This window comes from Salvia splendens, chromosome 4, assembly GCF_004379255.2.
Source record: "Salvia splendens isolate huo1 chromosome 4, SspV2, whole genome shotgun sequence".
Classification (NCBI taxonomy): Eukaryota; Viridiplantae; Streptophyta; class Magnoliopsida; order Lamiales; family Lamiaceae; genus Salvia; species Salvia splendens.
In genome coordinates this window covers 31,600,019-31,715,470 of record NC_056035.1, presented here as the reverse complement: position 1 = coordinate 31,715,470, position 115,452 = coordinate 31,600,019, and the positions used below count along the sequence as shown (strand labels likewise).

The following is a 115,452-nucleotide window of genomic DNA, read 5'->3' as shown; positions in this document are numbered from 1 at the left end:
GAAATCAGCTTCGTAGCCAACGGCACGCAGTACAGTAGGGGATACTATTTGGCAGATGGGATATATCCGCGGTGGCCCGTATTCGTCAAGACAATTCGCCAACCGGTTGGACCGAAGAAACAATATTTTGCGCGCAAACAAGAGGGTGCTAGGAAGGATGTTGAGCGGGCTTTTGGTGTCCTCCAATCGCGGTAAGTCATTATACAGTGCCCGACACGAGTTTGGCACGAAGATGATGTCGCGGATATTATGCTAGCATGTATCATATTGCATAATATGATAATAGAAGATGAAGGATTTGCGGCAGAGCGCTGGGCACCGGAAGAGGGCATTAGTACAAGTCACGGTGTTGCCTCCGCGCCGATCCAGATGGGCGTACCACGGAGCAATGAATATTTGATCCAACGTTTTACTGATATGCGCAGGACCACAACACATACCACACTCTAGGCCGATTTGATTGAAGAAGTTTGGGCACGTAGAGGAGGCGGCGCAGTGTGAACACTTTTGTGATTTGCATTAGATTAAATTTTCGTTGTATAATTTTTCTTGTACTTTAATACGACGAGAATTTAGTGTTTAATTTTAATTTCTTCACGTATGGCCGTTTTCTTCTAATTACGTATAGCCCGATAAATTTAATTATAATTGAATTAACATAAATGAAAAAAAGATTGGGGCTATTGGAAGTGTCCACCATAGTGGCGGAAATAAATTTTTGGGGCTATGGACAAAAAAACTGGGGTTGTGGACAAAAAAGGGGGCATTGCTATTGGGGTGTCCGCCTTATAGTGGACACTCGTACGCCTATAGCCCCGACGGGGGCGATCCCGAGGCTATCTATAGTGGGGAGCACATCCGCCCCGAGGCGGACGACATTTCCGGGGCGGACGGTCATCCGGCATCTTCGGGGTGAGGACGCGCCGGTCCGGGGCGGACATGGCGAATTGGCACGCCGACTATAGTGGGGCGGTGCCCGGCGCGCCGGTCCAGATGCGAAAATATTTTTTTTATAACTCAAACTTTCTCTCACTAGAATTTGCGGACTGAAATGGACAATTTGTGGAATGACGCGTGAAATTCTCTGATTCAAGAGGTGCAACACCAGGCCGCCCAGGAAGATGCCGTGCGCTTGGCGGAGGAGGCGGAGGCCGCGATTTAGTGTTTAATTTTAATTTCTTCACGTATAGCCGTTTTCTTCTAAGTACGTATAGTCCGATAAATTTAATTATAATTGAATTAACATAAATGAAAAAAAGCTTGAGGCTATTGGAAGTGTCCACTATAGTGGCGGAAACAAATTTTTGGGGCTTTGAACAAAAAAATTAGGGCTGTGGACAAAAAAAAAAGTGGAGCTATTGGAGTGTCCGCCTCACGGGGGAAACTCTTAAGGGCTATATTCAATTAGGGAACTGCGATCTTATATATTCATAGGTGGTAGGCCATGAGAGAAAGAAAAGCAGCTTCGTTTCTCTCAAAACAACAAACCCTTGCATTTCAAAATATAATACCCCAGTACCATTTCCCACTGAATTAATCAATAGGAAATGGAACTCTTCTGTTTACTTTGACCGAATTCAAACAAAGGTTTTTTTTAACAAAGAAAGCAAAAAATATTCAATTTAAATTTTATCTTCCACCTTTTTTTTCCCATCAACCTGTTTGTACAGTTGTACCAAGTAATATACTAATACTTTTCGTAAATTTGTTCTGGTTATGCATGGAGAAGCATGAACAGTGAGTTTTATTTGAATTGATGATAAGCTGGAAATGTAGGAAATGGCAGATTCTTGCATAACATTTAATAAGCCAACGACTTTCAAACAATTTATGTTTTCAAAGTAGTAGGAACTGCAAAAAAAAACATAAAACGAGATGACTGACCTCTTTCGTCTTCAGTCTGGATCTGAATTTAACCAGAAGATCCTTAGAGTGTCCACAATGGGGGAGCCGCGGCCCGCGGCTCGGCGCGCGGCCCCCCATTGCAAAGGCCGAGAGCCGGGGCGGTGAGGCGAGAACCGTGGCTGAGCCACGGCCGCGGCCTTCACGCGGCTGAGCCGTGTGAGCCGCGGCCCTCCCATTGCAAGGGCCGCGGAAAATTATTATATATTTTTTTTTAATTTTCGAAATTTTGTTATAAATATACTACATTTCCACTCCATTTTCCAACTCCATTTTACTCTCATTTTCCTCCAATCTTCCCTTCCAACTTCAATTTAACCTTGTAATTATGGATTCCGACGATGAACAATTCCAACAAGCGGTAGATCTAGAGTTCCAAAACCTTGTTGCGGCGGTGCAACGTGAAGCGGAAGAGGCAGAAGAGGCGGCGGAGGCGGCGGAGGCAGTTGGCCGGCCATTCCATCATCGGCGTTTTTCGATCGTGATCATGTCGGGGCAGACCGCAGGTTGATGGAGGACTACTTCAACGACAACGCCCGTTATCCGTCAGAAGTTTTCCGTCGGCGATTCAGAATGTCGAAAAATCTCTTCGTCCATATAGCGACGTGTTTGGCGCAGCGGTTCAGGTGTATAATTTTCCTATTTCAATATAATACAACGAAGTTATTGTTACATTTTTTCTAGGTTGTGAATTTTCTAATTTACAATCCACATTATTTTACTTTAATTAAATTTATAAATATCATAAATTTAAAACTAATAAAATTTATTAAACTTAAATTAAAAAATAATATTAAAAAAAATAAACAAATTAATTTTTTTAAAGAGGGCCACATTTGGTGGCCCTTGTTATTTTTGATAGTTTTGTTGACTTTACCATTACGGAAGCCACATGAGAGCCACGAATGGTAGTCGGGCCACAAATGGTGGCCTTCAAGGGCCACCATTGTGGACACTCTTAGTGGTCACTGGCGTCTTAGGGCATTAGCAATGGGGCGCCCTAAGGCGCGCCCTAAGGCGCGCCACGTCAGCAGTTTTATCCTCCTACCTCCCCACCTGCAGTGGGGCGCCCTAAGGCGCGCCCTAAGGCGCGCCCTATGGCGCGCCACATCATCATTTTATTTATTTGTTTAATTGATTTAAATGTTTTCAACTAACAACGTCCTCGCCATCGACGCTGTCGCCAACGACGAATACACTTCGGCTGCCTGGGGCGGGAGCATTTCCGGGAGCGGAGGTGGGGTTGCAGCGGTCGAGGATGAGGTCGCGGCCGCCTTCCCTTTGGCCTTCGCAGCCTTGACGCCGGGAGGACGTCGGGAGGACATCGGTGTGCCGGAACCGCTGTCGTCCACGTACAACCGGTTGAGGTCAACCGGTTGATTGCCGCTGCCGCTGCTCGTGTAACCACCAACTTCGGTGGTCTTCATCCTCTTTGGCGCACTAGTGTGCAGAATTCCACCTTGGAATTTCTGCTTGTCCCTCAAAAGCGTCCAGATGGCCTCGTGCTTGAACTCGCCGAACATCGACCGGTACGACAATATCGCTTTAGCACGCACGTCTTCCCAGCTCTCGCCGCTCCCCTGTGCCCGCGCGCACTTCTCGAACTCCGCCGCGTACAAGTTCACTTGCTTCTTCACTTGATCCCAGTGCTTGCGGAGTTGCTCACGCTTGCGCTTGTACGCGTTCGGCGGCTTGGCCGCATTGTAGAGGTCGGCGATGCGCTCCCAGTACGCGAACTGCCTCTGGTTGTTCGCGAATATCGGATCTTCCGATATATCTACCCAACACCGGGCCAAAATGAGAGTTTCCTCGTCGGTGTAGTTTGTACGACCGGGGGCGTACTCATCGCAATCACCGGGAGGCGGCAACTTCTGCGCCCGCTGCCGGTTCCGCTTCTTTTTGGCTGGGGCGGAAGCGGTCGCGGCGGGGTCGGGATCGGCCGCTGCGGCGTCACGTCGGGAGGGGGCGACTGGTCGGGTTGGAGACGGCTCCATGTCCGACAACCCATACGAGTCCGTACTGAAATCGGGATCGTATTGGGCGTTGGTGTCGAACGAACGATATTGGCCGGGTTCTGTACCCGGCCAACGCGCATCTCCACTAAACATAGGACTATTTGGACTTGAAGCCATTTCGTAGTAATTATGTAAATGTAAGTTTCGAAAGTGAAATTGTGAAATGAAATGTAAAACGAATGAACTCTATTTATAAAACAACCAAACCGCGTGCCATCGTCCGCGACCTATCGTCCGTGTACGCCACAATGGGGAGGACGATGGCGCGCCCGATGCCTATCGTCCGCAGCCATCGTCCGTGTACGCCACAATGGGGCGGACGATGGCGCGGACGATAGGCATCGGGCGCGCCATCCTCCGCGCCCTTAGTATCGGCCGCGACGATCGTCCGCGACCTATCGTCCGTATCCGCAATGGGCGCGGACGATCGATGGCGCGGACGATGCGCGCCATCGGGCGTGCCATCGTCCGCCCATTGCGGATGGCCTTAGGCAGTAGAACAGCCCTAATTTCATCTTCAGTAACTGGTCCAGTCGCTGGTGCTGGCACACTTTTTAATGACACAAGTTTGTGCATACATATTGAGGACCCTGCACCTCACAATGATATAAGCTAAACATTACAACAATCCCCCTTCGCACAATTAATTAATAGCGTTAATGAAGGAATTAGCAGAAGCTCGAGAAAATTAATAGAAAAAGTATACCAAGCTGTTGCAGTTAATGCATCGGCGATTATGAGGGAGCTTCATGAGACCCCTAATTATCTTCTCGTTTCTCTCCTCTTCCCTTTTGCTGCTTATTTTCGCAAACAAAAAGCAATCGAATCCGTCCTGAATCTAATTCAAACTGAGATTTGTGTGTGTGTGAGAGAGAGAAGCTTCCTTTGAATCAGCTATAGCTTACAGTGAATCGGCAGTCTCCCTCTCTCTACACTCCAGTGTTGGGAATTCAATTCTGGGTGATGATTAAATAATTATTGGCCGTTACAAAACACTTAGACCATCCACTACGGGTCTCGTCGGCGTCTCGAGTCCCGTCCGGGAGAGATGGGACCCCGGCGGGACGCGTTGCAGCTCGCCGTCCCGTCCCGCACCGTCCCGCGTCTCGTCCCGCGTCGCGTCCCGTCGAGCCAAGAGACGGGCTGTCTCGCCACGCGCCTAGGCGACGTGGCCCGACCCGGCGTCGTGCGTGACACCCACTCGCCGGCCCGCGAGTGGGCGTCGTCACGTGCTGACGCAATAAATATTTTTAAAAAAAATCGAATTTTAAAAAAATAAAAGAAAAATAAAAGAAAATTTTTTTTCTAACGGTAATAATACCATTTTTTTTGTTTTTTTTTTAATTTTTTTTATTTTTAATTAATTTTTTTACTCTATAAATATTCCTAAACTCATCCTCATTTCACACACAACTACACATCTATTCTTCCTATCATCTAAATTTTCTCTCAAATTTTCATATAACAACTCAAGATGTCCAGCGACGGCAACTACGGCGGTTCCGGCTCCAGTGGGTGGGATCTCAACGCGTTCGGCGATTAGGAGACCATGATCAGCACATTGGGCGGTTCCGGTTCCGGTTCGTCAACGCCAGGGCCCAGGGTTCGGCGACGCCAGGGGTACCAACCACCCAATTTTGACCTTGATGCATATGTCCGTCCCTCCGCCCCGCGGTATTAGCAGGGATTATCACAGATCCGGGAGGATTTTCCCGTTGATCCCACGACGGGAGTAGGCCGAGGCGGTGGAGGTGGGAGAGGCGGTGGAGGTGGCCGAGATGGTGTACAACCCCAGGCGGGCGAGGACGAGGAGGAAGAGGAAGAGGATCTAGGCCGGCATCCGTACAACAACCTCGAAACGCTGGCGGTGTACAACGCCTGGATCACCGTCTCGTACGATCCCATCTTCGGGAATCAACAATCCCGGAAGTGTTTCTGGGAAAAGGTCTGCGAGGTCTACCACCAGATAAAGCCGAAAGGCTCCCGCAAGCGCAAATTTAAAATGCTCCGCTCTCACTTTGACCGAGTCGACCGACAGGTCAAAAAATTCTGCGGCATCTATTCGGCCGAAAAGGCGCGCTACCAAAGCGGCGCCACGGCAACCGACATTTTGACGTCCGCTTTGCGTGCCTACTACTAGGACGAACGTCATCAATTCAGATTTGTTGATGTTTGGCAGGCCGTCAAGGACGAGGAACGGTGGGCCGGCGGTTTCCGCTCCAGCTCGGGCTCAACCTCGAAGCGCACGAAGCATACGGCGAGTGGCCAATACTCGTCTGCTGGTGACACCGCTGAGGGTATCAGCCAACCTGAGGCTGAATCCCAGGAGTTTGCGGGTACGGTCGGCGATGCTGGAGGATCCGCGAGTGGGCGCCGTCGGCCGCAAGGGACGAAGACGACGAAAGCGGCTAGAGCAAGGAAGGGCCGAGGCGAATCAAGCCAGCCGGCCTCTAGATCGGGCTCGCGGGGAGGCTCAGACACACTTAGGGTGGCGTACATGACCGCCACAATGGCGGACACTTCCCGCTTCTCGTACGCCCAATTCACGGCCTGGTGGAACGGAATTGTGCATATGGCAGCACAACTTGGCCTTCCTACTCCCCCTCAACCTCGACCGTCTCCTGAGGATGATTAGCCGGAGGAGTAGTTTTTTTATTTTTCTTTAAATTTGTATTTTAAATTATGTTGTGTGTTTTTTTATGTTATGTGTTTTTTAATAAAGCGTGTTTTTTAATAAAGTGTGTTTGTTTTAATTGAATTGGGTTGGGAAAAAAATAAAAAAATGAATAGTAATTAAGGGACGGTTAAAGGACGGAGCGTTGCAGGTTCCGTCCCTTAGTTAAGGGATGGAGGAAAAAAGGACAGTGTGGCCCTCAAATAGTGGTCAAATAGTAGTTAAGGGACGGTATAGAGACAGCGTAGTGGATGGTCTAACGCAGAGAGGCAGTGCTTCTTTTGGTTAGTACGGTATGCTTTATGGTTTGTACGGCAGTATGGAAGGAGGGGACTAGTGCTGCCAAAAGTATATTTTTGGATACCGTTTCAATAAAATTATTCGCCAATTAGAACAAAATCTTGAATCTGGATTCTGCTGTATATAGCTGGAGGTTAAGCTGTACTGTTAAAATAGAAAATTGAATCTCCACAGATATTTCAATAATTATACAGTAATTTTTTAATTTTGTTTTCGAGGTAAAGTAAATAATATAGCCATGGATATTCCCTCCCAAAATAAAAGCCATGGATAATTAAATAGAATATTTTTTGCTATAGTTAAATGGAGTTATTAGTTAATTAACGGCTGAATTTGTAATAAAGTTGACTTCCTATAGATAATAGTAACCAACTTCTACTAGTATACATTCTTGCTATATAAGAAACTCGGGAGCGCATATTTTTGGCAATTTTAATCAATGAGTAAACTTTTCTAACAATTAGACATTGACTTAACAATAATTATTTATATGGTGTATATTTTTTTACAGCTATACATTTGTTCTGGGAATGACATACTTATAAAAGTCATCAATAAACTTTAGTTTGATAGTATATTTTTTCAACTGCCCTAAGGGAATCCACTACGTTGTCCCTCCACCGTCCCTTAACCGTCCCTTAAACTACTATTTGAGGGTCCCACTATACTTTATTTCCTCATCCCTTAACTAAGGGACGGAACCTGCAACGCTCCGTCCCTTAACCATCCATTAACCGTCCCTTAAATTACTATTCATTCAATTTCAGTTTTTTATTTTTTTCCAACAAATTCAATGAAAAAAATAAACTTCATTAAATAAAATAAAATTACAACTTAAAATCCTAAAAAATACATAATTAAATTCGTGCCAAAATAAATTAAAAAAGACATAATTTAACTTTGTATAATTTGATGCTCTAAATTCAATTAAAAAAACAAACTTCATTAAAATTAAAACAACATTAAAATTCAAAAAAATAGGAAAAAGACATAATTAAAATCCTAAAAAAATTAAAATGACATAATTTAATTTTCTCCGCCAAAGTTTTCCCAAATGTGCTCAATTAGATCCTCTTGGAGTTGGGCGTGGGCGCTAGAGTCGCGTGTCCTTGTCCGAATAGACAACCGTTCTTGTATTGACGGATGCGCTCCACTTCGGGCGGACTACTTGCGGTTGAGCTTCCGAGGGATTCGGGGTCGAATCAATTTCCCGCCTCGGGTCCTTCGTCTTGGACAATCATGTTGTGCAAGATTATGCACGTATACATGATGTCGACCATGCTCTCCATGAACCACGAACGAGCCGGGGCTTTGATGATGTTGAAGCGCGCTTGGAGAACCCCGAACGCCCTATCCACATCCTTGCCAGCAGCCTCCTGCTTCTGTGCAAAAAGAGTCTGCTTTGGGTTCGCAGGCCTGCTGCACGTCTTCACGAAGGTCGGTCACTTCGGGTTGATGCAGTCGGCGAGATAGTACCCCATTTTATACAGCCGGTTGTTGGCGACGAAGTTGATGGCCGACGCTTTACCATCCAAAACTTCGGTAAAGAGGTCGGACTGGTGGAGCACGTTTATGTCGTTGTTCGAGCCAGGGACCCCGAAGTACGCGTGCCAGATCCAAAGCCGGTAGTCGGCAACTGCCTCGAGTACAACGGTTGGGTGGGTGCCTTTGTGGCCGCTCGTGTAGGACCCCCTCCAAGCCACCGGGCAATTCTTCCATTGCCAGTGCATGCAATCGACATTACCAAGCATCCCGGTGAATCCGTGCACTTGTTCGTGCAGGTCGAGGAGGAACTGACAATCGGTCGTGCTTGCCCTCCGGAGAAATTCGTCGGTAAAGGTTGCCCGGACGCCTTTGCAGAATTTGAGCAAGCACATGCGCCCAGTTGTGTCTCCGATGTGGAGGTATTCGTCGAACATGTCGGCCGTTTGTCCAGTCGCAAGCTGACGGATTGCTGCAGTACATTTCTGCAGCGTCGTGTGGCTGGGACGCCCGACCGCGTCGAACCCTTCTCGGAAGAACTCTTCCCGGGCCGCCAAAGTATTCGCAAATTGGAGAAATAGCGGTTTACTCATGCGGAAACGGCGACGGAAGTAGGTTTCTCCCCAAATCGGGTTATCGCAGAAGTAGTCGCGTACTAACCTTGAGGCGGCTTCCTCCCGGTTACGATGGATGTACGTCCGGGAGCGTCGTGGGGGCGGCGCGGCTTCCTCCGCCTCTCGGCGTCAATCTTCTTCAAGCGATTGTTCCATTATTTGACGCATTTGCTCAAAATGATCCATTTGTTTGAGTTGATTTAAGATGGAAATTGGAGTGGATATAGAGAGGATTTGAGAGGAATAAATGTGTAATTGTGTGTGAAATGAGTATGAAATAGGATTATTTATAGAGTAAATAAATAAAAAAATAAAAAAAATTGAAAATAAAAAACAAAATGGTAATATTACCGTTGAAAAAAAAGTTTAAAATTTGAATTTTTTTAAAAATAAAATAATTATTGCTTCATCAGTGACGACGCCCACTCGCGGGCCAGCGAGTGGCCGTAACGCTGTGCGTCGTGCGCTCGACACGTCGCCCTTGCGCGTGGCGGGACGTCGCGTCTCGAGTCCCGCAGCGACGGGCTCCGGGATGGGCGCAACGCTGCAACGCGTCCCGCGGCGGAACCGTCCCTCCGGGACAGAACACGAGCCACGTGCGGGACGCGTAGTGGATGGTCTAAGTTGGCAAATTTCTCCTCCTAGTCAATTTAAAACGAATTAATTTGATTTAAAAGCCAAAGAAAAAATATCTGTATATATGCTACTGAAAACAATTATAGTTTTAGTTAGTAGTATGAAGCTAGTACGTTTCATGCAACTATCTTAATTTCAAAGGCATGGCTCATGCACATGATATGAGAGCATTTATTATAAGTTAGGTATTGGAATATGATTTTGAAAATGTTACTTCTATTAACTTGTTAAACAGTTAATTAAGCACTAGCTATTAACAAACCCTAAATAATCATCTAAGGATTTGAAACTATCTTTCTTTTGTGTGTTTGGTGTGATGAAATATTAAAATTTGATCATTAGATATGTTGTTGTGCTATATTGCATAACTTGAAACTTAATGATAGTTGAAACTTGAATGTTTCATTTTAAATAATACTAGTATAATATTTTGAGTTGATTATTTGATGCATCAACCCAAAATACCCTTTAGCTTTCACAATAATGTGACTGTTTTGTTTTCCAAAGGGTAATGACTAGTGTAAGGACCTTGTAAATGTATTACTAGTAGGATGATTAAATCAATGTTCAGGGCTAAAATTTTTATCCCTTTGTTAGCCCAAAACAATACTCCTAATAATGGGCTTGTACAAATTAAACAAACTAATCGAAAATTTTTTGTACTATCGCTTTGGACAAAATTAGTGTAATATATGATTCACAAATCTTATGAGAAAATATTCATTTGCTCAAGAGGTGCATTATGACATGGTATATCCAATCAATATTTTTTTGACAAGTAAAAATAGATTAACACCAAAACTAATTCACTTAATAAGACAACCTTTCTGAGAAAGCTAAAATATGGTTCTCCTATTAGTAGTATACAAGCTATATATGCTTCCATAACACATTGTAATAAATTTCATAACGTATAGATTTATTTGATAAATAAAAAAATCGTAATTAAATCTCTATTAGCTTTCCATAAAATCGTAATTAAATCTCTATTAGCTTTCCTCATTACTTTTGATGGAGTAACTGAATATTCTATTTCATTCTGATTATATTTAGTACTAGCTAGTACATCTTAACGACTTAAATTGGTACAGGGTTTAGGGTTTATACTCTATTTCTTCAACATTCTTCCAACACTTTCTCCATTTCAATCCTCTTATTTCAATATTTGTGTCTACTATGGAGTGGTTTAACAGCGACGAGCGACAGATGAATGAGTTCGTCAACACCAACAACTGGTACATGCCGGCATCGCCTAACCCAAATGCAACTTTTAGTCCGGGGGTGGCTTCCAATATGGAAATACTATCGCCCGTTAGCACCGATGAGTACGACATCAGTGATATGAAGGCCACACAAGGGAGGGGCAAGGGCAAGGCTGCGGTGGCGGATGATGAGGGGCCGAAGAAGTATAGTCCGCAGGAGACAATGTGGCCGGCCAATAACTTCGTCGACGTCTCCGAGGATCCTATCATCGGCAACCAGCAGAGCGGCAAAGTGTTCTAGGAGCGGATTGCCCGGAAGTACAACGTTGGTCGGCCTAGAGGGTCGTTCGAGCGTAGCTACGTGAAGCTACGCAAGCATTGGAGTCGGGTCCAGAAGGAGATGAACAAGTGGTATGGCAAGTGGACTAACGTAGTCCATATGTGGCCTAGCGGGTACAGCGAGATAGACCTCGTGGAGAAGGCCAAGGAGGAGTTTTTCTCTGACGGGAAGAAGCACTTCAAGTACTTCGACGTTTGGAAGCTTGTCGAGAAGAGCCCTAAGTACACCGGTGGGGCAGAACCGACGGCAAGTGGGGCGCCGAAGAGAACCAAAGTTTCCGCCGCCGGAAACTACTCTTCGAGCGAAGGAGGTCTGACAATCGACCTCAACGTGACAGACGACGGCGTCTTCCTCTCATCCGCTAGTACTCAAAGTCGTCCGATGGGAACAAAGGCGACAAAGAGGAAAGCGAATGGGAAGGAAACTGCGAGCTACTCCACTATGCCACCGCCCAATCCTTACCTGGATTAGATATCCGTCTCTATGTCGGATATGAGTATTACGTTGCGGATGGGCCACCTGACGGAGTTGACATCGAGGGATACCTAAACAATGTCGGAGTTCGAGCTCGAGTTGCACCATGAGATGATCGCCTACCTTCGCTCTCAAATGATGAAGTAGTTTTTCATTTTATTTTATTTACTAGCACTTGTAATTTTTTTTTCTAGGATTTGTAATTTTTATTTTCTAGGATTTGTAATTTTCTTTTTCCGACTGAACAATGAATTTTCCCGGTTTTAATTGTTCAACGCATTCTATTTTACGAGTAAAATAGGTTGAAGTTGTGAATAGTGCAATTTAATAGTTGTGGCCTAAGATGAAACCTGCAGGGTTAGAGGAGTTGTGGCCTGTGACTCAAATTTTGGGTAATGATGACGTGGAGGGGACTTGGAGCCTGAATCCCGGCCAGGGTTGTGGATGGCGTAAGATAAAAAGTATATAAGTAGGATCCTTTCTCCAAATCTTTCATTTCTCCATTTAATTATTTAATTATATAACTAAAAGAAAATTAATATTAGAGATTATTCTTGATATAATTTTATACTATTATAATGACAAAAAGAAATTATATACTCTCTGAACTATTGTCTTAGATTTAATATAATAAAAATAAAAGAGTGAACTATGCAAATGGTCCCTGAAGTATGCCTTTTGCACGCCAATGGTCCCTAAACTTTAAAAATATCGTAGATAGTCCCTTAACTAAGGGATAATCATATTTTTTATACTTTTTTCACTTTTCAGTCTAATTTTATATCAAAAATACCCCCAAAAGCTTGGAGGGTATTTTTGTCCATACAAAAAATTGATCAATGTCACACTTTTACTTTCCAGAATATGCTTACGTTCCAATTCCAATTACCCTTTCTCTCTCTTCCCTCTATCTCTCTTTAAAGTATACCCAATTTCTCTTCTTCATCAAAATACCCAATTGCAATTTTAGCTTTGTTTGTTAGTTTGATGAAATAGGTTGCACTCTTTGATTTGGTGAAATAAAATGTGTTGTATGAATTATGGATATGTTTACCGTGTTCGTCGAAGAAGGAATGTGAAACAAACAGTTGCTAACCCATACAAACTTCAAAATGCGAACATTGGAAATCTAGAAAAGCTTCATACCTAATACTACCTCCGTCCCTAAAAATTTATCCTATTTTTCCATTTTCGTCCGTCCCCTAAAATTTGTCTCATTTAACTTTTTTTTGGGTGAATCAAAGAATGGAATATAAATAACAAAGAAGTACAAGTACTCAGGCATACCCGAGGGAATACACACCAACAAGCCTAAGCTGGTTGGCCGAGGGGGGGGGAAGTTACTCTTGGGGCGTGGGCTCCCAAGGTTCCGAAAAGAGTCGGTACTAAGACCGGAAATGAACAAGTATAATCAACAAAGTTACATCGTTACCCCATAGTGCTTAACTCCTCGGTCGGCCGCCGTTGATTCACCCTTTGTCCCCGAGCCGCCACACACTACGAAAACGGAAGTGGGCCTCATTAAAACCTCTCGGGGCCAAAAACCCCAGAGGGGATAAAAAGTCCCCAACAGGAAAAAGAGTACCCCGGTAGGTGCAGCGGCTCGATCAATCGCTAAGTGCTTCGATATTATCGGTAAAGCCCATCGTCTCTCGGTTCCTGGCGCTGGCCGAGCGTGCTCGGGCGCCTCGGTCGAATTGCATCCGGCATCTGGTGCTGGCCGAGCGTGATAGGACGCCTCGGCCGAAGTACTTCTCGGTAAAGCCCATCGTCTCTCGGCTCCTGGCGCTGGCCGAGCGTGCTCGGGTGCCTCGGTCGAATTGCATCCGGCATTTGGTGCTGGCCGAGCGTGCTGGGACGCCTCGGCCGAAGTACTTCTCGGTAAATCCCATCGTCTCTCGGCTCCTGGCGCTGGCCGAGTGTGCTCGGCCGCCTCAGCCGAAAGGTTGTCGGCGCCTGGCGCTGGCCGAGCGTGCTCGGGCGCCTCGGTCGAATTGCATCCGGCATCTGGTGCTGGCCGAGCGTGCTGGGACGCCTCGGCCGAAGTACTTCTCGGTAAAGCCCATCGTCTCTCGGCACCTGGCGCTGGCCGAGCGTGCTCGGCCGCCTCAGCCGAATGGTTGCCTGCGTCTGGTGCTGGCCGAGCATGCTCGGGCACCTCGGCCGAAGTACATCCGGCACCTGGCGCTGGCTGAGCGTGCTGGGACGCCTCGGCCGAAGTACTCTCGGCGTTCCGGTAAAGTCTATCGTCCCCCGGCTCTAAACTCCAAGGTGCTCCTGGACCGTCTCGTGCGGGAACATGGAGTAGAGTGTAGCGTAAGTGATTTTCTTAATCTGGAAGATCAGGTGCTTCGGCTCAAAGGTAGCTCCATCAAAAATTACGGCGTTCCTAGCTCTCCACATCAAGCTGATCGTGGCTATAAGGGCCTGGCTCCTTGCCTTACGGATCACCGTTACACCACTGCGCTCCTTAAGGAACCACTTGATCGCGCTCGGTATGGTTGTGATCGGCCTCCTCATGCCAACCCATGTCTTGATCACACGCCAAACTTCTCTTGTCTTGGTACACTTGAAGAAGAGGTGGTCCACTGATTCAGTTCCTGTGGTGCATAGTGGACATCTTTGATCAAACTCAGTGTCTCTGCAGCCGAGCCTGTCCCTCGTCGGTAGTCGGTTCCTGAGCGCCTGCCAGGTTGTGAACGAATACTTTGGAGGGATAAAATCATTCCAAATGAACCTGTGCCAAAGTCTCCGTTCCCCTTTAGGCCTGAACCAATCGTAGGCCTCGACGGTTCCTTTTGATGTATACCACTTCTCCCACTGCATCTCGACTTCTCTTTGTTGTCGATCCCCTAGCATCTCCTCCCGAATCTCGATCAATCTCTTGAACAGTGGAGAGTCTCGGGACTTCACACTCCACTCCCATATCGACTTGCCCTTGATGAACTCGGTATGAATCCACTTAATCCAAAGGGAGTCTTTCTTGGTGTGAATGTTCCAAAGGTAACGGGCTAGGAGTGCTTTGTTCCATGCCCCAAGGTCCCGAAGGCCGAGCCCTCCTTCTTCCTTGGGCACGCAAAGGTCCTTCCATGCCACCGCTCCGTACTTTGTTCCCCAGAGGAATTCCCGGCAGATTGCAATCACCCGGTCCCTCACATTTGCTGGCAACGGGAAGACTTGTAACCAGTAGCACTCGACACCCTGCAAAACAGACCGTACGAGTTCAGTTTTACCAGCATACGAAAGGTTCTTACCCGTCCACTTCTTAGTGAGTGAGGCGATCTTTTCGATGAGGGGGGAGTAATGCATGATGTTTAGCTTTTTTGAATGTAAGGGCACCCCTAGGTATCTCACTGGGAGTGACCCAAGTGGGAAACCAAAGATGCCCTTAATCTCGTCCAAGTCCCTCCTCGCTAACTTCCCTCTCTCAAAAATGTTGGATTTGTCCTTATTGATCTCTAGTCCCGAGCAGTTTGAGAATTCCTCTATTGTGTTTGCTAGGATCTCCATAGACATGTAATCGCCCCTGCCAAACAACATAAGATCATCACCAAATGCAAGGTGCGTAATTCTCTCCTTCTCGCATTTTGCATGGTAATTAAAATTAGAGGTCAAAGTACGGGCTGCCAAGAGCCTCGAAAGGTATTCCATGCAAAAGATAAAGAGAGTAGGCGACATGGGGTCTCCCTGTCTAAGACCCCTTTTGCCGGAGAAGAAACCGTGAGGGCTCCCGTTGATGGCCAACGAGAACTTCGGAGACGTGACACATTGCATCACCCAAAATACAAATTTAGGATGAAGATTCAGGCCATGTAGGACTGCCCTTAGGAAGTCCCAGTCCACGGTGTCGTATGCCTTGCGGAGGTCGATCTTTATCGCACATTTCAGGCATTCTTCCTATTCTCGTATCCGCGCATAAGCTCCTGTGCAAGGTGTATGTTATCCATAATGTTTCTTCCCGGGATAAAGGCTGATTGTGCCAAGTCCACCAATTTCCCAAGGAGAGGAGACATCCGGGTTGCCAAAATCTTCGTAATGGTCTTGTAGAACACATTACAACATGATATTGGTCGGAAGTCCCCCACTGTTGGGTTGATAGATGTCTTCGGGATCAGCGACACGATCGTTGTGTTGAAGGACTTGAGCAACTGTCCCGTATCAAAGAATTCCTTCACGGCGCTGGTGACATCCCTGCCCACAATGTCCCACTGCTTCTTGAAGAAGGCTGATGTGAAGCCATCCGTCCCGGGCGCCTTGTCATTCCCTATGTCGAACAGGGCCGTCTTGATCTCCTCGTCCGTGATAGGTCGAACCATGTCTTGGCAGTCATCTTGACTCACAAGGGGTCCCCTTCGGAGTATGTCGAGTTCTATAGGGGCCAGCTGCTTCTTCGTGCCGAGTAGCTCGGAGTAAAAATCCACGAACTCCTTAATGATCTCCTCTTGGTCCCACGTGGTAGACCCATCTTTCCTATGAAGAAAGGCAATGTAATTCCGTGAGTTGTTACGATTAACGAGGGAGTGAAATAAAGAGGTACATCTATCACTCAAGAGTGAGTGTTTAAGTTTAGCCTTTTGGATGTAGAACTCCCTTTCAGAATTCTGAAGGTACGCCGTCCTCTGCCTCTGGATGACCATTCTGTCCCTCAACGCCAAGTTCGCCGAGTCCGCATCCGCTAGTCGCTGGAGTGTCTCGAGTTCCTCCACGGCTACCTTAGTTCTCTTAGATAGCTCACTGAATTCTTTGAAGTTGAATTCTTTGAGGTATCCTTTGAACTTCCTGATTCTGTCCGCCAGCCTGAACTGCGCCGTGCCTTGCGTCTCGGCCGCCCAGTGATCTTCGACAAGCTTATTGAACCCTGCATTCTTAAGCCAGAAATTAAAGAATTTGAAGGGTTTTGGGAAAGATACGGTGTTACCGAACAGAGTTGTGACTGCGGGAGAATGGTCGGTATAGGCTCCAGCCGGTAGGAATTCAGTGCTAGCCAAGTAGCCCTTCGAATACCACCCGTCATTCACCAATACACGATTAATCTTGCTTGAGATGGTCCGATTGCTCCATGTGAATTTGCAGCCTGTGGACATGGTGTCATCCAAGCCGAGCAATGCACACGTATCAACCAGGTCTTTAATCTCGTACTCCCTCGGGACGATCCCTCCAACTCTCTCATCCTCTGCCATAACGTTATTGAAGTCCCCACTAAGGAGGGTGGGCTCATCCTGCATAACATGGTCAATCAAGGAGTCCCAAAGTGGACGCCTATCGGGAATTGTATGTAAACCATAGACTAACACAAAATTGAAGACATTATTGGAAGTCAAGCACCTGATTTTTTCATAGATGGCTTGCTCCTCGATCCGTGACAGTACCAACTCCATTTTCTTCGGGTTCCATAGTAGAAGAATCCTACTATTCTCGTTTAGTGTGAAGTTGTCAGCTTTGTCCCAATCCTTGAAGTGATTATTGATGAAGATCTTATAGTTATCATCGAGTAACTTGGTCTCCAAAAGTCCCAACACGTCGACCTTATTCTTTCTGACGAACTCGGCCGTTGCAGCTTGTGTGGGGAATTGCTGCAGTCCCCTTATGTTCCACGTTGCGATGATCATTTCTGAGTACCGGGGTCATCGTCAAGACCATCCTCCCAATCGGAGGGGATTCCCTCAATGTACTTGCCCCGAGAGCTAGACCTTGCTGATTTCTTTTTAGAGGAACCGCCGACCTTGAAAGCCCGACTCGGCCTTTTTGTTGCCTCAGATTGGTCCCCTGTCCCAACCCCGATATTAGTGGCAGCATGTGACTCCGTACCTAGGGTGGTGACAACGACTTCCTTGTTAGTCGTTTTAGTTTTCTTTTTCTTCTTTCGGGTGGTGATCAACTAGCCCCTCCCATGTCCCTTGATCGGTTCAACGTGCCCGCTAACTGGTGCAAACGCGACAGTGCTCGCCGAAAACTCGGGCGCTACCGATGCAGGTGCAACATCGGCGATTGGCGCAGGCCGAGCACGTTGCGCCAACGCGGTCGAAGTGCTATCGGCACAAGGATCTGGCCGAGCTTGCTGGGACGGCTCGGCCGAACATGCTTCGGCGCCTGGCGCTGGCCGAGCCTGCTCGGTTGCCTCGGCCGAGCGGATTACGGTGCCTGGCGCTGGCCGATCGTACTGGGACGCCTCGGCCGATCTGATGTCGTCGCCTGGCGCAGGCCGAGCGTGCTCATTCATCATGTCCGAAGAGTTGGCTCGAGGCGTCCTAGGATCTCGGCTCCTGCCTCGGCCATTAGTCCTATGTTTCGAAGGCATGCCGTTCAGTCCGGCCAGGATTGGAGCGATGGCGGTATTAAGTAAGTCTTTGATACGCTCAGTCTGATCCGTACTCCGATCCTCCGGTAGGACACTTTGGCTCTTGACCTCGGGAGCGGCCCCATCCTCGTCCATGAGCGCTTCAAATCTATTCGGGGATGTCGGTATGATTTCATCACCCGTATTCCCACCTTGTTGCATAGGGTCCCCTTGCATGTACCTTGGTAGACCCCTCGGGTCGGAGAGGCCTGATTCTTTCCTTGGCCTAGGACATGTAACATTGATTGGTTTATCAAAGACTCCCCCCGTCGCCACCCATTCTTGCCTTGTTCTTGATCTCGAACGCACGGTTGGGGCCGGTCTTGCACCCAAGACACCTTTGGTAATATTCCCCCATTGGTTACCTCCGAGTCTCGGCCATTCGTTGTTAGAGGCCCTTGCATTGTACTGTTCATGTGGCCGAGACTTGCTCCTTGCTCTGTCTTTACTCTTTGCACGTGGCCCGGCACCGTAAGGTACTTTTTGCTCGTACACTGCCTTACGCCCGCGGCATTCATCGGCGAAGTGGCCATACATCTTGCATGAATTGCAGAAGCTCGGAAAGAACTCATACTCGATTTTTTGCTCATATGGCCCGGTCGGTAGCTGCACCGTGATGCTGGTCTTTGGCCTTATTGCTGTGTTTATGATGACTTGCACTCGTGGCCCGTCAAGTGACTCCATACGCAGTGTGTTATAGTCAGTGGAGAGTGGTGTCCCGAAGCATGATGTGATCTTGCTTATGGCCGTTAGGTTCCACAGCTTCAATGGGAGGTCCACCAACCTAATCCAAAGCGGGATGTTCACTTCCGGCTCCATGTTGGGGTCGAAGTCCTCGGGCATTGGTTGTAGGACTAGCGGGATCCCAAAGATTTCGAATGGGCCCTTTTGCCTTACCGTCTCTCGATCATTGTCGCTCCCGAATTGGAAGATGAGCCACCCTTTACTGTGATAGGTGACCCGTGATTTGCAAGGCCATCTTCGCATAAGGCTTTGAATAGCCTCCTTACCCGGGAAGCGACCCGTGAATCTACCGAGGAGACACGCCCCCCAGCCCCGAGGTACCGGGATGATGTCCTGCTCGTCGAGGACGATCCGATCCTTCTCGATTATGTTGAACTTGACAAGGGCAAGCTCCCTTTTATGGTAACGTGGGTCGAGATCAAATTCGGCTCCCCTTCTCAGCCAAGCTTTGTAGGCCGGTAGGACTTTAAATCTGTCGTGCATCCCCGGGGCGCCCGCCGCACGCTCATTTCCACGTTGCTCCCCAACTAGTTGCTCCAGGTCCTCGGCAGGGTGCTCCGGCGTCTCGGCCAGATGCTCCAGAGCCTCGGCAGGGTGCTCGGCCGTCTCGGCCGTCACGGTCCTATACTCCAGCCCCTCGGCTAGGTGCTCGGGCGTCTCGGCCACATACTCCAGCTCTTCTAGCTCGTCCTCCAGTCCGAAATCACGGTTGTGCAAGTAATCAGCATGTTGTTGCTTGATAGCTTGCTGGATCTCTTTCATCTTGTTCTTCTTGGCGTTGCTCTTGGATGTAGCCTCGGTCCAACCCTGTTCCTGAGAAGCCGTAGAGTAGACGTGAAAGGAAAGGGGTATGGAACAAGGGAGAAGTTTACCTTGCACACCCTGTCTCACAAAAGCTCCGATGCACTTTCTCTTGCTAAGGCTGGATCCTCGCCAGATACTCAAATGTTTCTAAGGAGTGAAAAGTTTGTAAAAGGATGGGAATGAAGGTGCTTCCACTCTTTTATAGAGTTGATCCTTTGCAGCCCCAATGCGGATTAAATGATGGTTGTATTTCCAGTGCACCGCCTACTTTAAATGCTGGGTTGACCACCGCCCAAGCAATTAATTAGCCGCCAACAAAGAGTGATTAATTTATTAACCACCGCCAAATTAGAATACTTAGTAAATGAATCAGCCACCCAGGAGTAAATGCTCTCCGAAATTCGAAGAGACACACAGCCGCCAAAATCAAACACTTCACAAAACAAGAAAATGACTGTTTGCAATTACAAGGTTTCCACCGTCCCTAGAGAAAGATGATTCCAATTTTCTAAGTGTCCAGCCGCCTCCAAGAACTAATTGCAATGCTAAATGCAATCAGTACACTTAAACAATTCCAAGGCAGACAACCGCCTAGAATTAAATTTTCCAACTTCCAAAGCGTCTAAACCACCAAAAAAACGGCTAATGCACCTTCCAAGGAAACAACTACTGCCTAGGAAAAATACTTAGCCAATTACGATGGATACATCCTCCCCACACAACCTTTCCAATGCTCAATGAACCAACCGCCAAAATTTGAATTTGAAATTCAAAAATTGAAAAGTTGGGGAGTTGAAGGGTCGGCGGTGGTGGTAGCCTGAGAAGATGACCGGGCAGTCGCCGGCGCCGGAGAACACGTCGGAATCTCCCAAAATGCTTGCTTTACCCAACCAAAACCTGCGAATAAAATATGCTAATCCAAACTGGATTGCTGCTGATCAAACTCAAGCCAAGAATATTACAATACAGTCGATGAACTCAAGTCCAAATCACCACAGATTAACACCAATAATCACAGTTAATCCGAATAGTAACTCAATGGAACAGTAACTCAATGGAACAGTAACTTCAACAGGTTCTAGAAACGTAATTTAAAATTGAATACAGAGTACTTATCGTGATTTTAATCGGACAACCGAGCAGCCCTCCCCGGAGAGGGATTCGATGGTTGTCTGAGGTGAGGAAGTCGCCGCCGCTCAACGCGGAGGTCAGGGCAGAGCCCCCCTCCTTGTCTTTTATCCCCCAAATCAGCCGCCGGTGCTTAAGCTGGCTTTTCAGCTTCTGCCGGAGTTTCAGAGCTCCTCCACCGCCGGAAAACACAACCTCCACCGATTGAATGATATGCAGAGGAAAGCTCACGGTTAGGAGAAGTGTTTAAACGGTGGGAAAGTAGGAAAAGGCCGCCGGAAACTTGTAGAACAGTCCGCTGAGGTTTCTGCCGGAATTTCAAACCGCCACCACCACTCCAACACTCAACTCCACCGGATGAAATGATAATGAATGGATAGCTCTCGGTTAGATTGAGTGTTTAATCAGAGTGGATTTGTGAGAAAACAGCCGGAAATGAAGAAAGAGCAAGAGAGAGAGAGTGAGGCGCTAGAAATTTTCTAGAGAGAAGGAGGAGAAAATTTCTAGTGAGAGAAAGTCTCAAACCACACTTTTTACCATTTTTGGTAGTGGACCCCATATTCCACTAACTCAATCCTACTCACATTTTATTATAAAACTAATATATAAAGTAGGACCCACAATCCACTAACTTTTTCAACTCACTTTCCATTACATTTCTTAAAACCCGTGCCGGGTCAAAGTGGGACAAATTTTTGGAGACGGAGGTAGTAAAAAATATGGGCTACTCAAAAGGGATCTTGTTCATCCTCTTCCAACCACTGTTCCCATTCCATTGCCCATTCGATTGGTTGTTGATTCTTCCACTTCGCTTTCATAGTTGAGCTCGAAACATGTGTGATATTGCCGGTAGTTTCTGAAAGCCGAGCAGAGAAACTAATCTCAGTATTTCGTGTTTTTTCCTTCTGATTTTGGGGACGCTTTAGTCTTGCGAAGATACTTTTCAGCTTTTCCTCGGATAATTTTCCACCACCATAAGCTTTTGGATTACAATTTTTCTCCATTGTATATAAGTTTGGTAGTTTAAGATATGCAAACCGATGGAGATGAATGCGTATTTATTTTAGTTGAATTTAAAGCCATAAATGTGTTTGGTGTTAGTTGGAATGTGTATTCATTTCCAGTACAACATAATATCGTATTTAGTACTAAATCAAAAAATAATATCATATTAAATACTAATGCATATCACAATATCGCATCATATTCATTGCTAATATAGTTTTCAGTGCTGAAAGTGTTTCAAAGATTCTGAATCGGTTCTGAACCAAACAATTCAGATTTATACTCGATTGGGGTTTAATGCTAACTAATATCATTTTCAGTACCTAAACAATAGATAAATATCATACATAGTACCTTTGCAATAAATCATACATAAAAGATTTTGATAACCAACATAAAGTCTTGAATCCTACATACACAGTACGAAAAAATCAGCACCAGTCTGCATTCATATTCCATGGCCAAAATCAAATCATGGAGCCCAAATACTTAAGACAAAAACAGACTATATGTGATTTTAGCAAAAAGTAAAAAGACAGTATTCCAAAGTTGACCACAGAAGCATTACATATTTAATCACCCGTTCTGCGACGCCCACATCTCTGAGCGTTCCTAACATTGCGAGACAATGTAGCAGTCCTTGGGGCTTGACGACTTGAGGCGTTCGGCACCTGATTGCTTAATGATGGAGATGGGTCACTAGTTTGTCTGGTGGGTACTCTAGGGTCGTTTTGACATGTCCTCTTGTTGTGACCAGGCTGCCCAAACCGACCGCATGTCATTACGGGTGCCCGCTGAAGTGACTCAACTCCATTCTCATGATATCGTACCTGCCATCATATCATATTGCATTGCATTCATAATTAATGCCCAACAACACATCACACATATGACCTACATTTAAACGATCTCAAATTGTATTCCCCAAAAATAAGTCGTACCTGAGGTTGTTCTCTCATAATCTTCCTTGGGCGCCCTGAAGCTCGCAGTGATCGTTGTTGCTATGTAAAAGTAAACTCTTAGGTCTAAAGGATTCACTAGAGCACATGGTCTAGGAGATCATGAACTCTCATAATTCAGTCGTTGTCACAACAATCCAGCTTCAAAACCTCAACCCTCTATACTATTGGCTAGTATAGGGAAGTCGGGATCGAATCCATGAGGACGGAAGGGTTTCGAATGCATTAAGAGAACTTGGAAGGGTTTGGCTGCTGCCACGCAACAAGAGGGTTGAGTTTTAACTACTAGACCTAGGACATTAAAACTAATCTATTCTATCTACTGGATCCAGAGAACTGAAAGTACTTCAAATGTAATTGCAATCATGATTTGAAATTGAAAATTAACTTTGGATCATTCGCCAAATTTCCTAGGTCAAGCAAAATAAGTTTCCTAAAACAGCTAGACAACAAAGCATAAGAAAAAGTAACAGAACAGATTTCCCTAAATAGCTACTGACAAGAAAGCTGCAATGAACAAACTAAAGCGGATTTGATTCTAACTACCGATTACCTTCATCTTCTTCAGTAAGCAAACACGAACTAGAACATAACAGAGCATAAAAACAGAGCATACTTCAAATCGAACATTAAACGAGACGATTAAGCTAAACATCACTAGATCTAATCTACCAGGTCAAGCAAATCAATAATAACAGACAATTCCATATAGATCCAAAAATACGTACTCAGATTTAAACATTAAAAAGGAAATCTACACTAGATCCATCAGATTCAACACCAATAAAACCACATCTACAACTTCCAACTCCCGATTCAACTCCGAATCAAGCCAACAACCACAAATCAACTAGATCTCTCTGATCTCAGCTTCAAACGAACATTCAATTGCGAAAAGCATCCAAATCAGTAAAGTAAAAACAAAACATCACAAATCAGAGTGAAAGCGAGAAATGGAACTAGATTAACCATAAAACTGCAAATGAAGCCTCAAAACAGTCGCCTAACTTCCGGCAAGGAAGTCGGCGAGAGAAAGTACGTGCGGAAAAGAAAAATTGTTTTTTCGCCCTTATCAGGACGGTGTTACACTTCCAAAACAACACCACACTACCCCGGATTCCCCATCTGAAAACCAAATGCGTGTTGAGCTAAGAGTGAAAAAGAGAGAGCCGAATGCTCCTAAAGATTTTTTCTAACTAACAACGGATTTTTTCTATCAAACACGCTCTCCTTTCTTTCTTCTCTTCTTCTCTTATTTATAGCTGTGGCTCCAATCCCTAGGGTAACAATCTTATTGATTTGACATTTGTGCCCTTGAGGATTTCACTCATTTTCTTCATTTTTTCTCTTCTTTTTCTCTGCCCTGGTGATTGATCTTCGTTCCTAGGTCTGGCAGATTATTCACACACCTAGACTTACAATTACACGTTAGCACCATATAAAACACAGAATTTAGATCCAAAACAGATGCATGAAACGAGCCTTATCACGCCCACATTGCCTTTTAATGATCGGTGGGTCTAGCTCAAAACCAACATCTGAATTCCTCGACCAATTTTCCATCCCTTTTATAGAGTACAAGACATGATCATATAGAGCAACCATGCCGATCCTCGAGTAATAGGGTGAAACATAATCCGTTAGGGGTTTCTGAGTCTTCAAAATGCATGATGTCGCATGCACACAAGGGATCCCACTGATTTGCCAAAGCCTACGAGTGCATGTCCTTCCTCACATGTTCACCACAAACTGACTAGTAGGACCCGTGACCTGATACCCATTCTCACTATTCCACAACGATCTCCAAGAGGTAGACTTGCCAGCTGTCTCATCAAGAATCTCCTTTATCACAGGAGGTACTGGGAAATTGTATTGCTTCACCCACTGCCCTCTAATCTATATGCGCTCTAGTTGTTGTGTTCGAAGTTCCTCCAACAATGTTAAAATTCACTTCTTATGAGCTTCTACGATCTTCGAATTAAAGGTCTCACACATGTTGTTTAGCTGCGCAATATTTTAAATATTAGCCTATATTTAATTCATAAATCATGACAAGAAACTTTTCAAGTAATAGTTGTTCACATGTGCATCACACTTAGCATGTCCAGAGAAGTACGCCCTCACCCATCTTTCTTTCGGAGCCGCCCCCACCAAATGCTGATATGTAGCTTGGTTGTACACTCGCATTGCATCCATTTGCTTCAAGCAAACCTCCTCAGTTGTGCTATGTCATATTGCCCACATCTTTTTCTTCAAGACATCCCCTGAAAAGTTCTTCTTGAAATTGTTGTACATATGTTGTGCACAGAAACGGTGCTCACTTTGAGGATATTTCTCTGTAATGATCTTCTGCAAACCCTGTAAAGGAAACAATGACAATTAAACAACAATATTTAAAGAATCTAGCTAGAGCTGCCTTTAATTTTATTAAACAAAATCATAAAAGAAACATATATCATGTGTTACATGTGATAATTTATTTAGTTTACCTTTTGCTGATCAGACATGAAGACATATATTAGACCATTAGCTGATAGCTCCAAGTCATCGTCAAGATGATCTAGAAACCATTTCCACTGCTCGTAGCTTTCCGTTTCGACTACTGCCCAAGCAATTGGCCACCAACCATTGTTTGGGTCAACCCCCATGGTTGTGAATATATGTTCCGTATACATCCCACGCATAAAACATGCATTTAGGAAAAATGATAGGCCGACAGAAGCACTTCCATCCAATCTTCAATGGCCCTAAGCAAAGATATATCCTGAGAAACCTAGGACTTGAGCTCTATGTGCGTCTGTAATTCTCATAATGTATGTGAACACTTGAGTCGGGATGCGTCTGAATCAACTCATTCTTGTAGTAGAAAAGCTTCTTGTATTGTTGCGAGGTGTCCCCATATATGCCTTCAAGTGCAATTTCTCTAGCCCTGTATGCCGTCATCCGACTAACTGTAGATCCGAATTGCTCATCAACACATTGTCTAATAGCGACTAGTGGAATGTGAGGGTTTGCTTTGATTTTTTTTAGTGAACCATTTCCCTAACCACTTAGACGTGATCCATTTGTTGTGTGTTACCTCTGAATAAGTGTGAACATGGTATCTTTTCAATATTCGTACCACGTAGTCCCCATTTGATTTTTTATTCAAATGCACAAACCATTTGCAGTCACCACCACTACCACGACACACAACTCGTAACCTATCATTTTCATTTACTTTGATATGATGGGCCTCTTAGATATCACTGCGTACTGTTGGAGGACCTCTCTAAAGTATTCTATGTCGCCGAAAACATCTCCAACATTCCAATATGGTAACTCATCAGTTAACTTGAACGAGCGAGCAAGAATACCAGTCTTGGCCCCACCTTCTTCATCCGATGAATCTAAATCCATAAGACCGGTATTGGCCAAGTCATTTAGCATATAAGCTTCTTCTGCCATCCGCCGTGTGTCCAGAACCGATTTCTCAATTATAGGAGAAAACTTGCAGCGTTTATTGGTCTTCCTTGTATTTGAGGTAGATGGTTTGGTGCAATTAGTGCCTACACCCATTCTACCACTAGGATGTTCTTCATCAGGATGTTCCACAACATCTTTGTGCTGCTGGGTCAGTTCGGCTAAAAATGATGCAAACATTTGCTCATAACGACACATGTTTGCTAGAGATAAGAACTGGTCGAAGTCCTCCTCTTCATCACCATCCCCATCAAAGCCCTCATTGTGCAGAGGGCAGTCATTCATGTATACTTCCTCCTCGAGCTGGCAGTCTTCAAAGTTTGTGTTCAACTCCTCAACTCGAGCATGTGAATGTGCTTCATCCAAGTTTTCCTCACAGTGACCTTCCTCCTCGAGTTGGCAATCTGCCAACCTTGTGTTGAACTCCTCAACCCGAGCATGTGCGTGTGCTTCATCCAAGTTTTCCTCAAAATGAATTGCTTGTCCCACAAAGTATTCCTCAAAATGAGTGTTTGCTTTGACCAAATTTGCCATAAACTGACCTTCTGCTTCAGAGGCCAAGTTTTCCAAATATTGAGGTTGTAGTTCTTCCAAGTGGTCCATATTTGGCATGCAAACATCTTCATATTCTGCAGGTTGTACCTCTGGACCTTGTGCTTTCTCAACTTGTGCAGCTTCTGCTTCCTCAACAACTGAGTGTGAGGGTTCATTAGTCTCAACAACGGGACGTGCTGGTGCCATCCCTTCAGCTGACTACAAAAGGAAAATTTAGTTAGCAAAGCCAAGCCTAGGTTCAGAAGAAAATTTTAGTATGATAAATATCAATTTCAGTTAACAATTTAGAATATCAAAATCAGTCCAGAAAATCAATTAAATATCAAACTTATTACTCCCAAACCCCTAACTTAGGTTCAATATAGAATATCTTCATCATTGAAAAAAGAGTAAAGTTAAATAAATATCACACATATTACTACTCCCTAACAATGAAGCACACACCCTAATAATGAAGCACACAGTGAATGAACCTACAAAATAATGTCTACATTAGTTATCTCAGCAACTACACAAACAAAAAAAACAAACAACAAAATATCAAACTCGGTACCTGCTCCACATTTGTATTAAATTCATCAAGCAGATCTTTCACAATGTCTTCTTTCTTAGAATCTGCCTTCCTCCATTCATCTCGTGCTTTCGTCAAACTATCTTTAAGGAAGTCTTCAAATTCAATATCACGTTCATACCACCCAATCAAAGGTATTTCTTGATTAAACTCTGCCTTCTTTCTCGGCTTTCACTTCGGTACAACCAATGGTGGCGCTTCTATTTCTTAAATCACAACACCCTTCGATTTAGGACTGAAAATCTCCTTCCATATTTCATCATGGGCCAGCTTTTTTTCGCTTCTGCTTCAGCCGTCGTTATTGCAACCGCGTAAATATGTACAAGCTTCTCTTTCTCGGTAGCCAATGATAGAAATCGGGGCACTTGATCGTCGTCAATAAGGGGTTGTAGAGGTCCAACTTCAGTGCCTATGCATGCATCACTATAGGCAGGTTGACAGTAGTAAAACTCACAAATCATCTTCCTATCATATCCTAATTTCACCATCATACTTGCCAATTCTAGCAAATCAAATTGTAAAACACTACATTCATCCACGTAGTTCAGTTTGCCCTCAATATATTCTTCCTTGTAAAATATACCTGCATGGTGAAGAGCCACACTAAACCGATCAGGCCTACCCACTGTTCAACATTCAAAGCATTCAAAGTAACTATCAATTTATTTAAACCCTTAACTGAAAAAATAAATTAATACACAAATGTCATACCACCAAGTTAACAACATCTACCATAAACCCTAGACTAGTCAATTTCACAATTTAGCTTTGGCGGAGCAAAATAAGTCAGAAAAAAAACCGTACCATATTCAGACTTCAGGTTGAAGACGGAGATTTTTGTGGAACGGATATCCCATGTCTCTTGTTCTACATCTATCACCACTGGTTTCTGATAGCCCGTGCCTGTGTCGTCATTCTGGTTTCTCAAAGATGATGCTAGTGCTCGTTTTTTTGGAGGCATTATGTATTACCCTATCTAAGACGGAAATGGAGGTTGTTGGAGGAAGAGGGAGAGTGCCTTGACTGACTTGCAAGGCGAGTGGCCGCTGGTTTCAGGAGGAAGAAGGGGAGTAAGAGGAAGAAAGAGAATGGGAATGGAGGGATGACAGGTGAATTTCAGAGAGAAAGAGAGACGAGAGGTTAGGTGAGAAGTCAAAAGGGGTTTTGTGAGTTTTGAAAATATTTCACAACTAAATATTATAGTATATAATTTGATATATGGAGTATTACATATTTAGTACATTCCTATACATAATCGGACAAAAAATATATAAGTGTTTCCCCAAATCACATCTACCTGCATGTTCTGAAAAGTAAAAGTGTGACATTGACCAATTTTTTGTATGGACAAAAGTACCCACCAAGCTTTGGGGGGTATTTTTAGTATAAAATTAGACCGAAAAGTGAAAAAAGTATAAAAAATGTGATTATTCCTTAGTTCAGGGACTATCTATGATATTTTTAAAGTTCAGGGACCATTAACGTGCAAAAGGCATAGTTCATGGGCCATTTGCGTAATTCACTCCAAACAAAAATATATTTATTTATTTTAATTTATAGTACTAAGTATTATTTTAGTTTTATATTTAATATATATATTTTTATTTTCCAGAAGCTTGTAGTAGTAGTGATCAGACTAAACCCTCAAATTCAATCCTCTTTCATTCCTCCAACCATTATCCTCTCCTCACCAACTCCCTCTCTATCTCTCTCCGTCTCCGATGGCCACCGCCGCAATGTTAAAAACGCCACCAACCTTCAGCACGCCCGCGGCCTATCTTTGCAGCACCGCCGCCGGTGGTTCCTCCGTGAAACCTCCTCAGATTTCCTTTACATCCTCTAGGCTCTCACTGCCTCTGATACGGTGTCGTATTCACCACTCCAGACTAAAGAGGACTGGCATCAAATTTCTCAGCCTCTCCGCTCAGAAATTCTCAACCTACGCTGCTAACGGAGAAACCGCGGAGGCCGAAACCGAGACACAAGAGAAAGAGCCGGCTCAAGGATCCGATTCGGAGCCTGAAATTGAGGTAGTTTTTCTCTTTGCGTACTATCTTCTTTTGGATTCGATTTTATCTCTAATTTTGGTTTCTATTTTTAGCTATGGATGAGCTATTTATTTAGTGTGCCGCGCCTGTTATTCAATTTTGATTACTTGATGATTTCTCCGGAGATAATAGGGTTATTGTTACAACTTGTTTTATTTGAAGGAATTTTTGTGCAGAGCTGTATTTTGTAACTGATGGAAAGATAATGGTGGAAAAAATTGTATTACATCCAGTGATCCAGGCTAATAATACTCAAATAGTTTAGTAATTAGCTGCATTTATACAAATATATACTAAACTATAATTTTTTATGTGGTTAATGACGTGTAATCATTTTTTACCTAAGTGAGACTTGTTCCCCAGGAAATCCTGTTGATTTTAGGTTTCTGTTTGAAAATCCAAGCCTGTTTTTTTGGAATAGTCATTTGATTTGGTAGGAATTTCTGAATGAATATTTCTGTGGTGAAAATTAGGAGAAAGATTTAAATGTTTCTGCAGCAAGAGAGAATTTGCATCTACAGAATGATTTACTAGTTCTATTTTGATGGGCAGGGGGACACTGATGGCACTGCTAATGTTGATGGTTCTAGTGACACTACTGATGCAGTTGCGGATGAACCAAGTTCTGTGATTATAGCTTCTTTAAACTTATATAAGGAGGCTCTAGCAAATAATGATGATTCAAAAGTTACCGAAGTAGAATCTTTCTTAAAATCCATTGAAGAAGAAAAAGTTGATCTTGAGAGAAAGGTGGCGAATTTATCTGAAGAATTGCAGTACGAGAAGGATCGAGTTCTTAGAATTAGTGCCGACTTTGACAATTTCCGTAAGCGGACGGAGAGAGACCGACTTTCACAGGTGTCAAATGCACGAGGAGAAGTTTTAGAGAATTTGTTACCTGTACTGGATAATTTTGAGCGGGCAAAAGCTCAGATCAAAGTGGAAACTGAAGGAGAAGAAAAGATCACCAACAGTTACCAGAGCATATGCAAGCAGTTTGTGGAGATTCTGGTATCCCTGGGTGTTGTTCCTGTGGAGACTGTTGGGAAACCATTTGATCCGATGGTGAGTTCCTACTATTTATTTCGGTATTTCTAATAAGGAAGTAATTCTAATAGGTGCATGGACAGCCTTGTTATGCTAAAAAAATAACACTCATTGAGAAATTTTGCAATTACAACAAGTTGTGCAAGTGTTTTAACAATGTTGCCCCTTTAGAATACCGAGGTTTTTTTTAACCACAGAGTCCTTTCAACGGCCTTGTATTTACAATCATTCTCTGGCCATTGGCTCGATGCAGGCAAGCTCCCGAGTTGGCTCAGAATTTGGTCGAGTTATAACCGATCTCTTTGAAAAGCTGTATAAAGTCGGTTCAGGTTTTATGAAGAACCGGATACGCTTTTAGGTTAAACAAAGTATCAATTGAATCGAGCCAACTCGGTGAGTTAGTTGACCAGAGATGGTATGGGCATCTTAAATATTGCAATATATTTTCCTCTGGCCCTCTTGTAGGTTTAGGATATGCGTTCGGTGGTCTCTCCCTTGGTGCCCCATTTTATCTTTGTTATGATAACTAGATGATGCTTCGACTTTTAAATATCCTTTATTGTGGAATTTTTCCTTGATGATCACTCAGTTAATCCAAATTGTGTGAATCAGGCTCACATAATCTGCAGTGAAATTGAGCTGAAATTGTCGTTGTTTTTCTTTTATTTAAATTATGGATTCTGTTCCGTAACATATTTCTGACTTCAAATTCTCTTTCCAAAAGCTGCACGAAGCTATAATGCGCGAAGATTCAGCAGAATATGAAGAAGGCGTTGTTATTGAAGAATTCAGGAAGGGGTTTCAACTTGGTGAGAGACTTTTGCGACCCTCAATGGTGAAGGTATCAGCCGGTCCTGGACCTGCAAAAGGCAATACGGAAGAACAATCTGAGGAAAATGCAGGAGGGAGTGAAACCAGTGAAGAGGGCAGCCCCGAAACCACTCCAACAGAGGGATAATTAGCCCGACAGCCAATTTTGTGCTAGTTAAGTTCAGCTTTGAGTTTATGTGGGTCTATCATTACCAGCTCTAGAGAACACAACAATCGTCTCGTCCACACTTCTCCGTTTAACCTCCGGACCTGAAAGTGCAATAGATAAGAATGTATTTTTAAATGGGAAATCCCCTCTTGGCATTCATTCATTGTGACCTTAGAAACAACAGCTGTGTTTTGTTAGAATTGCAGGATTCTTACTATTTATGTTGTGTTTCCTCAGGTGTTTTCGTGTGCCTTTTTTCGTTTTTTCTTGCATATTAACTGCTCGTCCTCGTCATTTTTCGTGTCTTTTCGGACATCAAACTAGGGAGTGCATTCGGGGTTCGGTTCGGTTTTTTGCCAAAACCGAATGTAGTTCAAGATCCAAACCGAACCCGAAAAACCGAAAATCTGAAAACCGAACTTCAAAAACCGAAAACCAAAAAAGAATCGGAAAAAAACTGAAAAACCCGAAAAAAATAAATATAATATTAATATATATGTGTAATTTATTTTTTATATATACTAATAGATAATTTATATATAATATAAAATTAATAATACATATAATATATATTATATAGTAGAATATATTAAAGAATATATATATATATATATATATATAATTCGATTTTTCGGTTTTTTTCTTCACCCGAACTGAACTGAAAAATCGATTTTTTTGTATTTTCAAAACCGAACCGAACCGAAAAAATCGAACCGAATTTCAAATTTTCGGTTTGGTTTGGTTCGGTTTTAATATTCGGTTTCCGATTTTTTTGCTCACCCCTACATCAAACAATTATGGTCGATGAAACATGCTTTACAATATACTAACTCTAACAAAGAAAATTACATGTTTAAACCATACATAAGTTTCCAAATAATCGCACTCCAGAAATAGAAAATGAATCCATATTTGTCACAAAATAGAGTAATTTTTTTAACTGATAAGTATATACAAGCCCATATTACAAGATGAAGAATATAGCATTAATTTATTGGAGGGGATAATATTATGGAGACTGCATGAAATTAGAGGAGAAGAAGAATTTAATCAGCGCCGTTCATCCATTTTATACAGTTAAACAGAATCAATCAATGTAAGTCTCCGAGTTTTGTTTTTCCAATAAACTTCTTCTTTCCCAAAACTTACAAAAATTCCTTCGATTTATATGTGCATGCATGCCACTGTTTCGCATTATTCATATCAAGTGTGATTTTAATTGCTATTTGTAGTAATAATATTGGATATGTGCCCTATTCAGCCATTCAATTCATTTGCCATCCTGATCCTGATTCATCTATTCCTTGATCGTTTAGCTTTATTTCGAAACACTATTTATTTAAAGCCCGCGTTATGTGATGTGTGTGAGCTCGGAAGTTGTTTTGTGACCGATAATTATACGAGCAATGGAAGGTAATAGTACTCAAGAGGCACTAACAAAGGGAGTAGAGCCTGGAACAAATGTGATCAATGAAGAGAGTTTACAGAGGAAGATATTAGTGGAAAACAAGAAAATGTGGGTGGTAGCCGGCCCGGCCATCTTCACCCGATTCTCCACGTTTGGGATAAGCGTCATTAGCCAAGCTTTTGTAGGCCACATTGGTTCAACTCAGCTCGCTGCCTATGCTCTCGTTTTGACCCTCCTTACTCGGTTTGCCAATGGATTGCTGGTAATTAATTTCATACCCTCTCGTATGTAACATGGATCATCGATATCATGATATGGTCTGGCTTGTTATTCGATAAAAATTTTGCAGCTTGGAGCAGCCAGTGGATTGGAAACTCTATGTGGACAAGCCTATGGTGCAAGGCAGTATCATATGCTTGGGATCCATCTTCAAAGATCATGGATTGTTCTGATTATTATGTCAACTTCACTTGTCCCAATCTACGTATTCGCAGCCCCTCTCTTAAGAGCTCTTGGACAGAACGAAGCGATTGCTGAAGAGGCCGGGAAAATCGCCCTTTGGGTCATTCCAGTGATGTACTCGTTCGTCGTCTCATTTACCTGCCAAATGTACTTGCAGGCACAGAGCAAGAACATGATCATAACATACCTTGCAGTGTGCTCGCTCTCGATCCATCTCTTTCTCTCGTGGCTTCTAACTGTGAAGTTCCGTTTTGGTGTCACCGGTGCAATGGTGTCCACTGTCTTGGCCTACTGGATTCCGAATATCGGCCAGTTGATCTTTGTCACGTCGGGAGGATGCCCTGAGACGTGGACAGGCTTTTCTGCCTCGGCTTTCAGTGATCTTTGGCCTGTAGTCAAGCTTTCCGTGTCATCAGGCGCTATGCTTTGGTAAGAAATAGTGACTCATTGTGTTTGTTTTCGCTGATGAATAGTCCAAACTTTTTTGGTGGGAATTGATCATTTTGCTTGATTTTTGCGTGGTGGGAGCCTCGAGCTCTGGTACAACGCGATACTGATACTTTTGACTGGAAATTTGGAGAATGCTATGGTTGAAGTTGATGCTCTTGCAATCTGGTATGATTGAGTCAGAGTTGTTGTTTAAGGTTGGATGTAATTGATAAACATTGCTACTACATTCAATTTCTTGCAGTCTCAACATCAGTGGCTGGGAAATGATGATATCTCTTGGATTCATGGCTGCAGCAAGGTAGATAGATAGAACCAAGTGCTATAATCCTTTATCAGTGTTGATTCCATCATCTTTCTTTCCCAGCGTACGCGTTTCAAACGAGCTTGGGAAGGGCGATTCCAGAGCCGCAAAGTTCTCCGTTGCCAACATAGTGGTGATCTCACTAGCCATAGGGCTGGTGCTGTTTGCACTCTTTCTAGTCTTCCGCAAGCGCCTGGCTTATGTATTCACGGAGGATCGTGCTGTGGTTGCTGAGGTCGCTCGCTTGTCGCCTCTGCTGGCATTCTCCATCCTCATGAACAGTGTCCAGCCGGTTCTTTCTGGTGAGTCTCGGTTCCTTCTCGTCTTACTTGCACCATTCGCGAGACAATGCAAGCACATCGTTGAAGAATGCCACAAACTTTGTCTGGTGATCGTAAACAGGAGTGGCGATTGGGGCCGGTTGGCAGAGTGTGGTTGTCTATGTTAATATTGGATGCTACTATTTGATAGGAATTCCTATTGGAATTTTGCTTGGTTATGCAGTGAAATTACATGTTGAGGTCAGTTGCATTTTTTTTGTTTTGTTTATAATGATGCTAAAAAATGTTGATATGTATGAAATTTTTGTAATGTTAGGGTGTGTGGATTGGAATGCTGATAGGCACTTTGTTTCAGACTATAATGCTGATGATCATAACTAAGAGAACTGATTGGGATAAACAGGTAAAACTCCTCCTTGCCATTTCCATTTTGTAGTCCCTCAATTAATCTCATCTTGGCCTCTTAGGTCTCAATTGCCCGACGACGGCTTAACCGATGGATGGTCAATGATCGGTCAGCAGAGTCCGTCTGACCAGCAGGATTCTCGTCTTCGTACATAAGAAACCAAGCCTGCCAAAATGTTACATCCCCTTTTCTAGTTGAGAGATTGTTCACCTCATTCTAGTTTGGTGTATTTTCTTATATAAATAGAGCCCATTTTTCATAAAACTTGTTAGTATTTATTTGGTTTCTGTTCATTTCAATTGCACAATAAGCACTCAGCAACAGAAATTGTCACGCTTGTCGATTAAGGTAAGTTATATATCTCTTTTTCAGATGCCCTTTTATCAATATATTTTCTTGTGATTTTGTAATAACGAAACAAAAGAAACTGTCTACTTTCAAGTTTCACCCTCTGGATTTTATTTATGAAAAATCATCTAGTAGTATTCCGTTACACTTCAGAATACTTTCTATATTCGTCTGTATCTGGTCCATATTGCATTTATTTGCGTCATATTCATATTTAATTTATTTTTGTCATTTTCGTGGTCACATATGTTTATTGCCAATTGCACAAAGTTTATTTTTCCTTGAACAGTTGCACTGTTATATTTCATGATTTTACTTATATGTCATCATACGTGTCTTATATATGGAAAATAAAAATCAATACATTGATAAATCAGACTATATAAATGAATCAATTATTTTTGTCATCACTCTACCTATTGTTTGATTTGTGAGATAAATTAAAATGTCAAACAGTCTAAATTATTTCTTCAGCTCGGCAACCATTTTCCATGTTTTATGACGCCATAGCAAATAGTCATCAAGTTTCAAGAATAACTTTAAAATCTAAAATTAAATAGTTTAGGTGTGTCGTGATACTAGCATATCTTCGGAATTATCCCCATATTCTATTAGTTATTTAGTAGTCAGAATCATCTAATTTTCGTCTTTTACTTTTATGCTATTTACTTTCTCTGCAAGTCTATCATTCCAAAATCCTAGTTAGAGTTATTCTGGTTGCTCGACTGGAATTCATCGCATGAACGTGGCCCCCTTTTCCGCCGGTATCTCGCCGCCGGACAAATCGATAGGAGTAGCACCGTATCATCCCGCCGGACAAATCGATAGGAGTAGCACCGTATCATCTGGTGTTTTCATCGCTGTAAAAATCATGCATTAAATATGCCCGGTCAATGGATTTTGACCAAATAATAAATGTGACGAAACATTTAATTTTGTGAAATTAAATGACATAGCGTCGATCTACATTTTACGTAGATAAATGTAGTATATTCACTTTCTCAAATCCGATTTCCGGTGAGTGAGAAATAGTGGATTAAAGTTGGGCATAATTAGCTTTTAATTAAAGCTTGGAGTTGGAGATTAGGAAATAATTAACTAGTGTTAATTATCCCACATTGGAGGATTAACACATCTTTTAATGTGCTTAAATTAAGTGCCTTTATGTTACTTAATAATTATAGTGGACCAAGATGGGTGAAAGAGCGCACACGCGCGCGCCGCCGCCGCCGCCCGCCCGCCCGAGCCCGAGCCCGTGCCCGTGCCCGCGCTTGCGCTCGCGGGCCTCGGGCCCGATCTTGGACTTGGATCTTGGCAATTGGTCTTTGGGTGGTCTTTGAGCTTGGTGCTTGGCCCAAACTAATCTTTTTAGACCACCGCCGAGTCAGCAGTCCAAGTGGCTTGACACGTCGTCAAGCGAGGCACACTCTCGTAACCGCCGGCGGTTACGAATCTGCCATGATGAGCCTTCATGGCTTGGTTGACCCTGCATGGTGGCTTGGCCTATAAATAGGCTAGCCATTCCACTGCATTAGTATAACATTATTCACAAGCATTCTCAGCATCATAAGCTCCATCCCTCTCTGCATTGTTTTTCTGTCGAAAGCTCTGCCCTCTCCTCCATCCCGTTCGCCGGAGCTCTGCTGATTGCGGTGCTGCATCAAAAGAGACGTAGCCGTTTTACCTTTGGGGACGACACGCCAAACCGAGAGCATTACCGGGGCGTATCTCGTCTTGCGGAAAGAGGCCTCCTCGACTCGGCTATCATACCATACTGGTTTAGTTCCTTCTTTTTTTTAAGTTGTAATTTCAGTTCAGTTCTTCCTTCTGTATTCCTTCTTTTGGGTTGTATTACGCCTGGATTTGCTATCTTGTAATCCAGAAACCAACAATCGCAAGACGAGATATAACTTGCCTTTGAAGGAATTTGGACTCTAAAATGAACCTAAAAACGTTCGAAACACTTAATACATTTGCTGGAAATGTCGACCGATTCCAACACCGCCGCTGCCACCTCCGCCGCTGCCATTCCCTCCACCATGGCGACCACTGGACCGGTCAACACTTCATCGATTCCGTCGATGATGCCAACCCCTGGGTTCTATCCATCTTCATCAACAACCCCTTGGGTGTATGTTAACACCCATGGGCTCACTGGCGGATCCACCTCGAGTGGAACAGTTGGTTCCACTTTTAGTGGTTCCTTCGGATCCTTTAATGGATCGAGTGTTGGGGCCTTCGGGTCTCACACGGGTGCTGGCTCCTTCTGGACCAACACGGGTATTGGCTCCTCCGGGACCAATATGAACATGACGGGCTCTATGCCCGACATGACCATGGCGGGCTCTATGCCCAACATGAATGGTGAGGGCTCTATGCCCAACCATGTTGTTGCTCCTTCGGGGGCAACGGAATTGGTCCCTTCCATGGACCAACTGCGGCACCTTTGGCACCAAGAATGATGCCACCTGCCGAGAAACCACCCAAGTTTGGAGGATCTGACTTCAAGAGGTGGTACCAAAAGATGTTGTTCTACTTGACAACATTGGGCGTCGCCAACTTTCTCACTGAAAACGAGCCGCCCGCGCCAAGCGACCAAGAGACTAGGCTCGAAGTCATGGCGGACTATGAAGCTTGGAGAAAAAGGGATTATCTATGTAAAAATTTTATTTTAAGTGCATTAGATGATAGCCTCTACAATGTATACTCCAATGTAACCACATCTAAACAAATGTGGGAAAACCTAGAAAAGAAGTATAGCATAGATAATGCTGCAGGGACGGAACAAGTTGTAGTTTCTAAATTTATGGACTACAAGATGGTCGATTCTCGACCCGTCATGGAGCAAGTCCAAGAGCTCCAAATGATCATCCACTTATTAGTGGCTGAAGGGATGACCTTGCCCGACAAATTCCTAAGGTGCACGATCATTGACAAGCTCCCTCCCAGTTGGAAGGACTTCAAGAGTTATCTCAAGCACAAGCGAAAGCAGATGACCCTTGAAGATTTGATCGTGAAATTGCGCATTGAGGCTGATGTGCGCAAAAGCGACCAAAAGGCTAAGGGCTTCACCCCACTTGAAGCCAAAGCCAATCTGTTGGAGCGGGGCGGTCCCTCCAACAAACGCCTTCGCCCCAACCGTCCAAGCGACAAAGGGAAGGGAAAGCAGCCTTCAAAGAAGTTTGAAGGCGACTGCTACAAATGTGGCAAACATGGCCACTTTGCTAAAGACTGCTGCAGCAAGAAGAAGAAGCCGGTTGCCCACGTCGTTGAGAAGGAGTTCAAGGACTGGGATGAAAACGACCTCATTGCTGTGGTCACCGAAGAGGTTAACCTTGTGGATAACAAGGGTGGCTGGTACATCGACACCGGCGCTACTGCTCATGTCTGCTCAGATAGGAGCAAGTTTGCCTCCTACACTGCTGCTGAAGGGAGGAAGATCAACATGGGGAATCAAGCATCGTCCGAAGTCCTCGGCGTTGGTAACGTGATTCTCATGATGACGTCTGACGTCACGATCACTTTGAAGGATGTGCTGCATGTCCCGGACATCTGCAAGAACCTAGTGTCAGGATCAATACTAGTTAATAAGGGGTTTAAACTTGTATTTGAGTCTGATAGGTTTACTTTGTATAAGTTTGGAAAATCCCTCGGAAAAGGTTATGTAACCGATGGGCTTTTCAAGCTTAGTGTGGCAACTCGCAGTGTTGCAAAGCCTTTGGCTAATAAAAATAAAGCATCTACTTCCTCTTACTTGACTGAGTGTTCAAATTTGTGGCATTGTAGATTGGGACATGTAAATTCAAAAGCCATTAAAAGATTAGTAAATTTAGATTTACTAAAGGCTAATGAATTGGATATCCAAGATAAATGTGAAATTTGTCTTGAAGCAAAAATGACTAAGTTGCCGTTTCACTCGGTTGAACGAAGCACAAAACCCCTTGAATTAATTCGCACGGACGTATGTGATTTAAAGATGGTGCAAACTAGAGGTGGTAAAAAGTACTTTATCACTTTCATAGATGATTGCACAAGGTATTGCTACATTTATCTTTTAAGAAGTAAAGATGAAGCAATAGAAGCGTTCAAAAGTTATAAGAACGAAGTTGAGAATCAACTTGGTTGTAAAATCAAAACGATTCGAAGCGATAGAGGAGGCGAATATGTAGCCCCGTTTGAGGAATTATGCAACGAAAGTGGTATAATCCATCAAACGACTGCACCATATTCACCACAATCTAATGGTGTTGCAGAACGCAAAAATCGAACTCTAAAAGAGATGATGAATGCACTGCTTCTAACTTCAGGATTACCACATAACATGTGGGGGGTAGCTGTTTTGACAGCCAACTATATCTTGAATAAGATCCCTCTCAAAGGAAAAGATGTCACTCCTTATGAGTTGTGGAAGGGAAGGAAGTCATCCTACATATATCTCAAAGTGTGGGGGTGTTTGGCAAAGGTAATGGTTCCTCCGCCCAAAGAAGTTACAATCGGACCTAAGACGGTTGATTGCATCTTCATTGGATATGCACTTTACAGTAGTGCATATCGATTTGTTGTTCACAAGTCTGAAATATCGACTATCCCAGTAGGAACAACAATTGAGTCGAGGAATGCTGTATTTCTCGAAAACACATTTCCTTGCAAAGACAAGGAAAAAGTCTCAACCAATTCTGAGACAAGAATTGAAGAAGCCAATAGTTCTAAACCAGTGGAAGAAGAAGCCACTAGTTCTAAATCAGCGGATGCGGAACCTGAATCGCGCAAACGTGCAAGGCCCGATCCAAAAGATACAGTACTAAGACGTGGTAATAGAGTCAGAACACCAAAAACTTTTGGTCCTGACTACATTGCTTTCATGTTGGATGAAGAACCAACATCAATAAAAGTAGCCTTTGCTGGCCCAGACGGGCTGCATTGGAGAGAAGCTGTTCAAAGCGAAATTGATTCAATTTTGCTAAACCACACTTGGGTGTTGGTAGATCTACCTGAAGGTGCGAAACCTCTAGGTTGCAAATGGGTACTTAAAAGGAAATTTAAGGCCGATGGAACAGTGGATAAGTATAAAGCCCGATTAGTAGTAAAGGGTTTTAAACAAAAGGAAGGACATGACTTCTTCGATACCTATTCACCTGTAACAAGGATTACATCTATCCGAGTGCTTCTCGCTATTGCTGCATTGCACAATCTTGAGATTCATCAAATGGATGTAAAGACCGCGTTTCTAAATGGTGAACTAGAAGATGAAATCTATATGGAACAACCCGAAGGGTTTGTAGTACCTGGACAAGAGAAAAAGGTATGCAAGCTAGTAAAATCTCTATATGGATTGAAACAAGCGCCATTGCAGTGGAACTTGAAGTTTGATAATGTGATGTTATCAAATGGGTTTAAAATCAACGAGTGCGACGAATGTGTCTACATTAAGAGCACTAATAACGGCCATGTTATAGTGTGTCTATACGTTGATGATATGTTAATCTTGGGTAGTAACACTCAAGTAATTAACGATACAAAGGCCATGTTAAAGAGAAACTTTGACATTAAAGACATGGGTCTAGCCGATGTAATTCTTGGAATGAAGATTCTAAGAACGTCTGAAGGAATCATCTTAACACAATCACATTATGTTGAGAAGATATTGAATAAATTCAAAGCCTATGATGGCGCGCCGGTTAAGACTCCAATTGAACTCGACGTTCACTTGAGCAAGAACAAAGGCGAGCCTGTTGCTCAAGAAGAGTATACACGGGTGATCGGATGCATTATGTACTTGACTAATTGCACTCGACCTGACATTGCTTGTGCCGTGAACAAGCTGAGTTGTTACACGAGCAATCCAAGCAAAGAGCATTGGAGAGCTCTTGTGAGGGTTTTGAGATATTTAAAACATACTCAAAATCTTGGGCTACACTTCTCGAGATACCCCCGGTACTTGAAGGGTACTGTGATGCCAATTGGATATCCGATAATAGAGACTCACTTTCAACAAGTGGATACGTCTTTACTATTGGGGGTGGTGTTGTATCGTGGAAATCCACAAAACAGACATGTATAGCCCGATCAACTATGGAATCGGAGTTCATGGCCTTAGATAAGGCGGGTGAGGAAGCCGAGTGGCTTAAGAACCTCCTTGAAGATATTCCATGTTGGTCTAAGCCAGTACCACCAGTGCTGATCCACTGCGATAGCCAAGCAGCTATTGGAAGGGCAAACAATGGCTTCTATAATGGTAAGTCTCGACATATACGTCGACGACATAACACCGTGAGACATTTGATCACAACTGGCGTGATTACAATTGACTATGTGAAGTCAATAGATAATCTAGCGGATCCGCTAACCAAAGGGTTAAACCGTGATCAAATGAACAAGTTGCTAGAGGGAATGGGTTTGAAATCCACAAACTAAAGAACTATTATAGTGGTAACCCAACCATGGTGACTGTAGATCCCAAGAACTTGGTTCAAAGGGACAACTAAGCTATGAGAGTTCATGAGAAACACTCAACTATATCTATTCCCTAGAGAGCAATAGAGTGTTAGAGAACTTGCCTAGTGGTAAAGGCTAAGTCTATGACTTTTAATGGTTCTTAAGGATCTCAAAGAGATGGAGTTCTCAAAGAGACCAAATATGGCAAGGTACTTGACTAAGAATCACCTATGTAAGTGCGAAGTGTGGTCGCTTCATAAAACACACTTATGAATCCAAAGTGGTGTCCAAGACCGCAATGGACACAAAACGTGAGAACGGATGAGGTTGAGGTGTTTAAGCGTTAACACCATTGTCTCGGTGCACGCCGTGGGGGATTAGTTCAAAGCATCGCGCTACTAAGCCGTCTATGTATCCGATGGTGTCGACTATGGAAGGTTCAAGGCCAACAACTACCTATCCTTATGCTTATATACCTCTCGAGGGTTGAGCTTGTGTCTGCATGCATATGCATTTGGCTATTTCCACTCATGTGGGGGATTGTAAAAATCATGGATTAAATATGCCCGGTCAATGGATTTTGACCAAATAATAAATGTGACGAAACATTTAATTTTGTGAAATTAAATGACATAGCGTCGATCTACATTTTACGTAGATAAATGTAGTATATTCACTTTCTCAAATCCGATTTCCGGTGAGTGAGAAATAGTGGATTAAAGTTGGGCATAATTAGCTTTTAATTAAAGCTTGGAGTTGGAGCTTAGGGAATAATTAACTAGTGTTAATTATCCCACATTGGAGGATTAACACATCTTTTAATGTGCTTAAATTAAGTTCCTTTATGTTACTTAATAATTATAGTGGACCAAGATGGGTGAAAGAGCCCACACGCGCGCACACGCGCGCGCCGCCGCCCGCACGCCCGAGCCCGTGCCCGTGCACGCGCTCGCGCTCACGGGCCGCGGGCCTCGGGCACGGGCCCGATCCCGATCTTGATCTTGGACTTGGACTTGGATCTTGGCAATTGGTCTTTGGGTGGTCTTTGGGCTTGGTGCTTGGCCCAAACTAATCTTTTTAGACCACCGCCGAGTCAGCAGTCCAAGTGGCTTGACACGTCGTCAAGCGAGGCACACTCCTGCCACACGCAAAAGGCACACTCCTGCCACACGCTCGTAACCGCAGGCGGTTACGAATCTGCCATGATGAGCCTTCATGGCTTGGTTGACCCTGCATGGTGGCTTGGCCTATAAATAGGCTAGCCATTCCACTGCATTAGTATAACATTATTCACAAGCATTCTCAGCATCATAAGCTCTCTCCCTCTCTGCATTGTTTTTCTGTCGAAAGCTCTGCCCTCTCCTCCATCCCGTTCGCCGGAGCTCTGCTGATTGCGGTGCTGCATCAAAAGAGACGTAGCCGTTTTACCTTTGGGGACGACACGCCAAACCGAGAGCACTACCGGGGCATATCTCGTCTTGCGGGAAGAGGCCTCCTCGACTCGGCTATCATACCATACTGGTTTAGTTGCTTCTTTTTTTTAAGTTGTAATTTCAGTTCAGTTCTTCCTTCTGTATTCCTTCTTTTGGGTTGTATTACGCCCGGATTTACTATCTTGTAATCCAGAAACCAACAATCGCAACACCTAATTATTTCTATGAAAATCCAAAGTTGCGTGCACTATCATATTAACCTTTACTTTATTGCAAAAAAAAAATAGTAGCGATAAGGATCCAGTAAAACTAAAATTATTTGCCTGAAATGAGAATGATAAATAAGTGCACAAAAAATGATAGATCAACAAACGAATGCAAAGAAATTTTTTTATTATAATAAGATTCTAACCAGATGTTGCATTTGTTTAGTAAAATAGCATCACACGGTTTTTAACTTTGACATAATATATTAGCATAACTTTTTCATTTTTCTGAAACTTTTTTGGATCTATAATTGACCTTGAACCATATAAAGTCTCTCCTCTTTCTCATCACTTTTTATATCCATTATTATCTATCAAAATTTAAATATATTGACCTTATTTTTAAAACTTGTAGAGCATAAATATGCAAATCACAAAATATAAAAACTACTCTCAAATTTTTTTTAGTAATTACCAAGGGTATTCATTGGCGGGTCCAGTGACTATTCCACACACTAATTTATAGGTACCTCAAAGAGTGTGACAACTGGCCCAAGGATTTAAAACTGCTTCATACCAAAAGGCATGATAAATCTATGACCATTTGGTTAAGGATGAACGAGTCTCATGACACTCGATCACACTCCTTAGATATAAAAACTACTCTCTATTTAGTAAAACATAAAATAAATATGCAAATTACAAAATATATTGACATTATTTTTAAAAGTTGCATGTCATTTAAAATTGGGGTAGGTAGATGTTAATAGGGTAGGGCCCGCAAGGCAAGGCATCTATCTAACTTTTGGTCTGGCTCGTTTGGGCACGCCTCTACCAAACTAGTGTATAAACTTACCTATCAAATTCGTACTATTAAAATTATGTAGCCATATTTATGACATTTCTAACTTTTATAAATATAAAGCTAACTTTTATTGTAGTAAAATAAATAAAAATTAAATTGACCGATATAAATCATATCTATCTCCATCAGGTGACTTCCGTTGCCATCTCTATATAGAATCGGTTATTAATATTTTTGGGTTATTGAAGGTACTCAAGTAGGTATGGTAGTTGCCATTTTTGTCTTTTGTAAGTGTAGAAAATTAATGTCGTTTTTAAATTTGTGAATGACACAAATTTTATTGAGAAATTAGAAAAATAAGAGAGATGAAAAGAAAAAGTGGGTAAAGTAAAAGAGATGAGAGGAAAAAAGAGGGTAAAGTATAGAGGAAAAAAAGAGGGTAAAGTATAAGATATAAATTTTTCATTTAAAAAAATGAGATTATTTTTTGTGCAAATTTCAAAATAAATAGAACTATTTTTCATGAACGGAAGGAGTATTTAATTGTTTACTACCTTACAACAACTTCGTTAGTCTCCAACCACAAGTTGCATATTGCATTAAAAAGTTTAACATTTTAAATAAAAAACTACTCTTCATATTACTCCCTCTATCCCTGAAATTTTATTACATTTTTCCATTTTTATTCATCCTACAAAATTTATCACACTTTATTTTTTTACCATATTTAATAATGAATTCGATCAATTTGACTAACAAAACACCACATTTTTCAGATGCACGAAATTTCGATCCCTTCACATCATAGTACTAAGTAGTAAGTATTACACTACTTTTATTTTAAAAGCTTTTGAATAACTTTTACTTTTCCAGATACAAATACCATCACATGTAATAATGTTGTCTGGGCAAGATTATATCAATTGGGTTCAACAAAAACAAACCAATAATATGCGGAGCCTTAATAAAATATCGTCACGGCTCCTTAATTTGCTACTTCTTCTGTCACCATTTATTAACACCGATCAACTTGATACCAATTTTAAACCGATAGACTTGATACGAATTTTAAAAAATACAATGAAAAGCTCGAAAGTGAAATTAATTAATAGAATTTGTGGGTCATTATCAAGTACTAGTAAAATGGAAGGATACTAATTAATAAGGATAGACGAAAAATGAAATTTGTGTCAATTAATAGGAAACGGATGAGATGATATAAAATGATGAAAATTTTTCTACTCTACAAAAACCTAATTAAATCCTTACCATTAGTGTCATATCAAATTAATGTACATAAAGTGTACGAAGATTAAGAAATTGTGTAAGTAATGATAGATGAATATAGTGTAAAGATAAAAAGAGAGTAAATTATGTAATTGAATAAAGTAAGATTGAATTGCTTTTTTTGAACGGAAATAACTCAACTTAATTAAAACATTCTAATAGAAAATACAACTCAACTTAATTGAGACGGAGGAAGTACATTTAAACGTTCCTATAATAATAATCTTGTAAAAAGTTCTTATAATAATGATCTTGTAAAAACAATTACATCTATGCCATCACAATAACTCAATCACGATACTGATGTCGTCGTACATTAGCGTCGATAATTCATCAAATTCACGTGGATGTAATAATTTAGAATTGTGTCAACCTCATTCTTATTTCGAAAATTAGTCTTAACTATAATCTACTCAAAAATGGATACCACGCTGAGAAAAAGTAGTAAGAACTGGTTGTAATTTTTAGCAATATTTAAATATGAATTAAGATTCACGAGATGGAGCATTATATTTTCTATTTATATTTATGTCCTATAGTAATGGAGGACGTAATCAAATGCAAACTGTACAAACTTCAAATTATATCTGAACAGTTAGAAAATGTCAATATATAGATAAAATAATATCAACATAAAATGTTAACAGTTGACACTTAGTTGACAATGTATTGATATTCTCTGTTGATGTTATTTTATCATCTGTTAACAATTTCTAACAATCCAGATTAAAATTTGGAGTTTGTATAATATTTAAAGTTTGCATTGTATCACTATCCATATAAATTTTATATTAAATTCATAACATTTTAAAAGTGTTCATATTTTTATGATTAGTACTAGGGAAAATGAACAATATACAAAAGTATATCAATACAAAATTAAGACCAAATTTTAATCATGAGATTTGTCAATCTAATGGTTAATCATGCACTAAAAATACGAATGGTTATTATTAAACAGTTTTTTAAAGTTAAGTTAAGATCATTTAAAGTTATCTTTATAATAATAACCTAAAAATAAATTAATAATGACCTAAACATAATTTCTATATGCTTGATTCTATATTTTGTATGAAGACTGAGATTGGTAAGTGTGAAGAAAGGCAAGCGTTTAATTAATAAATAGATGCGTTTGGTCAACAGCAGCATAAATGCCCTTTTCAATACTGCATGAGAAGAGCACTGGAGAATTATTAGTCCACGACACGTATTCCATCTCTCCCTCGTCAATTTCGAAATTCGGGTTTCCGATCCATCTTTACGACTGATTTTTCCTTCCCTATATCTACTTTTTCAACGATTTTTTTATTCCCAGTTTTTTTTTTGGTGGAATTAAGAAAAAGTTTCGATTTTTAGTTTGTTGGTTTGAGCAGGTGAGTAAATGGAGGGCGATCCTCGAGAGGCGCTGCTGGTGAAGCCTGTTGAAGAAGATGAGGTTGATTTGAAGACGAAGCTATGGGTGGAGAACAAGAAGATGTGGGTGGTCGCTGGACCGGCCATTTTCACTCGATTTTCCACCTTTGGAATAAATGTTATCAGCCAAGCATACGTGGGCCACATCGGTGCTACTGAGCTTGCTGCCTATGCTCTTGTTTTCACTCTCCTTACTCGATTTGCCAACGGATTGCTGGTATTTTTTCACCTTCTTACCCTTTTCTTTTCTAGGAAATACTAGTGTCTGTGCGAGGAAGGTGATTAACAAGTCCACATAAGCATTAGTTTGGCTTTTGATTTGGGATTTTTTTTAATCTTCAGCCATATGATGTTCAATTGGTGTGATACTGATGTTCAATTGATGCTTAGTTATCAAGAATTCTTTGTTTGTGATTGATGAATTGCTCCAAAGGGGGTTGGTGAATGAGAGTGTGTGTTTAATTGAGTGATAGGAGTAATATGGAGTATGAGTTCAATCTAGGAAACCAAGAGCATGTGACGTTAGTTCGGATTTCGGATTTGCAGTTGGGAGCGGCCAATGGATTGGAAACGCTGTGCGGGCAAGCTTATGGCGCGAGGCAGTATCACATGCTTGGAATATACCTCCAAAGATCATGGATTGTTTTGATTTTCCTCACCACTGCACTAGTGCCTGTCTATGTTTTTGCAACCCCTATCTTGATAGCCCTCGGGCAGGATGAAGATATTGCAAAAGAGGCAGGGAAGATCGCCCTCTGGTTCATCCCGGTCATATACTCTTTCATCGTGTCATTTACCTGCCAGATGTACTTACAAGCGCAGAGCAAGAACATGATAATAACATATTTGGCGGTGTTATCCTTGACTATCCACATTTTCCTTTCGTGGCTTTTAACCGTGAAGTATCATTATGGTGTACCTGGTGCAATGGTGTCCACTATCTTGGCCTACTGGATTCCAAACATCGGCCAGCTAATTTTTGTCACTTGCGGAGGATGCCCTGAAACTTGGAGTGGCTTTTCGACCTTAGCCTTCAAAGATCTTTGGCCAGTTATCAAATTTTCCATGTCGTCCGGTGCCATGCTCTGGTAAGGCTTTACGACTTTATTCAAGACCTCAAACTTGCATAATAGTATGAAAAAAGGTTTAACTTGAAACCCTTTGCATAAAACACCATTAAGCATTGCGCCTAAGGAAAACCGAGGGTTTTCATGGAAGTTTATTGTTCATTATGAAGTCCTCAGTCTGCATCTTTAGTTTCTTTGTTTCTTTTTGGTGATAGTCTCGAGCTATGGTACAATGCCATACTGATCCTTTTGACGGGAAATTTGAAGAATGCTAGGGTCGCGGTTGATGCTCTTTCGATCTGGTATAATTCAATCTGACCTCGTACTAATCTTGTATCCTCAGCGTCATCATATAATTATTGCTTTCTGTCTTGTAGCCTTAACATAAATGGCTGGGAAATGATGATATCGCTTGGTTTCTTGGCTGCCGCAAGGTATGAAATTTTTGCTTCATCCTATTGGTAACCAACTTGTATTAGACTAGAGGAACTCGTTTTAAATGGATCGTCTTCCTACTCTTTGTCACAGTGTACGGGTCTCAAACGAGCTTGGAAGGGGGGACTCTAAAGCTGCAAAGTTTTCTATTGTGAATATTGTCGTGACTTCAACGTCCATAGGACTAGTGCTTTTCGTATTTTTCCTATTCTTTCGTGAACGTCTAGCTTACATATTCACAAACGACGAAGATGTGGCTGTGGAAGTTGCTCACTTGTCTCCTCTGCTGGCATTCTCCATTCTCATGAATAGTGTTCAACCAGTTCTTTCTGGTGAGGCCTATAATCTTCTTTGCTAATTCACCACATCTTACTGAATAGGAAATCTTTAACAATTGAAGAATGTTATCGACTGAACAGGCGTCGCAGTGGGGGCTGGGTGGCAGAGCGTTGTGGTATACGTCAACCTAGGATGTTATTACCTGATAGGAATTCCTATCGGGGTCATACTGGGTTATGTCATCAAGCTAGAAGTCGAGGTGAGTTTCCATATCCCGTTGATCATGACGTGTCAGATTAATTTGTTTAATGTTGTATATAGGGAGTGTGGATTGGAATGCTAATGGGGACGTTGGTTCAAACTATAGTACTAATGATCATAACCAAGAGAACAGATTGGGATAAGCAGGTACAACACTACTACTAACCCCTCCCTCCCGTTTTCATAACAATCCGATAGGAAGTTGCTCATATGTCGCCTCTTCCGCAATCCTGCAGGTCTCAGTTGCACGGACGAGACTGAAACGGTTTTTCGTGGACGATCAACCAACTGATGGGTCATCGGCTCTATGAATGTTCATCATCTTCTTTTATTGCATTGAATTACATTGATGTGGTTGAAACCATAACTAAGATTAGTAATGATGGGCCTCTGGGATTTGGAGTCGTTTTTAGTAGTATCATTGATCTCAAACACATTTGTTGGAACGAATTTAGCCTCACAATGAAAAAGACAGTCTATTTTTACATAAATTACATCTCAAACAATGTTAAGTTTGGACATTGTGAAATTCACTCTCTTGCATGAACATAATTTAAAAGGGGGATTGAGTTTTACTTCAATTCAGAATCCACAATTAATTTAACAACAAAAATATTGCCACGTTGTGGCGTTGGCCCATAAGAATTTGTTACTAGGAAAGCACTAATATTTGAATTCAATTTAAAATAAATATGGATGTTGGATTTTCAACAACTGGTCCCATGGTCTAGTGGTTAGGACATTGGACTCTGAATCCAGTAACCCGAGTTCAAGTCTCGGTGGGACCTAATATTTTTTTGTTTTGCAATTAGCCTAGAACAAAAATATTTGTACAACAAAATAAACTATAATTACTGAAGCTATTTCTTGTTTATCAATAACAATATGATAACTTATAATTTGTTTTTCAACAAACACAAATACGTATGACATATCAATCTCCAATAATGTTCTCAGATATCAAATTTTACAGTTTATTTTTTCTTCTTATTTTTCTAAAATCTTCTACTTCATTTTTTTTATGAAATTTCATTTAATGAAAATGTATATAAAATAGTATCTCTGTTATCTCAACCAATAATAAACATTTCATTGGAGAGAATAGTTGAAATTAATGACATTTGGATTGTACAATAATTTAAACTGACCAAATTACAAGAAATTACTTATATAAAATTACTCCCTCTGTATGTGATTAAGTGTCTCATATTTGACTGGCACGAATTTTAAAAAATTGTTTGACTTTATGTAGTAAAGTGGATAGAAAAGTTAATGGAATGTAGGGCCAACTTTTATATATTGGTTTTATAATAAAATGTGTGTGGAATGAGTTAGTGGAATGTAAGGTCCACTTGCAAAATACTCCCCCCGTTCCATAGTAATGGATGCGTTTCTTTTCGGCACGGAGATTAAGAAAAATTGTTAAGTAAATGGAGAATAAAGTGGAAAATGAAAAAAGGTAGAGAGATGAAGAGAGAAAAAAGTAGGAGAGAGTAAAGTAAGTGTGGAAAAATGTGTTGATTTTTAGTAAAAAGGGAAATGTCTCTATTACTATGAAACGTACCAAAATGAAAAAATGACTCTATTACTATGGAACTGAAGGAGTATAGTAAAAGTGAAATGAGACATTTATTAGCTGACAAACGAAAAAAGAAAAATGAGACATTTAATGGCGGACGGAGGGAGTACTTCATATAATTATGATTATAAAAAATACTTCATCCGTTTCATAATAGATGTCACACTTGGGAAATGACACGAGATTTTAGGAGATGTTTGTGTGTTAAGTGGAAAGAAAAAGTATATTTTTATATATTGGTGTGAGAGAGAACTTTTTTCAAAAAGAGAAATGTGACATCTTTTATGAGACAAACTAAAAAAAGAAATTGTGACATCTATTATAGGACGGAGGGAGTACTATATATAAAGGATATAAATGATAGACGGAAGTTGCTAGCCGCCGACCTGACACGTTAAATCAATTTATGTCTAATTTTGACCCAACTCGGATTTTAAGAAATATAATAGAAAATGAGTTGAAAAAAGTTACTAATAAAATATGAGGTATACTTTTATATAGTAAGAGTATTAGTTTTATAATAAAATGTAAGTGAGAATGAGTTAGTGTAATGTAGGGTGCATACTCTTCAGGGACTCAGGAGTCAGAGACATATCAAAATGGAAAACTGAGAGACTATGGGAAGGACTAAAAGTGATCACATAACCCATTTATGGATGTAGAAAATATAATGTTGAGAGATTATGAACTTCAAATTTCATAAAAATTATCATATAACTATGGTTTATCTTTTGTTCAAATTTTATAAGGACTTTCACGTTTAAATTCCGTTCATGTAATAGTATGAAATATACACCAGTAATGAAAAAAAATAAAACATTGTACGACAATAATTTAAACCAAGGAATTGGATTATAGTTCTACAGTTCTACTATTATGTGCCATCAAAATGAGTGAACTCTATCAGAACACCCTATGGGCCAACCCATTAGGTCGGCGACCATTATGGGCCCAACCCATTAAACAAATGGCCCCATAATATTTCGGTCATCTAAAGGGCCCCATGGAACAGAGCCATAACCAATCAATCACAATGTTGGCCCATATCAAAGGGGACATTTATGGAGGTTAGGGTAATAAGAAGGATGATTGATTGATGTCACACTATTTTAAATTACACACTATATTTTATTTTAAATATAAAGATTTAATTAAAAAATTACCTCACTAAATATAAATTTACATCCATATCCATTTAATCTTGATTTGTCAAATAAACTGGACACCACTCTTTGGGTTTATGAAGATAGACAATAATATCAAAGTACAATCAAGCAAATGACATTGTTTTCAAAATAATATCATGATTTAAAAAAAAATCATGAATAGCTATTAGCTGTTCCAATTGCAGTTGGCAAGCATATCCTCTGGTGCAGCCTTTAGGGTTGATACAAATAACACATTTTACTAAACAACACATTTAGGTAAGGGAAAAATAATAATACTACCAATTGCTCAAGCGCTAGAAGTGAAGCCACCATCAACATAAATAACTTGGCCGGTAATGTAAGAAGCCGCCGGAAGGCAGAGGAATGCCGTCAAAGGCGATATCTCATCCGGTTCGGCTATGGGCCGGATCGGAGTTCGGGCCATCAGCGGCCCAAACATACTTTGTATACACACGTCAATATCTTCCTGTACACAACACAAAAATAACAGCTAATTCAGATTGAAACTTGTTTGATTTGATGCAAAAAAAAAGGTGACATTTTGCGATATTTAAGGACATAAGATACAAAATTGGGGTCCCATTTTTGGATGTGTGGTGGTGAACTAGTGAACTTTTCAAAGAGAGCCATCACTTGAAAGTTGAAATGGATTAATTCTAAAAAAAGAAATCACATTGTCACACCTATGTCCCATAAGAGAAAATTTCAAGTCCATCTTATTTATCATCAAGCAACCAATTGGGATGTTGATTGGCTTGATGATTGATGCTGCCAATCCACTATTTCAATATATTTTCATTGTTAGTATAAATTAAATTTGAAAAATTAAATGTAACTTGAAAATAATAAGGGATAGATGTGGTACAGGTTTGACAATAGTGGTGTTGACTGCCCATGGTGCCACTGTGTTAACTCTAATGTTGTCTTTTGCCCACTCATAAGCCAAATTCTTTGTCAATTGATTTATTGCACCTGCACAATGTTAATAACATATTATTGAATGAATGTGAAGCTAATTAATTAAATTAAATTAAATTATGTAAGTAAGTAAAGAAAGAAAGGGGCACGATGCCCTGCTATGGCAAAATACACAGTAGGGAATGTTGTGCTCATCTACGCCGCACAAAATGTAAATAAAGAAAAATAATCTATATGTATAAAAATTAACGGAGAATGTAGATGAACACAACAGGAAATCCATGCTCGGAAGAAAGAGGTGTTGCCTTTGGAAGCGGAATAGACAGCGAGTGCGGGGAGCGCAGTTTTGCCAGCGACGGAGGAGATAAAGACGATATTGCCCCTGCCGGAAGCTTTGAGCAGAGGGTGTGCCATTTGGGAGAGATGATAGGGTGACTCCAAATTTGTTCCTATTATTTGCCAAAAGTCTTCCTCATCATGCTCCATTGCTCTTTTCATTATGCTTATTGCAGCATTGTTGATCTATGAATTAATTCAATCAATAAATTGCAAATTTGCAATACAATTAATTGAAATGACTTACAAGAATGTTGAGCTTGCCATCGAAAAGTGAAGCCACGGTTTGCATTAGTTCTTGTCTTTGTGTTCTTGAAGTTAGATCACAAACCGAGCCACTCACTTGATACCCTTTGGCTTTCCATTGTTGAACTCTTTCATCTAGCTCCTTCTTGTTTCTTGAACATGTGTGGATTCTTGCACCGAACCCCGCTAGCTCCTCCACTATCGCCCGTCTTCAATTCAAAACATACACAACGTTAGTTCATATTATATTATAATTTCAAGTGCAAACTTAAAATGAAAAAACAAGACTATTTTTCGTAGTCATAACTTACCCGATGCCTCTAGTTCCACCCGTCACAACAGCCGACATGCCCTTGAGTGACCATTTCTCTTCTCTACTCACCTCTTTCGTCACTTCCATTGCCACAATTCAATTACTATATGTGAAGTGAAGTGAAGTGAAGTGGTTTAATTAGCTATGTTTTGCCTCTTATTTATAAAGGGATGATGACGACAAATTGCTTGCCCAAAAAGTAACAAGTGGCCCAATTTGCCCAACATTTTGGTCGCTAGTTCTAACATTTGGATTTATTTCTTTCGACTATGTATAATTTATTTATTTTTACTTTCCAATGATTTTGTGAGAATTATATGTTTCGTTTTGTTCTTTGTCATCATTTTATATTCTTTTGCAAATGAATCAATCTTTTCATATTTTCAACCAAACATTTCAAGCGAATCTTTCTTTGGTATATGCAATGCAATATAAATACAATAATTGATTCCTATGAATTTCATTTTGGGACCCTCAAATCAAATCCTGTTGATATTATAAGGGAAACTCACTGTTCTCATTGCTGTTGGGCTGTCTAGCAAGAACGAATGGCCTTTATCATACGACACATTCTCACATAAATGCATGCGCCTCACATGTTTCAAACTCTGTCCCTCTGTTAATTTATTTGTCAATTGGACTTAAAAATTAGATCAATATAAATTAAACATTAACTACTGTGTGCTCGGTATGTTGACCGAAACATTACTTAGCACGAGTTGCTCCATACATTCTAGAAAATGTTTCCTAGAATTATTTAGCGCTTGAGTACGTACATGTTGTTTGGTATGTGCTCACCAACACTACTTGCACCGAGCAAGGCGTTGCTTGGTATATAGATAAGTTTTTATACAAGGCACTTTACGTGTGCACTTGGTAATGTCTTCCCTTTTCCCATTTCTCTTACTCGGATTTGTTGTGCTCGGTGATGTAGACAAGTGCTCAGTGATTGGTGAGTGTTCATGATGCTTGGTAAACTGTTCATGATGCTTGGTAAACGATGCTCGCTAAAGTCTGCCGTATTTGGAATTTTCCACAACGATTTCATTTCAAAATTAACTCAACATGTTTTGTGATTATAATTCTGGCAACATGATCTTAATGGGAAATGTGCTATGTTAGAGTGCACAAAAGGCATTGCAACTTCACACTCCTTTTGCCAAAAAAAATAGTCCAGTTTGTGTAGTAAAAGTAATTACTTTTATTTTTATTTATTTTTTCATTACAACACGTTACAACCCTGATGATGTGCACGCCTTACTACCTACTAACATTAATCCACTACTTTTTTTTCTCTCTCTCCTATATTACCTACCATCTCGCAGTGAAACTCATGTCATCTCAAAAGTCACTATTTTTAGGGCACCGAGGAAGCATAATTTAAACTGAACTTTATAAATTTTGCTTTGAAGAAAATAAGTTACTTAAAGAAATTTAAACTCAACTTCATGACCATATACATTGCATTACAATTGGGTAGAAATCAAAGGAATTAGATTAAGTTTTAAAGTGCAAAAACAAATATGGAGATTATTAATCATAAGAAAGCTGTGTTTGTTATGAACGGGGGGACATGTTGTATGCAAATTTCATGTGATGGATGGTGATTGGTAAGTGTGACCTATATTTGATATGGACGCCAACAAACTATCCCACTTTTTAACATTATATAACTGTATAAATTGGACCAACGGGAGCAATGTAGAGATGCCCACCAGTTGCGGTTCCGGCGGTTAACCGCCAAACTGGAACTGCCGGTTCCGGCGGTTAACCGTCAAACTGGAACCGCCGGTTCCGGTTCCGAACCGGAACCGTGTCAATTTTCTCGAACCGGAACCGTCGCATTTGGAACCGTGGTCCGGTTCCGTTTCAATTCCGGTTCAAGATTTTTCGAACCGGAACCATCACCGAACCGCCGGTTCCGGATGGTTCGGAACTATCGGTTAATCGGCAGTTTCACGGTTCTGGTGCGGTAACCGAGGCGTCAGCGGGGGCAGCTTTTTCAGGAGGTTTTGTCGGCCGATTCTGGCCGTTTTGGACCAAAAACCGACGGTTAACCGTTAAACCAGTGGTTTTCGGTGGTGGTGCGGAACACGAGGCTGACACGTTGCAGGTTTTGCAGCTGGTTTGTTGACCAAACCGGCGGTCCAAAATTCAATTTTTTAAAAAAATTCTGATTTTGAATTCAAATTCATCAAATTTCCCCCCATTTTTATCTATAAATACCCCCTTCTATCCTCACTTATATTCACCCCATTCTTGTGTTAACAAGAGTTTCTCTCTTCAATCTCCCAATTATCTCTCTTTGTCTTTCTCAATTGCTAAAACAACAATAATATATATTATTCCATATTTCTAGTTTTCTACTATATAATTTGTTACTATCAAGATGTCTTCATCCCGAGAAGGTCGTGTTGATAAGGGAAAAGGGAAAGTCCAAGAGGCCAAGTCGAAGATCCGTTATTGATGAGATTTCTCAAAGGAACATGGATGCGTGTCAGGTTAATAATTATTATCTACTAATATAATTACCTATGAATTACATTACATTATTGTTCATAATTCTATTGGATATTTACAATACAAATATTATTTTGTAGATTCGAGAAGAGCAAGATATGGCCAATGCTATTGCTCTCTCTCGCTCTTAATCCCAAAGCGATGCTTATGTTGGTACCGGTAGTGGTGCTCCCGGTCGCGGTGCCTATTCTCAACAAATTCCAACCCCTGTGAATCTTGATGACGACGATGATGATGATGACGAGGAGGAGGAGGAAGAGGCGGAAGAGGTTCAAGAAATGCCACCCCCACCACCACCAAGGAGTCGTCGTGGTCGTGGTCGTGGACACCCTCCTAAACCAATTGAAAGGTCTTTAACCTCAAACATCATGGTGAAACATTTCAAGAAGGTACAAGATAGTACCGATCCAGACACTTATAATGTGTATTGCAACTATTGCGAAAACGTATACACATTCCGAAAGGGTGGAGGATATGGTACATTTACCCGTCACATGGAGAAAGTGCATCCGGTCGAGTTTGGTATCGCTCCAACCCAAACTCAACTCAACTGTCAACATGGAGTCGGGACCGGGAGTGGGACGGGTTCATCCCAAACATCAAGTATGTGTAGCAATACTCTTTTGAAATATGATCACAAAAATGCTCTTAATGTGATGTCTAGATTTGCCGTGATGAAACATTTTCCGTTCAATGCTTTTGATAACAATGCGTTTGAGTTGAGTATGTGACAAGTTTATAATGCCGCTGCAAGAAAATTGAGTCGAACTTCTATGACTCGAGTTGTTGTTAGACAATGCATGGAAAAGAAGGCGCAATTAGGTACATTTATTGTTAACTTGGGTCATAAAGTTTCTATTTGCTCTGATGTGTGGACTGATTGGTTTAGCAAAAATTCGTATATGGGCATCAATGTGCATTTCGTTGATCACAGTTGGACTTTAAACAAACATTTGATTGCATTTCGGGAATTTCCCGTACCACACACTACACAAGCAATTGCTTAATTGATCATTCAAATTTTGAATGAATTTCAGTTGATCAATAAAATTTTTTCCGTTGGTTTTGATAATCCAAGCGCTAACACTACCAGTATAGATGAACTCATCAGTGCATGTTCTCCTCTTATTGATGGCAAATATTTTCATGTGCGATGTATTGCCCATATTTTGAATTTGTGTGTTCAAGATGCGATCGATTTGTGGCAAAAGTATGTTGATCCTATTAGAACTGCTGTTAAGTTGATTCATAACAAAGCTCCTATTGGTAGAGCTTGGAAGAAATATCGTCATAGCAAGCAGTGCAGGTACACCAATTTTCGTTTGGATGTTTCAACTCGTTGGAACTCGACGTACGATATGTTGGAGTCGACCTTGAACCACATTCAATATTTATGTGATTTTTTTAGAACTTGCCCGCATGTTCCTTCTGATTTGCTTTTGATACCCTCTTGTTGGGACCACAACATGGATTTGTTTCGATTATTCCAAGCTTTCAAAATGCCACTGTTGAGTTATCTGGTGTTTATTATCCTACTTCTGTGCGCGTTTTGGAGCATTGCATGTATGTGGCAATTGGTTTTAAGACATGTGCGAAAAATACTCAATTCATAGAGTTGAAGGCAATTTTCTTTTATACGGTTGAAAAATGGTTAAAATATTTTGCGCGTATTCCAAATGTGTTTTTTATTGCAAAATATTTGGATCCAAAGTGGAAGTTGCATGGTGTTCATAAAATTTTAGACATGTACTATGGTTGTTTGCATGATTTGGATTTTTCTCAACTTCGCAAAATGGGCTTGACAAGAGGAGAATGCTTCGAACTAAGTCTTCCGAATGTTCATGAAATCAAACTAAGGTTAGATAGTGCACTGCGTGCTCTCTACGCGGAATATGAAATGCGGTATAACACCGCTCACCAGGTACGTGCTCCTCCTAGTCCTTCTACTAGTGAGTTAGATATATATTTGGAATCGCACTCTATTTGGTGGCGGGAACTATAGCAATGTCATGATGGATCCAGACGTAGTATCACAATTGTAAGATCTATACGGTACTACAACCAATAGGACTCGAGCTACTAGTGAGTTAGATATATATTTGGAATCGCACTTTATTTTTCAAGATGCAGGTCCTCCTACTCAACAAATTGACGTCCTTAATTGGTGGGGAACACATGACAAAGAGTTTCCGATACTCTCGATAATGGCTAAGGAGATTTTCGTCATTCCTGCTTCCACCGTCGCCGTTGACCAAGCTTTTAGTGTCGGCGGTTGTGTCCTAGACGACAAAAGGAGCAATCTCTCCGCCAAAAAGATGGAAGCCACTATGTTACTTGATGATTGGGCAAAGGCGGACATGAGAGCACAAGAGCCGGATTTCGACTTCCGTGTAGAGTGTGGTGGTGAAGACTTTTCCACCGATGGCGATGACGAGGTCGGAAGTGAGAGCGCTCAACAATATCAATGATGGGGGGCAGTGAATGGCGAGCACGACCGACCTAAAAGGTAAACAAGGTAAGAGAACTACGTGGGCTTTGATTCCACAATAAAATTGTGGATACGTAGGTAATTCAACTTAAATTTGAAAAGTTTAACTTCGAAATTTTAAGTTGAGCTCAAGCCCTTTTCCATTTTTTTCCTTTTCCCCCCCATTTCATGATTTGTTATTTACGTTCCGACCAAACTTGTAAATTATATTACATTATTGTATGTTGTATACTTGTAAGTTGTATATGTAATAATGTATTGTAAATTGTAATGTATCGTTGTCCGTTACAACTCAAATTCAATAAAATTGATATCATTTTCACCTTATTCGTCTTATTTCAATTTAAATTATCCGTTGTCTTGTTCCAATTTATTGTATAAGTCCAAATTTAAAATTACATAGAAGAAAAAAAACCGAACCGTGAAAACCACCGGTTTTCAAACCGAAACCGTGTAAACCGTCCGAAAACCGGTGGTTCGGAACCGGAACCGGAACCGTGAAATAGCCTCACGGTCCGGTTCCGGTTCCGTCTTCCTACAAACCGGAACCGCCGGTTTTGGAACCGTGGGCATCACTAGAGCAATGTCTGTTTTTGGTTGCACAACTCATTTATATGATTTTATAACTGTTGGTTTTAGATTAACTGTGATACAAAGATACACTAACCGGGCATAATACAACCCAATGAAGAACATAGAAAATAAACGGAAATAAACTGAATTGAAATAATAAATTAGAAACTATAAATCGTAGATATAATTTGTAAGCCGAGTCGAGGATTCCTCTTTCCGCAAGAGAAGATACGCCCATGTAGAGCTCTCGGTTTGGCGTATTGTCCCCAAAGATAAAACAACTTCGTCTCTGAAGTAACAGCACCGCTAGCAGCAGAGCTCCGGTAAACGGGAGTAAGGCGGGGGCAGAGCTTCGACGGGAAGACTATGCAAAGAGGGAGAGAGCTATGCAAATGATATGAGTTTTTTGTGTGTTCAATCGTTTGCAATGCATGGAGTGACTGCCTATTTATTGGCCAAGTCCACCCATTGGGCATTGATGGAGTCAACAACCATTATGTGTGCCATGATGACTTGACTGTAACCGCCGGGGGTTACTGATTGGTGCACTAGCCATTGGGAACTGAAGAGACACGACGCACCTGGACATGCTACACGACGGGATACAGCATGGACCGTCGGGGTCTATCGGGGACCTTTTGTCTCCCGTTATGCGTCGGGGTCCAGCGGGAACATGACGTAGACCAGGACCCATCGGGGATAGCGTGGAGTTTGGGGTGGTCTAAAAAGAACAAGCGGGGCTTGAACCACGCTCAACGACCAACTCCAAAGACAGCACAAGGCACAAGGCACCCGACACCCAGCGCACGGTGCGCGGCTCGCTGCTCGCGGGCGGGCGGCGGTGGCGCACACATGTGGGCCCTGTCACCCGTCTTGTTCCAAGATAATTATTACACATAATAATTCATTTTATTAAATACTTCATCAAAGAAGTTTATCATCCCCGATGTGGGATAATTAACACTTAGTTAATTAATCTCTTAGTTTTTTCCCATAGGTCATTTTTAGCTTTATTGTGACCAACTTTAATATATTATTTCTCACTCACCGGGAATCGGATTTGAGAAAATTAATATACTACGGTCATCTACTCGGAACGTAGATCGATGCTATTGCATTTAATTTCACAAAATGAAATGTCTTGTTACATTTATTATTAGTCAAAGTTATTTGACCAAGCACGATTCCAATAATCCCCCGCATGAGTGGAAATTGTCAAATGCATATGTATGCAGACACAAGCTCAACCCTCAAGAGGTATGTAAGCATAAGGATAGGTAGTTTTTGGCTTTGAACCATCCATAGTCAACGCCATCGGATACACATGCGGACAAGTAGCGCGATGCTTTGAACTATTCCTCCACGGCGTGCACTGAGACAATGATGTTAACACTTAAATACCTCAACCTCATACGTTCTCACGTTTTGTGTCCATTTTAGGCCTTGGACACCACTTTGGATTAATAAGTATATTGTTTGAAGCGGTCCAACTTCACACTTACATGGGTGATTCCTCATTAAGTATCTTGCCATACTCGGTCTCTTTGAGAACTTTATCTCAATGAGATCCTTTAGGGATCATTAAAAGTCATAGACTTAACCTCACCACTAGGCAAGTTTTTCAACACTCTATTACTCTCTAGGGAATAGATGTAGATGAGTGTTCACACGAATTCTCATAGCTTAGTTTTCTCATTGAACCAAGTTCTTGGAATCTCCAGTCATCATGGTTGGGTTACCACTATGACAATTCTTTAGTTTGTGGATTTCAAACTCATTCCATCTAGCAATTTATTCATTTGATCACGATTTAACCCTTTGGTTAGCGGATCTGCTAGATTATCCAATGACTTCACGTAGTCAATTGTAATCACCCCTGTTGTGATCAAATGTCTCACTGTATTATGTCGTCGATGGATGTGTCGAGACTTACCATTGTACAGGCCATTGTTTGCCCTACCAATAGCGGCTTGGCTATCACAGTGAATTAACACTTGAGACACGGGCTTTGACCAACATGGAATATCTTCAAGGAAGTTTTTAAGCCATTCGGCTACTTCCGCAGCTTTATCTAAAGCTACGAATTCAGATTCCATGGTGGATCGGGCTATACATGTCTGTTTCATGGATTTCCACGAGACAGCACCACCCCCAATAGTAAAGACATATCCACTTGTTGAAAGTGAGTCTTTGTTATCGGATATCCAGTTTGCATTGTAGTACCCTTCAAGTACCGGGGGGTATCTCGAAAAGTGTAGCCCATGATTTTTGAGTATACTTAAGATACCTCAAAACTCTCACAAGAGCTTTCCAATTCTCTTTGCTTGGATTGCTCGTATAACGGCTCAACTTGTTCACTGCGCAAGCAATATCAGGTCGAGTGCAATTAGTAAGATACATAATGCATCCAATGACTCGTGCATAATCTTCTTGTGCAATGGGCTCACCCCTGTTTTTGCTCAAGTGAACATTAAGCTCTATAGGCGTCTTAGCCGGGGTGCCATCATAGGCGTTGAACCTCTTTAATACTTTCTCAACATAATGAGATTGTGTTAAGGTGATTCCTTCGGATGTTCTTAGAATTTTCATTCCAAGAATTACATCGACTAGACCCATATCCTTCATGTTGAAGTTTCTCTTTAACATGGCTTTCGTGTAGTTAATCACGTAGGTGTTACTACCCATGATTGACATATCAGCAACATAGAGACACACTATAACGTATCCATTATCAGTATTCTTAATGTTGACACATTTGTCACATTCGTTGATTTTAAATCCATTTGATAACATCACGTTATCAAATTTCAAGTGCCACTGCAACGACGCTTGTTTCAATCCATAGAAGGATTTAACCAGTTTGCATACATTTTTCTCTTGTCCAGGTACTACAAAACCTTCAGGTTGTTCCATATAGATTTCATCTTCAAGGTCACCATTTAGAAACGCAGTCTTAACATCCATTTGATGAATCTAAAGATTGTGTACAACAACAATCGCGAGAAGCACTCGAATTGATGTAATCCTCGTTACAGGTGAGTAGGTATCGAAGAAATCGTACCCTTCCTTTTGTTTAAAGCCTTTGACTACCAGTCTAGCTTTATACTTGTCCACTGTTCCATCAGCCTTAAACATTCTTTTAAGGACCCATTTGCATCCTAAAGGTTTAGCACCTTCAGGTAGATCAACCAACACCCACATGTGGTTTAGCAAAATTGAATCAATTTCGCTTTGAACAGCTTCTTTCCAATGCAACCCCGTCTGGGCAAGCAAAGGCTACTTTTATCGATGTTGGTTTTTCATCCAACTTTAATGCAATATAGTCAGGACTAAAAGTCTTTGGTGTTCTGACCCTGCTACCAAGTCTTGGTACCGCATCGTTTGGATCAGGCCTTGTTCGCTTGCGCAATTCTGGCTCTTCATCCACTGATTTAGAACTAGTGGTTTCATCCTCAATTCTCGTCTCAGAATTGGGTGCAATATTTTCCTTGTCTTTGCGAGGAAATATATTTTCAAGAAATACAACATTTCTTGACTCGATTGTTGTTCCCACGGTCACAGACGATATTTCAGACTTGTGGACAACAAATGGATATGCACTACTATTAAGTGCATACCCAATGAAGATGCAGTCAACCGTTTTAAGACCGATTGTAACTTCTTTGGGCAGAGGAACCATCACCTTTGCCAAACACCCCCACACTTTGAGGTATTTGTAGGATGACTTCCTTCCCTTCCACAACTCATAAGGAGTAACGTCCTTACCTTTGCGTGGGATTTTGTTTAGGATGTAGTGGGCTATCAAAACAACTTCCCCCTACATGTTCTGGGGCATCCCCGAACTGATCAGTAACGCATTCATCATCTCTTTGAGAGTTCGATTCTTGCGTTCTGCAACACCATTAGATTGTGGTAAATATGTGACATACTTGGATTTTACATGGTTTTAGAGGGTGGTTTTATATGAATTTGATCATATATATTTTCTATTATTAGGCGTGTTTATATCTACTTCTCTATTATGTTGGTATGTTGACAATTTTGTTAAGAATGTGTAGAAAAAGGTGCAAATAGGTGGATGTGCAGCAGTCTTGGTTTGAGACAATTTTACTAGAGATTTTTAATTCCAATCAACCCCCAATGCATATCATTCTCTTCGTCTTCGAAAGAGCTTCACGTGGGTATCTTAAACACCTCAATCAAAGCTCTGTAGAAGAAGTTATGGCCATTTTACAAGCACTGCGCTGTCCAGAAAATCTCATGCGGCCGGGTGAATTGTTACCCTATAATTCCACACGGCCGGGTGTCGCAAATTGAGCGCTGGAAGGTCAGACACTGGTCGAAAATCATCACCCGGCCGGGTGATTGTTACCCTTTATAATTCCACCCGGCCGGGTACGTTGTTTTGGCGTATTTTTATGCCAAAATATGATTTTTTATGGGGATTAAAAGGAGAAAAAGCCTAGGGTTCAATCTATTCTACACTTACCGCCAAACACACATTCTCCCTCTCTCCGAAGAACTCTTGGAAGACGATTTAAGATTCAAGCTTCAATTCCTCCGCCAATTGTAATTCGTATCATGAATTCCATTGTTTTTCTTAGTTTTGGTTTGTTTTCTACCATGAACATGAGTAGCTAAGCACCTTTCATGTAGAATTTTTGGTGAAGATGCATTGATTCATAGTTTTAATTCAATTGACTTCAGTGTATCTTGCTCTTGCAATTGTTTGAATTATTCTTGTGCTTTTTTCCTATCAATTGATTGATCACCAATTGGGAGTGTTAGGGTTTCTTAGAGTAATCGGGAGATGAAATATTTAATCTTGAAAGATGAATAATTCACACCTTAATTCAATAGAACTCGGGAGAGTTGAGATTTTGAGTGTGATCATTAATCTAATCAAACTGTTAGGAGTTAGGTCTAAGAATTAGAAGGGGACTTCAATTATTACACCTAATCTATGGATTTCTCACCTCGGGAGGGGGTTTAAACTACAATCGTGATTGATTCAACAGTTCTGGAGACTTTAAATGGTAAATCTATTTCAATTGGGTTAGACTATGAGTTGCGCATCGGATCCCGGAATTCTGCATATTTCTCCATCATCTTATACAACTTGCTTAATTGCTTTCTTGTTTAAGTGTTTTAATTTAATCTCCAAATTTATATGCTTTTAGTTGTTGTTAGTTTCAAAACCCAAAATTTCCTGATTGTCAGGATAGTAGTTGAAATTTGTTCGTGGTACTTAGGTTTACACTTAATTGTCTCTGTGGGATACGATATACTCTTGCTTGCTAAATGCTACAATAACCCCGCACACTTGCAGGTATTAATTGGGTAAAATAAAGTTGAGTCAATATGGTGCAGTCGTTTGATGAGTTATACCACATGTGTTGCATAATTCGTCAAATAGGGCTATGTATTCGTCTCCTCTATCATTTCGAATCATTTTGATTTACAATCCAAGTTGATTCTCGACTTCGTTCTTCTCGACTTCGTTCTTATAATTTTTGAACACTTCAATTGCTTCATCTTGACTTCTTAAAAGATAAAGATAGCAACTTCTTGTGCAATCATTTATGAACGTGATAAAGTACTTTATACCTCTTCTACTTTGCACGAATTTTAAATCACACACAACAATGTGAATTTTCAAGGGGTTTCACGTTTCGTTCAATAGAATGAAACAATAATCTAGTCATTTTCGCATCAAGACAAATCTCACATTTGTTTTGGGTATTGACTTCTTTTGTCTTTAGTAAATCCAAGTTTACTAAACGTTTTATAGCATTAGGATTTACATGTCATAATCAATAAAGCCATCAATTTGAACACTCAGTCAAATAGGAGAAAGTAGTAGCATTTCCATTATTAGCCAATGGCTTTTCAACGCCGCGAATAGCTGATACACTTAGTTTAAAGAGAACCCTCGATTACATAACATTTTCCGATGGGTTTTTCAAACTTATACACAAAGAATTTATTGGACTCAAATACAAGTTTAAACCCTTATTTACAATTATTGATCCAGAAACTATGTTCTTGCGTATGTCCTGGACATGTAGCACTTTCTCAGAGTGATTGTCACGTCGGACGTCATCTTGAGGACCACATCTCCAAAGTCGACACATTTGGACGAAACTTGGTTTTCCATGTTGAGCTTCCTCCCATCAACAATCTTGTAAGTGTAGAACTTATTTCTTTCGACACACACATAGGCAGTGACGCCCCTGTCGATATACCAACCACCTTTGTTCTCGACGTGGTTGACTTCTTCAGTTAACATGGCGGCTATGTTGCCTTTAGCATGTTTGATATAGTTGGATCCACCAAGCTTCTTGGTGGTTTCATCTTTCTCCCGACATTTGGACGGGTGCCAAATGTCTCCCGACATCTCCCATGGAATGGGTGGGTGCCAAATGTCTCCCCATGTCTCCCGACGAACGGGAGACCTACGGGTGCAAATTTTGCTCCCGACATCTCCTAAGAGACTGACGTGTGCAAAATTTCTCCTGATATCTCACATGGGATGTAAGGGTGCAAAACGTCTACTGACATTTCTCAAGGCACAGATGGGAGCCAATGTCTCCCGACGAACAGGAGACCAACAGGTGCAAAATTTGCTCCCGACATTTCCCACGGCACAAATGTGTGCCATACGTCTCCCGACATATTCTAAGGCACTAACGGGAGCGAAATGTCTCCCGACGTTTTGAAGGTACGAACGGGTGAGAAATTTCTCCCGACATTTCCTATGCCACGGATGGGAGTCGAATGTCCGTCATGTCTCCCGTCGAACGGGAGACATCCCTTGGGACCAATGTGTGCCAAATGTCTTCGAACATTTTCTAAGGCACGGATGGGAGCAAAATGTCTCCCATGTCTCCCGACGAACGGGAGACGTCCCTTGAGACCAATGGGACACGCCCAACGACCCTATCCATGGGAACGACAGGAGACGTCCCATAGGACTTACCGACCATTCACATTCACGAGGTCTCTCCCCCACATTGGAGTCAGTCGTGTTGATCCCAAAGGCATGAACTCTCGTGTTGGACCCGGCCACTCAATCCATTAGAGGATTCTACGGAGCCACTAAAAGTAGAACCCCAGTTCTCGTGTTGGCCCCTAAGGTCCCAACACACGTGTTGATCCCGAAGGCCTCAACACTTGATCCGTTAGAGGATCTCAAGGAACCACTAATAGTGGAACCGTCAATTTGCGTGTTGGCCTCGAAGGCCCCAACACTCGTGTTGATCCCAAAGGACTCAACAATCGATCCTATCAAGGATCCCATGGAACCACTTAATGTGGAACCATCGGTGCCACCAAAGGTGGATGCACCAATCAACCCAAACGGGTTAGTAATTTCTCATGGCGATATGGGTAGTCATAGGTAATGATGTGGACTCGACGGGAGTCGTGGTCATGGCAGGGACCCGACGGGGAGCCAGCAGGGAACAGTGGGCACGTCGGTGTTGGAGTCGGGGAAAGTGGTGACGGCGAACGTAGCAACGGGATCCATCTCCATGCTAAGGTATTAGTTTCGAAAGTTTTAGATTCAGTTTAAAATCCAAACTCCTTCTTCAACGACAAGTATATCCCGTCTTGCGATTGTTGGTTTTAGATTAACTGTGATACAAAGATACACTAACCGGGCGTAATACAACCCAATGAAGAACGGAGAAACTAAATGGAAATAAACTGAATTGAAATAACAAATTAGAAACTATAAACCGTAGATATAATTTGTAAGCCGAGTCAAGGATTCCTCTTTCTGCAAGACGAGATACGCCCCGGTAGAGCTCTCGGTTTGACGTATCGTCCCCAAAGATAAAACGGCTTCGTCTTTGAAGTAGCAACACCGCTAGCAGCAGAGCTCCGGCGAACGGGAGTAAGGTGGGGGCAGAGCTTCGACGGGAAGACTATGTAAAGAGGGAGAGAGCTATGCAAATGATATGAGTTTGTTGTGTGTTCAATTGTTTGCAATGCATGGAGTGACTGCTTATTTATAGGCCAAGTCTACCCATTGGGCATTGATAGACTCAACGGCCATTATGTGTGCCATGATGGCTTGACTGTAACCGCCGGGGGTTACTGATTGGTGCACTAGCCATTGGGAGCTGAAGAGACACGACGCACCTGGACATTCTACACGATGGGATACAGCATGGACCGTCGGGGTCCATCGGGGACCTTTTGTCTCCCGTTATGCGTCGGGGTCCAGCGGGAACATGACGTGGACCAGGACCAGTCGAGGATAGCGTGGAGTTTGGGGTGGTCTAAAAAGAACAAGCGGGGCTTTAACCACGCTCAACGACCAGCTCCAAAGACAGCACAAGGCACCCGACACCCGACACCCGGCGCACGGTGCGCGGCTCGCTGCTCGCGGGCGGGCGGCGGCGGCGCACGCGTGTGGGCTCTGTCACCCGTCTTGTTCCACGATAATTATTACACATAATAATTCATCTTATTAAATACTTCATCAAAGAAGTTTATCATCCCCAAAGTGGGATAATTAACACTTAGTTAATTAATCTCTTAGTTTTTTTCCCATAGCTCATTTTTAGCTTTATTGTGACCAACTTTAATATATTATTTCTCACTCACCGGGAGTCGGATTTGAGAAAATTAATATACTACAGTTATCTACTCGGAACGTAGATCGACGCTATTGCATTTAATTTCATAAAATTAAATGGCTTGTAACATTTATTATTAATCAAAGTCATTTGACCAAGCACGATTCCAACAATAACATAAATTTGCTTATGTTGAGAAGTATGGGAAAATTAAAAACAAGTGCTACAAAAGGATTTTTATCTTTAGATACCAAATGTTATTTTAATATAGCATCCATAAGATTTCGATAAAGAAAAAAAAATAGTAATCCTACAAAAGAGGGCAAGGCCACAAGAATATACTACCACTTATCCAGCCCGAACATATGCAGTTCCTAAATAATCGCTCAATAACAAGTTAATTTCGTACCCCAACCAATAGCTCCTTATGAAAATACAACCATGTATCATGACATGATAACCAGCTTGTCAAATAATCCAAAACTGAATTAGTCTCACGATATACGTGTCTCACCATAATAAACCTATTTTGCCACACATACTCCAAATATTTCGAACAAGTTTCATTTCCTGTATCTAAATTGATATTAAAGACCACAACTTGTTGTCAAAATAAAGAATTAAAGATGAGCATAACACAAAAATGAAGAAAAATAATGTTGAGACAATAAAAGCAATGAAAAGAACGTTTCCATCAGGTCTGAGTTTATTGGTAGGTAAATTTAGGGGCATCCAAATGAGATGAAATTATGTAGTGTCTGAGAGTTTGAGAAAATGATAAGGAGCTGCGGGCCGGGCCTGCTACAAGGTGCTTGTACTTTCCGACAATAAAACTCTTTGATGGGGTCTTGTACCCTCTTGTTAATCTTGATTTATTTTTCATTGTTAATTATCTAGATGAGGCGACAATTGATGACCCCGCGAGTGAAAATTTCACTAGTCGAGATGTTCGAGTTTCAACAACGATTTCTCAATGTGTACCTTTCAACTTCAGATAATAAAAATTATACTAGTTTGTTAACCTTAAATTTAAGATGATTAGATAGTAGTATTAGTATAGGAAAAGGACTGATGCAAAGCATGCCGGTGGAGGAGCAACATTTCACCTTACCTTGTCCCAATACCATTTCTTGTTTCCTTTTCAAATTTAGCAAATCAACAATGAATGTTTTTAGTTTTTAATGAAAAATTTATTCAAAATTTTGGTTCTGCTACTTAAGTATATTGTGATTGAGATTGAGGTATGTTATGCCATTTCTTTGTTTAATATTTCTATCTAATTAGTTATACGTACAAACTTTTTTTGGGTTGCCTTTGTTAATTTATTTAATTTGAATTGAAACAATTTTGTAGGGTTTAACAAGAGCAAACAATTTACAACTTTCACCCTTCAAACAAATGGCAAGTGGGAAATTGTTTTATTCATTTTTACAAACAATGAAATAAATTAATGCACGTATTATGTTCTTTTGTTCATTAATTAGTCTTGCTTCGGTTTAGAATAATGATTAAGAGTCCTAATAGAAAACTAACAAATTAAAACAACTTTGAGAGAAGTAGAAAGATAGAATTGATAGATGTATTATTTATTTTCTCTATTTTCACAATTTAAACAATAGAATAATGCATAATTCGTTCACCTTTAAGTTCAAAATTATATCCATAAACACATACACGATTCATGTATAATATGATTATAAAAGATTAAGGAAACAACATGAGTCGCCGACCCCCACCACTCCCCAAGCAAGTTCAGGTGCGTTTCCTCAATTTTCAGAAGTTGCAAGCTCACACAGCTTCTCTTCGCGAAGAACAAACTCATGGCCGCCTTCAACAAGAAAGTTTGGTCACGGACTAATATATTACTCCCTTCGTCACACCATTCATATTTTAATTATATAATATATAGTATTTAATTAATTTAACTTTCATTAGTTATAAACAATGTAAATTTTATAATTAAAAAAGAAAAGAAAATAGATTGTGTTATGGAGTATGTGGTTAGTTGGTTAGCGGCTAGAGTTCTGATGTTAAGGTTTATTTGAGGGGCATAATAGGGAATAATAACGTGACACATAATTTGGGATTTAATAGGAAATAAGGTTTATTTGAGGGGCATAATAGGGAATAATAACGTGACACATAGTTTGGGATTTAATAGGAAATAATAACGTGACAGAGTTATATCATAAGAGGAATGATATGCTACATACATTATGCGAGCACCACCCCCATTTGACATACGTTTAGCGTTGTTCATTTCGATTTATATATTTAGTTTGATTCTAATACGTTAAAAAGTGTTATTGAAATTTTTAATTTCACAAAATTCATAAAAATCAAAGCTTGATTTGTTATTTTATTAATTTATTTGAAATTATAGAGAAAACAAGCAAATTGAGGTTTGATTTTTTTTAATTTTTGTGAAATTAAAAATTTCAATAACACTTTTTAACGTATTAGAATCAAATTAAATATATAAATCGAAACGAACAATACTAAACGCGTGTCAAACGAGAGTGGTTCTCATATAAAGAGCTCACATAAGGTATATAGCATATCATTTCTCTATATCATAAAGGGTACATATTGCCAGTGCCCTTTATCACATCAATGTGGAGAATCATAACATTGCCCACAAGATCTTCTATTACTAGCTATGTTACATCACATATTATCCACACATTAAGACTTCGTTAAGCATATTTCTTACTGTCAAATTGTTACAATATAAATAAGTAAGTATATTATATCTAATGGATATATATAACAATTAAAGTTATGATTTCTTTAAATATACTATAACACACCTATTCGTGAATACACAAACACATACTACCATATTTGATTTCTTGAGAGACATGTGAATTGAAGTTACGATTTTCATGATCTATCTAACTATCGTTATTGGGGTGGACAGCTGATCGAAATCCCGAATCAACTAGAGGTTTGCGGTGTTTGTGGACCCCGCACAACCCCACTTCCGTCCGCCATTTCATCACTTAACCAACTCAATATAAATGGTTTCCGTCTCCAAGTTTAATTAATGGCATGCTTGGTTATCGTCTAATTTTTTATTGTTAAACTAATGACATAAATTTAAAGGTAGATTAGAGAATCCAATAGCTTTTACCACCAGGAACGGACTTGGCCAAGTTGCCGCTCCAGAGGGAGCTTGGCCAGCGTCGGACCCAGTATCCTTGCAAATGTCCATGATAGCCCTTTGCTTCCGAATGTCATGCATGACTGCATCTATGAGAAGAAGAAAGCGGGAGAGAAGTAGTTATGAGGAAAAAGATATTGAGTTCCGCCCATGTTATTCAATTATTCAAATACTAGGGTTTAACCTTAATACTATGGTACCGTGCGAATTTCCAGTCACCGTACAAATTTCCAGTTATCCTTTCACAGACGCACAATGTGAATTAAATACACATAAATTATTCAATTATTAGGGTTTAGCCTTATATTTATGGTATGTCAGAATGACTTCTCTATTTGATTTACAAACACCGTGCGAATTTCAAGTCATTCTAACTCACAATGTCAGGTTTTTCTGTGAGTGGGCTTTTGATATTGATGGATGTTTGTTGATTTTTAGGCTTTTGATACTGGAAAATGGATTGTTTATTTGATAGGATTAATTAGGGTTTAAAGCATCTACAACTCATCTTTATTGGACTGTTTATATGATATGATTAATTATGGTTAGTCAAAATCATATACTATCTGTTTGTAACAATATTGAACTAGAAAGTTTTTAGTGTTATCAATATTCCCGCAACTCATAATTAACTTGGGAAATTTAGTTTTATTCTCCCTCCATATATAATTAAATTTTAATGCTAGTTTTTATATTGTCGATCCAGATTTTCTCGAATGCAATGAAACGCAAGACCGGCTTGGTCACCCAAGACGACGTGCTCTACCCTCACTTGACTGTGATGGAGCACAAGTCTACACGGCCCTCCTTTGGCTGCCCAGTACCATGACGAAGGCAGACAAAGTTCTACAAGCGGAGGCTGTGATTGCGCAGCTTAGGCTGTTGAGGTTCCGGAATAGCATCATCGGTGGGCCACTGGTGGGGGGGTATCCGGGGGCGAGAGGAAACGGGTGAGCATCGGACAGAAGATGCTCACCAGCCCAAACTTATTGTTCCTTGATGAGCCAACCTTGGGATTGGACTCAACCACCACCCAAAGATAGTTTCCACGATGTGGGAGCTCGCAAATGGGGGCCGCCGCACAGTGGTGATGACTATTTTGCTATTCATCAGCCCTCGAGGAGGCTCTTTTATATGTTCAACAATATACTTTTGCTCTCGAATGGGAATCTGGTGTACTTTCGGCAAAGGAGCCCATGTGTTGGACTACTTTTCCAGTGTGAGGAGTTGCCATGAACACGGCTGATTTCTTGCTGGATCTAGCAAATGGTATGATTTTTTTTTCTTGTGTAAGGATTGAGTTAGTTAATGGTGAGTTTGTTGCATATTTTGTAGGAGTGACAATAGGTGATACCAATGAAGACCAAGAAGAGGTTAAGCCGAGATTGGTGATTGCTTATAAGATTGCCACTGTGAGGTCAGAGCTATCAGCCAATGTTGATGATAGTGGTTCTCTTGCAGCCGATGATAGGCGTTGGTCAAATCCATGGATGGCTCAGTTCTCAATCATGCTAAGGAGGGGGGGTCAAAGAGAGAAAGTATGATTCCTTTTCAAGGATCAGGATTGTAGAGGTCTGGCTACTGCCCTTGTCAGTGGACTTCTTTGGTGGCAATCCGACATGGACCACTTGCAAGACCAGGTAATTTTAAGTTAGTTTGAAAATCCTAATTATTGCGTCTACCTAGCCACTAATTAACCCTTTCTATTTGTGATTGATAATGTGCGTATAGGTGGGGCTCCTATTCTTCTATTCCAAGTTTTGGGGTTCTCCCCCATGTTCCAGGCCGTCTTCACATGCAATCAAGAGCGCATGATGCTCACGAAAGAGCGTGCATTGGGCATGTACATACCACCTCTCATCATATTTCATGGCCATAACCCTAGGAAACCTGCCCATGGATCTAGTCCTCCCTGTCATCTTCTATGGCGTGACCTACACCATGGCGGGCCTCAAGCACACTGTCGGAGCCTTCTTCTCGGGCCTCTTCGTGCCTCTACGGGGTCCTGTGCTCCCGGGCTCGGCCTCGCCATTGGGGCAGCCATGATGGACAAGATGTCTGCCATCACGTTTGGAGCCATCATCGTGATCACCTTTCTACTGTCAAGCGACTTCTTTGTGCACCTTCCTATATTCGTTAGCTAGATCAGGTACATTTCCTTCAGCTCACACGCCCTCATTCTCCTGGTGTGGTTGCAGGATGAGAGTGAGGAGACCTTTCATTGTAGCGCAAATCACACTTGCCTTCTGAGATTTTCCATCCATTAAAGCTGTGTGGATTGGCGGGATAGTGAGCGCCTTGTCAGCCTCGGTGGTTGCCATGGCTGGGATGCTTGTGTTTTATAAGCTCATAGACTATCTTTTCCTTATGAGAGTTGGTGTCCCTAGGAAATAGGCTTTTCAAAATTTGTTGTTTAAGGCATAAATATAGATAGAAGCGTGTTACTAAAATATTACTCCACTTCATTTATCCATTTTAATATTTTATATTGTCATTTTGGGATAGTATCATTAAATGTGTCATTTTATATGTACTATTTAGATTTAATAAAAATTTCATTAAAATTTAATAAAAAAATGGGACCCAAATATATGTGTTTACAGTGTCAATAGTTGAGGTTCTACATTCACGCTTTTAGTTATTTAAATTAATAAATTTAATAGATAAAATTTTCTATTTTTAATAAACCTCATGAATTGATTTGAATGGACTACTAAGAGCATCCACAATAGTGGACGAGCCGGCAAACGAGCGGCTCGGCGAGCGCGTCGTGGACAAGCTGGGCAGACGACCCCTTGTCCGTCGGGTACGGCGCTCGTCTGTCAGCTCATCCGTCGTCTCGTCCGCTATTGTGCGTCCTCCACGGACGAGATCACGGACGAGAGTAATTTCCAATTTTTTTAAAACTCTTTATATACGGCTCATTTCGGTTCATTTTCATTCGCACCACTTGTATTAACGAGTTTCTCTCTCTACTCGCATTTCTACTCAAGATAAATGGAGCACTACGACAGCGACTCCCCAGCGACTAGCGAATCGCAAACTACCACGTTCCCGGTTGGAAGTGGAACGGGCGGGATGTCCTAAATGCCTGGGATTATGCCCCAAATGTTGGGGATGATGCCACAGTACTACAATATGTACTCTTGGCCCCATATGGCAGGGATGATGCCCCAGATGGGGGCATGAGTGTCGGCACGACCCAGATGAGCCTAGGGATGGCACGGTACGGTATACCGCACCGAAAATATCATACCGCATACCGTACCGCAAATTGCGGTATGAGAAAATGTCATACCTATACCTTACCGAATTTTTCGGTATACCGCAAATTCGGTATGTCAATATTTGAAAACCTTTACCTTACCGACATTGTGGTATACCGTACCGTGTTGCGATATACCGCGGTATACCGCAAATCATACCTGTTTGATTTATAAAATATTGAAAATAACATTTTATCTATCTAGAAAATGTCCAAAATATAAAATTCCATCACAATCAAACATAATTCACGTCATTCAAAAATCAAAACATAGTTCATCAATATTCATACAACTTCCAAAAGGTTAAATAACATGGTTTGGGTAGAGAAAGTGATGCTTGAGCTTCAAAGAAGATGCCATTCCATTATGCATCAATCATCAATTCATCATCAACACCTGTTCGAGATTAAACAACAAACATGGAAAGCTCATATCAGAAAGATAAATACCAAAGCATTGATAGAAAACATGAAGCATAACATACTACTCTTCTCAAGCTCATATCAGAAAGATAAATTGGCTTTTCTCAAGCTCATTCAAGACCTATCTCTTCATTTTTAGCACAAAAGATGGTTTGGTACGTTTACGAAGTATAGAGTGCTTTTGGGAACCACAGCGGGATATGCCTCTATAAGACTATATAACTATAGAGCATAGAGTCCTTCCTATTGTGGATGCTCTAAACAGTCTAGTTTTATAATAAAATAATAGACGTTTAGAGAAAAACGATATGCTACATACCTTATGTGTGATCTCCTTATGTGAGCACCAATCTCGTTTAACGAATTTTTAACGTTGTTCGTTTCTATTTATATATTTAGTTTGATTCTAATGTATTAAAAATGTTATTGGAATTTTAATTTCACAAAATTCATAAAAATCAAAGCTAATTTGTTAGTTTATTTGAATTTATAGAGAAAACGAGCAAATCGAGCTTTGATTTATATGAATTTTGTAAAATTAAAAATTGCAATAACATTTTTTAATGCATTAGAATCAAACTAAATATATAAATTGAAACGAACAACATTAAAATGCGTTAAACGATAGTAGTGCTCACATAATGAGCCCACACAAGATACATAGCATATCATTTCTCGACGTTTAGATATGTCATAATAATTAATTTTTTCATCGTAAGTGTATTATTCCACTGGCTGAATAATGTGCTCGAAACTTGTCATGGAAAACTAAATAACTTAATTTTATTACAAAACTGTTATATAAGCTTATAATAACTGAATTATATAATCATATGAATTACGTGAATCTCTTCAACTTGAAAGCAATTCATTTTTAATGAATCAACTTTGAACACTTATATTCCCTCGTCTTTGAAAAGTATGAACAATTTCATTTTTAGCTGTCTCTGAAAAGTACTTCATTCATTCTCTCATAGTTGAGTCATTTTTCCATTTTAGAAAATTCTCTCATAGTTAGTCATTTCCGTATATGGTAATAATTAACTCTTTTGCTCACTATTACTTTATTCACTTTCCTACTCTATTCTCTCTCTATCCTATGCTCACTCTTACTTTTCACACTAAACATCATTTTCTTAAGACTGAACTACGAAAATGGTCCCTAAACTATACGTTTTGCACGCAAATGGTACCTAAACTTTAAAAATATCATGGGTAGTCTCTGAACTAAGGTGTAATCACATTTATGATACTTTTTCACTATTCATCATAATTTTACACCCAAAATGCCCCCCCAGGCATGAAGAACATTTTTGGACTTTCATATTTAGGTAGTGAATTTGATATTTTCTTTATCTCTCTCTAGTACTGTATTATATTTTCTTATGATTTCAGTACCTAAAATGATATTATTCACTTTATTTTTTCAATCATTTTATGTCGGATCTTCTTTCTCTCTCTTTCTCTAAAACTTTTAAAAAGTAAAAACTTAAAATAAAAAATAGAAATTCTTAAATATATTAATTATAAAAATTAAAATTATAAATTTAATTATTAAAATAGTTTGTAGCAAAAAATAATCAAATCAGAATCAAAAATAAATTTAGTTACAAGTTATTTTGATAATTAAATTTATAATTTTAAATTTTATTATATATTTAAGAATTTAATTGTAGTATTTTTTATTTTAATTTTTTACTTTCTAAAAGTTTTAGAGAATGAGAGAGAAAGAAGATCCCACATAAAGTTATTAAAAAAGTGAAGTAAATAATATCAATTTAGGTAGCTCAAACTATAAGAAAATATCATATTCAGTACTAGAGAGAGATAAAGAAAATATCAAATTCAATACCTAAATATGAAAGTCCAAAAATGTCATTCATGCCTTGGGGGCATTTTGGGTGTAAAATTGTGATAAATAGTGAAAAGGTACCATAAATATGAATACACCTTAGTTCAGGGACTACCCACAATATTTTTAAAGTTTAGGTACCATTTGCGTGCAAAATGCATAGTGTATGGACTATTTGCGTAGTTCACTCTTTTCTTAAACTTCGTGCCAAAAAGTTCCGCCTTAACTAGGAGGGAACGGCGGGAGTATGAACTTTCTAATTTAAAAACTATTTTCTCTCTAATTAGACAAGACTCATTCTCCACTTTCAATAATTTAATTACTTTTTCTTTCTATCTCTTTTACTTTACCAATTATGTATTGAAACACGTCCCGAACTAAATGTTTATACTTGACAAAGAGAGTATAATTTATTAAAGCTCGTCATTCATTATAATGAATTTTGCCAAGACTTGGAAATTACCTCTTTCACCACTCATTTTTACAAACCCCGATATATCTACGAGTAGGCCTGTAAATTCGGGTACCTGTGACCCAAACCCAAAAATTCGGGTACCCGAACCCGAAATCTCAAAAATATCATACTCAATACCCGACCGGTATGTGAATTTGGGTACCCTAATACCCAATGCGGGTACCCAAACCCAACTAATCGGATACCCATAAACCCGAAATTATTGTATTTCAAATTTATTCTTTTATATACATTATATTATGATGAGAATAGAAATTATTAAAAATAACACAATACTACTATTTATTAACTATTATTAAAAGTCTAAACTTCAATTCTAAATTTCTAATGTTTTAGCTTTCTCTATATAAAATAGACATTAGACAAATAAACACTCTTAATTTTAAAATAAAGAAATTTTTGGCATAAATTGAAACACAAAAGGGATTAAAATAATTTTTTAAGACATTAAATGAACATGTAAATAAAATGGAGAAAGCATAACTATATATTTTCAAAAGATAACAAGTAAGAACATAAATAATGCAACATGAACATAACACGAATGTAAAAAAGTATTAAAGTCGAGATAATAGAACAATAAAATGTCAAAGAAACCTATAATAAATAAAAATATTTATCACAAATACATAATTAATCGGGTTTAATCGGGTATTAGTCGAGTACCCTAATACGGGTTTCAGGTACCCTAAATCCGAAAAATTCTAACATTCACTAGCCAAACCCGTACCCGAACCCATAATTTCCGGTTTCGGGTACCCAAAACCCGTCGGGTATTAGGTCAGGGTCGGGTGTACCCGAAACCCGCAGTTTGCAGGCCTATCTACGAGGCATATTTTATCATGTTAGACATATTATTCAACGTTGAATTCAAGAATTAAAAGAAACCGAAACAACATTATTTCTCGTATAATTCAAACTAAGCATAACAGATTTCATAGCTAGCCTCACAAGATTAAAATCTACCAAAATATTTCTAACTTGAGTCAGGTTGGGAAAATTGCACTTTCAAAACATTAAGATATTTAAAACCACCTTCAAAATCGTGATAGATATCAGAATTCGGATAAAGTTTAGTGGTTTTGAGACCAATATCCAACAATACTTGAATTTGACTCAAATCCATATTTATGTAAGATACTTTTCTATTCCTCGTTTTAGTACTGTGGTGTTCATAGGTGCCCGCTTAATAAAGGCTACAGATATTTTGGCCAATTTTAACAAAATTAATCAAAATAAAAGAAAAATTAATTTGGCAACGTCTTAGGATCGACACTAGTAAAACTGGAAATATATAACAAAGCCGGTTCATCAAGAAATGACACTAGATTTAGGCATAGCACAAATATCTTTAGGAAAGTACACAAGGTTTTATCTAAGTACTTCATTGTAAGAAGCAGCCACCTTAATAAACTTATTTATAATCCAACAGTTGAGACAAAAGTGCAGCCAAGGATTGAAATTGGAGAAGATTATACCAATCTCGTTGTTCTTGCATCTGGCTTAATTAGCCCGGTGGCCAGTTCATTTGTCGTCCGCCAAGAAGATGAATGTGCAGGTGATACACCGATTGACCTGCGCCATACAACCAACGGGGAATTGAATAAATTGGATTGATACTTATTGCGTATGATCCCGTATTTGAAGGATTATATGAACAAACGAGCTCAAAAGTGTTCGAACGCAAATGCAAGAGGTAGAGAGAGGATGGTACTAACATCCATTAGGTCCGTCGTTAATCACAATTCTGAAGCCATCCTTAAGGCCTTCCTGTTTTGCCACGAGCTTTGCTGTGTATAGAAGACGGCCAAGAATCTCACAATGCCTCTCCTCAGCCTACAAGAATAAAATTACATTATTGTTTAAGTTTTTCATGTTTTTACAAGGCCCTAACCAGAGATAACCTAGCTTTCTAGTTTTGCCCAAATTTGGCCCTACCTACCTCATCTTTCGTTGAGGGGAGATTCGACAACCAGGAAAACCAGTCTTACAAGATATGCTGATTGCTGAACTATAAGCTTGAGATGTTATCTCTTTATATTGTTTTTATAGGCAAATGAATATATATTTAAAGGTTGCATCACGGTGGACTCATTACCACACTACCACTAGGTCAACTCACACACACTGACAATTATCCCTTTATAGCTTGTGACAAGTTGTAATTTAAGACCATACTAAGTTTTGTTTGCTCTGAAAATTTGGGGAAAAGCTTAGCAACATTTTGATCCCGTGTTCAAGAAACTCTATGCTTCAAATGACAAGACGAAACAACACATATCGTGACGAGATCAGATAAGGGAGTGGTAAATCAAGTAATGCAGCAGCCTGAATATAGAAATGGAGCAAATGAGGAGAAGAATATATACCGCGGATATTCCGACCAGTCCATCCCTCAGTTTCGGGATAATGAGGATGTGAGTAGGCGCTTGTGGAGCTATGTCCCTGAAAGCCAGAACCTGCCAAGGAAAACACCAGCTTCAAACCAAATACAACTGCTAGTTTACTACAACAAAGCAAATAAAACACTCATGTAACTGAGATACACTATAAAAAAGATCAATTTATGACAAAAACAACATAATCTAGAAAATACAGGTAGCTAATACATCGGCAAGAATAAGTTTGAAAAGTTAAACAAATTAAGCCACCCAATTCTAGATCAACTAAGTCACTGGCAAAAGTATAAATTAGAATATTTGAATTTAGGGTTAAATTCGAATTTAGCAAGTTTACAATCTCTCACTTAATCTAATGGCATATCTAATTCCCAATTTCAAAAACTGATCTTTATCGTTCCGGGGAGGAGAAAAAGAAGAACCTGTTCATCCTCATAGACGATGTTGGCCGGAATTTGCTTGTTGATGATCTTGTCGAATCTGCAGGTTGAAGAAAAGGAAGAAAAATTAGTTAGAATAGGGACATGAGAGAGGGGGGGGGGGGAGGGGGGATAGAGGCAGGCGGACATGGTGGGAGAATCAGAGGGAGCGGCAGCAAGAGCAGCCTCCTTTTCCGAAGCCATGACCTCAAGCAAATGACAACTGAAGTGCAGCAATAGACTGCTTCGACCTAATCAATATTTAGGGAGAATTCATTCCTAAGTCAATTAACTTTGCTTGAATATCATTTATGGTCCCTGTCTTTTAAAAATATAGCTATACACGCCCTTCATACTCTTAGAGCATTCACAATAGAGAGTCATCCCATCGCCGTGTGGGAAGGCTTACTGCGGGCGCGACGGGAAGGGCATGACCGAGAGCGGGACGGCACTCACTGGTGCCATTTGCGCGCCGAGCGAGAACTGGCCCAAATTTTTCGTTTTTTATTTGAACTCTATATAGACAACTCATTTCACTTCATTTTTTTTAATACTAGTGTTATCACCTGTGCTATGCACGGGACAAATGATTTTCAAATAATAAAGATATATTAACGGCTAAATATATTAAAATAAAAGGTTAGAGTGGAGAATATGAATATAATAAGACAAAGGATAAATTGGAAATATGCTTCCATTTCAGAAAATGTAATAAGACATTAGAAAACTATGTGTTATAGTTGAATAAAGGAAGCATATGGTATATAACACTTTATTAGATGTATTTATATCCTTACGCTATATATTTGGAAAACACAAAAGTAAAAAATTCTGTATAAATTTGATCATGATAACATAGTACTCCCTCCGTCCACTATAACCGATTAACATGTTTTTGGGGCATCCCACTGAAAATCTATTAAAAGGGTAAATGACTCCACTACTATGTAATGTACCAAAATGATAAAATGACTCACTACTATGACGGATGAAGTAGTTATAAACTAAATAAAATATGAGTGTTGATGAGTTAGTTGAGTGTGAGGTCCACTACAAAAGATGATAAAAGTAAAATGTGACAAATTTTTAGGGACGAACAAAATGAGAATAAGTGACAAATTTTCAGGAATATGGACAGTAGTATTTTTTTTATAGAATTTTAGTAATTCAAGAGATTTGGTGTCTTTAAAGAATTTTCATAAGTCAATATATGAAAATATAAACACAATTTGCAAACAATTGAGTATGTATTAATAACGAAATAATTTTACTTCCAGTTATTAATTACTTTGAATTTACGTTAAATAATTTATTTATAATTAAGTTTCAATTATATATGCATCTTTCAATAAAATTTAGAAGGACCACTTTTCTATAAAACTACTCGAATTCATTAAGTTAAAGATTTATTTTACTATATATAACAATTTCCAATAATTATACCTATATTTTTAAATTGAAAATCTAATTAAAGGCAAAATAATAATATACAAATTTAATTACAAAATAGAATTTAAATTAAAAGATATTATCATTATATTTAAAACATAAATATAATGATAATATAGCCATAACACCCAATTTGGAACTCTAAATTTTTACAAATTTTTTATCATAAAATTCATCACAAATAAAGCCCAAATAATACACTTCATAAACTAAAATACCAACACAAATAAAGCCCAATTAATACACTCCTTAAACTAAAATACCAACACAAATAAACCCAAATAATAGTACTCCATAAATTAAACCCTATATGAAAAAGCGGCGCCTCCCTCTACCTCTCCCCCCAAATTGGCGGTGCACTCTCACTCTCATCTCCCTCTTTCTCTCTCAATTGGAGGAATTGACTCGTGCATCGCCACCACGCCGGCAAGCCCATCAACCTGCATCGCCGCCACGCCTTCCGCACTGCCTCACCGCTCCTCCATCACCCTTCCTCTGCCGGTCTCCTTGTCCGTACTCTTGCAGAAAATGACGTCCGGCGATGAGGGAATAGAGGGAGTTGTGCCTTAGGGTGTATTGTAGAACGGCAGCTGATTCTCCCAACACCCACTCCGCGGTGCACTCTCACTCTCATCCCCGCCGCGGCTGCTACTCGCCATCATCAAACGTCGTCGTCTCCTGCAGCAGGTCGCTGGTCCGGATTCGTGGGCAGCATCGCGCAGCCGCAGACTCGCAGCCTTGCCGCCGATCAGATCTTTTCACCTTCTTTTTCTTCTTCTCATCTTTCTCTCTAATTGCATTGAAGTATTGTTATTTGTTTCTGTGTTGGGATATATAGAGATTTTGTTTGTGTTGGTTTATATAGAAATTTTGTAAATAGTTTAAAGATTGGCTGGTACGCTTTGTCTATACTTCCAAGATTACAACTTTTTATTTCTTGAAAATCGTCGCACAACTGTTATTCACTCAATTTTTCTCTCTTGGAAACTGCTGAAAATATAGGCTGCAGTATACAAAAAAAAATCAGAAAATAAACTCCAAATTTAGCCAACTGGATTTACCCAAAGTGCCCTCTCACATACTGTATTTTTTTCCCGCCAAAAAGGGTAAATTTGTCTTTTCATTGAACCGGCACTTTAGATTATGATAGATTTGATAAACACTAACAATTAAAATAAATTAAATTGGAGGGCTTTTGGGATGGCTGTGAGAGAATGGGAGGGTTGTGTGGTTGACCGATGATATGGCTCAAATTTTCATATTTGACATCTCGGATTAAATAATTTTAAAACACATTTACATTACATATTAGATTTTTAATTTGATAGATTATTATTTTTATGGTGCATGAGTTGCGAAAACAACAACGTAGTACTTCCTTCGTCCCATAAAAATAGGCACATTTGGAACGGTACGAGAATTAATGCATAATTGGTAAATAAGAGAGAATATAAAAAGTGTAGTTAAAATAATATTAGTAGATAATAGGACTCACATTATTATTCTTGTTTAGTAGTGAATTTTAGTAGTATTATAAACAAATTAATGTATAGAAGTAATGAGTTGGCTATAAATGAAAATGGACTATTTCTATGAGACAAGTCGAAAAGAAAAATGTCCATTTTTCATGAGAATGAGGGAGTATAATAGTTCAGTAACAATAACAAATGGATTCATATTATTAGGAGAGAAGTAGATGAGAGAAATGGAAATGAAAGACAATCATAAAATAAAGATTATTTAATCTGAAAAATAAAGAAGAGGGGGAGGGACTATAAATTTAATCTGAAAAATAAAGAAGAGGGGGAGGGACTATAAATAAATTTGACAAAAATAGCTCTTTCTAAGAGTTGAAAGAGCATTTTGGTAGTGAAAAAGTCCAAAAAGTGCAAAAATCATTCCAATGTAGAGACGTGTGATGATATTTTTAGATAAAGATTTATGATGTTATAAACTACTACCACAGTTAACAAAGTTGGCCCAGTTTGTAACACTAAAAATGTACATGAGACATGAAGGTTCAATGGGAAACTAACTCACAACTGCTAATCTACCCCGCGACTCATCCCTCCAAACAACTAACAACATTCACTACGTTTTAATTATTACACAATCCTCACACCGGAGCTGAGCTCGTTCTACGCAGCTGGTATTTTGGCTCCGGTGGTGGTATGCTCGGCAACGCCTTCTCCACTTCCTGCAACACCACACAAGTGCGGAATGGATAAAATTCACCAATAATGTAAGCAAGATTAGAACCAAAAAAAAAGCAAAAGGAAAGGATAAGCTGAGAAAATTAGAAGAATTAAAGTAAACTAGTCCTATTTTTATGCTCTTGCAGGCACTATTCTTGCTTTTACTTTGCAAAAATTTAAAGTCACATATACCTACAAAATAAAAGGTTTGTTGCAATCCAAAAGAAGTCGGGTTTGTTTGTGATTATTTGAGCAAAACAGAAAAAGAGATTCGTTAGAGCCTATATGCTTTATGTTCGATTATGTACATTATGATCGGATGGCTTAATGGTCATTAAAGAGTATTAAAATGGGCATGGAATCAAGATTAATGTCATCATCCAAAGGGAGGTATAACCAGCAAGCAATGATGGTAAATGGATTTGAATATGTAAGATGCAAAAAATTGGAGTAGTTCATACTTCATTGACAATTTTTTTAACTTAGCAGATTTTCGGCAGCATTTGACAAGGAAAGCAACAAGGGCAGCACAGAATTTAGTCTCAAGCCAAATGATGAAACTAACTTTGGATATGAGCACATGCCACCATTTTACCAGCATAATTACTTCATTTCACTAAAAGGAGTATTTCATTTCAGCAGAGTTCATGTCTTTACCAATGTAAACTAATAAAAGGAGGTAACTAATCTGCACTAACTCACTGCTCATGGATAGACAGACCTATACGTAATTATTATAAGTAATTATGTGTAATCACCTCATAATTTACATAAAGCCAGGCATTCTTTACACCTGAAACTTCCTTTGAGATAAACTTATTTCAGAAATTCGATCTTATGCTGTTTAATCTTCCTTTGAGATAGACTTTGTGATTAACAACAGATGCATATGCTGCTAATCACATGGTGTTGCATATATTAGCTTCTGTGTAGTAGTCAAATAGGAAACACAAACATCGATGAACATATAATCATGCAGCAGATTCATAGTTATCCAGCTACCCCTTGTTGGGTGAGCACATTGAGAGATATAAATTGATGGGTTTGAGAATGCCGATGCACTCACAAATACAACCAAAAATACCAAACTCCACATTAAGGTACAGAAAATCACAAGTGGAATGCCAAAACTGCTCCAAGTTGTATAGCAATGTAGATCTTTAGACAGAGCAAAATGCAATGTGGTCGAAAATAGCTACACCAAAACTTGGGCACAAACATAATTACATAGCACACACCTGCAGTCTCTTGAGCCTTTCATTCTCCTCTTCCAGGCGTGAAACCTTGTTCTCCAGTTCATGAGTGTAAGCCTGCAGATAATAACAATAAAACAATCCAACAGTAAATAATGAAAACGAATTAATATCCAAAATCCAAATGATAGGAAAAGAGACCTGTTTTCTTGCTCGTGATCTGGCCGCAGATTCCCTATTTTTGATCATCCTCTTTTGCCGCCTCTCAACGCTTTTCTCAGCTATATCATCAGGAGCGACCCTTTTACGCCCAGGTGTCTGTGTGTCTGATAAAGTACCCATAAGAGGGGATGAGCACATAGTCATTTGAGCCTCGGGATAACCAGCATCAATGATAGGATTTCCACCAAGAGTAATAGGCTGTTGAACTGGATGACTAGGCATGAAAGCAGGCAGCATGCCCTGCTGCTGCTGCTGCTGAGTATGCATCGAAGACATCTGAAAATTCATCCACTGAGTGTGCTGAGGCATCCCCGTCAGATCAGCCCCGCCACCATCGCCAACAGAGCCTCCGGCAGACTCAGAGACCACCCCCGCCTTCACCAAGAAATCCTCCAACGTCATCTCCCCAAGCGTGGTTTTCCTATCAAGACTGCTCCTTTTCTGCCCCTGCTGGATGTCCTGCCACACTTCATCCACAGTCTTCTTACTAAGATCCATCGACAGCATAAGGTTCGACTGCTGATTCAACGACAACCCAGGCACAAACTGGCCCGGCAGCTGCACGTTATGCCCGCCATCAACAGCTTCCCCAGCCTGATTATTAGCCTCAGCAGTCCACAAAGTCTTAAGAAGCTCATCAAGATTCATACTACTAAGGGGCTTTCCCAGGTCACCCAACTGGTTCTGCACCTCATCAAGAGTGAGGCTATACAGTGATCCCTGTCGAGCCAACGGGTTCGGGTCATGACTCTGAATTTGGGCTTGGCTCAACCCAGTGTTACCACTGCCACCCCCATGAGATCCCATTTTCTGAGCTACCATTAAACTCCCTTTTCCCCTCTTCCTATACAGACAATCTAATATGAAAATTACCCCAAATTAACGCCAACAGGTATCCTTATTCACAGAAGCAAACGAAGCTATAAATCCCCAGCTATGCATGAAATGCATCACTCAATCTATTCAAGAAAAGGGAATTTGCAGAGCCCATCAGATGCAGCAATACACCGGTTAAACAAGTGCAATAAAGATTCAATTTTTCGGGCTCCCCCAATATCATAATCCGGTGAGAATCAAATAAAATGCGGAAAATTTTGAAATCGAAGTGCAAAACAAACGCATACACACACTCACCTGGAGAAATAAGAGAACCCCCAAAAGCAAGAGATTCTTTTAGTTAGATTTCAGTATCCATGCAGCCAAAATTGTCCAAACCAGCTCGAAAGAAAACCCAGAAACCACGCTGCATAAACCTTAACTCAAAATCTATGGGAGTTTTTTTCTGGAACGGACAAAAACAAATTTAACATTCTATACTCGTCTCTACACTAAAATTTCTTAGTAATTACTATCATTTACCTAAATTATAAAAACATTGGAGAAATAAAGTAATAGTACTACTCCATATTTTTGTGTTTTGGAGAGATTAAACAAATCGAAGCAATGGTTGATTTGTAAAATTCATTGTTACCGGTACTTGTGTCTGATTCACTTGTTTTCTGCTTCAATTTCAAGACTACTTTCCCTTATTTGGTGAAATGATGTAATAGGAGGGAGGGGTAATAAAATAGGATTGTGGAAAATCTTGTCCTTGAAAAAAGTTTAGAGATTTCCTATTTATTTTAAAATGGGTAATGATTGTTAGTTTAAATTTTAAATTTGCTTTATAAGAAATAAAATATGAATAATTAAAAATTATGAATTAATATATTCCCCCGTCTCATGTTACTCGCACTTTTATGTTTCAACTAATCTCAAACTACTTACACTATTTATACTTTAAGAAATAATTAAAGTGTTCACTTACTAAATAATTTCTCATTACACTTAAAATACTGATTTAATTACACTAAAAGTTCAATCCTATATTTAGGATAAAAATGAAAAAGGCAAGTAACAAGGGACATAGAAAGTACATATGTATATCAGTATATGTAAGCAATAAAATAATTAAAAGTAAACATAAGATGAATTAATATTTAATTTCAATCAAAGTACTTTTCCTAGTAATATACTCGGATTGGTGATAATTTTTTTTAGTTTATCTCATCCATAATGACTCATTATTATAAATTGAAATTCATTTATTTTTATTCTATTCCCTCTTTTTTATTTCATCTTCTCCACTTAACACATAAAATAAAAAACATAAAATCCCGTGTTGTCCAAAGAATGGATCATTATTCTTGGGACGAAGGGAATAGTAATAAAAGCATCTCTAAGAGAACTATGTAAATTGAGAATATATATTTCTCATTTACCTCTTCAAAAAGTTAAATATTTCATCCGTCTCATAAAAATAGACTAATTGATGATGATACGAGTTTTAATGCGTAATTATTAAAATAAGAAAACGTAGTTGAAATAATGTCGTTTATTGTGTGGCCCATAAATGATAAAATAAAAGATAATGAGAAAATATTTTCTTGATATGAACTATTTCAATGGGATGGACGAAAAAAGAAATTAAGCCTATTTCTAAGAAAAGGATAAAGTATATCTTTTAAAAAATTGGTAAATTCCAAGGGAAATTAAAAGTAATGAAAAAATAGATAAAAATAATTATTACTTCCGCCCTTATGTAGTAGACATTTGTTTTGGACACATGATTTAAGAAAGTTGTGTTAAGTGAGTTAAAAAGAAATACTCCATCCGTCTCATGTTACTCGCACTTTTCATTTTAGGCCGTAAATTTGATATTGATTTTTTAGTGTAATTAAATTAGAATTTTAAGTGTAATGAGACATCATTTAATAAAGGAGTTATTAACTTAAACTAACATATTAATTAAATGCATTAATTCTAACTTAAACTATAAATAGTATAAGGAGTTTGTGACGAGCTGAAAAACAACAGTGCAAGTAACATGGGACGGAGGGAGTAAAATATAGTGCTATTGTACATAGAGAATACTATAATAAAGTATAAAGATGAAGAGAGAAAGAATGTGTTGCTTTTTGTTAAAATAATAAAATTTGTAATAATGGAGTGCTCATTTCAGTTGGAAGAAGAAGGCAGAGTTCGGTAAGCTCGGCTTACCGAGCTGGAACTAGCCTGGAACTAGCCGAGAAGAAGAAGGCAGAAGAAGGAAGCTCGGCTTTGAGCTGGAACTAGCCGAGAAGGAAGAGTTCGGTTGTGAGCCGAGAAGGAAGAGTTCGGTTGTGAGCCGAGAAGGAAGAGTTCGGTTGTGAGCCGAGAAGGAGTTCGGTCTTGAGCCGAGGAAGGAGTTCGGTCTTGAACCGAGAAGGAAGAAGCAACCTAGCCGAACTAGCCGTTGGAGCAGCAGTTAGTTAGCTGAGATGTAGCGGTTATTCTTCTTGCTTTCTTGATTCTTCTTGTAGTTAGTTAGTAGCAGTTGCTACTTGATTGTAGAGCTTTAAATAGCTCACCGTGTATGTAGTTTAGAGTAGAGTTTTAATCAATAAAGAGTTTTCCAGTTTCTCTCCAAGATTATCATCTTCAATACTCAAAGTGTGAGTGTGTGTGTTTCTGCATTGTGTGATCTCATACAACAGTGAGTGTGTGTGTGATCTTCTTGAGTGTGTGAAAGCCTTGTGTGCGTAAATCCCAACAAGTGGCGCCGTCTGTGGGAAGGGATATTGAAGCTGATTTGCAGAGGATCAAACGGTTTCAGAGATGGCAGCAAGGCTTGATGCAGAAAAGTTCACAGGCAAGAATGATTATAGCCTGTGGAAGATGAAGATGAAGGCGGTTTTGATTCAACAAGGCTTGGCCGCAGTTCTTGCAAAACCAGAGGAGAAAGGAAAGGCTCCAGTGCTTGATGATAAAGCTCAGGCAAAGATGGAGGAGATGCAGCTCAAGGCACATTCTGCAGTGATTCTGTGCCTTGGAGATAAGGTCTTGAGGGAAGTTCAAGAAGCCAAGACTGCGGTGGAGATCTTGGACAAGTTAGATGAAGTTTACTTGGCCAAATCCTTGGCTAACCGGCTGTATCTCAAGAAGAGGCTGTATGCCTATAGTTTTTCTGGAGATAGGTCCATCATTGAGCAGCTAGAGGAGTTCAACAAGATCATTGATGACCTGGGATCTGTTGATGTCAAGATTTCAGATGAGGATAAGGCCATTCTCACATTGAATGCCTTGCCTAGCTCGTATGACCAGCTAAGTGATGCAATTATCTATGGAAGAGATAAACCTATCACCTATGTAGAAGTCTATTCAGCCTTGATGGCCAAAGAACTCCAGAAGACAGCCAACAGAGGCTCTGCAAGCTCCAATGTTCAAGCTGCAGAGGCCTTGAATGTGAAGAAGTTCAAGAAGCAGAACTTCAAGAAGAAGTTTGAGGGCTCTAAACCCTCAAGTTCTGATGCTCAGAAGGAAACCAGAGCTTGCTATTGGTGCAAGAAACCTGGACATTTGAAGAAAGATTGTCATGCATGGAAGAGAAAGATAGCCTCTGAGGGACACAACCAATCTGATTGTGTGGAGAGTGCTGATCCCCCGGCTCAACTCATGAATATTAGTGACAGTGGGGTCAGTCATAGGTGGATTATGGACTCAGGGTGCAGCTTCCATATGTGCCCAAATAGGAGCTGGTTTCATGACCTTCAAGAAGCAGCCAGCACTGTGGTGCTGGGTAATAATCACATTTGTCAGATCAGAGGAATAGGGAAGGTAAAGCTAAGCCTACAAGATGGCTCTATAAAGATCCTAACTGGGGTGAGGTATATTCCAGAAGTGAAGAGGAATCTCATCTCATTGGGAATGCTGGAGCAGAAAGGGTTCACCATATTGATGAGTCAAGGAAAATTGTTTGTTAAATCTGGAGATGCAGTGATGATGGAGGCTGACAGAGAGCATATTCTCTATTATCTGAAGGCTAAGGCTGTTGATGGAGAAAGCAATGCAGTGTCAGATGATTCCATAATGCTATGGCACAAGAGATTGGGCCATCCAGCAGAAGGAAGCTTGAAAGAACTCATCAAGAAGGGCCTGATCTCTGGAGATTTCAACAAGATGGACCCCTGTGAGCAGTGTATACTTGGAAAGGCTAAGAAGGCACCCTATCCTACAGGTATTCACTCTTCTACAGCCCCTTTAGACTACATACATAGTGATCTTTGGGGGCATTCACCGGTGTGTTCAATTGGTGGAGGAAAGTATTATCTAGCTATCATTGATGACTATACAAGGAAGTTGTGGGTATATATTCTTAAAGAAAAATCTGAAACACTCACAAAGTTCAAGATATGGTGTAAGGAGGTTGAGCTAGAGAAGGGTAGAAGTGTTAAATGCTTAAGGACAGACAATGGCCTAGAGTTCTTGTCTGCTGAGTTTGATCTGTTTTGTAAAGAGAAGGGTATGAAGAGGCACCGGACTGTTCCTGGTAATCCTCAGCAAAATGGTGTTGTGGAGAGGATGAATAGGACAATCCTAGAGAGGGTGAGGTGCCTACTTCTTGGTTCTGGTTTGAGCAGCAGATTCTGGGGTGAGGCTGTGTATACAGCAGCCTATCTCATCAATAAATGCCCATCTACTGCCCTGAAATCTGAAACTCCTGATTACATGTGGTATGGAGCTCATAGTGACTACTCAAAGTACAAGGTGTTTGGGTGTGTGGCCTATGCTCATGCTAGGCAAAGCAAGCTTGAAGCTAGGGCTCTGAAATGTATTATGTTGGGGTATCAGAGGGGTGTTAAGGGGTATAGGCTCTGGTGTATTGAGCCCGGTAAGCAGAAGGTCTTGGTGAGTAGGGATGTGGTGTTCTTGGAGGATCAGATGCCATACCTAAAAGATAAGCTGGACTCCAGTGAAGATGAGGGTGATTTCTTCAAGGTGGAGCCTGTGGGGGTTGGCCTAGGAGCAGGTGGAGTTATTGACTCAGGGAGTGAGTCTGATTCAGATAAAGAAGAGGCTCCAACTCAGGGCAACCAGGCTGGTGAGTCTATATCAGACTCTATCAGAGACTATCAGCTTGCAAGGGACAGAGTTAGAAGAGAAACAAGACCACCAACAAAGTTCTCTGATGTTGTGTATTATGCTCTGTGTGCAGCTGAAAGTATTGATGGCGCAGATCCACTCACATATAAAGAAGCTATGCAGAGTAAAGATAGAGAAAGATGGATTGAAGCCATGAATGAGGAAATAGAGTCTTTACTCAAGAACAAAACTTGGATTTTGGTGGACAAATCCAAGCTGAGTACAGATGGTAAGGAAAGGAGGCTGGTAAGCTGTAAGTGGTTGTTTAAAAGAAAGATTGAGACCACTGATAAGGATAGAGTCAGGTTCAAGGCAAGGCTGGTGGCTAGAGGCTTTACACAGCAGGAGGGAATCGATTTCAATGAAGTGTTTGCACCTGTTGTGAAGCACACTTCAATTAGGATCCTATTGGCTGTGGTGAATCAGCTTGACTGGGAGCTACAACAGCTTGATGTGAAGACAGCCTTCCTAAATGGAGATCTAGAGGAAACTATCTTCATGGAACAGCCAGAGGGCTATGTGAAGATTGGAGAAGAAGGCAAGGTATGCCTGTTACAGAAAAGTCTTTATGGACTTAAGCAAAGTCCTAGACAGTGGAATAAGAAGTTTGATGCACAGATGAAGAAGATTGGCTTCTCCAAGTCAGAATATGATGATTGCATTTACATCAAGAAGGCAGGCAAGACTCCCATTGCCTACCTATTACTCTATGTGGATGATATGCTACTTGCAGGGCCTTCTATGACAGAAATTCAGAAAGTTAAACAAGATCTGAAGTCAAGCTTTGAAATGAAGGATCTAGGAGAGTCAAGGAAGATCCTAGGCATACATATTCAGAGAGATAGAGGCTGCAAGAAGCTGTGGATGCTGCAAACTGACTATATTGAGAAAGTTTTGCAGAGATTCAAAATGGAAAATGCAAAAGCTGCATCAACTCCTCTGTCCCAGAGTTTTAAGTTTTCATGAAAGGAGCAAGCACATAGACATAAAGTTGCATTTCATTAGAGATGAGATTGAAAAGGGGAGAGTGAAGGTGATTAAGATTAACACCTTGCACAATCCGGCTGACATGCTAACAAAGTCTCTAGGTAGAGACAAGTTTGATCATTGCAAGAAATTGATCAATGTTTGTGCAAGAACTGAGATGAGCCCTCAGGTGGAGAATTGTAATAATGGAGTGCTCATTTCAGTTGGAAGAAGAAGGCAGAGTTCGGTAAGCTCGGCTTACCGAGCTGGAACTAGCCTGGAACTAGCCGAGAAGAAGAAGGCAGAAGAAGGAAGCTCGGCTTTGAGCTGGAACTAGCCGAGAAGGAAGAGTTCGGTTGTGAGCCGAGAAGGAAGAGTTCGGTTGTGAGCCGAGAAGGAAGAGTTCGGTTGTGAGCCGAGAAGGAGTTCGGTCTTGAGCCGAGGAAGGAGTTCGGTCTTGAACCAAGAAGGAAGAAGCAACCTAGCCGAACTAGCCGTTGGAGCAGCAGTTAGTTAGCTGAGATGTAGCGGTTATTCTTCTTGCTTTCTTGATTCTTCTTGTAGTTAGTTAGTAGCAGTTGCTACTTGATTGTAGAGCTTTAAATAGCTCACCGTGTATGTAGTTTAGAGTAGAGTTTTAATCAATAAAGAGTTTTCCAGTTTCTCTCCAAGATTATCATCTTCAATACTCAAAGTGTGAGTGTGTGTGTTTCTGCATTGTGTGATCTCATACAACAGTGAGTGTGTGTGTGATCTTCTTGAGTGTGTGAAAGCCTTGTGTGCGTAAATCCCAACAAAATTACTCAACTACACTGAGAGAGCCCAAAAGAAATATGACTCAGCTATTGAGAGAAGAAAGAATACTATATTACCTTTACCTTTTGCCTAGAGATGAGATAAATATACCCCTTCAAAATTGAATAATGTATAATTTATTCCTAAATACTCTTCCTACTAAAAGAAGAGTTTTATAAAAAATAAATAAATATACTAGTATTCCCCGTTTTATAAGAATATGCATTTTCTAAATAATCTAGTAACAATTGCAATATAGGTGGCTTAACGGAGGTCCCAAATTGAGATATTGCTGCCGACTTTAATAAATTGGATGGAGGAGATTGGCATAAAGTTGAATAAATTTGCACCAGCTTTGATCAAAAGGAAAGATTATGCATTTTAATTTAACGATTTCATTTAACAACATACGATGACGAGATGTTTTCTAAGACGAAGCTTATTATACGAACGTATACTTTATTTTTGTGTTCCAGGTATAAAATTGCATTAGAAACTCATAGTACATGAAGCAGAAAAAATAATGAAAAACTTTAATTTAAAATCCATGAAGGCAAAAAAATAATGTCGATACTGAAATGCAAATGATCACAGGATGCGACTATACCAGTGGTTAATGTGCAAAAGATAAAATATGAATTTTATTTTACTTTGAAATAAATAGAAATTTTAAATCACAAAAACAATTTAGGTTTATTTTGCTGCATCTCTCGCAAATGTAATATATTTTAGGGCGACAGGAGATGGATGAGGGGTTAGGGGACGGGTGGGCGTCCCAGCACGAGCAGCAATTGAGGAGCCAAGCCAACAACAGGGCAACAAGGGGTGGTTTTGGGGGAGATCCTATCATTTCAACATTGCATAAAGCTTGACAATCTATGTAAAGACTCAATATTATGGTTTCTAAATGTTAGGTTTGATCAACATTTCAAATAACTCGGAGTCTAAAGGCTTTAAATCAAGAAATTGATAAGTAAAACATCTAATTGGAAAGAAGGTAGAAGAATATCACATTAATCGAATAGGACTCATTTAAGATAGATTTCAAAGAGAAATACACTGATGGGATGTTCGGTTTGCATGATTATATCACAAGATTAAATATGTAATGTGTTTGGTTTATGAAATTCAATCTCTAACTTAATTCTAGATGGATAATCTCATAACTATATGATGCAAATCAATTTAGACTATTGTTTCTAACGCCCGCATGATTCCATTCCATAAACACAGAAGCGTCGAATAATTAAATTCTAAATAGATTCCAAGAAACTGACAATGTAAAAAATCCTTGGACAAAACAAGTATTTAAAACGATAAGAAGACGATTCAACAATCCATCAAAAAACAAAATTAAAACAGCAACTTATCCTCAAGCTTCAACGTCGTCCACAACATGGACAATCTTGGCTGTGGGCTTAGCCAACAGATCAGTGTACTCTTGGAATGGAGATTTGGTGAATCTAGTCTCCCTCCAGAAGTCCGGAGTCAAGAACCCATATGTCTTCAACAGACAATCAAAAGTTGCCTAAAATACCAATTCATTTGATCAATACAATGCTAAAACTCCATGAAACATATCACATCAATTCAAAAGTGTACCAGAAACAGAACCAGGATTATCAATTTCATATATATGTAAATATATGTACAATGCTTGAATTAAAAGCACAAATGCACCATAGCAACAAATAAGATATATAATAGTGTCAATCCGAATTGGGCGTTTAGTAGTAGTAAATAGTACTATGAAATTAGGGATAATCAATTGAATTGGGCGTTTAGTAGTAGTAAATAGTACTATGAAATTAGGGATAATCAATTGAATTGGGCGCTTAGTATTAAAAATGAAATTAGGGATAATGAAACGAGAACAGACCTTGACAAAGTTTCCAAGGGTTTTGGTGGATCCACGGGAAGAAGTAAACACATCATCAATTCCAGCGAATTGGAGCACCTTCTTCGGCACACGCGCAGCTACAATACCAGATCCACGGGGAGCAGGCACCATCCGCACAGTCACGGAGCCACACTTTCCGGTGACCTTGCAGGGCACGGTGTGAACCTTCCCAATCTTATTCCCCCAGTATCCCCTCCTCACCGGAATCACAGACAGCTTCGCCAGTATAATTGCGCCGCGGATGGCCGTGGCCACCTCCTTCGAGCACTTGACCCCCAATCCGACGTGGCCGTTGCTATCACCGACCACCACGAAGGCCTTGAACCTAGTCCTCTGCCCGGCGCGCGTCTGCTTCTGCACAGGCATGATTTTCATCACCTCGTCCTTGAGCGACGGCCCCACCAGGAGGTCGATGATTTGGTACTCCTTGATTGGGAGGGAGTGGAGGTAGATCTGCTCCAAGGATTTGATCTTCCCGTCGCGAACCAATCGCCCCAATTTGGTGCACGGCACCCACTTCTCCTCTTCTGCCTCGCGGCGAGGGCGTCGACCACGTCCGCGGCCGCCCCTGTCTCCTCCACGGCCGCGGCCCCCGAATCCTCGCCCGAAACCACCCCTATCTCCGCCTCTTTCCGCCATTGTAGCTGTTAGCCCTAGATTGAGAGAAAAGAGAGGCGAGTGAATAACAACAGACTGACTGAAACCCTATCTTCGGAACAAAGAGTTTATATAATGAGACAGCTAATGGGCTTAGGGTTTAACTAAGAAGCCCATATATTATCTTGGGCCGAATTATATTTTCGGTTGCTTTTCTCATTTTGGTCCCTCTCCAAAACTTTTGTACAAAATCAAGTCCAATAACAATAAGAATATAGTAATATGAAAAAAAAAACAATTTGGTTTCACTTTATGAAATTATACTACTATAATACTCCCTTCGTCCCAAGTTACTTGAGTCGTATTTATTTTTGTATTGTCCCAAGTATATAAACTATATATGTGCAATCAATAAGAATATTTTTTAAATAATAACGTTAAAAGCTTGAAATCAAAACCTAGAAACTGATTAATAACTTCCTGAAAAACAATACATAACATTATTTGCATTTTTTTAATCCTCTAACGAATTAACCTTATTAAACTTAAAATATTGGGTAAAATAAAATAAATAAATAAAACTTAAAATTGGATTAGCAATAAATTATCAAACCTCTAAAATTTAGAAATAGAAAAATCACAAGAATTGGTTTTAACAATTTTCGAAATTTTCAATACACTCTTATCCCATATTTTATAAATAGTAATTGAGATTTGGATAGCTCTTATCCTTCTTATACACTTTTGTGATTCCATTGCACACTTATCTGCAACAAATTAAGGCAGCAGTATTGGGGAATGGGGAGGCGTTCAAGCTGAACTCTTCTGTGGAGAGAGTTTTAACACACAAGCCACGCCCGGTGTTCGTCACAAGTTTTACCCATAATTTTGATACTCTTAAATTTAAGATTTTCTTTTTCTTGATTTTCCTACGCATAATTTTTTTTATATTCTCAAATTTTCGAGGCGTTACAATACATTCATGTTGGCATCTAATTGAAGAAATATTGGATTATGTATGTTCTATTTTTGATAAAGATTACCTTGATGCAAGATAAAATTGTAAATCCAAGTAGCCATCCCCTTCCACTTTGGAGATATGATAATTAAATTCAGGAGTAAAGGAATACACATATAATGAAACTTGTCCCCAAGACAACAGCAACTCATGGCAGCTCTGATCTAACCATAGCCCACACACATTTTTGGAATGACATTCCTCATTCATGTGTGCTCATAGCCAAAAGAAAAAAGTTCTTAATAATTGTGAAATTAAAGAGCCCACCAAATTATGTGATATACTCCGTATTATATATGCTATCATACCTCATTTGACCCCAAAGTTCAAATTCACACATCCATGCATCTACTTAAAATCGTTGTGTATATAAAATGAAATCATGTGACGTGTACTGTCACACACGTAAGGACTCGAAAATTATTTCTGTTAAGTAGTAATATCAGTGCAACCCCAAATTTATATGCTGACCCGAATAGCCACTAAATATAGAGGATTATGGTTGTAAATTTTAAATTTAATAAAAAAATAATTCGATTAATCTGCACCCGACTAACATATAATCCAAATAGGGCTGATCTAAAACCGATAGGCTTGCCGAGTGAGCTGGACCTAAATGCAGTGTGCAACCATTGTCGCTTTATTTGACAACTATTTGAAACTTCTATAATTATTTTTTATAATATATAAAACTAAACAAAAAATATATATATTTCATTTTATATTTAATAAACTTATGTGTTAGATTTGTAGTACTAATATAACATATTAATGAATAAGTTTATGTTTCATTTTAATTTTACATGTCTTAAATTAGATTTTCATTGTCAAGTTTCACCATAAAATATTCTTATATACTATTGATACACTCGGATTTTGCATGGTTTTAAGGTCATCTTTTGGTCCGTTTTTAATTACAAAATTGCATTACATATCCATTATTTGCATATTTTATCTATTTTGGTATTTTGACATGTTTTGTGAGAAATGTGCATATTTGAGCCTAAAAAGAGAGTCAAAACGCGAAGTTGGAAATCTGGAGTTGTTCTGCATGTCCAGTGGTCCGCTGCAACACAGCCGGCGACCGCTGGCGCCCAACGACCTCTAAGCCAGTAGCGGCACGCTCCGGGAAAGTTGTGCATGAAGTCAAGAGACACCCAGCGACAGCTGGGGAGTGCGTGGCGACCGCTACCGAGAGTCCAGAGAGTTACAGGATGATGGCTAGCGACCGCTGAAACAAGTGCAGCGGCCCGCCAGCCAAGAGACAGAAGCCTCGGACCAACCCACAGCGACCGCTGGCCAAGGTGCAGCTGCCCGCTGGGAAAATGAGGTGAGCAGAATTTGCCCTACTTTCTCTCCAAGATTTACCATATTTTACAATTCTTTTCCTTATATGATGAGGGGCAATTTTCCCCCTATAAATACCCCCCAAAGCCTCATCAAAAATATATCTTCTCTTTGCCAAATATTTCCAGAGCTTAAAAGTTAGAGTGCTTCATTGTGCAAGGAGTTGAAGAAGGATTCAAGATCATCAAGGCTACAAGGATTCAACCTTTGGGTTTTATTGTTTTAGTTCTTATGTTTTCATTGTCTTCTCTTCAATCTATGTTTTTAGCTTATTCTATCATGTGTAACTAAACTCATAGGATTTTAGGGATGTGTTAGTAACTTTTATTGGTTTATACAATTCCTATTTTTATTTAACATATGTTTGTTCTTACTTTGTTTCTTCCTTAAGTTAATGGATAATGCTTCACGCTTGAGTGACACATTCAATGATGATTTAATATAACTTGTTACATAATCGTGAGAGGAGGTTGGCGAGTTAGATCCACTTAATAGACACTACAATTAGCTTCATTTAAAACGGCATTGTTAATTGAGAGTAATGATTTTTCAAGGGTCTTAGGAGCTTTTAGGAGTTACGTATTTATGATTGACAACCCTAATGTTTGTAATCAACGTTTGCATCGCATGAGCATAACCTAGGTGACTCGTTCTATCAAAGTAAGAACTGCGCTAGGGTGTTGTAGTTGGAATTTGTATAACTATAACTGTGAGCGCACATCCCTGGAATTCCCTTATCTCTATACTTTTATCTCCGTGTTTATTTGCAATTAGTTGTTTCTTTGCTTTCGGTAGTTCTTTGTTTTAAAAAATCTTCAAAATTTTCGGTTTTTCAAATAGTAATCGAGTTTTAGTAGAGGATAGGCAGTCTATGTTTGTTTTCCCCGTGATCGATATCTGGTACTAACCTTTAGCTATACTATTCATACTCTGTATACTTACAGGTATTTATAGTGCTAATAAAAAGTGCATCAACTATTAATTCAATATTTCAGGATTGATCAAACGTCATTCGCCATTCTTCTCGTATGTCATACTACCTCCGTCCTTGAAAAATAGAAACTTTTATAATGGCACGGGTTTTAATAGAAAATTGGTAAAGTAAGAGAGAATAGTTATAGATAGAGAGAGAGAAAAAAAACATATTGATGGATAAGTTTATGTTTATTTTAATTTTACATATCTTAAATTAGATTTTCATTGTCAAGTTTCACCATAAAATATTCTTATATACTACTTCCTCCGTCCCATCACAAGTGATCAATTTCCTTTAAAAAAAAACTTTAACCCCCTCTTACTTTATTCCCTCTCTCTTACTTTATTCTCTCTTTCTTACTTTATTCTCTCTTCATCTCTCTTACTTTTTCCTCTCTCATACTTTATTTTCTCCACTTTAACTCAACATATATCATTTTCTTAAATCTCGTGCCTAAAAGAAATCCATCACTTGTAGTGGGACGGAGGGAGTATTAATTTAACATTTCAGGATTGATCAAACGTCATTCGCCATTCTTCTCGTACGTCATACTACCTCCATCCTTGAAAAATAAAAACTTTTGAAATGGCGCGGGTTTTAATAAAAATTAGTAAAGTAAGAGAGAATAATTATAGATAGAGAGAGAGAGAGAGAGAAAAAAAAAGAGTACAGTAAGAGAGAGAAAGTTAGTGGAAGTAAGTTTCTATTTTTAAAGGACGGACCAAAATGAAAATAGTTTCTATTTTTAAGGGATAGAGATAGTATTTTACAGTGCATTAGAAGGTTCGAGATCAATTATATATTCCAAAATTCTCACAATAAAGGTTTTACATTATAGAAATATGAATAATTTTATCGTTAGCAACCCGATTAGTCTGTGGGGCTAACCTGAAACTCACACGTAAGGATTAGAGTTAGCAATTTCTAATCCGATTAGTTCGCACTTGATTAACCTACAATCGGAGTAGGGTTATCCAAAACCTTATGATAAGCTACTCGAGTTTGAGTTGATGCAATAGCTAGGAAGAAGCTGCGGACATGCATGGTTGTATAATGGAGAAGCCCACATGGATTGAAGGGGATTATCGTTTAGAGACAAAACCAAGATATATAATGGAATGGTCATTTTGAATGATTTGAAACTTTTGCTAGTGTCATGAAAAGGTGATAAGATGACCATGAATTTTTTGCAATCATGTTGGAAATCATTATCTTTTAATAGACTACACTTTGTTCTGCTGTCCAAGAAACTGACAGAAAGCGCTTATTACCCTAAGTCAATATTTTAAGGTAATGGGGCCAAGCATTGAAAATTTTATGAAATCTCAAGCACCAAATCAAATACTCCGGGTGTGGGCTAGCAGATTTATCTAATACTACTAATTATAATATGGACATTGTTCATAACTACCAAGATTGCATCTTATCTTTGTAAATATATGATTAATGCAAAGATCAGAGTGTGCTTTTGTTTTCTTTCTTTTCCAAGAAATCACGGTTAGATTGTCTGCAATTAGCCAATTCTTAACTGTACTAATTGCTATAAATATAATCTCATCCTATGGTATTTGCATAAGACACGTATACACATAAGGACGATATTTTGTCTATTACAATTGAAAGAAAGGAAGTAAACAAAATGCATTGAAAATTACTAGAAAAATTAAAACAAACTAATTGTAAGTAGGATAAAAACAAACCATTTCCCCAATACAAATTACGATCCGGCTAGTATTCTCCAATTAGCGTATTGTCTTTAAATATAAAACGATTTTCTCATAGCATATTGAAACACTTAAAACTCACATATCAACGAACTTGGAAACGTTCCTATAATCAGGCAAACTAATCTTCTAAACAAATGCAAAGTGATTTATGCGTGACGAATGCAAAGTGATTTATGCGCTCCTATGTTCCCTTAAAAGTTTATGATTTCTGAAAAATAATATCTTAAATCAAAGATTCAATCCGTTGACCAGTATCCTTCAGATAGTTTAAATGTATTACATACACCGACCACCGCATAAGAGACTTAGTTTCCGTGTAAGTAGGAAAATGCATCCTTAGAGCATCCGCAACGGAGGACGTCCCGGCGGCGTCGGACCGGCGTGCCGGACGTCCGTGCGGGACATCCGCCATTAGGCGTGCGAGGGGCGGACGCGGACGTCGGCTGCGGACACCGCAGATCCGGTGCTTTCCGACGACGTGCGTCGTGACGCCCGCCATTGCGGTGCCACAACGGACGTCGCGGCGGACGTTGTGATTTTTTAATTTTTTATTTTAAAAACTCTATATATACGGTTCGTTGCAAACTCTATATATACAGCTCGTTGCAAACTCTATATATATGATTTTTTAAAAACTCTAACTCATGTATTATCGTCTGAAATGAAGGCCTAAAACAAAAACATATCATACCCCGTTCGGCTAGCGGCAAACTATAGAGATTCAAGGCATAACATGTACTTTGTTTGAATCGTTTTTTGGTTTGGGATGGTTTTTTTTGGTGAATTATGTACTTTTTTAAATATAAATATGTATGTTTTTTTTAAATAAAATTGTTGCATTTTCCCCGTATTCGTGTCGAAATTTTAATTCCGTAAATTACATATTTTTGAATTTTTACTATTGTGGATGTCCGCCGGGATGTCCTTGGGGATGTCCACCATTGTGCAGTGGGATGACCTTATGACGTGACAGCGCAGTGGGAGGTCCTTATAACGTGGCGGTGCAGTGTTTTTGGGAAGTCCGCTGGGATGTCCGCCGACATTCACACCACTGTGGATGCTCTTACATAGCACACATATGTGACACCCATATCAACAAATCATTCATTCAGATTGTTAGTTAATTGGTTCCCATCTATTACTAATATGTCCATCTCGTGATCCTTGTGTTGTCTTTGACAACACTTTCAAATAATTTGCACATTATCACATGAACAATATTTACGCATTAGATTGAAGAGTAGGTGCACAATTATATCCAACGCGTTCACCTTGATAATTACTATCAAATTTAATTAATCCTTGCTTGTACACTAATTTTTCTTACAATGTTTATGAATATGAAAAAAATCAAAGTCGTGCACATGTGGTACTCTATTTATTATATTCAAATAAATGAATAAAACAATAGAACAAAAATTGCAATGGAAATAATAAGACAATATAAAACGTTTTTCTCTTAATATGCAGAAGCACCACAAACCGTAAAATGTTACGCCTAATTCAAAGACCAAAGTCATGAAACAGGGCAAGATGAATTGTTCTTGAAAAATGCAAGAATGTAAGAAAATATTGATGGAAGTGTAAGATCTGAGATCAATAATCACGCTCTGGTCTATACATGTCTGGTGAAATAAACCAAGAAAATAATAACATGGCAGAATACTGACCACTCAACCAAGATTCATGCATATATCTTTTCCTATTTCTGTATTTTTTTTCAAAAAAACTGTATCCAGGAGGTCACCAGTTTTTTTAACAAATTGTACATTGAGTCATTTTGCCTAGGACCCTCTAAATATACCAACATGATTTTAATGTCAGTAGGATGGCCCTTTTCTATTAATGCGAGTTTGGAAGTTAATTTATTGCACAAACTGTTTTCTTATCACTAGAATATGTTATATCTAATCTGAATTTAATGATTTTGCGTCTTATAATTGAGCCTCTCATCTACTAAAAATAGACTAAGTTTTACCATTTTAGGCCCTACACCAAAATTAGACTATATCTAAAAATAGAAAATTTAAAATCAGTACTAACCATACACGTCATTCTAAATGTGGACCTCATAATCCACTAACACTACGTTCATCACATTCTCTCACTCTCTTTTTTTTACCAATTATGCATTAAAACTCGTGTCATGTACAACTTTGTCTATTTTCTATGAATGGAGCCCGCAGAGGGAGTATTTTGCTTTACATTGTGATTAAATAAATATACTACTTTCTAAATTAATTAGGCGGAGGGAAGGGAGAGTATCTACTTATACACACAAGTTGAGCAGAGCTTATTTGAGTTGAGACACACACACACAAACACACAATTTTGAGTTCCCTTAGCTCTAACAGTGTAAGATGGATCCACCATCAATGGTGAAAAGTTTCAAGTACAGTTCCACACAGCAGCAGCGGCAGCCAATGTTTCCTGTCTTGGAAACTCCTCTTCACTACAGATCTTCTACATCTCCCCACACTCACACTCACAACAATGGCACCACTTTTCAAGATGCATCTTTCTCCTCCTACCTCAAACCAAACGATAAAAAATCCCAAGAAAAGATCGTGCCGGGCGTCGAAGACAGGGAGATAAGCATCTTCGACGCCCAGCGCTATTTCAGCGATAACAACAACAACAACACCGACCCCAAACAGCTCATCAAGAAGCAACCCATGTCCCATGACATACTCTCTGTTCCCAGACTCTCCTCTGTCTCCTCCACCGACGGCTACCCGGCCCGGAATTTCCGGACCCGGTCGTTCCACGCCACGCCCACCGCCTCCTCCGAGGCCAGCTGGAACAGCCAGACCGGCCTCCTCGCCAATCCCCCCGGCGCCGTCGGAGTCTCCCTCAGAAACTTCAACTCCAACGACGGGAACAGGAGAACCAGGAAATGGAGCTTCGGCCGGAAATGCTGCTGCAGTGGCAAGAAATCCGTCGACGTCAAGGACGCCACCACGTCCGATTCTGAGAATCAGGACGGAGGGAAAGCCAATTATATGTGTGGACCGAAGCCGCTGTCCAGGAATTGCTCAGCTAGAAAGGAGGTCCTGGAAATAATCAGAGGCGTGGACGGCTTCCCCCCACAGGCCGATCCGCCGCGTCAGCAACGGATATCAGCCTCTGGGCGTCCGTTCGTGGACGGAGCGGGAAGTTTCTCCTTCCCGCTCCTGAACAGCAATAATGCAAGCCAGGTTGTGGCCAAACCTGTCCTCAAACCAATCATCACAAAGCCTATGACTCTGGTGGAAGAGCCGCCTCGTGATTCGCTGGAAGTCTTCCAACCGGTCCACGAGGCGGTGCCACCTGTCCTGCGCGTGGTGAACACTGACGACGACGTCAGTGATGCCAGCTCTGATCTCTTCGAGATCGAGAGCTTCTCTACTCAGACGACGACCTATCCGATGTACCGGCGCAGGGACTCGCTCGACGAGGCTCCCGCGTTCAACGCGAGGAGATTCGCTCAGTACGGGGGGAGGAGGAGCGAGGACGAGCCGCCGACGCCGAGCGTGGCGGGGACGGAGTGCTACGCGCCGAGTGAGGTGAGCATCGACTGGAGCGTGACGACGGCGGAGGGGTTCGACAGGGCGAGCGTGTCGGAGATCGGGAGGGCGGCGTTCGTGAGGCAGGAGGAGGAAGGGGGGAAGAAGAAGGGGGGAGGGGGGTTGCTGATGATGAGCTGCAGGCAGGAGAAGGCGGTGAGTGTGGGGCCGCAGCCGGTGAAGTGTGTGGAGGGGGGGCATGTGGGTGGTAGGCCACCGAGGGCGGGGAAGCCGCCACTGGCGACCGATCACTCGGCGCGCTTGTCGGTGGCGTTTGTGGCATGAGAAGTTGGGCTGTTTTCTCCTTGCCGCTTATGTTATCTGTCTAGTCTTATCATGCGATGTTTTTCTACTTTACAATTTGTCGCCGATTTCCTTATTCATACGTACAGATTGTGTCTCATTCTGTATGTTTGTTATCTTAATTTGAACATAATTAGCTTTTTCACTTCACACGCAAATATAATCAAAATACAAACTCTAAATATTATACAAATTTTAAATTATGATTTGGATCGTTAGAAAATGTCAACAAATAACAGAAAATGTCAACGCAGTGTCAACAGTTGATGCTGTGTTGATATTATGTTGACACTGTATTGACATTTTCTATTGCTACTATTTTGTAATCTGTTAATATTTTTTAACGATCTAGATCATAGTTTGAAGTTTGTACGATATATGAGTTTGTATTTTATCACTATCCATATAAATTAAATTTAAATTCCTCTTTATCTTTTACCTATTCTTGCTGAACTCCGTAATCGTACCTTAATAAATGACTTATAAGAACTATTTTGGGATGTCTATCATTAGTTGTATTGTTTAGTTTTTGTTATTTTTGGTAATTGGACCAATACATTACTAATTAATTTTACTTGTATTTTATTATTATGGTGTCTTTATAGTTTTTATTACAAGAATTATAGTTTTTATGGTGTCTTTTTCTCGTCCGAGAAACTTTTTCAACTATTTAGTAGTTAGCCAAAACTTGATTCAATACATAATAGGAGTATTATGTAGTATACTTTACCATTTTAAATTTATTACGGTTATTATATCCTAGAGTCATGTCAATAATAGAAGTGATTAGATCTTAGTGACAAGCCAGAACTCCACACTAAAATATTTTCTCAGCTTCTATAATCTGTAAGTATAACCACATAAACTCAAAACTTGCATAGTGGATCTAGTTTCACTGTCAAGGCAATGAATGATTGAATGTTGGTTTAGAGATACACGTTGGCAAAAGAATGGGCAATGAATAGAAATTAATGAGAGTATATAGTCATCTTGACAAATCACACCTTGATTTAATGGAATGCTACAAGCTTGTTGAATGGGCCACTCACTATAGACGCAACTTGTAAAAAAATCGGAAATTATTGATTTCTTTGGCAGGTTGTACGGAATCCTATTTTATTGGTAGTTTGAGTTTGCATAACATTAATTATTAATACAGTATTACACCAACCGAGAATATGTAATATACTCTTCTTTTTCAATTTTGATCCCTTCTATAAAAATAGGCCCTTTTTATTTTTATTTTTGAGAAGTATTTTCTCTCCCCTCATTCTCCATCAACAATATTTCAATCACTTTGTATTTTTACATTTTTTATACTTTATCAATTTCACATTAAAACCCATATTGTTCCTAAACTCTCTATTTTTATGGGACAAAGGAAGTATTGATTAAAAAATTGGGATTTCACCAATTTTATCTACATATTTCCGTGTGAGGGTAACGTGGAAAACAAAAATAGGAAATGTTAAGAGCATCCACAATGGTAATAATCCAGCCATAGGCTAGCCACAAACTCCTCCTGTCACATCATCAGGACAAGCAACTGGACAAGCAAATAGGCTAGCCACAATAAACAAAATTATAAAAAACAAATAATTAACAATCACACAAAATACGGAATTAAATTTACGACACAGATACGGGAAAATTCAATAATAATAGTAAAATTTTAAAAGTACATTAATTATAAAAAATTACATTAATTTAAAAAAAAAACCCCTCTTCCACACACGCGCCCCTGTCTCCGCCTCACTCCTCGTGGCCGTCGCCGTCGCTGCTATCCGGGACCCCCAAATCTGTGGCATCTGAGCCTGCGTTTGAGCCCCCCAACTGTGCTAAGGCGGCATCCAAATCGACCCGCATACTCTCGAGCATTGAGTGAAGAAACCTCTTCTCCATTCAGCTAAGATCTTTCTGAGCCCGCGTTTGTTGACGCACGAAGAAGGCGAGCTCGGTTGGAGACTTGCCAACAGAGGGGGATGCCGACTGGACCTCCTGGGCCCCCTGGGCGACCCCCCTCGCTACCCGTTGCGCCCGCCTTTGACCAACCGGGCAAGTGCGGCGAGTAAACGATGGAGTGGACGGGAACTCCTGAACATCCTCGGGGAGGTTGTGGGAACCGCGGCTGCTGCCGCTGTAATCACCGACATAGTTCAGTAGCTGCTTCTTCGGCCAACCAGCATCGACACCTGCCCGAAACTTCTCAGAGTCCATCAGCACCTCATAGCAGTTCCAGTAGGTGAACTCCTTTTAAAGCCTGGGCACGGGGAAGGCTTTCTCCGCTATCCTCCTGCAGTCCTCGTCAGTTTGGCCACTGGTCTGCATGCGGAGGGCGTTGGTGTACAAGCCCGAAAATCGGGAGACCGCAGCCCTGATTCAGTCCCATCCCTTCCGGCACTCCTCCCCGCTGTGTGGCCTCCCCTCCGGGCAAAATGCCTTGTAGGCTGCTGATATTTTAGCCCACAAGTTGACGATCCTCTGATTGTTCGAATGGAGGGGATCATCGCAAACACTCACCCAAGCCTCCGGGCAAAATGCCTTGTAGGCTGCTAATATTTTAGCCCACAATTTAAAGATTGTTAAGGATAAAGTTCCTCAACGATAGGAAATCGCGTCGAACGTCGCGGGAGCTTTGCCCGTCGATCAATCCGGCATCGAATTCTAGGGTTCGTGCTTTGTGCACGAGAGAAAAAAATGTTAAATTGCGTAAAAGAAGTATTTTATTTCTTGAATGAATAATATGAATAACAATGTCCACTATTTATAATAGTGGACAGTGGCGGACGCAGGAATTTTTTTTGGCAGGGGCTCCATAATAAACTTCATTCATTCAGATATAAAGTCTCGCCCATGAGTAGAAAAAGTACGTGGAGTATGTGTCTTATTTTTATATATAGAGTTTATAATAAAATATGAATGTAATAATTTAGTAAATTGACGGGTTCACTTATCCAAAAATAAAGTGAATCAGGCTATAAGTTGCGGAGTATCAAAATGTGATATTATTTCACCAATAGAGTAAGTATTTTGTTTAAATAATAGCTGCACTGGACCTATAACAAGATAAAAATCAAATAGGCAAAAAAAATTAATAAATCACTAATCTTATACTCCTTCCGACTTTATGCGAAACACTTTTTATTTGGTATAAGATTTTATATAATTTTTCTATATGAATTGAGTAGAAAAAAATTAAAACAGAAATAATGATGTTACTAATAATGTGTTAACTAGAATGTGATGATGGAGCATAAATTTAAGCTACAAATTCTAATTTTTAATGTGAATTTTTTAAATAAAATAATAAAAAGAATTGTTAAAAACATTTTTTGTATAATAGAATTGAAAAGAAAAATATACAATTAAAGTGAACCGTCAAAAAATTGTTATGTTAAAATAATGAAGAAATGGTTTTTTTAAGCACATTTCCAATATATTAAACTATATAAATTAAAAGCTCATAGTAATTTCTAAATAAAAATATTCACATTAACAAAAATTACTACATGGAGTATAAATTTAAAAAATATACGGTGTCTATTTAACTTAAAGTGTCACGTCACATTTTGAAATACTCAATAGAGTACTATTTTAGTTTTTAAAGAAGCTAAATAGGGAGTATTTATGTACCTGCAACTATTTTTAATAATAATAATATTATATTGTTACTCAACTTTTTGGTCGTCTTCTTCCCGAGAGATACGGCGACCATTTTTACTTCTGCAATTTCCAAATTTCCAATTTTTTCAGCCCCTTCTTGTCATGAACATTTGGCAATTTACTCTTCTGTGGTAGAATCTTAGGAAGGGCTATTGATAAGTTTTGAATTTTTTTTAAAATTTTAGAAGAAGAAAAACATAAAAAAAAACTTTTTGGAAAGGGCTTAAGCCCCTCACCACTCCTTACTGTGTCCGCCACTGATAGTGGATACTAACTTAATGAGCAAGACAAAAGATATGGAAAAGATATGCAAATCCATAATTAACTAACTAAATAATAATAATAATAATAATAATAATATTAATATTAATAATAATAATCGTATCAACTCCCCCACGGTTGAAATCCACCTTGTCCTCAAGGTGGGAACCATGAAGCAACGATGAGCGTTGAGGAATCCTCCTGGGTCAAACATACACCGAATAGTTGGGCGTCTCCCTGCATCATCAATGCGTTCATGAATGCTCAAGCATAGAGTGTCATTTTGCGGAGGAATCAACCGGGCATCGGCGTCGAGCGATGTTGATCGATGATTCATACTTGCGACAACCCTGACATGGGATGAATCACTCAATAATTTCAGCGATGCGTTGTCCACAATGGAACTACCCAAACCAATCTGGACTTGGGGAATCTTGAATCGAGAAGCATTCAATTGTCGCGCGCACTGAATCTCGATGCAACCGTGAACCGGTTTCTCTTTACGTGCGGAATCCGGACTGGACTTCTCTATCTTCTCAACCTTTTCAACTCCACCAAAACGAGAAGAAGAATGTAGAATCTTCTCCGAAGAATCATCAAATCCTTTCTCGACTCGATCACAGTCAAGAATCACAATCTCTTTCTTATTGCACTCCAAAACATTCCCAACTGACGTCTTGGACAGAGCATAAGCCAACGAGCGATATTCCACTTGTCAAGGAAGAAGTTCTGGCGGCGGCGGCTCGAGGGCGGTATCGGGAAGCAGCGCAAAGGGTGGTGGTGTTGTACTCGACTGCTGCGGCAGAGCCAATGAGTCGTAGGGGACTAAACCCGACGGCCCCGGCGAAGCCTTGCTATTTCCTGATGGAGGAAGGTGCTGAACGAGGTCCCCAAACCCGAAAATTTGGGAGCCGTAAGGCTGCGCAGGTTCAGGCAGCTCGGGAGGAAGCATGTTGTCGATTCGTCGGTCGGCTGCAACAAGGCGAGACTCCATCTTGTAGCACGCTTCCAACAATTGTTGAAGTTGTGCGAGAGTTGGATGTGCCGTGGTGGTGGCTGGACAAGGTGGCTGTGGCGCGGGTTGATTCCATCTTGAGTTATGGTTCGGGGCAGCGGATGATTGTATGCTGAGACCTCTTGGAAGGGACGTTGTCCCGTTGTCTCCCAGTAGGCAGGTGGATCCCAACTAGTGGGTTGTCTGAGCGCGGTGGGGTGTGGCTGCTGAGGCGGTTGATAAGGCTGAGAATATCCCTGCTGCGTGCATAACCTTGGCGGGTCCCAATAAGAGGGCGGTGTTGGCGAGTACAAATCTGTCTCATAGGACGATGGTTGCTGACACGCAGTTTCCTGGCGCAGCCATGGCGGGTCCCAGGAAGTGGGTTGACGGGCTTGGTAGGGATGGTGTTGTGGGTGGAGTCTCCCATCCTGTGGATATGGATATGATGGTTGTTGATCTAACGCTCTGATCGGATGGAGCAGGGGTTGAGGTACGGGCTGCCATGGGTGTTAATCCGCCTGCCGGAGTTGATATCCGGTGTAGCCGTACGACATGTAGTTAGCGATTCGGAGGAAGAGCTCTCAATGAAAGCACCAATTGTTAAGGATAAAGTTCCTCAACGATAGGAAATCACGTCGAACGTCGCGGGAGCTTTGCCCGTCGATCAATCCGGCGTCGAATTCTAGTGTTCGTGCTTTGTGCACGAGAGAAAAAAACGTTAAATTGCGTAAAAGAAGTATTTTATTTCTTGAATGAATAATATGAATAACAATGTCCACTATTTATAATAGTGGATGCTAACTTAATGAGCAAGACAAAAGATATGGAAAAGATATGCAAATTCATAATTAACTAACTAAATAATAATAATAATAATAATAATAATAATAATAATCATATCAAAGATCCTTTGATTTCTCCGCTATCCTCCTGCAGTCCTCGTCAGTTTGAGACCCGCTCGTCACTGGAGTAGACTCGTTGTTGTTCTCCATTTTGCTTTATTGCTCTTGTACAGAAATTAAGTGAGAGAGAAAACTCGTTAAAACAAGCGGTGCGAATGAAAATGACTTGCAAATCGCGTATATATAGTGTTTCGAAAATAAAAAAAAAAGTGCTCCCCGATCGCCCGCCTACAATGGCGGCCAGCCGATCGGCCAGCGCTCACCGAAATTCTCACCGTTTTTCCGCTCGCCGCCTACAATGGTTCGGCTAGCAGACGGGCCAGCGCCGGGAATCGGCTAGCCGGTCCGCTAGCCTCCATTGGAGATGCTCTAAGTAAGGATACGTTCGTGTAAGGGTAATGTAGAAGAAAATAAAAGTGTTCCATAAATTTGGTGTCTGAAGAATGCAGAATATATTTACGGCACTTCATAAAAATAATTTGCATCAGGGACTAAAGTTTAAACTAATCGAGATATTTTTCACATTTTGGTACTATTTCTTTTTCATTTCATCCTTATTAGCTTTATGGACAAATTTTACCATTTGTATTTATTTTCATCTCTCTCCTCTCTTCTTGACTCTCTCTTAATTAACCTTATTTTATGCTAAAGAAATCAACTTATATTTAAACATTGGAACAATGTTTTATGTTTAAATCAAGGTGTGATTTGAACTATATGTATGTTTTATCAACTGCTACTTCCGTCCACTAATACAAAGATAAATTTTTATCAGGCTCAGATTTTAAAAAATATAGTAGAAAGTAAGTGGAAAATATTAGTGGAAGGTGAGTCCTACTTTTATATAGTAGTATTAGTTTTAAATTGAAATGTGAGTGAAATAAAATTAGTGAAATATGAGATCCACTCCTAAAGTAGTAAAAAAACAAATAAGACATTGATTGATAGACAGAAGACGGAGGGAGTAGTATTCTACTCCATTCGTTTCATGGTAGTTGGGTTATTAGCTTAAAATATTCCATGATAGTTGTGTCATTTTTCCTTTTAGCAAGAAGTAACATATTTTTCTCATTTTTACTTTATCTTCACTCTAACTTTGTTCTATCTACTTTTTCCTATTATTATTTATTTATTTATTTAATATACTATACATATCTTTCTTGATCCTCGTGCTCAAAATGATCCTACTAACGCAAAGCGGAAGGAGCATAAACTATATAAATATTTACTTTTTTTAGATTATAAAAAAATAATCCTAAAAATGATTTAAGATGGTTTCGAAACAGATGCTAACGGAGCAATAGAGAAGAGTAAGAAATGAGAATAAGTAAAAAGGAACGTAATTATATTCTAACTCTAAATATAAACAAAACACAAAATACTTGTATGTTTATTAGATTTTTTGATCTAACGGTTAGGTTATTGTTATGTATCATCTAATAATGTAGATTTTTAGTCTAATAATATAGCTCAGCTAATAATATAGGAGTAGATATTTAGTCTAATAATGTAGCTCGACTATTATTATCACAACCATCCAATCCAAGGATTTGGGTTGTGATTTGTGTTGTGTTTTACACTAAGAAAGTCTAATGACCCTAATACCCCCTAAATGAAAATAGTCAAATTTGATAAAATATCATAAATATGAGGTGTGATCCGTTGCTAAGTCTCTTAAGTTTCTAACTTATCAACACGACAGCATTGAAATATCAACATAAATTTAGTTGATATTTTAATATATTGTGTTGACATTGGTATTTAAAACGTCAACTAAGTATATTAAAATGTCAACCCAAAATAAAAGAATAATTATATGTGAACAATAATGATACGAAAAGAATAAAATGAGAAATGATACTCCCACCACAGAGATATTTTAGTAGAGAAAATGCAGCGTCTACCACAAAGCAGAAACAGAGCAAAATTTGAAATTGAATGGCTGCTTTCTCATCTTCTCTCCCACCACCATCAGTATCATTCAAATCATTCAACACCAAAGCTTTCTTCACCACTTATTCCCCACCATTTTCCACTCCAAGTATCATGTCCCTCCATAATTCACATAAACTCATCGAATCCTCAATAACCAAGTCCTACCGGATCACCACCCGTGGCCAAATCACCGACGACGACGACAATGAAATCTGCAACTTCGACGAAGCAGTTTCCCTCTTCAACAAAAGGGATTACTACAAATGCCACGACGTCCTCGAAAACCTGTGGAACAACTCCCAAGACCCGACCCGCACTCTCCTCCACGCCATCCTTCAGTGCGCCGTCGGCTTCCACCACCTCTTCAACCATGTTAGTATGCATACTCAATAAACCACATTATTTGTTAATATGCCTTGAATCTACGTGGTTTGTCACTATGCTATGCTTCTGTACTAGGCACTAATTGTCATATTGGGCATAGCCTGTTGCGTGTGCCTATTTATATAGAAGCAGGACACCAACTAATCTGAAACCACTGTCATGCTACAACCTGTTCTCGTTTTCTGCCCGTGGACATAGCTAACACAGTGTTGGTGAACCACATACATTTGTGTCTCTATACATTTCTGTTTGTCTCTATTACACAATTACTCTATTTTGTCATAACATTATTCATAGTATCTATTTTTATGTGTGAATTGACTCTATGCAGAATCACAAGGGAGCAATGATGGAGCTCGGAGAAGGAGTTTGCAAGTTGAGAAAAATGGACTTCCAAAATGGGCCTTTTAATCAGTTTGAGAAAGAAATTTCTGCAGTTTTGGAATTCATTTACCAAACGCAGATTGAACAAGCTGCCTGTGAGTCTCTCATTCTCATTCTCATTCTCATTCTCGAGTTATTATAATTGATGGATATATATGATGTGAAATAATTAAATGCAGATTCTAAATATTGTACAAATTTCAAACTATGATTTGGACTATTAGAAAATGTCAACAAATGATAAAATACCAACAACAAAAAATATCAACGGTTGATGATGTGTGGACATTTTTTTGTCAATGTTATTGTCACATGTTGACATTTTCTAATGGTTCAGATCATAGTATGGAGTTTGTACAATATATAGAGTTTGCATTTTAACACTACCATATGTATGATTATATAAATGTATGCAGGCACAGAAGAAGTGTGTGTTGCAATGGATCAATCTGAGAGGTCTTATCGGCTCCTCGGGGGTTATGCTGCGGGAGAGCATCTGTACCACCTGGAAATCGACCGGAGCTGGAACGCGTACATCGTTTTCAGCCCAGAAAAGTATCGCCAGAGAGCTGCTGCGCCGCCCACTATAAAGATACCGCGGCTTGAGGCTTCTGAAGAGCATATCATGGAATTGGACCTAACATATTAGGTTATATGTAAGCTCCTTTCTTCCAAGTTGGTTGATTACAAAATAGTCACAGTTGTTAATTTGAATTTAGTCTGTCAATTGATAAGGTTTTATGCATGTTCTACTCTACAACACAAAGGTAAAAATATTTATGATATGAGAAACAGAGTGTAAGGGTGAAAATTCTTGATGATTGCCTGTGTGCCCCATTTTAATCTGCAAAACAATAAAAATCTGAACTCTACACTGCATATTACTATGTGACTATTAAAATGGATAATAAATTGATAACTATGCAACAAACCTGCAAATGCAGTTACTATATAATCTTAAAAGTATTCAACGATACAATTCGGAATAAAAGATCAAAACATAAAAGGAGGATGCATAAGGGAGTTACTAGCTTGAATATGTACTAATATATTATTTGAATGACAAATCCAAGCAACTACCACATCGGGTTTATGTAGTAGGAATTGTTAACATTCTGATATGACGGTTCCGTATTCAGACCAATTACGTGATGTGTTCATAATGGAGAATAAGTTTATATATGAATAATAGTAGTACTATATTATATTAAAATATAACTTGGTGGTTCGATTTTTTTTACCTCCAAATCGAAAACCAAAAATTATAAACTTTTAAAACCAAACCAAATCGAATTTCAAAATTTTGGTTTGGTTCAGCTTGGATATTCAGTTTTCGAATATTTTGCTCACCCCTAAATAAGACATCCAAAACGACGAAACAGGTTTATTAAATCCAAAACAATCACCCCTAAATAACACAAATTGTATTTTACAGAATCTAACATTTGATATTTGAACAAAGGTAGTCGGCGGCAGTCTACGTCCGGGCGGGCGAGCGTCGAATGAGCAGGTGGGAAGCAGACGAGCGGTTAAGATTGTGAGACAGTAGAGAAAGCGGCGCAGGCGGTCCGGAGTGGCTATATGATGGAGTAGAGACGAGAGAGAATAACGTTGAGACCGAGAGATTGAGAATGAGAGGATTATCGGTGTGCCCTAATGCCTAATTAAGTAATTATCCTATTAGTAAAATTAAATGAAATTGACTTCGTTAAATTCAGATAATTAAATATTACTCCACTATACTTGAAAATATCACTATCACACTATTCAAATCTAAACTCCATATTCAAAAAATCAGATATCGAGAATCCAATATCTGAAAATTTTCTGATCGGGTCGAGTTTACCTGGTACCCAAATTGACACAATGAGATACTCCTATAAAAGTTATTAGTATCATTATTTATTCGTTATTAAGTGTAAAGAAATTTCATTTCGGAAAAATACAAGACGTATGTACTTTATAATTATCAGAGAGTCGTTATGCAATCTTTTTATTTCAGACAATAAATTAAGCTTCTCTCGATTAATCAGACTACAATAATTTATTATCTCTCTCCTCAAATTTGAAAATTGTGAACAATTCTCTGCAGTTCTCTGGTGCGTTCTCGTTCTTAACTTCCACTGATTATCATTATCTCATTCAATAATGTCTATGCATTTCATCTTTTTCTTATTGTATCCCTTTCCGGCTAATTAATTCCCAAATTCAGTTCCGCTCTTGGAAAATTTCAAATTTGATCTTGAATTGTCACTAGAAGGTTTATTTCCTGAATCTTGCACTTAGTTTTGTGTTTGAGATTAGATTTGGGCAAATGCTGTATACTTTCTGGAAATTAAAGCCATATCCTTTTATTTCTGCTTTTTCTTTTTCTTCTTTTTTCTTTTTTGTACGCTTGTGATAATGTTGTGAGTCTTGCGATTTTTTCATTTAGATGACAGATTCGCTGCTGTTCATGATCCTGCTTGGCCTCTTGACAGTTTTTTATTGGGTTCTGATGATTCGGCGAATTTTTGATAGTGATGAATGCAGGAAAATGCAGATTACGACACAGAGAATTTACGTGGTTCGATTTACTGAGGTAAATCTACGTCCACGGGAAGAAAAGAGGGCAGAGTTGTATTGCTTGATCTGTTTTCTACAGCCTACAATACAGACTTGCTATATGGTATTTTATCTCTAGAGAGCTTAACCTTTTTCTACCAGATCTAAGTTCTATTTATACATCGAACTAAGATCGTGGCTTGCCTCACCACTAATGATGGTTGTGGATGTCGTGGAGGTCCTGCATGTAGCATAGGTCATGGCCTACGATCGTGGCCTGAGCTGACACCACGTGGTAGTGGGTGTGTTGGAAGTTGTGGAAATCCTGAATGGGTCCACTAACTCCTTGTTCGGTCGAATACTGAGACCGAACTGCTTTGGTTGCCGATCTGAGAGTAGAGCTTGATGCCGACCTGAGAGCAGAGCTTGATTGGTTGGCTTTTGCCGAGCTGTAGGCTGAGGCCGAACTCTTACTGAGACCGAACTGCCTTGGTTGCCGATCTGAGAGTAGAGCTTGATGCCGACCTGAGAGCGTGATGGTTGGTTGGCTTTTACCGAGCTGTAGGCTGAGGCCGAACTCTTTGGTAATGCCGAACTCATACTCTTCCTTGGGCTGATGGGCCGTCACTGCTGTTGGGCTTGTTTAGTCCGTCTTGTTTGGCTGATGGGCCGTCACTGCTGTTGGGCTTGTTTAGTCCGTACCCCATCACTACCCCCCCCCGAAAGACGAAGTGAATCACTTCGGCGAAGCGAGTCACTTCGGCATTCTGGATAAAGGTACGGGGGAGGCTGACGTCAGGGGACGTGCCGTGCACGTGACTGCATTAAATGCGACAGTAAAATCCGGCCGTTGAATCCTGAAAAGGTGGGATTCGAAACGGTGCGACGATTTTGAAATCTTCGCCGAATCTGATAAATACCTCCCTTCTTC

The 115,452-nt window shown here is 40.0% G+C and overlaps 10 protein-coding genes and 1 non-coding gene across 25 annotated transcripts in view; 7 read left to right on the top strand and 4 right to left on the bottom strand.

Moving 5' to 3' along the window:
* The first annotated feature begins 28,839 nt into the window (after positions 1-28,839).
* Positions 28,840-31,514, top strand: LOC121801278 (protein GrpE-like). Of its 2 annotated transcripts, XM_042200733.1 has the most exons (4): positions 28,840-29,234; positions 29,805-30,317; positions 30,553-30,692; positions 31,024-31,164. In XM_042200733.1, exons 1-3 carry the CDS (start codon positions 28,926-28,928, stop codon positions 30,655-30,657), a joined length of 927 nt encoding a protein of 308 aa, XP_042056667.1. In that variant the 5' UTR covers positions 28,840-28,925; the 3' UTR covers positions 30,658-30,692; positions 31,024-31,164. The 2 variants fall into 2 exon arrangements, with proteins under 2 accessions (XP_042056667.1, XP_042056666.1); XM_042200732.1 differs by lacking the exon at positions 30,553-30,692 and having other exon boundaries at positions 31,024-31,514.
* Positions 31,515-32,734: 1,220 nt separating this feature from the next.
* On the top strand, positions 32,735-34,761 carry LOC121800064 (protein DETOXIFICATION 21-like). The gene is made up of 8 exons (XM_042199622.1): positions 32,735-32,948; positions 33,036-33,577; positions 33,677-33,763; positions 33,840-33,896; positions 33,963-34,201; positions 34,302-34,420; positions 34,497-34,583; positions 34,648-34,761. The coding sequence occupies exons 1-8, from the start codon at positions 32,793-32,795 to the stop codon at positions 34,711-34,713; spliced, it is 1,353 nt and encodes a 450-aa protein (XP_042055556.1). The 5' UTR covers positions 32,735-32,792; the 3' UTR covers positions 34,714-34,761.
* An 11,436-nt stretch (positions 34,762-46,197) lies between these two features.
* LOC121801253 (protein DETOXIFICATION 21-like) lies at positions 46,198-49,046 on the top strand. Of its 2 annotated transcripts, none has more exons than XM_042200703.1 (9): positions 46,198-46,307; positions 46,474-46,730; positions 47,060-47,601; positions 47,796-47,882; positions 47,958-48,014; positions 48,109-48,347; positions 48,435-48,553; positions 48,616-48,702; positions 48,792-49,046. In XM_042200703.1, exons 2-9 carry the CDS (start codon positions 46,482-46,484, stop codon positions 48,864-48,866), a joined length of 1,455 nt encoding a protein of 484 aa, XP_042056637.1. In that variant the 5' UTR covers positions 46,198-46,307; positions 46,474-46,481; the 3' UTR covers positions 48,867-49,046. The 2 variants fall into 2 exon arrangements, with proteins under 2 accessions (XP_042056637.1, XP_042056636.1); XM_042200702.1 differs by having other exon boundaries at positions 46,238-46,343.
* A 225-nt stretch (positions 49,047-49,271) lies between these two features.
* On the top strand, positions 49,272-49,343 carry TRNAQ-CUG. The gene has a single exon. It is a non-coding gene; the product is annotated as a tRNA-Gln (tRNA).
* Positions 49,344-51,365: 2,022 nt separating this feature from the next.
* Positions 51,366-53,241, bottom strand: LOC121798289 (tropinone reductase 1-like). 2 transcript variants are annotated; one of them, XM_042197208.1, is made up of 6 exons: positions 53,115-53,241; positions 52,805-53,012; positions 52,527-52,743; positions 52,169-52,275; positions 51,987-52,082; positions 51,580-51,769 (listed from the first exon to the last, which is right to left on the bottom strand). In XM_042197208.1, the coding sequence occupies exons 1-5, from the start codon at positions 53,201-53,203 to the stop codon at positions 52,020-52,022; spliced, it is 684 nt and encodes a 227-aa protein (XP_042053142.1). In that variant the 5' UTR covers positions 53,204-53,241; the 3' UTR covers positions 51,580-51,769; positions 51,987-52,019. The 2 variants fall into 2 exon arrangements, with proteins under 2 accessions (XP_042053141.1, XP_042053142.1); XM_042197207.1 differs by lacking the exon at positions 51,987-52,082 and having other exon boundaries at positions 51,366-51,769.
* A 24,495-nt stretch (positions 53,242-77,736) lies between these two features.
* On the bottom strand, positions 77,737-79,562 carry LOC121797946 (adenylylsulfatase HINT1-like). Its single transcript, XM_042196731.1, has 5 exons — positions 79,427-79,562; positions 79,282-79,339; positions 78,830-78,919; positions 78,179-78,296; positions 77,737-78,035 (listed from the first exon to the last, which is right to left on the bottom strand). Exons 1-5 carry the CDS (start codon positions 79,480-79,482, stop codon positions 77,968-77,970), a joined length of 390 nt encoding a protein of 129 aa, XP_042052665.1. The 5' UTR covers positions 79,483-79,562; the 3' UTR covers positions 77,737-77,967.
* Positions 79,563-82,651: 3,089 nt separating this feature from the next.
* Positions 82,652-85,950, bottom strand: LOC121799452 (ABSCISIC ACID-INSENSITIVE 5-like protein 2). 4 transcript variants are annotated; one of them, XM_042198828.1, is made up of 5 exons: positions 85,809-85,950; positions 85,472-85,580; positions 84,317-85,296; positions 84,161-84,232; positions 82,652-82,924 (listed from the first exon to the last, which is right to left on the bottom strand). In XM_042198828.1, exons 3-5 carry the CDS (start codon positions 85,157-85,159, stop codon positions 82,844-82,846), a joined length of 996 nt encoding a protein of 331 aa, XP_042054762.1. In that variant the 5' UTR covers positions 85,160-85,296; positions 85,472-85,580; positions 85,809-85,950; the 3' UTR covers positions 82,652-82,843. The 4 variants fall into 4 exon arrangements, with proteins under 4 accessions (XP_042054762.1, XP_042054761.1, XP_042054763.1 ...); XM_042198827.1 differs by having other exon boundaries at positions 85,472-85,619; positions 85,697-85,879; XM_042198829.1 differs by having other exon boundaries at positions 85,697-85,879.
* Positions 85,951-93,276: 7,326 nt separating this feature from the next.
* On the bottom strand, positions 93,277-94,643 carry LOC121801331 (40S ribosomal protein S2-4-like). Its single transcript, XM_042200802.1, has 2 exons — positions 93,918-94,643; positions 93,277-93,566 (listed from the first exon to the last, which is right to left on the bottom strand). Exons 1-2 carry the CDS (start codon positions 94,575-94,577, stop codon positions 93,411-93,413), a joined length of 816 nt encoding a protein of 271 aa, XP_042056736.1. The 5' UTR covers positions 94,578-94,643; the 3' UTR covers positions 93,277-93,410.
* Positions 94,644-101,758: 7,115 nt separating this feature from the next.
* Positions 101,759-103,596, top strand: LOC121797652 (protein PHYTOCHROME KINASE SUBSTRATE 4-like). The gene has a single exon (XM_042196290.1). The coding sequence runs from the start codon at positions 101,964-101,966 to the stop codon at positions 103,431-103,433; it is 1,470 nt and encodes a 489-aa protein (XP_042052224.1). The 5' UTR covers positions 101,759-101,963; the 3' UTR covers positions 103,434-103,596.
* A 7,570-nt stretch (positions 103,597-111,166) lies between these two features.
* LOC121799088 lies at positions 111,167-112,722 on the top strand. The gene is made up of 3 exons (XM_042198428.1): positions 111,167-111,581; positions 111,925-112,072; positions 112,394-112,722. Exons 1-3 carry the CDS (start codon positions 111,213-111,215, stop codon positions 112,624-112,626), a joined length of 750 nt encoding a protein of 249 aa, XP_042054362.1. The 5' UTR covers positions 111,167-111,212; the 3' UTR covers positions 112,627-112,722.
* A 1,095-nt stretch (positions 112,723-113,817) lies between these two features.
* LOC121797974 (protein PLANT CADMIUM RESISTANCE 10-like) overlaps positions 113,818-115,452 on the top strand; it is a 10,296-nt gene continuing 8,661 nt past the window's right edge. Inside the window, exons 1-2 of one of the 9 annotated variants that reach the window (XM_042196773.1) lie at positions 113,818-114,076; positions 114,412-114,468. The gene's annotated coding sequence lies outside the window, so the exon portion shown is untranslated. Of the gene's footprint in view, positions 114,469-115,452 lie in introns of all 9 variants that reach the window. The other 8 variants (XM_042196768.1, XM_042196769.1, XM_042196775.1 and 5 more) reach the window with 8 other exon arrangements.

Excerpts from the sequence above, each read along its gene's own strand:
- LOC121801278 (XM_042200732.1), top strand. The coding sequence starts at position 28,926 with ATGGCCACCGCCGCAATGTTAAAAACGCCACCAACCTTCAGCACGCCC. Across the intron at positions 29,235-29,804 it reads ATTCGGAGCCTGAAATTGAG|GGGGACACTGATGGCACTGC; the intron begins GTAGTTTTTCTC and ends TTTGATGGGCAG. Across the intron at positions 30,318-31,023 it reads GGAAACCATTTGATCCGATG|CTGCACGAAGCTATAATGCG; the intron begins GTGAGTTCCTAC and ends TCTTTCCAAAAG.
- LOC121800064 (XM_042199622.1), top strand. The coding sequence starts at position 32,793 with ATGTGGGTGGTAGCCGGCCCGGCCATCTTCACCCGATTCTCCACGTTT. Across the intron at positions 33,764-33,839 it reads GTTGATGCTCTTGCAATCTG|TCTCAACATCAGTGGCTGGG; the intron begins GTATGATTGAGT and ends AATTTCTTGCAG. Across the intron at positions 33,897-33,962 it reads GGATTCATGGCTGCAGCAAG|CGTACGCGTTTCAAACGAGC; the intron begins GTAGATAGATAG and ends TTTCTTTCCCAG.
- LOC121801253 (XM_042200703.1), top strand. The coding sequence starts at position 46,482 with ATGGAGGGCGATCCTCGAGAGGCGCTGCTGGTGAAGCCTGTTGAAGAA. Across the intron at positions 46,731-47,059 it reads GATTTGCCAACGGATTGCTG|TTGGGAGCGGCCAATGGATT; the intron begins GTATTTTTTCAC and ends TCGGATTTGCAG. Across the intron at positions 47,602-47,795 it reads TCGTCCGGTGCCATGCTCTG|TCTCGAGCTATGGTACAATG; the intron begins GTAAGGCTTTAC and ends TTTTGGTGATAG.
- LOC121798289 (XM_042197207.1), bottom strand. The coding sequence starts at position 53,203 with ATGGAAGTGACGAAAGAGGTGAGTAGAGAAGAGAAATGGTCACTCAAG. Across the intron at positions 52,744-52,804 it reads ATGGCAAGCTCAACATTCTT|ATCAACAATGCTGCAATAAG; the intron begins GTAAGTCATTTC and ends ATTAATTCATAG. Across the intron at positions 51,770-52,168 it reads ACACCACTATTGTCAAACCT|GAAGATATTGACGTGTGTAT; the intron begins GTACCACATCTA and ends TGTTGTGTACAG.
- LOC121797946 (XM_042196731.1), bottom strand. The coding sequence starts at position 79,482 with ATGGCTTCGGAAAAGGAGGCTGCTCTTGCTGCCGCTCCCTCTGATTCT. Across the intron at positions 78,297-78,829 it reads GACTGGTCGGAATATCCGCG|GCTGAGGAGAGGCATTGTGA; the intron begins GTATATATTCTT and ends TTATTCTTGTAG. Across the intron at positions 78,036-78,178 it reads TAACGACGGACCTAATGGAT|GTCAATCGGTGTATCACCTG; the intron begins GTTAGTACCATC and ends TGTATGGCGCAG.
- LOC121799452 (XM_042198828.1), bottom strand. The coding sequence starts at position 85,159 with ATGGTAGCTCAGAAAATGGGATCTCATGGGGGTGGCAGTGGTAACACT. Across the intron at positions 84,233-84,316 it reads GATCACGAGCAAGAAAACAG|GCTTACACTCATGAACTGGA; the intron begins GTCTCTTTTCCT and ends TATTATCTGCAG. Across the intron at positions 82,925-84,160 it reads AAAGGCTCAAGAGACTGCAG|GAAGTGGAGAAGGCGTTGCC; the intron begins GTGTGTGCTATG and ends GTGGTGTTGCAG.
- LOC121801331 (XM_042200802.1), bottom strand. The coding sequence starts at position 94,577 with ATGGCGGAAAGAGGCGGAGATAGGGGTGGTTTCGGGCGAGGATTCGGG. Across the intron at positions 93,567-93,917 it reads CCCTTGGAAACTTTGTCAAG|GCAACTTTTGATTGTCTGTT; the intron begins GTCTGTTCTCGT and ends TTGGTATTTTAG.
- LOC121797652 (XM_042196290.1), top strand. The coding sequence starts at position 101,964 with ATGGATCCACCATCAATGGTGAAAAGTTTCAAGTACAGTTCCACACAG.
- LOC121799088 (XM_042198428.1), top strand. The coding sequence starts at position 111,213 with ATGGCTGCTTTCTCATCTTCTCTCCCACCACCATCAGTATCATTCAAA. Across the intron at positions 111,582-111,924 it reads TCCACCACCTCTTCAACCAT|AATCACAAGGGAGCAATGAT; the intron begins GTTAGTATGCAT and ends GACTCTATGCAG. Across the intron at positions 112,073-112,393 it reads GCAGATTGAACAAGCTGCCT|GCACAGAAGAAGTGTGTGTT; the intron begins GTGAGTCTCTCA and ends AAATGTATGCAG.